The 119,424-nt window shown below is 37.0% G+C and overlaps 1 protein-coding gene across 6 annotated transcripts; it reads left to right on the top strand.

The window, feature by feature from the left end:
* The first annotated feature begins 1,562 nt into the window (after positions 1 to 1,562).
* PTBP3 (polypyrimidine tract binding protein 3) lies at positions 1,563 to 118,629 on the top strand. Of its 6 annotated transcripts, none has more exons than XM_044265132.1 (14): positions 1,563 to 1,719; positions 4,630 to 4,663; positions 39,882 to 39,963; positions 61,113 to 61,282; positions 65,142 to 65,288; positions 82,678 to 82,788; positions 84,246 to 84,420; positions 103,062 to 103,139; positions 105,645 to 105,784; positions 106,030 to 106,063; positions 108,580 to 108,672; positions 110,001 to 110,217; positions 113,376 to 113,453; positions 113,601 to 118,629. In XM_044265132.1, exons 1-14 carry the CDS (start codon positions 1,712 to 1,714, stop codon positions 113,731 to 113,733), a joined length of 1,500 nt encoding a protein of 499 aa, XP_044121067.1. In that variant the 5' UTR covers positions 1,563 to 1,711; the 3' UTR covers positions 113,734 to 118,629. The 6 variants fall into 6 exon arrangements, with proteins under 6 accessions (XP_044121067.1, XP_044121066.1, XP_044121064.1 ...); XM_044265131.1 differs by lacking the exon at positions 113,601 to 118,629 and adding an exon at positions 73,364 to 73,528 and having other exon boundaries at positions 113,376 to 113,457; XM_044265129.1 differs by lacking the exon at positions 4,630 to 4,663 and adding an exon at positions 73,364 to 73,528 and having other exon boundaries at positions 1,564 to 1,719.
* The last annotated feature ends 795 nt before the right edge of the window (positions 118,630 to 119,424 follow it).

Genomic DNA, 119,424 nt, shown 5'->3' on the forward strand with positions numbered 1-119,424 from the left:
ACAATATAAAGACTGCATCAAGAACTTGCTCATATTTTTAACATCCATCTGGCAATGTGGGGTGGCAATGTTTACAACTGCAACTTAATACTTAGACTTAACATACAAAATATATTTCATCTTTTGTAAAGACGGACTGAAGTTAGATACAGTTCTTTAAAAATAGGGTCCCCAAGAAATGAGCTGTCTGAAAATTGGTTTTCTTTTTGCCAATAAATGATAGAGCCATCGAGGAATCCATTCAACCATGAATGCTGGAACCTGATTTTTTGGGTTATCCCTGCAGTGCTTGGCACATAGTAAACAATAAATAATGACTTAATGATGGATGAATAAACAGTTTAAGTCGTTTTAGTAGCGCCTACTTATTTAAAAGCAGGATACATTAGCAAGGATAGATGATGACTGAAACGTCTTGTTATTCGCTTCGCAAATGTGGTGGCTGGAAATACCTCTCTTCCCAGTCAGGTATTTGGTCGAGGACAGCGTTTAGTGGCTTAAGTTTTATGATCTGTGAATTGAAAAATCACGGAATTTCAGAACTAGACAGAATACAAAAGGGCAAACAAGCGAGTTGCCACTAATTATATATACATAATTTTGCTCAGAGGAGAGGAAGGGGCTCTAGTGGCTGTGAACCGTAATCTCTGTATTAGTGAATCACTGTCATCACTCTATTAGTGTCTACATTTTCATCTGAAAAAAGGGGAATAATCACTCCTTCATACGATTTGTTTGTTTCTTTACATGGAGGCATATGAAAAACTGTGTAAAATGCTGGCAACATAGTGACCATTCCGTATTGTGCAACGCATGTTTCATATAAATTCAAACCCAGACTGTAGGGTCGAAAAGCACTCAGAGACTAAAACTGTTCACAACTGAGAGGTTCTCAAGTTCGGGCAGTCTCTTTCATTCATTTAAATCTCAACCACACCTATCGGGCGGGAGCGAGTCTCAGCAGTCGGCTCCCAGGACCCGGCGGACGACCCGCGGGTCTCGTACTGGCGGGAGTTCGTGGCAGCCCGCATCCCGAGCCGGGGCTTCCCCGGGTTGCAGGGCCCGGGGCTTCGAAGACCACGGCCCCCACCGGGCCTCCGTGCTTGGGGTCCAGCCACCGCCGCCACCAATCCACCGCGGTTTTCGGGTTCCGGCGAGACAGTCCTACCTACATTCCAGAGACGGGTCTCCAACGCTCTTCCCACGGGGAGACGGAGGTATCCCAGCCCAGCAGCCCGAGGCAGAGCTGCCGGAAAGCCGGCGGGGCCAGCGGGTGGGCGGGCGGGGCGACAGAGCGGGAAGCACAAGGAGCGCGCTCCCGTGAACGCAGGAGGGAAGCGGGGGCGAAGCGCGAGCACGCGCTGGGGAGAGAGGCCGGGAGGCGGAGTCTTAGGGCGACGGCAGGAAGAGGGCGCCCTGGAGCCGAGCGGGAGGCCGGCTGGGGGCGGGGCAGAGGGAGGGCGTCGACCCTAGGGGGCGGGGCGAGGCGAGGCGGGGACGCGCTTGCGGGGTGGGGAAGGCGGGGGCGCGGCTGTGGCGGGAGCGTCCCTGGTCTCCGCCCCTGTTTCCCACTCTCCTCCACCTCCTAGCCGGCGGGGCTCCGGAGAGGCGCCGCTTGCCCGTCCCCGGAGCCACCCGGCTGCCGCCGCCTCCGCCCTCCGCTCGCGGTGAACCCGTCAGTCCCCGCACCGTGCGCTCGTCCGTCTGGGCCATGGATGGGTAAGTACTCGAAGGCGCAGCGGTTGTGCGGGGCTGCGATTGCCCCGCTTCCTTTCGGCTCTCGGCCGGACGCGCCACGGCCGGGGAGCCGGGCGCGGCGCCGGCGGCCGGGGGAGCGACCCCGGCCGAGTCCGACGGCGGGGCTTCCGGGCGCCCGGAATCGCGGAGGGGCGGTCCGCCGCCCCCTCTTCTCCCCTGGCTGGGGCGCCCCCGTAATGTCCGCCCCTTCACATCCTCACACCCGGAAGCGGAGGAAAGCCGGGTGCAGCCGCCGGGTGCCGGGGTCCGCCCTCCGCGCGCAGAGTCCGGGGAGCCCGGCCGGGCCTGCCGACACTTCCTCTCAGAAAATGGTGCGCTACGCTGGGGGAGGCGGAGGCGGCGCTCGGGGCGGGCGTCCTCCCGCTTAGGGAGTTGCTGTTTACCGGTGAGGTAGGGCGAGCGTTGGCGCTTCCCCTGGTGGGGAGGCGAGTGGCCGCGGAGAGGCAGACGGCGAGTGCACGCGTCGGGGCACGTCTGGGCGGCGACCTGGTCCCGAAGCCAGGGCCCCCCGCGGTGTGTCGACGTGCGGGGGAACCCGCCGAGGTATCCGGACCTGGGCTGTGAGCTGTGCTAAGACCTCAGTATACCGGGCGTCTGGACCTGGGGATCGTGGACCGCAACCCCCAAATACCCCCAAAAGAAACTTCGTGAATTTCTGCAATTTTCGGGAGCGTTCAGACGTTCTGAAAGTGAATGAGGTCCGTGGCCAAAATAAAAATATTCTGGATTCACGGATAGAAAAATTTCGCTGAGAACCCAGGGATATGGCGTGGAACCTGATAGATAATTCAATATTCAAAGAAACGACTAGATTAGGATCTTCGTGTATTAATTGTAGCATGTGCATATCAAGATTTAAAAAATATCTCCGGCTCTGTTAGAGCTTGCAAATCCACTATTCATTCTCATTATATATTTGAGTTTTTGTTTGGCCTTTTACTTGCTTTTGAGGACAACATATCTGTAACCCCCCTGGTTGTACTTGCGTAAACAGTAAAAGCCTTGTACATGTTACCATAGAGTTGATGACTGTTGCCATGCTGTGTAAAGACAATGGAATCTTCCAACATTTTTTGCCTTCGTTAGACTTCTTTTATCTACTTTCATAACGTTAAGTCTGTATGATATTTGGATTAACTCATTTGAATGCTGATTGCACTCTGCTGCAGATTTTGGAGTGCGGTTTTAGATTTCACTGATGGTTGTGATGTTCTATATTTTGTTTTAATTTAATTGAAGCTGTATTCATTGTTAATTGAAACTTTTCTGAGGACATTATTGAGAACTCATTTCACATCACCTGCTTCAGTTACACTTTATATGTGTGCAAAGTTTTGCTGCTTTAATTTGTGTGATTATGCCAACATTTCAGTTCAGAAAGATTGTGAAATTAGCGTCTCACTGTGTGTAGTGCGTTGTCGTTAGACAGTTTGACTTGAGCCATGGAAGCAGGCTGGCTTTTTTGTATTGGAAAATTGATAGTGTGATAGTGATGACAAAAGACTCCACTTACGCATCTTGGCTATTAAACTCTTGGGTAACTGAGAAGTGCAAACTTACTCTTTTGGATAGTTTAATAACTCTTCACCCTATATGTGGCTTTAAAACTAGGAATGAGTTTTTTGGTTTGTATACGTGGGGCAGTAAGACATTCTGGAAATTAAGTTCAGGACCTATACAGTCTTATTTTCTATGCACTGTTATTTGTCACATTTAAATTTCAGACAAATGAATTGCAAGTTTCCAGAGTCTATAAGAAAAAATTAAAAATCGACATGGTTATTGTTTATTTTTTTACATGGTTATTGTTTAAAACAAATTTGCATCATTAAACAATCCAGATTCATAATTTTTTTTTACTTTTATTAAGTAATGGCATTATAGGATATTAACAATATATAGAATTTAGTTAGAGCTTTCTTTTAGGAGATATGAAGGCAGACTATAATTGGAGATTGTTTTGGTGTGAGAAAAGATGGATTTCTGTTTGGAGAACTTTATAGGAGTTTTTACACCTTGGGGTTAAGGGATGTGGTTTTGAACCCAGTGACTATTTGCTTTTTGGAGGCTAATTAACTTTCTGCATTTTCCCACAGCCTGAAAAGGTCCTTTTTCATTATTTTGGATAGTTCAAAAAGAAATATCAAACCACCAGTCAATGTATCTTTCTAGTTCTTCCTTAAATCCCAACTGTCGTGTGTGTGTGTGTGTGTGTGTGTACGTGTTCATTTCCTCCTGAGATAATTTATACTTAAACACAGTTTTGATGTGGTAGAGTTTTTTAAAAAAGCAGATCTTGAAAAAAAGAAAAGAAAAGAAAAAGCAGATCTTGAAAATTTTCATGTCTGAAATTTAATATTTGCATTTATTTTAGTTCTGAGAGACTATCTTAGTTGTATTTTGGTGAGCTGTTTTGGGTGGTAGATGGAAATTTGCAAGATACCTTCTATTTCTGTAAAAGCCACTCAACTAGTTTTGTTTTATTTAAAATTTTAAAACACGGTAATTCAGACCAGTGATTTAAAAGAATGAACTTTGGCAATTTTAAGTTTTGATTTGGATTTGTTAAATAGAGGTAAATAGATAAACACATGTTAGTCATTTTATTGAAGCAGCTGTATTTTAATAAATGCTAAAAGAATTGGATTTACTTTTTATTTCTTAAATTGTGGTTGAAGCTTTGCTTTATACTCTGCTGTTGCTAGACTGTCCCATCACTTTCCTTTGTATTAACATTTCACAATTCATCACATTCTTATTTTTATTATTATAATGCTTTTCCTTTTTTTCCTTAATCTTATTATCTCTGTCTTTGAAAAACTTGTTCTCTAACTTTGTTTCCCATTTTCTCTTTTTACTTTTTCCATACAGTGTTGTTACAGATCTTATAGCAGTCGGTTTAAAGGTAGGACTCTTTTACTATCCTTTCATAAGCTTTTTAAAATCTTTGTTTTGGCATTTTTTTTCCCCCAGTGGTGATAATCATTTCATCTGTTTATAAAATTATGTTTTACTATGTGATAGTAATCTTTCATTTTTATTTAGCCCCAAAATAAGTGGACCTGTAGCAGATTTTGGATTTTACATAATTATATAGATTTTGGATTTTACATACAACATTATCTTGTATGACTAAAATGAAAGTTAGCCCAAAGTTACTTTTACTTTCTTACAAAATACTTTACTTTTACTTTTTACAAAGTTTTTACTTGAATTATCAGAGTTCATTTATTTGATTTTGTTTTGTTTCACGAGTTAGATGTAGTCTAGACTGTATTTCCCTATCATGTTTGTTCTTCTATTTTCTCTTGGTTGTATTTATGAGTAATAAAATAGTAATAGCAGCTAAAGTTTCTTCAATTCCTAGTATGTGTAAGCTGCTTTACACATATTTCACTAATTATGATAGTTTTTCAAGGTAGGTATTAATAAATTCCCATTTTATTTTATTTTAAAGATTTTACTTATTTGACAGAGAGACACAGCGAGAGAGGGAACACGAGTAGGGGGAGTGGGAGAGGGAGAAGCAGGCTTTCTGCTGAGCAGGGAGTCTGATGTGGGACTCTATCCCAGGACCCTGGGATCATGGCCTGAGCTGAAGGCAGATGCTTAACAACTGAGCCATCCAGGCACCCCAATAAATTCCCATTTTAGAGATGTAAAAATAGGTGCAGAGAGTTTGTTTTCAAGGTGTTATGCACCAGAGTTCAAACCCATGTCTTCCTGGTTCCAAAACCTGACTTTTTTTTTTTTTTTTTTTTTTTTAAATATAACTAGCTGTCAGTAATAAGGGTTCTGTCTAGAAAGTGAACAGGAGATCTGGATAATTAATATTTTACAGTAATAACTCTTCTAAGCTAAGTCACATTAGTTTTATCAGTCTTCTCATTTATTGAGTTCTAAAATATAAATCAAGTAAACAATATTCACCAGTATGAGGCTTTTTAAAATATAAACGGGTGTGTTAAGGTTTCCTTTAGCAATTTGATATTTGATGTACCCGAGTTAAGAATCTAGTTCTAGAGGCCACTTATGGTTTGGATTACTACAGAAAACAAAAATAAATGATTTGTGTTTATATTATATGTATTTTGTATAAGGTTGTTTCACCACTTTCTGTTTTCCTCATCTCTTCTCGCTAGCAATTTCAGCACTTCCACATTTGCAGTTACTGGATCTGGTGGCGGTGCTCTTATTCTTAAAATACCATAAAAAATAAGCATAATAGCATATGAAATTAACAATAGGATTCTTAAGATTAACATAATAGGGAACTACTGCTTATACTGTCTTTTGAGGTTGGGTGGAGTTAGCTTGCTTTGGCAAACTTTGAACATATTTTATGAATTGAAAATAAATGAAGGAACCTCTTTAGTGAGATATGCTTTTCTTCTTTTTTTTTCACAGATACGTAAGTTACTTTCTCTTTTGGGAATGACACTAAGAGATTAGAAACTGCAGGCTCATATCTAGGACCACTTTTGGTGACTCTATAGGTACCTGTGAGGGAAAGGATATCTAAAGTGAATGTTGGGGTGCCTAGGTGGCTCAGTTGGTTAAGTGACTGCCTTCAGCTCAGGTCATGATGCCAGAGTCCTGGGATCGAGTCCCACATCAGGCTCCCAGCTCTATGGGGAGTCTCCTTTTTCCTCTGACCTCCCCTGTCATGCTCTCTCACTCTGTCTCTGTCTCTCTCTCTCTCAAATAAATAAGTAAATCTTCAAAAAAAAAAAAAAAAGTGAATGTTGTTTGGTTTTAGCTGAAATGTGATTTGCGTTTCTAAAGTTTATCTGGCACAAATGAATACACGAGACATTTAAAAAACTTAACCATTTTTGAGTAGAGAAATTATGCTTGAAGGGATATTATGGCTTTTTTATTATGGGGGAAAATATATCTTAACGATAAATAAAAGAAAAAGATTAGACATGGCAACCAGGTTTGAATACATGATTTTGATTTCTGACTACCTGTTCAGTAGCAAGCACTTTGAAAACAAAGATCATATCCTGCTCTGAAGAGATCAGCTGACTTAGTTGTTTCACTAGGCATTCTATATTTTTATAGACTTAAATATTGGAAATGGCAGTAAATTACTCATTATATAGAAGATTTTTCTTAAGATTGTTCTCCTTCTTTCTTGGATCCCATCCAGGGAGTTTAGTTACCAGGTAATAGGCTGATAAGGCTCATAATTCATCTAGATTGTATAAACCAAAATAAGCAAATTTAAATAAGTCCTTTAAGAATGTCAGTTACTTTAAAAAAAAAAAAATGAATGTCCGTTACCTTTCTCTGTTTGTTATCTGAATATGACAATACAACAAATAGTTTCAGCCAGTGGCAAAAGTGGATTTCAGGTTATGGTTCATAAGCTGCTTTCCCGGATTCAGAAAAATATGCATTTCATTTTTAAAGAATTAAAAATATCCTTAAATATGAAATCCTTTATTTTAGGGGAAGAAAGCTGCATTATTTTTAGAGATGACTGATAATGAAAATATATCAAGAACTTTATTATACCAGAGTGTCTGGGTGGCTCAGTTGGTTAAAGGATCTGCCTTTAGCTTGGGTCTTAATCCCAGGGTCCTGGGATCGAGTTCTGCACTGGGCTCCCTGAAACAGGGAGCCTGTTTCTCCCTCTGCCTCTGCCTCTCTGTTTCTCAAGAATGAATAAATAAAATCTTAAAAAAATTTTTTTTTATTATACTGGATAAATCAGACTGTCAGCATTGTGGGTAACACAGCTTTTTGTGTGTGTACCTAAGTATATTTTAAATTTCCAGCTTATATTTTATTTACTAACTAGTTTATCTGAAACTCAAGTATTTCCCATATTTTTGGTTATTTTCCAAGTACTATAATCGTTATTAAAGCAAATGATTTTTGGGCACCTGGGTGTCTCAGGACATTGAGTCTGACTTTGGCTCACTCAGGTCATGGTCTCAGGGTTCTGAGATTGAACTCCCTGTTGGGCTCCCCACTCAGCAGTGAGTCTGCTTCTCCCTCTCCCTCTTCCCCCGCTCATTCTCTCTCTACTTCTTCTCTCTCTCTCTCTCTTGAGCTGGGGAAGGGGGAGACCAGAGGAGGAGGGAGAGGAGCAGACTCTCTGCTGAGGTGGGAGGCTGATGCTGCTCAGTCTCAGGATGGAGAGATCATGACCTGAGTCGAAATCAAGAATTGGCCACTTATCCGACAGGCACCCGCTCCCCTAAAACATGATCTTTTTAAAATGATGATACTCCATATGTTTTCTGAGTAGTCTTCCTATTTTAAATGATTAGATGAGTATAGAAAAACTCACGTTTAGTGAACTAAAATTGGCTTCTAATAATTACCGCCCTGTCTGTATAAAGGAGAGAGCAATATAACAAATTTAAATTAATTTTGAAGATTCATTTTTTATTTGCTTGACCAGAGCTTAGCAAACTCCAGGCTGTGGACCAAATCCAGCTTGCCACCTGTTTTGTAAATAATTTTGTTGGAACAGAGCCATGCTAATTCCATATTGTCTGGTGACTTTCACAATAGAATGGTAGAATTGAATAGTTGAAGCAGTGATCATATGACCACGAAGCCTAAAATATTTACTTTCTGGCCCTTTTTAGAAAATGCTTGCCTGCTGCTGTGCTTGAGCTGGACAAAATATGGAAGGCCTTTGCTGGAATTTTTTTTTAAATTGGGCTGTAATTTACATAGAGTGGAGGGGACACAGTGCAAGGGTACACAGTGTGTACTCAAGGGTACACAGTGCAATGAATTTTAACAAATGTATCCACCTGTTTCCTCCTCCCCAGTCAAGGCACTAGAATATCACTGTAAAATATTCTTTGTTGTCTTTTTCCAGACTCATTCTAGGCAACTGTTCTGATTTCTATCATTGTAGATTATTTTTTCCTGTTTCTGAACTTAAATGGAATAAAATATTTACACATCATATACACAGCTCTTTGATGTCTGACTTCTCTTACTCAGAAAAATGATTATTTGTTTGTTTATAGATTTATTTATTGGGGGGGATGGGCAGAAGGAACCAGAGAAAGAGTCCTTAGCAGACTCTGCATGGTCTCTGCCCCATCTCCTCTCCCTGAGATCACCATCTGAGCTAAAACCAAGAGTCGGTTGCTCAGCTGGTCCCTCAACCGACGGACTGAGCCAGCCAAGCGCCCCTCAGCAAAATGATTTTTAGCTTCAGCCATGTTGCATGTATCAGTGGTTGATTATTTTTATTTCTGAGAATATTCCATTATGTGAACATATTACAGTATTTAAAAATCTGTTCTTGGGGCGCCTGGTGGCTCAGTGCGTGAAGCGTCTGCCTTTGGCTCAGGTTGCGATCACAGGGTCCTGGGATCGAGCCCTGCATTGGGGTCTCTGCTTGGCGGGGAGCCTGCTTCTCCCTCCCTCTCTGCCTACTTGTAATCTCTCTCCTCTCTCTTTCTCTGTCAAATAAATAAATAAAATTAAAAAAAAAAATCTGTTCTCATGTTGGTAGATGTTTGGGTTCTTTTTAGATTTGGGCTATTCTGAATAAAGCTGCTATAATCATTTGTTTATGTCTTTGAGTAGATGTATGTTTCATTCTACACCATACCTAGGAATAAAATTAGATAATGTATATATTTAAATTTTTAAGAGACTGTCAAACTATTTTCTTTTAAATGTTGTATCACTTTATACTCTTAACTAGCTTTGTATTAGAGTTTAGGTTGCCCACATCCTTGTTTACATGTGCATTTTGCCAGTCTTCACTTTTATCCATTCTAGTGGGTTTAACCAGAATTGCTAACGGTATCTCATTATAGTTTTAATTTACACTGACCTCATAACTGGTGGTGGCACTTACCTTTTTGCATATTTCTACCCATTAGTGTGTTTTTAGCCATTCACATATCTTTGTGAATGTCTGTTTTTTTTTTTTTTTTAAAGATTTGTTTATTGGGGCGCCTGGGTGGTTCAGTCGGTTGAGTGGCTGCCTTCAGCTTGGGTCGTGGTCCTGTGGTCCTGGGATTGAGCCTTACTTTGGGCTCCCTGTTTACCAGGGAGTCTGCTTCTCCCTCTGCCTCTGTCCCCTGCCCCATGCTCTCTCGCAACTAAATAAAATATTAAAAAAGAAAAGATTTATTTATTTTTAGGAAGAGAGAGGGAGGAGGAAGAGAGGACATGGGGAGAGGAGCTGAGGGAGAGTCTTAAGCAGACTAGCTCTGAACACAGAGCATGTGGGGCTTGATCTCAGGACCCTAAGATCATGACCTGAGCCAAAACAGAGTTGGGTGCTTAAACAGGTGCCCCTTTTACCTACTTAAAAATTTTTTTAACTTTAATTTTTAATTTTTTAAAGATTTTAATTGAGAGAGAGAGAGAGAGAGAGAGAGGAAAGAGAGCATATGAACAGTAGGGAGGGGCAGAAGGGGAAGCTGACTTTCCATTGAGCAGCGAGCCCCACACAGGTCTTGATCCCAGCCAGGAACCTGAAATTATTATTATTTTTTTTAACATATAATGTATTATTTATTTCAGTTGTACAGGTCCGTGATTCATCAGTCTTAACACAATTCACAGCACTCACTATAGCACATACCCTTTCCAGTGTCTATCACCCAGACACCCCATCCCTCCCACTCCGCTCCACTCCAGCAACTCTCAGTTTTTTTCCTGAGATTAAGAGTCTTTTACATTTTGTCTCCCTCTCTGGTTTCATCTTGTTTCATTTTCCCTCCCTTCCCCTATGATCCTCCATCTCGTTTCTCAAATTTCTCATATTGGTGAGATCATATGATAACTCTCTTTCTGTGATTGACTTATTTCGCTTAGCATAATACTCTCTAGTTCCATCTGCATCCTTGCAAATGGCAAGATTTCATTTTTGATGGCTGCATAATATTCCTCTGTGTGTGTGTGTGTGTGTGTGTGTGTGTGTACGTACATACACCATATCTTGTTTATCCATTCATGTGTTGATGGACACATCTAGGCTCTTTCCTTAGTTTGGCTATTGTGGACCAGGACCTTGAAATTATGACCTGAGCTGAAGGCAGACACTAACTGACTGAGCCACTCATGCTTCCCTACCTATTTTTTAAAAATAGATTTCTTGGGGTGCCTGGGTGGCTCAGTGGGTTAAGCCACTGCCTTCTGCTCAGGTCATGATCTCAGGGTCCTGTGATCGAGTCCCACATTGGGCTCCCTGCTCAGCAGGGAGCCTGCTTCCCCCTCTCTGTCTCTGCCTGCCTCTCTGCCTACCTGTGATCTCTGTCTGCCAAATAAATAATAAGATCTTAAAAAAAAAAAAATAGATTTCTTGCTGTGGTGCCTGGCAGGCTCATTCGGAAGAGCCTGTGACTCTTGATTAATCTCAGGATTGTGAGTTCCAGCTCTGCATTGGGTGTATAGGTTACTTAAATAAATAATTAGATGAAAAATTGGAAAAAAAAAAAAGGTGGGTTCCTGTAGATAGCATATAGTAAGACTGTTTTTTAAAAACTATTTTAGGATTTTATTTATTTAAAGGATTTTATTTATTTGTCAGAGAGCAAGAGAGAGAGAAAGAGCACTCACAAGTAGAGGGAGCAGCAGGCAGAGGGAGAAGCAGGCTTCCCGCTGAGCATGGACGCCCGCCCCGCCCCCACCAACATGGGACTCAATTCCAGGACCCCAGGGCTCATGACCTGAGCTGAAGGCAGATGCTCAACTGACTGCACAATGAGGCATCCCAGGATTGTTTTTTTAAAAAAGCTTTTATTTATTTATTTGAAAGAATACAACAAGGTAGAGGAAGAGCGAATGAGAGCAAGCTGGAGTATGTTGGTGGAGGGGGCAGAGGGAGAGGAAGAAGCAGGTTCCTTGTTGAGCAGGGAGCTGATGCAGGGCTAGATCTCAGGACCCTGGGATCCTGAGCTGAGCCGAAAGCAGACAAAAGCCACCCAGGTGCCCCTAGTAAGGGGTTCTTTAAATCTTGTCTGGCAGTCTATCTTTTAATTGTATATAGACCATTCACACTTCAGGAGATGAATTAGTTGTATTAATACCTACCTTATCCATTAATTGTTTTCTATTGTTAAAAAACAAAATCAGGGGCGCCTGGGTGGCTCATTGGGTTAAGCCTCTGCCTACTTGTGATCTCTCTCTGCCTACTTGTGATCTCCGTCTGTCAAATAAGTGAATAAAATCTTAAAACAACAACAACAACAACAACAAAGTCAGTCTAGTTAAATTTGAAGATCTAATTGGATTTCTTAAGTGATTCATGAATCAGGTACCATCCCAGCTAATAAGAGGGGAGCTTCAAAGTGTTGTACAACATAGGTTTTTAAAGGAAGGAAGGTGGGGCAAGAAGTTATTAGTGAAAGAAAAGAAAGAATTGTTTAGGTAAGATCACCTTCTTTTACAGGGGTCTTATTGTGCAGATTACCTCATCTTCCTCTGGGGGATTGAGAGTGCTCTATGACAGATTACTTTATTGATGCTGATCAGAAAATTCCTGAATGGGCGCCTGGGTGGCTAAGTGGGTTAAGCCGCTGCCTTCGGCTCAGGTCATGATCTCAGAGTCCTGGGATCGAGTCCCGTATCGGGCTCTCTGCTCAGCAGAGACAATTGTTGAGACAATTCTGGGGGAGGTTGAAACTGCTAGTAGGTTAGGGATTAAGTCCAGATTTCATGATTTGTCTTAAGTGATGCCATTTTGGGCCTGTGGTTTTCTTTGTAACACTGTTCATTCACTTGTTCTTTGTTTTTATTTTCTTCATTCCATTTTTTTACCTTCCCTGGTTTTGATTTCATTTATCTCTCAGCACATTATACTTATTTTAAATAGTTTTTTACTGATTTCTCTATTCTAGTTACGTTTATAAGCTCCTCAAAGTCTATTTAATTTTGATAAACTTCTTTTCCATGTTTTGGTTATGGCTTTTTGTTCTTGTCTAAGAACTCTGCTTATCCCAAAGGTAGAAAGATACTCTTTGTTTTAAGAAGCCTCTACTTTGAACTTTTTAAAAGGTTAGGTCTGAGGTGAATCTCGGAATGTTTTTGTGTGTCTTAGAAGTGCAGATTGACTTGTTTCCATAGGTTATCAAGTTAGTTCTGCCCCTTTTGTTAAAAAGGTTTTCCTTTCTGTAATGAATTGTTTGGGTACCATTATTTGAAAATCAGCTCAACATTAGTGTCTATTTATGCACAATGAATTTTTATCCATTATCTATTTATTATGTTAATATCACCCTGTTTTGAAAACAGTGGATTTATACTGTGCCTTAAGATCAAGATCTAGTGTAGGTCCTCCAGCTTTGTTATTCTTTATCAATATTGTTTTAGTTATACTAAGTCATTTGTATTTTCCTTGAAAGTTTACAATTAGCTCATTAGTTTCTGTCTAGAAGCTAGGATAATGAGTTGGGTTGCATAGACTATATGGGTCAATTACGGAGAAATTGATGTTTCAACCATAGTGAGTTTTGTAATTTGGGGAATAGAGTATATCAAATTTTTAGGTCTTCTGTAATTTCTTTTAGTGCTGCTTTGTAGTTTTCAGTGTTTACTGAAATAAACAGGTTTAGATGTATATTTTAATCTGTGTATATATTATTTTTATACATATATAACCCATATATATTGTTTATATATTTATGTAAATATATATAAAATATATATTTAACCTGTATATGTACATTATATATGTGTGTGTGTGTGTGTATATATATATATTCGGTGTTTACTGAAATAAACAGGTTTACATGTATATTTTAACCTATGTAAACCTGAAATAAACAGGTTTACATGTATATATATATACACATATATATATTTTAAAGATTTTATTTATTTATTTGACACAGAGAGAGATGACAGTAGGCAGAGAGGCAGGCAGAGAGAGAGGAGGAAGCAGGCTCCCTGCTGAGCAGAGAGCCCAATGCAGAGCTCAATTCCAGGACCCTCAGATCATGACCTGAACTGAAGACAGAGGCTTTAACCCACTGAGCCACCCAGGCGCCCCTACATGTGTATTTTAAATATATTCCTTTTTCCTTTTTATTGTAAGTTGTGTTCTTGTCAGTATACAGAAATACTTTGCACTTTTTGTTATTGTATTTTTTTAATTGCTTAGGATTTTTTTATGTACATGATCATGTCATCTGTAAATATAGTTTTATTTCTTCCTTTCCAATCTGCATGATTTTTTTTCTTGCCTTAATCTAAAATTTAAGACCTCCAGTGTAATGCTAAGTAGAGGTGACAACATGCTTCTCTTCTTCATGCTCATAAGGGAAAGCAGTACATCTTCGTTAGCTGTAGGTTTTTCTTAGATGCCTTGCTCCTGTTAAAACATTGCTTTCTGGGGCGCCTGGTGGCTCAGTGGGTTAAGCCTCTGCCTTTGGCTCAGGTCATGATCTCAGGGTCCTGGGATCGAGCCCTGCATTGGGCTCTTTGCTCAGGAGGGGGCCTGCTTCCCTCTCTCCCTGCCTGCTTCTCTGCCTGCTTGTGATCTCTGTCAAATAAATAAATAATCTAAAAAAAAAAAAAAAAGATTGTAGCTTTGTTTAAAAAAAAAAAAAATTGCTTTCTGGGTGCTTGGGTGGCTCAGTTGGTTGAGCCATTATCTTCGGGTTGGGTCATGATCCTGGAGTCCTAGGATTGTGTCCCGCATAGGGCTCCCTGCTTGGTAGGGAGTCTGCTTCTCACTCTGACCCTCCCCCTTCTCATGCTCTCTCTCTCTCTCTCATTCTGTTTCTCTCTCTTTCAAATAAATAAGTAAAAACCTTTAAAAAATTGCTTTCTGAAAAAAAATTGCTTTCTGTTCATTGTTTGCTGTTTTTTATTAACATGAATGAATGTTGGATTTGGATTGTTCAAGGTATTTGTATATTGCAGCTAAATTGTTGAATATATGTGCATAAAATTGTTAATATTTCCTTATCTTGTTAATCTCTAGGATCTGTAATGATTTTCATCTTTTCATTTCTGTTATCAGTAATTCATGTTTTTTTTCTTTTTTTGCTAATTGGTCTAGCTAGAGGTTTTCAGTATGACTGATCTTTTTCAGAAGGCAATTTTTGGTTTCATTTATTTTCTCTTGTTTGATTTTTCTATTTCATCACTTTCACTCTGTTATTAAAATTTATTCTCTTACATTTTCTGTGGGTCAGGAATCTAGGTGTGGCTTAGCTGAGTCCTCTGACTTTGGGGCACTTACACAAGAGTGTTATCAAAGTGTTGGTAGATGCTGCAGTCATCTTCTGTGGAAAAATCTGCTTCCAGCCTCGGTCATGATTGGCCAGAGTCTGTTCCTCCAGAGCTGTTGACCTGAGGGCCTCACTTCCTCATTTGTTGTTGGCTAAAGGCTGGCCTCATTTCCTCACTGTGTAGGTCTCTCCATAGTGGAGCTTGCTTCAGCAACTTGTTTCTCCCAAGTAACCAATAGACAGAATAAGAGTTAAGAAGAAGTCAGTTTTTCGAACTAATCTGAGAGGGGCAGCCTATCATTTTTGCGAAAGTATTCTGTTCTTAGAGGTATGTCACTAGGTGTAGCCTACACTGAAGGGTACGGTGTTATACTGGATGTGAATTCTAGACAGTGGGGATCATCTTAAAGGTTTGCCTACTACTCCATAAGAGAATACAGAGTGGTGTAGGGATAATATACATGTTCAGCTTTATGATAGTTCCAGTACTGATTGACAGTGGTTGAGAGTTACTATTATAATTCTCACCAACACATGGTATTTTCACTCGATATATTTTTTTACTTGATATATTTTTAATGTAATCATTTTAATGCTATAAATTTTCCTGTAAACACAGCTTTAGCCACATCCCAAAAGTTTGATTTATTGTTTTCATTTTTATTGAGAGTAAATAAAACTGCAAGAAAGTAGGAGATACGTAACTTAAATGAAATGTACAAATTCCTCAAAAGACAGAAAATACTAAGTGACCAAAACTGACATGAGTTAGAAAGTTTTCCTTTTCATAAAGTGTTTGTATAAGATTAGTATTATTTGTTCCTTAAATCTTTGATAAAATTCAAGATAGCTATTTGTGGTAAAGTTTTTAATTATGAACTCAGGTTTTAAAAAATAGATCCTGTGTTAATTCAGATTTTAAATTTCTTTAGCTGTATCCCACAGATTTTCATATACTGGTGTGTGCAAGTATGGGGGAGATGCAAAGGGAAGGAATCTCCAAGCAGACTCCCAGCTGAGCTAGGAGCTAGAGACAGGGCTGGATCTCACAACCCATGAGATCACAACCTGAGCGAAAGCTGAGAGTTGGATGCTTAACCAACTGAGCCACCCAGACACCCCTGTTATACTGGGTTTTTACTTTCACTCAGTTTAAAATATTTTCTTTTGTGATTTCTCCTGTGACCCATGGTTGTTTCTAAGTGTGTGGTTTAATTTGTAAATATTTTAGGTTTTTCCAGATATCTTCATGTTACTCTTTTTTTTTTATGTTACTCTTTTTTTAAGGTTACTTTGTATCATTCAGTCTTTCTACATTTCTTGGAATTTGTTTTAATGTCATGCATATGGTATGTATGAGTGGTCTATATACATTTGAAAAGAGTGGATAGTCTACTTTTGTTAAGTGTATTGCCTTATAAATGTCAATAAAACAAGCTGTTTGAAAATTCAAGTCTTTTGGGTGCCTGGTTGGCTCAGTTAGTAGAGCGTCCAACTTTTGATCTTGGAGGCTGTGTGTTTGAGCCCCACGTTAGGTGTATAGATTACTTTAAAACAAAGAAAATTCAAGGGGCTCCTGGGTAACTTGGTCGTTAAATATCTGCCTTCCGCTCAGGTCGTGATCCCAGGATCCTGGGATTGATCCCTGTGTTAGGCTCCCTGCTTGGCGGGAAGCCTGCTTCTCCCTCTCCCACTCCTCAGCTTGTATTCCCTCTCTGGCTATCTCTCTCTCTCTCTCTGTGTCAAATCAATAAAATCTTGAAAAAAAATTCAAGTTTTCTGATATACTTACTGATTTTCTTTTTGTTCTGTTAAGTACTGAAGGAGGAGAGAATTGGCATTTCCATCCATAATTACAGATTTTTTATTTCTTTGTAGTTATGTCAGTTCTTGCTTTATTGTGTAGGGTGTCCCTCACTTTGAATTTAATCCATTCCTTTGTGTCTCAATTTAGGTTGTGTGTTTTTGGCAGGAATACCCCAGAAATGATGTTTTTTCTGAGTGTATTTTATCAGAAGGCAAATGATGTTGATTTGTTCTTACTTGTAGTGTTAATTTTGATACTTGGTTAAGGTTGCATTTGCTAGGTTTTCCACTGTAAATTTATTGTTTTTCCCTTGAAAGTTTGGTTGATCTAAATTGCAAAGCCATCTGGGCCTGGGTTGGGAGTAGAAGATGGGAAGTCTTTATTTATTGATTCAGCATCTTTAACTCATATGGTTTAATTCAAGTTGTTTCCTCTCACACTAATTTTGGAATTTTATATTTTTCTAGGAATGTATTCATTTGATTATTTCATAAGTTTATTCTGTAGTTTATAATACTCATGTTAATTTTTAATCTCTGTAGCCTTCATTTATTCTTTTTTTGTTCTGAATTGTTTCTTTTGTCCTTGATCTGTTATGCCAGAGGCCCAGGTATTGTTTTAAAAGAACCAATTTTTGGTTTTTATGAATCTTTAAGAGATTTTTTAGTTCTTGATTTCATGGTTTTCTGTTCTTTAAAATTTTTTCTTCTTTCATGTTTGTTTGGGTTTGTTCTCTCGCTCCTTTCCTAACTTCTTTGAATTGGATATTTAACCCACTAATTTTTTAATTTCCTGTTTCAACTGTAAATTTATCTTAAGGAATTAAATTTGGAAACCACAAGTTTGTGTTTTCATTTCATTATATCAAGTATTTTTACAGTTTTCTTATAATTAAAAAAAAAAAGGTCCTTTTTAACTCAGGGTTGTTCACTGGTGTTAAAATTTTAGTTTCCAGACATTAGCTACTCTTTTGTTATTGTTTCTATTTTTATTGTAGAGTCTCTGTCCAGTGTATTCTTTTAGATTATATTGAGATCTTTCTTTTAGGAACTAATGCAGGAATTGGCAAACTATGACCCAAGGGCTAAATAGAGTTCACTGCCATCTGTTAAGCTTAAATGCTAAAATGGCTTTTACCCTTGCAAATAGTTTAAAAAAAAATACTGTATCTTGTGATAAGTGAAAATTAAATGAGATTTGAGTCTCAGGGTCTATAAGTGACGTTTTATGGAAGACAGTCATGCTTATTTGTTTTCATATTGTCTGGTTGCTTTTGTATAGTTGTGGCAGAGACCATATGTCCAGCAAAGCCTTAAATACTTAATATTTGGCCCTTTACAGATAAAGTTTGCCCACCTGACACAGTATCTTTTTTGGTAAGTGTGTTTTCTTAGTTGGATGTCTGTTTCTGTAGTCATTGTATCTATTAATTCAAGTTATTGATTTTATTTGTTTTTTTATGGACATATTTTATATGTTTGTTCTATTAGTTTGTAAGAGGCATGTATTAACATTTCAACTCAACTGTTGATTATCTTTTTTCCCTATTATATTTCATCATCATGATGATGACCCAGAATTTTAATTTTGGATTATACATACTTCTCATTTTCTTTAGGACTCAACTTTTTTTTTCTTTTTCTTTTTTTTAAAGATTTTATTTATTTATTTGACAGACAGAGATCACAAGTAGGCAGAGAGGCAGGCAGAGAGAGGGGGAAGCAGGCTCCCTGCTGAACAGAGAGCCCGATGTGGGGCTCCATCCCAGGACCCTGAGATCATGACCTGAGCGGAAGGCAGAGGCTTTAACCCACTGAGCCACCCAGGTGCCCCGAGGTTTTAGCTTTGAGTCAAACTGTGGACAGGACATGAGTGAAGGAAGCCTACCATTCTCTTGTTGCAGGGAAGAATGTAACAACTATAAGGATAAAAAATAAAAGTGAAGCTGGCAGAGGCAGGGAAGGAGAGCACAGATTACTTTTCCTAACAGTTTTGTCTTTCAAAATGGAGAAGTAAGAGGTGGTCAGATTGACAAAATAAACAATAAAATTACGAAGTGTAGTATTTAAGATTTAAAGGTAACATTTAAGAATTAAAATTAATAGCATATATTTCAAACATTAAGAGGGCAAGAAAATAAAAAAGTTTAATAAGAGATAAATTTTTACGTTTTCATATTAGAGTTGGTGTTTTAAATTTTTAAATTTTTATTTTTTTAAAGACTTAATTTGAGAGACAGAGAACAAACAGTGGGGAGGGGCAGAGGGGGGAGAGAGAGAGAGAGAGAGAGAGAGAGAGAGAGAGGAGCAGATTCCCTGCTGGGCAGGAAGCCATTACGATGCAGGGCTTGATCCCAAGACCCTGAGATCATGACCTGAGCCCAAGGCAGATGCTGAACTGACTGAGCCACCCATGCACCCTAAGTTGGTTTATTTTTTTTATTTTTTTTTTTTTTAGATTTATTTATTTATTTATTTGAGAGAGAGAGACAGTGAGAGAGAGCATGAGAGGGGAGAAGGTCAAGAGAGCAAAGCAGACTCCCCATGGAGCTGGGAGCCCGATGTGGGACTCGATCCTGGGACTCCAGGATCACGCCCTGAGCCGAAGGCAGTCATCCAACCAACTGAGCCACCCAGGCGTCCCTAAGTTGGTTTATTTTTAAAGTTGATAACTCAGATGTAGTGGTGTAACCATATTATCTAGGGTTATAGGGACAACCATTAGAAAGTCTGAGAACTGTTTAAAGATTAGGATTGGGTGGAGGGATTTGCTTTATCATATAAACTTCTTTATAATAGTTGATATAGGGCATGTATTTGATGAAAGTAAAAATTCATAAATAAAAGTTAAGAGAACAGAGGTAGTTCAACAAAAAATAAGTTCAGTCATATGTATATAGGAGAAGTCTCATGTGCAGTGTTGCCCTTCTAGTCTTTCCCCCAATGGTAATAATTTTATTAGCTTTTCATTTACTTTTCTGATACCGTTTATGCAAGTAAAGGCAAGTATACATATTTTTTTCTTCCTCTTCCAGTACAGAAGGCAGCATATTTATATACACTGCTCTTCACTTTAATTTTCTCAACAAAGCAGAGGGAATTTTCCTCAGAGTTTCCCCCTTTCTAATTTTTTTTTTTAAGATTTTATTTATTTATTTGACAGAGAGAGAGAAAGAGATCACAAGTAGGCAGAGAGGCAAGCAGAGAGGGGGGGGGGAGCAGGCCCTCTGCTGAGCAGAGAGCCCGATGCGGGGCTCGATACCAGGAACCTGAGATCATGACCTGAGCGGAAGGCAGAGGCTTAACCCACTGAGCCACACAGGCGCCCCACCCCCTTTCTAATTTTTTAAAGAAGATTTTATTTATTTAAGTAATCTCTACACTCATTGTGGGGCTTGAACTCAAAATCCTGAGATCAAGAGTCACGTGTTCTATGTACTAAACCAGCTAGGCATCCCATTCTAGTTTTTTTAACAGCTGCAGAATATTTTGTGGATATAGAATTTAATTCATTAGGTCCTCTATTGGTGGACTCTTAAGTTATTTACAGTACTGTGCTATAATGAACAGTTCCTAATGAATAATCTTTATAGATATTTCCTGTATATGCAGGTGTATCTGTGAAATAGAGTCTTGACATGGGATTGCTATATAAAATTTTAAATATGTTGCAGGTAAATAATACCAGAAACTCCATTGCGATAGTACTGTGACTCTGTTCTTGGTGAGATTATGACTCTGTTGCATGACTCTGTTCTTGGTGAGATTATGCTGTTGAACTTTTGGATTTTTGCCTGTCTTCTTGGTGAGAAATTTTATCTCGGTTTAAGGTTTTTTTTTTTTTAAAGATTTTATTTATTTATTTGACAGAGAGAGACACAGCGAGAGAGGGAACACAAGAAGGGGAGCAACAGAGGGAGAGGGAGAAGCAGGCAGGCTTCCTGCAAAGCAGGGAACCCAATGCAGGGCTCTATCCCAGGACCCTGGGATCATGACCTGAGCCCAAGGCAGATGCTTAATGACTGAGCCACCCAGGCACCCCTAATGTTTTGTTTTTTAATATATGAGTGAGTGAGGTAGAGCATATTTATATATCTTTAAGGGTGGTTGTATTCCCCTTTCTTTTGGGTGTTGGTTCTCGTCCTTTACTTTTCTTTTAGCTCAGTCAGTCTTTCTTTTCAACTTAGAAACTCTTTGTAAATTAGAGAGATAAATCCTTTGTCTACCTGAATTGTACATATGTACTCCCTGTGTCATTTGATCTGCTTATGAAGCTTTCTTTCGGCCCTGTGGAGTCTTTTGATTTGAATTTTATGTATTAGTGTACAAACTTGGTGTTTGCTTATTTTTAGTGTAACTGGATTTTGAATCATGATACTGGGCTCTCCCTATTCAAGACTTAAAAAAGAATTCATTCACGGGTTTTGTTTTGTTTTGTTTTAAATACTGGTGTGATAGGTGTCCCTGGGTGGCTCAGTCGGTTAAGTGGCTGCCTTCGGCTCCGGTCATAATCCCAGGGTCCTGGGCTTGAGTCCTGCATTGGGCTCCCTGCTCAGCGGGGAGCCTGTTTCTCCCTCTCCCTCCATCTGCTGCTCCCCCTATTTGTGCTCTCTCTGTCAAATAAATGGGTAGAATCTTTTGAAAAAAGTAATAGTGTGATTATTTTTCATATTTAGATTTTTATTCATTCAGAGTTTATGCTGGTGTATGGTGTGTGTGTGTGAGAGATATGGGGTCAACTTGATCTTTTTCCAAATGGCTATCCAGTTTTCCAGATACCATTTATTATAAAGTCCAACTTCTCTAAATTGATGATAGATTTTAGTACTTTAGCTGTTGCAAAAGTAATGTGACCATAGGTATAAAACCCTGGTCATTCTAATTGTCAGTTAACCTCTGAGAGAACAATAGGCAAAGTGGGAGGGAATCTTCCTTCTAAATAATAATAGCTACTAAGTCCTTTATGTGGATTTTTGTGTGTAATCATCACAGCACTATGAGGAAGGTGTTTTTATTTTCCTCATCTCAGACATGGGAACAGGAGCAGAGAGAGCAAATAATTTATCCTTCATTTAGAAAGTAGTGGAGTCAGAACTTAAATCCAGAGAGAGATTCCATAGGCCTATGCTGTTTTAACACATTTAACTCTACAACACTGTGTCCAGTCTCTGATTGTAGTGGAGGCAACAAACACAGAGGCTCCGATTTCTCCCTCTTTCAAATTTATTGCTAATGCTGCTGCAACAGCAATGGTTGTAGAGATGGAACCGCAACTAAAGTCTGTCTGGGTTCCAGCCTTACCAGAGAGCTGCAAGAAAAGTTAAGATCAGTTTGGCCATTTAGGATTGTCAATGTACAGAAAATAGTTAATGTAGCCGACTGGAGACTGCTGTCCTTAGGAAGGCTGTTTGTAAGTTGGCGCTTGGCTAAAGTCGTGGCTGGTAAACAGTTCCTGCATTGATATGACTTGTCCTTAAATGATAAGAATGTCTTACTGTTCTTAGAGTGTTTGTATAAATGATACGGTTTATACTTTCTGGGAGTCTGGAATTTGGCTACATGCTAGGCAGAGGGTATCTGGGTGACCAGCTCCCCATAAAAACCCTGGGCAATGAATTTCTAATGACTCTCCCTGGTAAATAGCTTTCCACAAGTGTTACCACAATTCATTGCTGGAGGAATTAAGTATGTGTGGCCTCACTGGGCGAGAACTCTTAGCTTGTACTTGGTGTCCCCCAGATTTTGCTCCATATACCTTTCTTCTTACTTGCTTTGCCTTGTATCCTTCCCTTGTAATGAGTCTTAGCTGTGAACACTTTATGCTAAGTCTTCTGAGTCCTTTTAGAGAATTACTGAACATGGAGTTGGTCTTGAGGCTAATTCTAGACATCGACATTAAAATGTTTGTTTTGATTTGGGTGATGGGGTATGTGTGTATATGTAGGTGGGAATTGGAGAGAGGGAGAAAATGAAGGATGTATATATAATTTGAGATTTTTTTTTTTTTTTAAAGATTTTACTTATTTTATTTGACAGAGAGAGAGAGATCACAAGTAGGCAGAGAGGCAGGCAGAGACAGAGGGGGAAGCAGGCTCCCCGCTGAGCAGAAAGCCCTATGCGATGCGGGGCTCCGATCCCAGGACACTGAGATCATGACCTGAGCTGAAGGCAGCGGCTTAATCCACTGAGCCACCCAGGCGCCCCTAATTTGAGATTTTTATAACTTTGGGGAGTTAGCAGTAACAGGAGCTGAGACTGACGCCAGAGAAGAGTTTCCTCCTTTACACATAGAAGGAATACTGGCAGATTAACAGTGCTTTGTGCTCAGTCATTACTGCAGACAGGAACTTCATTCAGCCTCTGTTGCTAATGATGACCTGTGGAGCAATAGCATCAACAACCAAGGAGCAGAGTAGTAGCTGCAGAGTCAGCCTTTTTACCTGAGATAGCACTCCTCAGATTTTAGGATTTGTCATTCAAGAGAGGGCTCCTGCTTATGAAAATAAGACATTTTCTTGAGAAGTTGTGTGAGTGACAATTGTGGGTGAAAGAAGAAAGAGCCAAATGCATAATCATAGGTTTTTAACATCTCTCTTTATTATTGCTAGAATAAGTCGACATAACCAGCATTCTATTTACAAGTACTACTTATGCCCCTCTCCCCCAGATTAAAAAAAAAAAATGCATTTTATTCCTGTCTTGCTATGTGTCAGTATACAAGAAGTCCTTTATGAGAAGGAACTTTGCGTATTTATTGTAACATTAGACCAGAAGAGGATAACAAACCTGTGATGTTACTCTAACCTAATACCTTAGATCAAACAGGCAGTATGTGATGGGCTAGATTCAAATGAAAGATGTGTTGGCAAAGCACATGCTCTATTTTTTATACCGTGGTGCCTATATTGGCTTTAGGGAAATTCATATTCCATATGGCATTTGGTTAATAAGCACCATTATTTTTGGAAATTGGTTTTTCTAGGACAAATAAATATATATAGTTTTAAAGATTTTATTTATTTATTTGACAGACAGGCAGAGAGAGAGGAGGAAGTAGGCTCCCCGCTAAGCAGAGAGCCCAAAGGCGGGGCTCGACCCCAGGACCTGGGATCATGACCTCAACCGAAGGCAGAGGCTTTAACCCACTGAGCCATCCAGGGACCCCTAGGACAAATAAATATTATACTGTTTTATTAGAATCAGAGATGGAAGCATTGTTTCCAGTCTGCTTAAGTAGTAAAGTGTATTTTTTTTTTTTAAGATTTTATTTTTATTTATTTGACAGAGGAGATCACAAGTAGGCAGAGTCAGGCAGAGAGAGAGGTGGGGAAGCAGGGTCCCTGCTGAGCAGACAGCCCCGGTGCAGTGTGGGGCCTGATCCCAGGATGCTGGGATCATGACCTGGGCCGAAGGCAGAGGCTTTAACTCGCTGAGCCACCCAGGCTCCCCAGTAAAGTGTATTTGTAATTTAACTAAGATCAAAAGGAGGTTGGAATACTGACCTATATTTGTGCTGCTTTGGAATTCCACTGGAATTCCATTCACTCTGATTTCTTGATGTTTGTTCTTTAAGGAAACATGAACCAGCTTAAGTCCATATGATGTGGCTCTTATAATATTTATAGGTGCTTATAGTTCACTAAATGATGCAAAAAGAAATTTTACTTTATTTTTTAAAAGAAATTTTAAGAAATATAAAATTAAATAAATGTTTTGTTAACATTTTTGAGATGGCAGTATGGTAATGGTCAATAGAAGAGTTAACCAAAAATCCTCATGAAATGTATTTGATTGAACGATCCATGGAAGGGGCACCTGGGTGGCTCAGTTGTTAAGCATCTGCCTTTGGCTCAGGATCCCAGGGTCCTGGAATGGAGCCCAGAGTTGGGTTCCCTGCTCAGTGGGAAGCCAGCTTCTCCCATGCTCCCCCGCTCCATTTGTGTTACCTTTCTCACTGTGTCTCTCTCTGTCAAATAAATAAATAATGTCTTTAAAAAAAAAAATTCTTGGTGACAAAATTTTTATTTACTTAATTATTATTTTAAAACATTTTATTTATTTGAGAGAGAGAATATGAGTGTGGGGGGAGAGGCAGAGGAAGAGGGAGAAGCAGAGGCCCGACTGAGCATGGAGTTTGACGTGGGGCTTGATCCCAGGACCCCCGGATCATGACTTGAGATGAGAGTAGACGCTTAATAACTGAGCTACCCAGGTGCCCCAGCAAAATTTTTAAAGTTCACTATTTTTCAAAAAGAAAATAACCCCTTTCTCTCTGATTAATTAGTATTTACACATGACAAGTAGATAAGCCAGATATAATAATCCCTGCTAATATTTAGGTGAATTTGCTTTTCTCAACACAGTAGCTAGAGTGATCCTTTAAAAAGTAAATCGGATTATGTTACTCCTCTGTTCAAAACTCTGTGTCCCTCATTTCACATAGTAACATTTTTTAGAATGGCCTTCAGTGCCACACATTATTAGACACCCTCCTAATGTCTTTATTTCTCTTTACCCCTTGCTTACTCCTCTGAGAAGTTGCCTTCTCAGAGTTTTCTAGAATATGCAAGAGATTCTATACCAATTTCTTCTGCCTACAACATTCTTCCTTCAGTTATCTACATAGCTTACTCCTTACCTCCTTTAAGACTTTGCTTAAAGGTAACTTTAAGTCTTTCCTTCACTGCCTGTTTAAAATCGTATTATCTTCTTCATCTCTGGCTGCTCCTTTTCCTACATTTTAAAAGCACGTATGACTTTATTTATAAAAAGATTATTTTTTATTTATTTGTGAGAGTGAGAACATGGGCAGAGTGAGGGACAGAGGGAGAATCTGAGCCTGGAGTCCGATGCTGGACTCAATCCCAGGACCCAGGGACCATGACCCAAGCCAAAGGCAGATGCCCAACCAACTGAACCACCCAGGTGCCCCAAAAAGCACTTATAACTTTAAAAAGTATTATGTAATTTAAAATTTTTTGATTATTATCTGTTTTCTTCTGCAAGATTGTAAGCTCCGTACATTAGGGGGAGGGTTTTTTCCCATCAACTGGGATTTTCCCCAGAAGTTAAAGACCTGGCTCTCATAGTTGGGTGCTCGGTAAATATTTGTTGGATTTGTTGAATGAAGGAATGTTATTGCTAAGGCAATTAAACACATTGAATTCAATGTGGACTATGCTGTACAGTAGGAATGGAATATTCAAATCAATGGCATTTTGGTTGCATGTCCTGAATTAGAAGGCCTTTGGAGGAATAATTTGTCCTTTAAAGATTTAATATTTTTTGCTAAGATGCCCATATAAAATGAAGGGACTCAGAATCATTTTATTGAAATAGGTTCATAAATGGGATTTTGAACATTGCCACAGCTGCATATATGAAGAATTTACCCCATCGTTGCCTTTTTATTCTCACTGTTCTAAAATCTCACCAGTGGCAGCTTTGGAAAGGAACATACTACAGATGAACAATGTGGTAACTATGTTGGGGTTGTTGGTGGAGGTAATTGTTTTTTAAGAAATGTGTTTAGGCAGGATCACACAATTAGTAGCTGAGGAGAGTGTTTGTGGGAATATGATCTCCATGTCATTTGTAGGGGTAGAGTCACCAATAATAGGTAGTGCCTTTGGGTTTGGATATGCTTTGAGTTGGAGGAGGCTGTGAAAGGGTGAATGTTAACAAAAGGCTGAATTAAAAAACAAAACAAAACTTGGAGTTACTGCCTTAGAGTTAATCTGAAAGCTTCTCTGAATATTCAGTTTATTTCCTCTTCTAATTTTTATTCCTTTTTGAAGCAAAAAAGATTTGAACATAGGTGCCACGTAAAACATTATAGTAGGTTCTGTGGAGGAGGGTATAAAGGTGATTAATCAGGAAACCATAATCAACAAGTGTATATAGTATGGTGAGACTTTACATAATATCACTTTTGTTTCTATTTATGAAAAAACATAGTTAACAGAGCAGGATTAACGTGTTTTCGTTCTGGAAAGTGTTCACAAAGCCTCACTAAGACTCTCTGCTAGAAATATTAATAGAGGGGACTACCTTGGCTTTATGGTAGAACTTGGATATTAATTCCAGTATGCAGATTCTTATATTTAAAAAAGAAGTACTAGGATCTTAGACAATTCTGGGGTAATTTTGGTAGCCTCTTTTTTATGGTCATAGAATAAAACAAATGCTATCTGAATTTCATATGCATTTTACATGTTATCTGAAATTTAACTTGTTAGTAAAGGTTTATTTTCACAATCTTCCTTACATGTTACTTTAGCAACTGTTTCTCGGTTGTGTGGATTGCCTTCTATCATATTAATAATATCTCTTCAACGCGAACTAAAACCACTTCCCATCAAATTTGATAATGAAGCACTTTATTTGTGCTGCTTAATTATAATATTCCTTTGCTTTGTTGTCCTGTGTATTTCATTATTCTTCAGCAGGAGAGAACTTCAGTAATTGATACTTGAGGCAGCTGATTGGTGTGTTGACTTAGCCAGAGAGCTAACAAGTGCACAGAGCAACTGCTGCACTTATGTAAATTTACTTTGTGTTTCTAAGGAGACTGTTGATCCAGTGTTTTCATACAGCCCACCTTCCGAGATGTCTTCATTATTCGGCTTATTAAAGCCTTTTTGTGTAAGGTTAATTTGTTTGTCTGTAGCACAGGGGTCTTCATCCTGCTTATTTTCCAACCCATCTCTTAAATCATAGTAGTCAGCCCTTGTGAGAGATACTCAATTTACCTAGGTCTGCATTGCTCTTTCCTTGGTATAATGGAAAATTGCTTTTCAGACATTTAGGATATAAATATTAAGTATAATTTTCAGATTTTTTTTGAACTGTAGTGGTTTGTAATTATAGGTGGTGATGTGTTTTTAGGAGAAAGAATATATGTCTAGGAAAGAAAAGTTGTTTTTTAAAAGAAGACTGTTTAAAATAATATGGAACTAATTGAGTTTTTGTCATCTTTTACAGAGCTTTACAAAATAATATGACTTTTGGGATTTGAGCTTTATAATATTAAACAAACCTTTGTTTTGTATAATTTGAAAATTAATTATTGGGGGAAAAGCTTAGCCAGTAAATTTTGATTATCAGAATACTTTTCCTATGACCTCATTTTCTTTCTTTCTTTTTTTTTTTTTTAAAGATTTTATTTACTTATTTGACAGACAGAGATCACTAGTAGGCAGAGAGCAGGCAGGGGTGGGGGGAAGCAGGCTCCCTGCTGAGCAGAGAGCCTGATGTGGGGCTCGATCCCAGGACGCTGGGATCATGACCTGAGCTGAAGGCAGAGGCCTTAACCCACTGAGCCACCCAGGCACCCTATGACCTCATTTTCAAATGTAAGCTCCTTTTGCTCTCCTTGTTTTTGTTTATCAATCCTGAAATTATTAGGGTCAAAATAAAGTATCATAATTATTTGAGAGATGTGTGGTTTAGTCTACCTGAGGAATAGTCAACCCTTTTTCTGATATAAGACAGGATTCCCAGGTCTGAAACTTTAGGATCAAATCTTGTTTCTTGTGTATTAAGTATAAAAATAAAAATAGCCATTCCAACACTTCCACCTAATTCCCTGATGTTTGCTTTACATATATGTAATTTTTGGAAAGCTTTTCCTGTTGCTCTTGAAAGATCTAGTAGAATTATCACACTTAAGTGTTTTTATTTTGAAGACTCTGCAGTGTTAATCATTTTCTTATTATTACGTTTATATTTTATGTGGAAACATTGAATGTGACAGTTGTTATATTAATTTATTTAAGATGTCATATAAATTTAAATTATTGTGGTTTTTGTATATGTGTGTACTTGATCACATTTTTAGGCTAAATTTTTCTTTTACAGTTAGAAGTCCAAATGGTAATTCAGAGATTAAGAATAAAGTTTTTAAAAATTTGTTAAATGAATAGTTTTATTATACTTGGTTGATTCATCATTTAACCATGAGAGGAATTAGGCCAACTGCAAAGTTAGGGGACATGGTCCACAGAAGATTACTCTTATCTGACACTAGGTATAAGTTCTGGGGGTTTCCAGAACCAACGTTGAGGTCCCATAATTTGCTAGAAGGATTTATGGAACTCACTGAAAGCTGTTAGAGTCATGATTACTGGTTAACAGGGAAAGTATATAGATTTTAGTCTGCTGAGGGAAGAAACACATTTGGCCAAGTCTGGGAAAGTACCAGACACAGAACATCGTTTGTCCTCTCTAAATGGCATTAGGATACATTATTTTCCCAGCACCATTGTGTGACAATACTTATGGAGTATTGTCAAATGGGGAAGCTCACTTGTGCTTTAGCAATTAAGTATATTTTTTGTTGAGAAGCTCCTTTATGTAGGCAATATACTGCATTCTAAATGAAGTAATAACGTAGCATAATTCCATGATATCAATAAATTGCAAGTAACACTAATATTAAGAATCCATTAAAAATAATTATGAAGAATATAACAATGTAGCAAAGGCTTACCACTTATAAAAGGATTATAGAGAGGAGCCTAGATTCATATTATAACTTTGCAAAATGCACTTAAAAATGAATTATAAACATAAAAATCTAGCTATTTAACATCTATAGATTTATTCTGAGATAATTGAATGAGTATGCAAAGTTGTGTAAATAAGGATAGGTATAGTGAAAAATTTTAGTTTTTTTCTTCTTTTAACAGATCTTATCAGTGTTCTGCAGGAAAGGTCCTAATGTCCAGGCTGATAAATACTTTATTCTTTCTCATTCCCAGTTCTATAAATAAATAGAACTTTATTAAATATCCTATGTAATCCTATACAAAGAGGGTTTCAGCTTTATTTATTAGAAATGGATATATATTTTAATAATTTGTTACATAAAATGCAAAAAGCATTGCTTTCAGTTTTTGTTTTAGTTTTTTTAAAGATTTTATTTATTTGAGAGAGCACACACCTGAGCAGTGGGGAGGGGTAGAGGGAGAAGGAGAAGCAGACTCCCTGCTGAGGCTAGAGCCCCATGTGGGACTCTATCCCAGGACACTGAGATCATGACAGGAGCCAAAGGCAGACCTTTGACGGAGCTACCCAGGCCCCCAGTTGCTTTCAGTTTTTAAGCGTGTTTTATCAAAACCAAGTCTTGTATCAATTTTTTAAATCAGTTTTTGTTGTTAGAATGGGGAAGTGACTTTTTTTTTTTTTACAAAGTTTACTTTATTGAATGTTGCCTTTCACCTTTTGGAGATTATTAGCTAGTAATACTTACACTGAATACATGTACCTTTTGAAAATGAGTAATTAATCAACAGTGTTTATAGCAAGTGTTTAAGGGATACCTTTGTATTAGAAATGTTAATCCTCAGAGTAACCCACAAGGATGGGTACCATTGTGATTCTTTTTTATAGATGAGCAAACTGAGCCTAGTATCAGACAAAGGTAAGTTTAAGGTGGAGCTGTTCAAACCTACTTATGGTCTACTCTAGAAGACTGTATTTTAAACCACTTTATGTTCTGTGTTTTTTACAGTATTTCTATAGTAGTTCTCAGTCGGGTACATGTTAGAGCTTTGGAAATAATACAGGTTTTGCCTCAGCCTGGATCTTCTAGTTAAGAATCTCTGGGGTGGGGGTGCCTGGGTAGCTCAGTGGGTTAAAGCCTCTGCCTTCAGCTCGGGTTGTGATCCCGGGGCCCTGGGATTGAGTCCCGCATGGGCTCTCTGCTCAGCAGGGAGCCTGCTTCCTCCTCTCTCTCTGCCTGCCTTTCTGCCTACTTGTGATCTCTGTCAAATAAATAAATAAATCTTAAAAAAAAAAAAAAAAAAAAAAAAAAGAATCTCTGGGGTGGCGGGGCACCTAGGTGGCTCAGTGGGATAAGCCTCTGCCTTCAGCTCAGGTCATGATACCAGGGTCCTGGGATTGAGCCCCACATCAGACTCTCTGCTCAGTGGGGAGCTTGCTTCCCCTTCTCTTTCTGCCTGCCTCTCTGCCTACTTTTGATCTCTCTCTCTCTCTGTCAAATAAATAAATAAATAAAATCTTTAAAAAGAAAGACTCTCTGGGGTGGGACCTTATAAATAGTATTTATTTTATTTTACCTTTTTTTTTGGAAGATTTTATTTATTTGAGAGAGAGGGAGTGAGAGGGAGCACGAGAGTGGGAATGAGGGGCAGAGGGACAAGCAGGCTCCCCAGAGCAGGGAGGGAGCCTGATGCAGGATTCGATCCCTAGACTCCAGCATCCCTAGACTGAGCTGAAGGCAGATGCTTAATTAAGCTATCTGGGCTCCTCAAATAGTATTTATTTTAAACTGGTTATATGATTCTAATGCATAACCAAGGCAGAAATCCATTACATGTAATGTACCTGGCACTATGCTATAGACTGTGGGGAAATATAATCAAATATAAGACACAGTAATAGACCTCAAAGTAGCTGAAAAAAATCTGTGCATACATATTTGACAAAATGTGTGATATTGATAGTTAAACATACAGGAAGGATATATTTTGCAAGTGTGCTCAAATCCTAAAACATACACATTTTAGACAATCATACAATTAAGACAATCAGAATTAAGTTCAACCTCTTCATTTGGGGGATAGAAAAATTTTCAAGGATGTGGTATTTATTTGTGATCAGTAGGTAAGAATGGATATGTAGTGAAGGGATAGTGTTTGAGATGGGAGAATAGCATAAAGAGGCAAGAATAAAGATGAGTGTCTGGGGCAAATTCCAGGACAGGAGTGTTACCAGTAGGAGGTCCAGGTTAGAAAGAGCTTTTAATAGCCATTACAATAAGTTTAGACTTGATTAAATAGTAAGCAGCAGGTAAAACTTTCATGTTAATTGTTGACTGGTGATTTCCTAGTTAGTAAACTAGGTAAAAGTTTATTAAATGAGATAGAAATAGAGCTGTGAGTAACTCAGTTCTCTTCCCAAAATGGGAACTGAAGTGGCATGTGTGCATTAAGAAGACAGCAAACAACTTTTTTAGATTCTTAGCTCTCAAGCACTGTGGGGTCTGTGTTAAAGTTTGACACCTTTGCTAGATGCATTTTAAGTAATCTCCCCTGCGTCCAAGGGAGTGCTTTTCTGAAAGTTTGTTCCTTTCCCCCCTCCAAGGTTTTATTTATTCATTTGAGAGAGAGCAGAAGAGCCAGTGACAGAGCACAGGCAGGGGGAGTTGCAGAGGGAAAGGGAGAAGCTGACTCCCTGCTGAGGATCCCTGCTGAGCAGGGAACCCTTGGGGCTCCATCCCAGGACCCCAGCATCACACCTGAGCTGAAGGCAGATGCTTAACTGACTATGCCTCCCAGGAGCCCCTGAAGATTTGTTCTTTTTTAACTTTTTGATACAAAAATTCTAGAGCAAGATTTGGTTCCTTGCAGGAGAGTTTGGTTCTTTGGGTAATTGAAAGGTGTTTGCACTTTTGGTTCTCTTCTCTGTAATGGCTGACTTTCATGAAACTGCATTTATTCTTTTTTTCAATCAGTCTTTTAAATCCTTTGGTAGGATTTACAAAATCAAATCACTCTTATTTGCTCATAATTTATTTTTTTTTTAAGATTTTATTTATTTATTTGACAGAGAGAAATCACAAGTAGACGGAGAGGCAGGCAGAGAGAGAGAGAGGGAAGCAGGCTCCCCGCCGAGCAGAGAGCCCGACGCGGGACTCAATCCCAGGACCCTGAGATCATGACCTGAGCCGAAGGCAGCGGCTCAACCCACTGAGCCACCCAGGCGCCCCGTTATTTGCTCATAATTTAAAGTTGTGTAATTTTTCTGGTGTATATTGTCTGCCTTTTGATTCTTTCCTTCCTTTACCCTAGGTATAGATTGCCATAAGTAGCTCATATGATTGTGTTTTTGTTTTGTTTTTTGAATGTTGTCTGCCGTTGAAGGGATGCCTTCTGGATCAGCACTATATAGGCATGAACTCTGAGAATTAACTGTAGTAGTTCATAGCTTGATCAACCTTTTCTAAACATTTTTTTTTTAAAGATTTTATTTATTTGTCAGAGAGAGAGAGAGCGAGCACAGGCAGAGACAGAGGGAGAAGCAGGCTCCCTGCCGAGCAGGTTGATTCAGCATAGGTGATGGTAATGACTGTTTTAGGCAGGGAGGAAGTCTCAAGTCAGTAGGAATCCTCTGGCTCAGAATGATGCATCTCTTGTTTCATTGTTTTGTTTCATTGTTTTATTTATTTATTTATTTATTTTACTTTATATTTGGAAAAAATTTAGGGGTGTAAAGATACTATGGAAGGGTCCTGTGTACCCTTCACAGTTTTCTCTGATGGTTGCATTTTAATTATAGTGCATTATCAAAACAAAGATGTTGATATTGTACAATGCCTATTTATAATTCTTTCATTTTATTGCTTGTGTAGATTGACATAACTATCACCTCAATCAAGATACAGAATTGATCAGTCCCCCACAAAGATCTCCATTCTCGTACCCTTTTATAATCATACCCATTACCTGCCACCAACTATCTCAGCTCCCTTGCAACCACTGGTCTCTTTTTCACCTCTATAATTTTGTCATTTTGAGAATGTTACATAAATAAAATCATAGAACATGTGATTTTTCATTTTGAGAATATGGTTGATTGTTTTTTTATGTTTCATTTTAAAGAAACCACCAAACTGTCCAAAGTCGCTGTACCCTCCTTCCTGTCAGCAATTAATAAGAGATCCACTTTCTTCCACATTCCTCCCTTGCATTTGATACTGTCATTTTTCCTTATTCTAATTGTTTTGATAGGTGTGTGGTGATGTCATAGTCTTAAATTTTGTTTGAAGTGCTCTCTGTGGTTTTAAAATTTGCATTTCCTTAATGTCTAATGGTGTTGAGTATCTTTTCATGTGCTTAGAGGTCATTTGTATATCTTTGGAGAAATGACTTTTCAGATGCTTTTTGCCTGTTTTTTACAAATACGTCTTTTTATTATTTAGATTTTGCAAATACTTTATCCCATTCTCTGGCTTGTCTTTTCATTTTTTTGATGGTGTCCTTGAAGTACATTAGCTTTTTTCTGTTTGTTCTTATTTAAATTAAAACATACAGTGTACTACTAGTTTCAGATGTGCAGTATAGTGATTCAGTACTTCCATACATTGCCCTGTGCTCTTCACAGGTGCACTCCTTAATCCCCATCACTGTTTATTAAACATGTGCTTCCACCCACTTCCCTCCTGGTAACCATCTCTTTGTTCTCTTTAGTTAAGAGTCTGTTACTTGGTTTGCCTCTCTCTCTCTCTTTCTCTCTCATTTTCTTTTTTCCCTTTTGCTCATTTGTTTTGCTCCTTAAATTCCACATACGAGTAAAATAGTGTGGTATTTCTCTTTTTGTGACTGACTTATTTTGCTTTGCATAATACCCTCTAGCTCCATCCGTGTCATTGCAAATGGCAGGATTTCATTCTTTTTTATGGCTGAATAATATTCTGTTGTGTATGTATACCTCAGCTTCTTCTTTTTTTTTTTTTTTAAAGATTTTATTTATTTATTTGACAGACAGAGATCACAAGTAGGCAGAGAAACAGGCTGAAAGAGAGAGAAGAAGAAGCAGGCTCCCTGCCGAGCAGAGAGCCCGATGTGGGACTCCATCCCAGGATCATGACCTGAGCCGAAGGCAGAGGCTTAACCCACTGAGCCACCCCGGCGCCCCTATACCTCAGCTTCTTTATCCATTCATTAATAGATGGACACTTAGGCAGTTTCCATAATATGGTTATTGTAGCTAGTAACACTACTATAAATATTGGGGTGCGTGTATCCCTTTGAATTAGTATTTTTGTATTCTTTGGGCAAATACTCAGCGCTGTTGTTGGATTGTAGGGTAGCTCTATTTTTAACTTCTTGAGGATCCTCCATAATGTGTTCCACGGTGATTGCACCAGTTTGCATTACCCCACTATAGTGCAAGAGGGTTCCCCTTTCTCCACATCCTTGCCAACACCTTTTTGATTCCCATGCTGTTGATTTTAGGCATTGTGACAGGTGTGAGGTGATATCTTCTAGTTTTGCTTTGCATTTCGCTCATGGTAAGTGATGCTGAGTATGTTTTCATGTGTCTTTTGGCTGTTGGTATGTCTTCTTTGAGAAAGCGTCTCTGTCTTCTGCCTAGGTTTTAATTGGATTATTTGTTTTTGGGGTGTTGAGTAGTATCCGTTCTTTATATATTTTGGATACTAACCATTTATTGGATATGTCATTTGCAAATACCTTCTCCCAGTCTGTAGGATGCCTTTTAGTTTTGTTGATTGTTTCCTTTGCTGTGCAGAAGCTTTTTATTTTGATGTAGTCCCCATAGTTTATTTTTGCTTTCATCTCCCTAGTTTCAGGAGACCTATCTAGAAAGTAGTTGCTGTGGCTGATGGTCAAAGGAGTTAGGATTTTTACAGGTTTTTTTTTTTTTTTTTTTTTTTAGATTTTATTTATTTATTTGACAGAGAGAGACAGCTAGAGAAGGAACACAAGCAGGGGAGGCGGGAGAAGGAGAAGCAGGCTTCCCACTGAGCAGGGAACCTGATGTGCAGGGCTCCATCCCAGGACCCTGGAATCATGACCTGAGCCAAAGGCAGACACCTAATGACTGAGCCACTCAGGTGCCCCGGATTTCTACTGTTTTTGTGGGTTTTATTTTTTCAGGTCTCAAATTTAGATCTTTAAACTGTTTTAACTTTATGTTTGTATGTGGTGTATGAAAGTGGTGCATTTTGTTCTTTTGCATGTTGCTGTCCAGTGTGTCATTTAGTTTTGGCCATATTTCTGAACTCAATAATACAGTAGTATAGTGTATAATCTTTTGTGACTGACTTCTTATGTGACTGACTTATCACGCTTGTGAGCTTTATTTATGTTACTCTATGGAGCAGTAGTTCATTCTTATTGCTATAAATCACTGCATTTACAAAAATCTATCCACTTTGCGAAAGAGGAACCCTTTTACACTGTTGGTGGGAGTGCAAGCTGGTACATCTACTCTGGAAAATAGTATGGAGGTTTCTCAAAACGTTCAAAATAGAGCTACCCACGGGCACCTGGGTGGCTCATGGGTTAAAGCCTCTCTGCCTTTGACTCAGGTCTGAGTCCTGCATTGGGCTCTCTGCTCAGCAGGGAGCCTGCTTCCCTTCCCCTTTCTCTGCCTGTCTCTCTGCCTATTTGTAATCTCTGTCTTCCAAATAAATAAATAAAATCTTAAAAAAAAAAAAAATAGAGCTACCCTATGACCCAGCAATTGCACTACTAGGTATTTACCCCAAAGATACAAGTGTAGTGATTGGAAGGGGCACTTGAATCCCAATGTTTACAGCAGTAATGTCCATAATAGCTAAACTATGGAAAGAACCCAGATGTCCCTTGACGGATGAATGGATAAAGAAGATATGGGGGGTGTATGTGTGTGTACATGTATATCTACATACACACACACATATAACAGACTATTACTCAGCCATCAAAAAAAAAAAAGGAAAAGAAATATTGCCATTCACAATGACATGGATGGAAATTAGAGGGTAATTAGGCTAAGTGAAATAATTCAGTCAGAGAAAAAATTATTGTATGATTTCACTCCTATGTGGAATTTAAGAAACAAAACAGTAGTATAGGGGAAGGGAGGGAAAAATAAAACAAGATGAAATCAGAGAGGGAGACAAACCATAAGGGACTCTTAATCATAGGAAACAAAACCAAAGATTGCTGGAGAGGAGGGAGTAGAGGAATGGGGGTAACCAAGTGATGGACATTAAGGAGGGCATGTGATGTAATGAGCACTGGGTGTTATATAAGACTGGTGAATCACTGACCTCCTCCTGTGAAACTAATAATACACTATAACTATAACTATAATTAACAAATTGAATTTAAATGAAAAAAATTTCTTTATTTACTTAAAAAGAAATCCATCCATTCTTTCATTGATAACTGGCTATTTCCTATTTGGCAGGTAGAAATAATGCTGCTGAGAACATTCTCATTTGTTTAGGTACAGATAAACATGCAGTCTCCTGAGTTTATCCATAGGAGTAGAATATATAAGGATTGTAGATTCAACTTCACCGTTATTGAGTCCGTCTTCCAAAGCTGTGCCAGCTTGCACTCCCAACTAGTAACATACTCGTTCGGATGCTCCATGTTGTTATCGACTCTTGATATTGTCAGTCTTTTTTAATATCTAGTATTTTATTGTGGTTTTAACCTCATTTCCCTGATGACCAGTGGAATCAAGCATCTTTTCATATGTTTATTGGATACGATAATAGTCATTTAGATATAGGTTAGAAAAATATTTGTTTCTGGTTCACTTACAGGGTTGGTGGCTGTTGTGAAGCTGTATGTGTTTTTATTCTGGAAATTAGGCCGAAAGAGCAGCCCCTCTTGGAATATGCTCCTATTTCAGAGGGAAAAGGGAAAAAATTAGCAGAAACTGCTAAAATCTTTTGATGCTTCTGTTTGGATTTATTGAAGGTCATGTCTGTTCATATTCTGTAGGCCAAAAAAGCCTATCACAAAACCGTGCTCAGTGTCGGAAATTCTCTCTCACAGGAGGCATTGCAAGTCACATCATCATGGATGGGGGTGAAAAATCCTTTCACAGGAGGAGAAATCACGAATATTCTGAAACAAACAGTCTGCCACTTTGTTAGGTACCTGTTGAAGTATTGTGGTTTTCTTTTACCTTGACTTTTTTTAGTGATGCTAATGAGGTTTTTTTCCCCTCTGGTTATAAAACCTGATGGCTCAGTCTTCTCTGACTCTGGGTTTCCGTTCAGGTCATGACCTCAGGGTCCTGAGATGGATCCCTGCTCACGGAGTGGGGTGGGGATGGGGATATCTACTGGAGAGTCTTTCTCCTCCCTCTCCATCCCCCTTTGCTCCTTCTCCGCTCTTACTTGCACTGTCTCTCTCAAATAAATCTTAAAAAAAAAAAAAAAATACTTGTTGGGATTATATGTAATTGCAGATACTTTCTTCCTCTCTATAACTTGCCTTTTAGATTCCTCATGTCTTTTCCTAAATAAAATTCTTAAAAAAAAAAATTGACATGTAGTATTAGTTTCAGATGTGCAACATTAAGATTTGATATTATATATATTGTAAATAAAATTATTAATTTCAATGTCTCATTTGTATTTTTCCTTTATAGTTGTACTTCTGTGTCTTATTTAAGAAAATTTTCCTTACTCCAAAATCATGAAGATACTCTTCTGTTACCTTCTAGAGTCTTTATTATTATACATTTTACATTTAAGTGTGCAGTCCTCCTAGAATTAGTGCTTAGTTGACATTTTAACATACTTCTATAAGTCTAGGAAAAAGCTAAAATGGTTTTAGTAATTTCAAATAAACTCAGTTTACATATAGAAACATATTAATACTAAACTCATGTATATGTAGGAAATATATCTGTTAGTAACACCTCTTTTACCAAATTCTCAGAGATAAAAACATACTGGGCATGTTTAAATTTTTACTGCTTTTAAACCTGCAGAAATTCATCTTTCTCCATAGCTGCAAGTAGCCAGTGAACCACAGAGTTAAGGTATTATCAGGAATATAACAGATGCTCCTTAAATGAGGCCTTAATCTTGGTCCTTCCAGAAGTTGAGATTTTCATTTTAATTTCATTTTGTGTGCTTACTTAATTTCTTCCTCTTGTCCCACCTTGTCTGTATAAATTTCTAGTGAAGAACCAAAGGGAATATCTGGATGTTTAATACAGGATTGTTTAAATACTTGTATTTCTATTACGCAAATACATTGGTGGTTTGCCTTTCTTTAGCAAAGGCTGAAGTTTTGTCCTATAGTGATACTTAACACCTAAACATTAAACATCTTTTGGAGAATTATAACTATTCTGATATTTGTGGAATAATTTGGGAATTAAGTTTTATCATCCTGTAGACCAAAATATTTGATCTTAAGAATTGACCAAGTAAGGGCACCTGGGTGGCTCAGTTGGTTGAATGACTGACTGCCTTCTGCTCAAGTCATGACCCTGAAGGCCCGCATGGGGCTCCCTGCTCAGCAGGGAGTCTGCTTCTCCCTCTGATCCTCTCCCCTCTCATGCTCTCTCCCTCTCTCAGTCTCTCTCAAGTAAATAAATAAAATCTTTCAAGTAAATAAATAAAATCTTCAAAAAAAGAGTTGACCAAGTTAAACAGTGACATTAGGAAATTGTTTGATTTTAACTCCTTTTTTTTTTTTTAAGTGATGTTATTTATTTATTTGACAGAGAGAGACAACGAGAAAGGGAACACAAGCAGGGGGAGTGTGAGAGGGAGAAGCAGGCTTCCAGCTGAGCAGGGAGTCTGATACAGGGCTCCATCCCAGGACCCTGGGATCATGACCTAAGCCATCCAGTCTCCCACAATTGGTCAAAACTCTTACATGTAGGAAAAAGGAAATTATTTAAACACAAGTTGTTTAAAAAATCATACACATTAAAGATCATTGTGAACATTAATGAATAAAAAAATCACTGATTATAAAGGATTTGGTCAATATAGAAATAAGTTGTGTCTTTGTGTTCAACTTTAAAAAAATACATAGGTATCAAGAAGTTGGGATTCTTAGCAGGTACTACACAAATGATTTCCATATGAGTACTTAGAAATAAATATGCTGGGGGCACGAGTGTGGCTCAGTTGGTTAAGTGTCTGCCTTTGGCTTGGTTCATAATCCCAGGGTCCTGGGATTGGGTCCTACATCGGGGTGCCTGCTCAGTGGGGAGCCTGCTTCTCTTTCTCCTCGGCCCCCACTCGTGCTCTCTCTTTCTGACAAATAAATCTTAAGAAAACAAAACCAATTTCAGGGTGCAACCCCTAAATGTGATTTCTGGTACTTCAGATATAACATCTGTTCATAACAGGGTTGCAGGATTATGTCCCCCATTATGTGATAGCAATCTACCTTTCTTTCTTTCTTTTTTTAAATAACAACCATGTGGCTATGCAGTAATTTTCTTCTGTAAAATTTACTTCCAACCTTTATTTAGATTTTGTGATTCTTGAGGACTTCGCCTTAAATGTTTTGACCTTCAGACAAAGTAATATTATTAACTTTTGATAATTTTAGTAGTAAACGTGGACCATTATCCAGGGCTCATTTTATTAACATAGTATTTATTGGTCTTGCTTTTCAGCGGGGATCTGATGAGCTTCTCTCTTCTGGTGTCATTAACGGACCTTTTACCATGAACAATTCTACTTCTACAGGTGTGTATGGTGAGTTCACTTTTTCAAAATCTAAAATGTTTTCTTTCTGTGAGTTTCAAAAAATATTTTTTTTACAGTGTTCTTTGCTCATCTTACAAACACATCTTGAAGTCCATTATTTATAACAAAACTAAAATTTATTGCAGTCAAGCTCACATAAGTGAAATTACCAATTGTAGATCTTAAGTTTTAAGAATTTGGATCTAATTTGATAATTACTTTTTTGATTGATCTTCTTTGTGTTTTTTAGTTGTGATAAAACTGTCAATCAGTTGGTGACCCAGAACAATTGAGTAAAAGCTGGATTTAAAAGCTTGTGTTGAATAATGGTTTAGCATATTAGAAGTATTAAAACTATAGTTTAAGATCACATGATTTTTTAAAAATTGGAACATAACTTACATTCTGTACGTTCCCATGTGGTTTAAAAATAAATGTTCTTGAAATTTGGGGACTGTAAAATGAACTGGTGGAGTATAGTTAAGAGGCTCTTACTGTACAGAATATCCCAGTTAGGGGTGGTAATTTGTACTGTACCACTAGCAGTTGTGATAGAACGAAAGCATTCACAGAAGGTGAAATTGATAATAGCTGGTGACTAATTGAATGTTTGAATAAGGGATTCCATCAATGATTTATTTCCAGGTTTGGACTTGGATAATTGGGTAGATGAATGGTGGTGCCATTTATGTAGAATATATAGGAAGAAGTTGGACAGCATAACAGGTTCAGATTTTTATATGTTGAATTTGAGGTTCCTTTGCAACATCCAAATGGAAGTGTTGGGTAGTCACTGGATTCTTCTGGTCTCACCATCAGGAGAGAAACTTGGAAATTAGCATCATCCACAGTTGAAAAGGCATGAAGAGTGGAGAGTTTCAGAAAAGGCCAGATATTTATTTATTTATAAACATTTTATTTATTTATTAGAGAAAGAATACAAAAGAGTATATAAGTAGGGGAGAAGGAGAAACAGGTTCCCCACTGAGTGGGGAGCCCAGCGCAGGGCTCAGTCCCAGGACTGTGGGATCATGACCTGAGCCGAAGGCAGATGCCCAATGAACTGAGCTACCCAGGTGCCTCTGAAGGCCAGATTTTTATCCAAATGTTTTTGGGGTTACAGGGAATAGGAAATGAGTGGACCTCACTTTCCAGACCCTGAGCTATATGGTGTTTAGGAGAATGAATGGCTTTTTTGTGAGGACTGTATAAGAGAAGTAGACTAAGTTCTGTTAAGGCAAAAGATGCAATGAAAATTCATGGAAGAGATTAAGAATATATGGGAATTAGTTAACCATGGTACACTGTTCCACAGTACTAAATGGAAAGGTTTTGTGGACAGGACAGCAGCAGAGGACTTGTTCTCGTAGAAGTGTGAGTAGAGTAATCTGAGCATGAAACTAAAGTGTTTTCTCAAACTTGAGCTGGCATCAGAATCACTTGGAGGGCCTGTTAAAGCAAAGCTGTTGAGTCCATATCCAGAATTTCTAATAAAGTAGATCTGAGGTGGGTCCTCAGAATTTGTATTTGCACAAGTTTCTGGGTAATAGTGATTTGCCTTGAGGAACCATACTTGGATACTGTTGTATGAGGAAATAAAGAATCTAAAGTTTCTAAACCTAATTATCCTCTTGGTCAGGTATGTTTGTAAAAATGCTTAAAAAATAATTGTTGTAAAAAAAAAATTGCTAGAGACTTAGGGGGCTTGGGTGGCTCAGTGGGTTAAGCCTCTTGACTCCCGATCTCAGCTCACATGCTTTGATCTCAGGGTCATGTGTTCAAGTCTCATGTTGGGCTCCATACTGGGCATGGAGCCTACTTTAAAAAAAAAAAAAAAAAAGCCCTTACTCCTAGAGTACAGTAAATCTAAGGTGGGGCCAATTATATTTTTATTTTAAAAATAGGTCACTTTGGTCACGTATATGAACTACCAGGATGGATAACCAGAAAGATTTCATGTTTGTTTATTGATTACTTAGGAAAAGAAAGACACATGAAATAGGAGTTTAGCTGGCAGCAGCAGTTTGTTCTGTTTTGCGTTTATGTTTTGAATGTCTTATATCCCATTCTGTGTTCAGTGTTTCTCTTCCTGAAGTATATCCTCTTTAGTAGCTATTTCTGCAAAGCTCTATAAATGGTAACCTCTCAGAGTTTCACTAAAAATGTTTATTTCATTATCACTATCCAATGTTAGTTAGCTATTTTGAATTTTAGGTTGCCAGTTTTTTCTCTTAACACAATGAATGTATTGTTCTATTATTCTTTTGGTGTCTGTTGTTGAGAAGTCTGTTGTCAGTGTTGGTTATTACTTTGTAGGTAAAATTACTTCTCTATAGTCATTTTAAAACATTTTCCTCCTTATTTTTGTTCAGTGGCTTAACTAGCTATTTGTAGATGTGGATCACAGATTCTCAACCGTGGATGATCACTAAAATAGCTTGGGAAGCTCTGAGGAAAATATAGATACCTTGACCACACCAATTCTAAAGTCCTGGGGTAGAGGGATGAGCAGTTTGTTTATTGTTAAAACTTCTTAGATGGTAATCTTAAGGTTCAGCTAGTGTTGAGGACCATTGCTAGAGACTTACTTTCATTCATCTTTCTTAGGAGTGACCCAGCTCTTCCCAGAACTTCCTTCTCCTGGAACTCCAGTTAGAAACGTATAGGACCATTTCATTCAGTCCTGTATTTGTTTTAACCTCTTACATTCTTTGGCATGTCTTTCCCCTTAAGGTCCTATATTTTGGATGATTTCCTTAAAATGTTTTTCTGATTCACTTATTCTGTGTTCAGCTTTGTGTAATGTGCTGTTTAGTCCTTCTGTTAAATATTTGCTTATAACGTATTTTTTTTCCTTGTGTGAGTCATAATTTTTAGCTGAATTGCTTTTTCTTTTTTGAGGATCTCTAAGGTGTTTTGTGTTTGCTCTGCTAAACTTTGTAAGGTATCACCAGCCCCTAACATGGTCTAATGTGTATGTTGCTTTATTGCCTTGGAGATTCTTAGACCAGAGAAGAAGAGAAAATTCAGAATCTAAACATTCACATTTCCCCATCAGAATCTGAACAGAGATGGGCTTCCTTTTTAAATACTTTTGAAAGATGAGTCTGTCTTTCCTCCTTTCTTTCTTTCTTGATGGGAAGTTTCTGATTTTAATTTGCTTTCACTGAGGGCCTTGGCTGTTGACATGACTTGGGGAAATTTCACTTTTTTTCTTTTGAGGTCATTTATACAGCAAAAATATTTTTGTGATATTTGGTCTAATATTTGAAAATTTCTAAAAGAACTAAAATTTCAAGATTTGGGTGCTCCATTCCTTGACTATAATAAAGATTCCTAGTTGATTTTGAACAAATTTGGAGAGAAAGGTTTTAGGGCTCATTTACAAATGAGTTTTTAATGCCTGTGTGAGGTAGTTTTTCAAAGATACAGAAATTTGAAAAATTACATTGATAATGGGTAGGTCAAAGAGCCTAGTGTACAGTTGTGCCGAAGGACCTTTTTGGTATTCAGTGTAATCTTATCACAAAATTTTTGTGGTTCATTTAATCTAAATGTGGATTTAAAAATAATTTCTAAAATTTGATGACTCTACTATCTATTAGTAGAATATTGCTTGTTTGGTAAAGGAGTTAAGTATGTACTAAACTAATTGCAAGTACACGTCTGCCCTATAGAACTGTTGCACAAAAACTTATCTTTGTATTATTACCTCAAAAAAAGTTGATCGATCTTTAATGTAGAACTTTTTTTTTCCTTTGCTTTTGAGAGGGAGGAAGGAGGGGCAGACGGAAGGGAGAGAAACAATCCTAAGCAGGCTGCATGCTGGACATGCAATCTCACAACACTGCAATCTCACAACACTGACATCATGACCTGAGCTGAAATCAAGTCAGATGCTTAACATACTGAGCCACCCAGGTGCCCTTTTCATATAGAACTTTAAAAACTCAATTTTCAGGGCACCTGGGTGGCTCAGTGAGTTAAAGCCTCTGCCTTCTGCTCAGGTTATGATCCCAGGGTCTGGGGATCGAGCCCCGCATCGGGCTCTCTGCTCAGCGGGGAGCCTGCTTCCCTTCCTCTCTCTGCCTACGTCTCTGCCTGCTTGTGATCTCTGTCTGTCAAATAAATAAAATCTTTAAAAATAAATAAATAAAAACTCAATTTCCATTAGTATTAGGTATTTCACTTTTGATAGAGTGATTTCCCAAAAGCTTTATTTTGATTCCACTGAAATGATTCAACATTCAGTCATTTTTAGGTAATAACTGATTTTTCATTGTTAGCAGATGATGATAAAACTGATATAATTTAGCTTTTGGCAAAGTTCTATTGATGGGGTTAACATTATTTATTTATTTGTTTATTTTAAAGATTGTGTTTATTTATTTGACAGAGATCACAAGCAGGAAGAACAGCAGGGTGGAGGGGGTGGAGCGGACTCCCTGGTGAAGAGAGAACCTAATGTGGGGCTTGATTCCAGGAAGCTGGGATCATGACCTGAGCCAAAGGCAGAGGTCCCCAACCCAATGGGCCACCCAGGTGCCCCTGGGGTTAACATTATTAACACCTGTTACTTTACACATGGAGAAGAAACTTCCCAAGTTAAATTAATTCAGAATTACACAATTGTGGTTTTACTGCAAGACATCAAATGGAATTGGTGATAAGCACAGTTGTGCCTTTCCTTCTGGGAACCTGACCTGTGATCTCATGTTTATAGGTCTTATTTTATGTCCTTTGATAATTATGAAAAAGTTTTATACATTTCTTCGTGAGTTGTATACTTCTCTTTTTAAATTTAATGTTAGGAATTCTGGCAGAGACTATTGTGTACCCGAATACTTTTTGGTTTTCTTTAGTGACAACGCTAATTTTTATCTGGGTGTGTTGCTTCTCAAATTAAACAGCCATGTTTCAGTCTTCCTTATAGCTAGGTGTGGTCATGTGATTAAGTCCTGGCTAATGAGATACAAGTAGAAGTTAACAGGAGATATTTCTGGAACATTTCCACATGGATGCACTTTTTCCTCTTTTATCCTACATCCTACAGGAGTTTCATCTTCCATCTTACATGATACAGATGAGGGCTGCACCCTAACAGAAAGACAAGTAGAGCCCTAGTCACTGGTAACTTTTTATGTCACCATTCTGGATTTGGAAATTTCTACAGTTGGACTTTTTACATGAGCAGTGATTTTTTTTTTTCTTTTAAGCAGCCATTATTTGAAATATATTATTATTATATGCAGGACTGTGATTTCAGATAAAAGTAAACAAATGAGGTGAGCCCTGTGATCACCTTGGAATTTTTCTGGGCTCTATTTAAGGTTGGGGGGAGCCCCAGCAAACATGGCAGAATTGCTCAGTTGAAGAGACAGAGATCCATGCTTGGGAAGGCTGAGGCAACTGGGAGCTGTGGAGGCAATGCATGGGACAGGAGGGAGCTCTGTGAGAAAAGTGCTCCAGAAGTCTCCCTTTGAATCTGCTGCCAAATAGTAAGCTACACATGCCTTACCAGTAACGGTACACCAGTTCTAGCATAAAGGCTAAACCCACTCTAACAAAGCTTCAAAACAAGTTCCAAAACAATTGCCTAATCTGAAACTACCTTTTTTCCCAGAAAAAACTCTGGCACATTAAAGGAATAAAACAAATTCTAGTGCTCACATTGTTGACTATTCAATCAAAAATTGCCAAACATGGAGAGAACCACAAAACTGTGACCCATAACCAGGAGGAAAATCAATCAACAGAGAGAAAACTAGATGGGGCACCTGGGTGGCTCAGTCAGCTGAGTGTCCAGCTCTTGGTTTCGGTCCAGGTCATGGTCTTACAGGATCAGGAGAGTGAACCTCATATTGGGCTCCACACTCAGAGTGGAGTTGTCTTGGGATCTTTCCCTGTTCCCTCTCCCTCCTCTCTGTGTCTCCTTCTGCTCTTGTGCATGCATGCACGTGCTTGCACTCTCTCTCTCTTCCCCTCCCAAATAAATAAAGAAAACCTTAAAAAAGAAAGAGACCTATGAAAGGACAGAGATAATGAAATTAGCAGATTTGGAGTTCAGAATGGTTATTAAAAGCATATTTAAGGATTTAAAGGAAACTGTTAGCATAATAAGGAGAAAAATGGGACTTCTAAAGATAAGAATATGTCTAAAAAACACATGGTGTGGCATTAATAGCACATATGTTCTGCAGAATAAGTGAACGGTCAGTTCGAAGACAGCAGTAAAAGGGTGCCTGGCTGGCTTAGGTGCTAGAGCACATAACTCTTGATCTCTTGGTTGTTAGTTGCAGCCCCACGTTGGGTGGAGAGATGACTTCAAACAACAACAACAAAAAAGACAGCAGTAGAAACTAAAGCACACAGACCAAAAAATATTGAGGAAGAAATGAACAGTCTTTAGTAAACTATAGGAAAAAAATCAGGTGGTCCAAACATATGTGTAAATCAGGTCCCAGAAAGGAAGGTGGAGGCAGGGAAACATAAACCTGAAGAAATAGTGATTAAAAATAATTCCAAATATGGTAGAAATTATAAAGCCACGTAACTAAGAAGTTCAATGAACCCCAAGCCGATAAATACAGTGAAAACCACACCAAGCTCATCATAATAAAATTCTTGAAAACCAGGAATGCAAAACAAATCTTAAAAGTACCCAGAGGAGAAAAAAGTCCATTTTATTCAGTAGAACCAAGGTAAGAATGATACAGAATTTTTTGTCTGAACTGTAAGCCAGAAGACGATGGAGTAACATCTTTAAAGTCTGGAAATAAGTACAATCATCTATATCCATCTAAAGTTTCAAAAATGAAGTTAAAATCAAACTTTCTTGGAGGCAGACAAGAGCTGAGAGCATTTGTCAGTAACAGATGTCTGTTAAAGGAAATTCTTCAGACTTGAAAGTGATACAGGTAGAAACTTGAGTTTGTACAAAATGGTAAATATCCACAGAGTGGATATGACTTCTCCCTCCTTTTTTTTTTTTTTTTTTGTTTATTTTGTTAATTTAAGATAATTGAAGGAGGATTCTGGGAATAGTGAAGTAAGAAGCACCAGGAATCTGACTCCCTGCCTAGACAACAATTGCACTAACAGACTCTTTCTGTAATTTGGAACTCTGGAGTCTATTGAAAGCTTGCAAGTTGTTCCAGAGGAAGACTTAGAAGGTAAATTGTGTTTAATTTTGATCAATTTCAGGTCTTAGCACTGTAGCAGCTACCCATTGTCTGCTTTTTTTTTTTTTTTTTAAAGATTTTACTTATTTATTTGAGAGAGAGGTAGGAGAAAACATGAATGGGGGAGGAGAATGGTATGGGGTGGGGAGGTGGAGCGAAGAGTGGGGTGGGGGAAAGAGGGAGAAGCAGAAGTAGGCTCCCTGCTGAACAGGAAGCCTGATGGGGGCTGTCCTGACCTGAGCTGAAGATAGACATTTAACCGGCTGAGCCACCCAGGCACCCCCCATCCTCTGCTCTTAAATCACATGGTAGGGAGCTACCTACATGTTCCAAGAGCAGCTTACAAGTAGCTTGAGGGAGCCAGCAAGGGTAAAAGGGATATTGTCCTCTTAACTCTCAGGAATCTGTGTTCTGATTGTTAATTGCTTCATCTGAGCACATAGTTGCAGACAGAGTCAGGCAGCCATTGTCTTTGCATCTCCTTCTGTTGTAGCAAACTCCCCCTTCCTCCAGTGACTTCTAGTTAATTCAGAGAACTGGCACTCATTCCCTTCATATTTACCTTTCACCCTTTTTGGGAGTGAGATATTAGAGACTAAGACATTAAAAAACAACTGCTTCTATAGGGAAAATTAGAAAGTGATAATACATGCCAGGGAAAAAGGCTCAAAAAAAACCAGAGAAGACTTTAAATTTATATAAACCTAAGGCCGGTTCTCGGTACAGAGATAGCTTACAACAATCAAAAGAAGAAAAACCATAACAAAAACTAGAAGACCCCAAGGAAGGGGAAGAATCTGATTTCTAAAGTTACCACAGCTCCCAATTATTATTTTTTTTTTAAAGATTTTATTTGTTGATTTGACAGACAGAGATCACAAGTAGACAGAGAGGCAGGCAGAGAGAGAGATAGGGAAGCAGGCTCCCTGCTGAGCAGAGAGCCCGATGCGGGACTCGATCCCAGGACCCTGAGATCATGACCTGAGCCGAAGGCAGCGGCTTAACCCACTGAGCCACCCAGGAGGCTCCCAATTATTTTTTAATAAAGATTTTACTTTAAGAGTCAGCAACTCTTTTTTTTTTTTAAGATTTTATTTATTTATTTGACAGACAGAGATTATAAGTAGGCAGAGAGGCAGGCAGAGAGAGAGGAGGAAGCAGGCTCCCCGCCGAGCAGAGAGCCCGATGCGGGGCTCGATCCCAGGACCCTGAGATCATGACCTGAGCCCAAGGCAGAGGCTTTAATCCACTGAGCCACCCAGGTGCCCCTAAAGATTTTTCTTTAAGGTGGTTTTTTGTTTTTGTTTTTTTTTTTAAGATTTTATCTATTTATTTGACAGAGACACAGCGAGAGAGGAGGGCACAAGCTGCAGGAGTGGAAGAGGGCAGGGAGCCCGATGCAGGCCTCAGTCCCAGGACCCTGGGATCATGACCTGAGCTGAAGGCAGACACTTAACGACTGAGCCATCCAGGCACCCCTTACGATTTATTTATTTTAGAGAGAGAGGGAGAGTGCATGCTCAGTGGGTGGAGGGGTGGAAGGATAGAACATTCAAGCAGACTCCCCACTGAGTGCAGAGCCTGACGCGTGGCCCAATCCCATGACTTATGCCTGAGTCAGAACGAAGAGTTGAATGCTTAACTGACTGAGCCATCCAGGCACCCCAATAAAGATTGCATTTTTTTTTTTTTTTTTAAAGTAAAGATTGCATTTTTAAGTAATCTCTGTACCCAACATGGGGTTTGAACTTACAACCCGGAGCTCAAGAGTTGCATGCTCCTTTGACTGTGCCAGACAGGTATTCTACCACACACAGCCCCAAATTTGAGGAAAAGTTTGAGTATAAACATCCAAGAAGCTGAACTCTGGTAAGATGAACTCAAGAAGACTCACATGAGACACATTATAATCAAACTTTCCATAAACAAAGAATCTTGAAAGCCAAAAGGAAGAATCAAATTATCACATATTAGTGATAAATATGTGATAAGTGCTAAAAGAATTAAACTGTCAACTGAGAGTCCTGTATTTGGCAAAACTGTCCTTCAAAAGTGTCTTTGTGTTCTAGCTTAAATAAATTAGATTTTAAAAAAATCATTTGTGTGTGACATACTTGACTCTAAAGTCCAGTCACAGATTTAAAAAAAAAAGAGGGGTGCCTGGCTGTCTCGATCAATGGAATCTGATCTTGGGATTGTGAGTTCAAGCCCCATGTTAGCGGTAGAGATTACTTAAAAATAAAATCCTACGGGGCACCTGGGTGGCTTGGTTAGTGAAGCATCTGCCTTCGGCTCAGGTCATAATCCCAGATTCCTGGGATTGAGCTCCATGTTGGGCTCCCTGCTCAATGAAAATCTGCTTCTCCCTCTCCCTCTCTCTCTCTGCCCCTCCCCCTTCTCCCTCTGCCCCCTCTGCCTGCTCGCGCACTCTCCCTCTCCCTCTCTTAAATAAAGTCTTAAAAAACACATGTTGTGTATGTCTATATAAACATACACACACACATACACATAATGGAATATTCAGCCATAAAAAAGAACAAAATCTTGCCATTTGCAATGACATGGATGGAGCTAAAGAGTATTATGTTAAGCAAAATAGAGAATGACAAATACTATATGATATCCCACCAACAGTGCACAAGGGTTCCTTTTTCTGCACATCCTCACCAACACCCATTATTTCTTGTGTTACTGATTTTAGCCATTCTGACAGGCGTAAGGTGATATCTCATTGTAGTTTTGATTTGCATTTCCCTGATGGTAAGTGATGATGAATATCTTTTCATTTGTCTGTTGGCCATCTGCATGTCTTCCTTGGGAGAAATGCCTGTTCATGTCTTGTACTCATTTTTTAATTACATTATTCGTTTTTTGGGGTGTTGGAGTTTTATAAGTTCTTTATGTATTTTGGATACTAACCCTTTATTGGATGTGTCATTTGCAGATAATCTTCTCTGTAGGTTGTCTGTTAGTTTTGTTGATTGTTTACTTTGCTGTGCAGAAGCTTGATTTTGCTGTAGTACCAATGGTTTATTTTTTCTTTTACTTTCCATGCCTTGGTAGATATATCTAGAAAGAAGTTGCTACAGGTGATAATCAAAGAAGTTACTGTCTGTGCTCTCTTTGAGGATTTTCATGGTTTTAGGCCTCACATTTAGGTCTTTAATCCATTTTTATTTTATTTTTGGTATGGTGAAAGAAAGCGGTCCAGTTTCATCCTTTTGCATGTTGCTGACCAGTTCTCCCAACACTATTTGTTAAAGAGACTTTTTTTTCCCATTGGAATTCTTTTCTGCTTTGTCAAAGATTAATTGTCCATATGGTCATGGGTTTATTTCTGGGTTTTCTCTTCTGTTCCACTGATTTGTGTGTTTGTTTTTGTGTCAGTACCACAGTGTTTTCATTACTACAGCTTTGTAATATAACTTTAAGTCTGGAATTTGTGATGTTTCCAGCTTCACGTTTCTTCTTCAAGATTGCTTTGGCTGTTTGGGGTGTTTGGTGATTCCATACCAAATTTTAGAGTTTTTTTTCTAGTTCTGTGAAAACTTGCTATTGGTGTTTTGGTAGGGATTGCATTACATGTGTAGGTTGCTTTGGGTAGTATAGACATTTTAACAGTATTTGGTCTTCCAGTCTGTGAGCATGGAGTGTCTTTCCATATCTTTATGTTCCCTTCATTTCTTGAATCAGCATTTTATAGTTTTCAGAGTACAGGTCTTTCACAAGAGAATGGTATTTTTAAAAGTTATTAATCTGAAAGCTAGTGTGTGACTTGTTTGTAGCACTACATTTTCCCCCATGTATTTTGGGAGACTAATTCATTTAAAAGAATTTTTAGTTCGTGTTTTGGGGTACACACATATAAAGTTATAATACTGTGACATCAGCAACAGGAAAGGGTGGGGATAGAGGTGTAAAGGAACAGAGTTTTTGCATATTACTGAAGATACACTGGCATAAATTCAGATTAGAGTGTTATAACTTAAGGATATTAAGTATAGTAGTCCCCATGGTAACTACAAAGGAAATAGCTGTAGAATATGCACAAGAGGAAGTGAGAGTACTCAAAGTCATAGGGAGTAGAATAGTGATTGCCAGGGACTGGAAGAAGAGGGAAATAGGGAGTTACTGTTTAATGAGAATAAGATTTCAGTTTTACATGATAAAAAGTTACTGAAATGGAGAGTGATGATAGTTGCATATTATGAATGTGCTTAATACCACTGAATTCTGCATTTGAAATGGTTAGGATAGTGAATTTTGCTATATGATTTTACTGCAGTAAAAAGAAAGAAAGAAAGGGACAAATGTATAGAGTGCTCTCTATTGAAAGGACTACAGGATACATTAAGTGTTGGGGCACCTGAGTGGCTCAGTTGGTTAGGGGTCTGCCTTGGGCTCCGCTCATGACCCCCAGGGCCCAGCATCGGTCTCTCTGCTCAGTGGGGAGTCTGCTACACCCTCTCCCTCTCCCCCAGCTTGCATTCTCTTTTCTTCTCTCTCCCCACCAGCAAATGAATAGGTAAAATCTTTAAAAAAAAAAAAAAAAGATACATTAAGTGTATAAAACATGATGTAAAAAGAAAAAATTGACTAAAGCAAGATAATAGTAATATATTTGGGGAGCTATGGCATATGTGAAAAGTAAAATATATGACAGTAACAGAAAGGTTTTGATGAGGGAAATAAATATATACTTCAAAAAGTTCTTACATTGTACCTAGGTGTTATCATTTGAAGGTAGACTGTGCAAGTTAAAGATACATTCTGATGATTTATCCCTAGAGCAATTACTTAAACAAAAGTAAACAAAGAATGTAAAGATTCCAGTTAAAAAGCAGAGATCAACTGTGTTTTATGTTTGTATGTTTCATTTATGCATTACATATTATCTTTTCTTGATAAGTCGATTCCTGTATTACGAAATGTCTTTTCATCCCTGGTAATATTCCTTTTCCTGAAGTTTGTGTTGTCGGGTATTAGTATAGCTACTCAGCTTTATTATGATTACTGTCTACATATTTATCTTTTTCCATCCCTTTTATTTTGAAACTGAGATTTTATGTTTAAAATAAATTTCTTCTGGGGCACTTGGCTGGTTCAGTCAATAGAGCATGTTTGAGTCTTTGTCTTGGAGTTGTGAGTTCAAGCCCCACATTGGGTGTAAAGATTACTTAACAAAATATTTTCTTATTTTTATTTTTTATTTTAAAAAATGTTTTATTTATTTATTTGTTAGAGAAAGAGAGAGTACAAGTAGGAGGAGCAGCAGGCAGAGGGAGAAGCAAGGACCCGCTGAGCAAGGACCCTGATGTGGGCCTCAGTCCCAGTACCCTGGGATCATGACCTAAGCCAAAGGCAGAGGTTTAACCAACTGAGCGTCCCAAAATATAAACGTTTTTTTAAAAATGGATTTTTTCGACACAACATATAATTGAATCTTGCTTTTATCAGACTGATAAACTGCTTTTTATTTGGAATCTTTTGCCATTTCCACTTAATAAAATTATTTGACATGGTTGGTTGTAAGTCTACCATCTTGCCATTGTTTTCTATTTGTACCATTTATTCTTTGCTTTTTCTTCCTTTGTTTCCTGGCTTTCTTTAGACCCTTTTTTTTGGTATTTCATTTTATTCATTATTTATCATTTTGTGTTTCATTGTATTTATTTGTATTTCTTGGTAAGTGTATAAAGAAAAATATATGTAATTTTAATATATATTAATATATAATTATAACATATGCCATCTTATTTATGATATATAATTATATATTATATGATTTTATTTATAATACATAATTTTATTTATAATTAATATGTAATATATGTTATATATAATTTATAGGTTATATGTACATGATAACAGAGCTTCAAAATGTGTAAAATGAAAGCTAATAGAACTAAATAGAGAAATAGAGAAATTCACAGTTACAGCTGGAGATTTCAAAACTTCTCTCTCAGTAATTGGTAGCATAGTTGATAGAAAATCAGGATACAGAACAAAGGGTTGACAGACTCTGACGTGTGGGCCAAATCTGTCTTATTTGTCTATTTTTATATTTCCTGTGACCTAAGACTGATTTTTACATTTTTAAGTTGTGGGAAAAATAAAGAACAATATTCTGAGATACATGAAGCTTATATGAAATTGAAATTTCAGTGTTTATACATAAAACTTTATTTGAACACCTGCACTCTCCTTTATTTACATACCTATGGGTGCTTTTATGCTACCACTGTAGAGTTAAATAGATGCAACAGAGATTATATGGCTCACAAAGCCTAAACTACTTATGTCGACCTCTAAGAAAAAGTTTGTAGATTCCCTAATATAGAGGTTTTGAACACTAACAACTAAGTTGTTTTAATTGATAATGAAACGTTTTCTGTAACATTATCAAAATACACATTTTTTTAAGTTCACATGAGATGTCACCGAGATAGGCTATATGTGGATCCTAAAACAAGTCTCAATAAAGGTGAATGCATTAAAATTATGTAGAATTAGTTCTCTTACTTCATTAAAATTATATTAGGAATCAAAAAAGTATAATCCTCGGGGTGCCTGGGTAACTCAGGTAGGTTAAGCATCTGCCTTTGGTTCAGGTCATGATCCCAGGGTCCTGGGATTGAGTCCCGCATCGGGCTCCCTGCTCAGTGGGAAGCCTGCTTCTCTCTCTCCCACTCCCCCTGCTTGTGCTTTCTCCCTCTCTGTCAAATAAATAAAATCCTTTTTTTTTTTTTTTTTAAGATTTTATTTATTTATTTGACAGAGAGAGAGATGACAAGCAGGCAGAGAGGCAGGCAGAGAGAGAGGAGGAAGCAGGCTCCCTGCTGAGCAGAGAGCCCGATGCGGGGCTCGATCCCAGGACCCTGAGATTATGACCTGAGCCGAAGGCAGTGGCTTAGCCCACTGAGACACCCAGGCGCCGCCTAAATAAAATCCTTTTTTAAAAAAGGGCATAATCCTCAATTTATGGGGGAAATTTTCCCAATTACTTCTTTTTTTTTTTTTAAAGATTTTATTTATTTATTTGACAGAGAGATCACAAGTAGATGGAGACAGAGGCAGGCAGAGAGAGAGAGAGGGAAGCAGGCTCCCTGCTGAGCAGAGAGCCCGATGTGGGACTCGATCCCAGGACCCTGAGATCATGACCTGAGCCGAAGGCAGCAGCTTAACCCACTGAGCCACCCAGGCGCCCCTAATTACTTCTTTAAAAAAGAGTAATACTTAACCCATGGATCAAATATGTCACAAAGGAAATTAGAAAATAGTTTGAATTGAATTAAAATCAAAATACAATTTACTAAACTTTGAAGGGTACAGCTAGAACTGTTCTTAGAAGGAAATGTATAGCTTTAAATGTTTATATTAGAAAAAAAAGTATAAAATGAATCATCTATGCTTCTTTTTTTTTTTTTAAGATTTTATTTATTTATTTGACAGATAGAGATCACAAGTAGGCAGAGAGGCAGGCAGGGAGAGAGAGAGAGGAGGAAGCAGGCTTCCCACTGAGCAGAGAGCGCGATGCGGGGCTCGATCCCAGGACCCTGGGATCATGACCTGAGCCGAAGGCAGAGGCTTTAACCCTCTGAGCCACCCAGGCACCCCTCATCTATGCTTCTAAGCATAGCAAAGAAAAGTAAGTTAAAGTCCCAAATAAATAGAAGAAAGAAAATATTAAATATGAGGAGCATAGATTAAGGACATAGAAAACAAGCAGTCGAAAAAAAATAATGAAACCAATGGTCGGTTTTTTTTATAGGTCAATAAAATTGATAAACTTCTGGGTAGACCAAAAAAGGCGAGAAATTACTAACATCAAGAATGCGCCTATACATTAAAAGGGTAATGTTATGGACTGAATGAATGAATTTATACCTCTCAGATTCTTGTGTGTAAGGCCCAGTCCTCACTGTAATGGTATGTGGAGATGGGACCTTAAGAGTTGGAGCCCCTATGATGGGATTAGTGTCCTTATAAAGAGATACCAGAGAGCTTGCTCTTGGCTCTGCCCTGTGAGGACACGGAAAAAGGTACCTTGTCTAAAGCCAGGAAAAGAGTCCTCATTAAAAAGTGACATGCTGGCACCTTAATTTTGGGCTTCTAATCTCCAGAATTGTGAGAAACTAAATTTCTATTGTTAAACCACCCTGTCTGTTGTATTTTGTTAACAGTATCCTACACAGGCTAAAACAGAGATAAAGAAAAGATTATGAATAATTTTAAGCCATTAAGATGAACAGGCATTCATTCAGTTTAGAAGTGGACAAATTCTTTGAAAAATACAAAGTACCACAACTGATGCAAAGTGACTAGAAAACCCAAATAACTCCATACTTATTTAAAAATTGAGAATTAAAAAGTTAAAGACCTAATGGCTTTATTTTAGGAAGTAATAATACCAATGCTATACAAACTCAGAAGAATACTTTCTAATATATTTTATGGAGTTAGTATTACCCTTGATACAGGAGGGAAAAGAAAACTATAGATTAATATCCCTCATGAAAATGGACCCAAAGATAATATTTAGAAGGCATTAAATTAAATTCAGTTATATGTCTATAGAGAGGAGATCATATATCATGAATGAGTGAGAATTATTCCAAAAATACAAAGTGGTTTAACTTTTGAAATTAGTGCAACATACTCTGTTAACGGAATAAAGAGAAAAGCTTTATGATCATCTTAACATATCCTGAGGTGTTATTTGAAAAATTCAGTTTTTATTTGTGATAAACAAGACCCTCAGCCACTAGGAATAGAAGGGAACCTGTTTACCCTGATAAAGGTATGAAACTACATCATAATTAGTGTTGTTAAGAGAATCCTATCCTCTGAAATCCATAATGATGCAAGTATGTTCAGTCTCATTATTTCTATTCAACTTTGTACACGAAGTCCTAGCCAGTTCAGTAAAGCTAGAGTAAGAAAAAAAAGGCAGGGACGTCTGGGTGGCTCAGTCAGTTGAGTGTCTGCCTTTGGCTCAGGTCATGATCCCAGGGTCCTGGGATCGAATGCCACATCCAGCTCCTTGCACAGAGGGGAGTCGGCTTCTCTCTCTGCCTTCTGGTCCCTCTGCTTGTGCTCTCTCTCTGACCAATAAATAAATAAAATATTTTTAAAAAAGAAAAGAAGTAAAAGGCATACATGTTGGAAAGTGAGGAACAAAGCTGTATATGTAGAAAGTTCTAAAAAATTACTAAGGTTGTAGGATATAGGTTAAGCAATATATGCAAAACTGTTACACTGAAAACCACAGAACATTGTTAAGGGAAATTAAAGGGGCTTCAGTAAATGCAGAGAGAAATCATGATATATATGTTTTGGATGACTCAAAACTGTTAAGTGAATTCTTTCCCAGATAAGCACCTGATTTCAAGAATGGCTATTAAGGGGCTTCTGGGTGGCTTGGTTGGAAGAGCGTGGGACTTTTGATCTCAAGGTTGTTAACAGTTCCAGCTCCACTTTGGGTATAAAGATTACTTAGAAAAAATAAAAAAAATTTTTTTAAAAAGAATTGCTCCAAAGCTATCATAATCAAGACAATATGATGGTAGTATATGGTATATGTTTAGTTTGAAAGGTGGGGGTTTTGGAGGGAGGACTGACTACAAAGGAGCACTGGGGAACTTTCGGAGATGGTGGAAAGGTTCTATATCTTGATTTTTGCAGTATTCGACAAATTGCATTTAAAATGTAGGTGGATTTTATTATCTCTAAAGTATAACCTAGTAAAGTTGCATTTTTTAAAAGATCCATATTTGTAGGATAGCTTTCCTGGTGGATTTCTTCAGTTTCGAGATGGGAATATATGAATTTTTACAAGTCTCTTCTACTTATTTTTTTAGAACCTGACTAATATGTACCAGGCATTCAGTAGTTTTCAATATATTGTTCAATAAGATGCAAGGTTTTTACAAGCTAAGTATTTTGAATGCTGATTTTCATAATAAAAATTTTAGAAAGTCTCTAATGTATTTTGTACAGAGAGTAGTTCTCAACGTTATGTATTTAATGCATTATAATTTCCTTGTTTCCTGTTGACTTTTAGTAAGTTATGCCCAAGTGATTGGTTATATATTTTCCATTTTTTCAGTGGCTATAACCTTTTTTGGGGTCATCTAGGTGAGTAATTCTTAGATTTTTAGATTTCATAGAATAATAAAATTTTTAATTTTGAGCAATGTCTTAAATTTTGCTAAGTAAGCACATCAAGAGAAAAAAGTCACTGTCACCTACAGTCATCATTTTAATACCAAAGACATGGAAAGAACATCACTTTCAGGTAACACAGTCCTTCCTAAGAAAATCGAGACATATTATTGATTATTATATGCTAGGCGTTATACCTAGTATTTAGAAATTTTTTATTTATTTTAGAGCCAGAGTTCAATCAAGAGTGTGAGCAAGAGCAGGGGTTGGGGAGGCAGGGGGAGAGGGAAAAAGGAGAGTCCCTGCTGAGCAGGTAGCCTGATGGGGGGCTTGATCCCAGGACCCTGGCATCATGACCTGAGCTGAAGGTAGACTCTTAACTGACTGAACCACCCAGGTGTACCTACGTCTAGTATTTAAATATGTTACCTAATTTAATTTTCAAAATACCTGTTATTATACCCATTTTTTAAAAAAGATTTTCTTTACTTATTGGACAGAGAGAGACACAGTGAGGAAAGGAACACAAGCAGGGGTAGTGGGAGAGGGAGAGGCAGGCTTCTCACAGAGCAGGGAGTCTGATGCGGGGCTCGATCCCAGGACCCTGGGATCATGACCTGATGCTTAACAACTGAACCACCCAGGTACCCCTATTATACTCATTTTTTTAAAAAAGATTTTATTTATTTATCAGAGAGAGAGGGAGAGCGAGCGAGCACGGGCAGAGAGAATGGCAGGCAGAGGCAGAGGGAGAAGCAGGCTCCCTGCCAGGCAAAGAGCCTGATGTGGGACTCGATCCCAGGACTCTGGGATCATGACCTGAGCCGAAGGCAGCTGCTCAACCAACTGAGCCATCCAGGCGTCCCTATTATACTCATTTTATTGGAAAAGATTTTGAGGCTCAGTTATGTCAGGTAACTTGGTTAGAACAGGTTGTCTGATTTTTTTTTTTTTTTAAAAGATTATTTATTTATTTATTTGACAGAGAGAAATCACAAGTAGATAGAGAGGCAGGCAGAGAGAGAGAGAGAGGGAAGCAGGCTCCCTGCTGAACAGAGAGCCCGATGTGGGACTCGATCCCAGGACCCTGAGATCATGACCTGAGCCGAAGGCAGCGGATTAACCCACTGAGCCACCCAGGCGCCCCTAGGTTGTCTGATTTAATAGCCCATGCTCTTAACATAGCTCAGGCACTTTATAACTCAGAACAATTAACCTAAAATGGTGGGTTTCTATAATTTTTGTTTTTAAGATCTTATTTATTAGAGAGAAAGAGGACAAGCGAGGGTTGGGGGGAGAGAGAAACAGACTCCCCGTTGAGCAAGGAGCCCCATTCAGGGTTCAGTCCCAGGACCTTGGGATCATGACCTGAGCCGAAGGCAGACACTTAACCCACTGAGCCACCTAGGCACCCCTAATTGCATATTTCTTGATAAAAATTTGTTACCATAGTTCTTACTTGATAGTCTAACATGAGCTCAAATAGCATATATAGTTGTTTTTATTCACAGAGGTAATGATTAAAATCTCTGTTAAAGAAACAACCTTCTAAATGTTCTTTGATTTGTTTTGGAATATTCTGGGTAAACTGACAAAATCCTCTTGCTTTTAGGGTGTTTCTCCAGTCTAAACACCTTGTGCTGGTTAAGAAAGCACAAGATTGTGGTACTATGTCTCGCCATCTAGGCCTACCAGGAGAGTGCAAAAGGGCACACCCTGTGCCCAGCTTTCACGCCTGTCTAGGGCATGAATTATAGTTCTAATTTAGTGACATTATTATCATTATAATCCGCTTAAGTCTGCACATACTTTGAAAATTTATGTTAGTGTCAAGTTGCTTGTTTTTTTCTAGGAATGGTAAGACATTTTGAGATTTTTGTGCTAAAAAATAATTAAACTTTCGTTTGAATGACACTTTTTACACTTGCTAGCTGTGTACAAAAATCACTTATTTTCTGAACTTATTTCTCTTCATCTGTTAAAATTAGTAAGATTTATCTCATGTATATTTTTGTCAACTCAAATGAGGCAGTATAAGTGAAAACGGTGTGAAAACTAGAAACAAAGGGACATTTTAGTTGGTTGGAAGCCCATCAGGGTGTTTAAGGCAAGATAATGATGTGATACATTATTTTAGTTTGGTTGGTAAGTTGGAGCTGAGTGGGGCTAGGGGGAGAGTGAGTAGAGGAAGGCAGAGTGGAAGGGGAAAGATCATAGGTGAATTTAGTGACATCGAGAGTGGACATGAAAAATGTAATCAGTCATTTTGAAGGGGAAAATCAATATTTTTGGGTACTTATGAGGTGGGAAAAGAATTTCTTCCCTCCCAGGTTAATTTGCAATGAATATTTGACTGCCTGCTATTTGCGGTCTTGCTAGGCATTTGCTATATACAGGCACAGCCAGTAAGGACCTATAGGAACTGGTAGTCTTTGGGGTCTGGGTAGGATGCTGCCTGCATTCATGAACAGAAAATTTGGGAGTGAGTCCTCGTTTGGGTTATTAAGTCAACCTACCCACTTGTAAGCAAGTGAGTTCTGTGCCACAGATACGGTTACAGAATATTGCCATATAGTTTTTATGTGGTCTTCATGTTCTTTGTTTGCAGAGTTCCATTAATGTTTGGAAAAATGACAGTTTTAGGCATTTGGGAAGATTGTATTTTCCTCCTAATAGTGTTAAGTATGCTACTATTTAGCATTAAAAAAAAAAACCCACTGTAGGGGGGTGAGAGGAATGGGGTGGCTGGGTGATGGACGTTGGGGAGGGTATGTGCTATGGTGAGTGCTGTGAATTGTATAAGACTGATGAATCACAGACCTGTACCCCAGAAACAAATAATACGTTATATGTTAATTTTTTAAGAACACTATAATGAAACTTAGGGCTTTCAGATAATTTGCATTCATTCAGTCATACATGGTGCTATTTTTGGGGAAAAACATTTCTGAATTTTATGTACATAAATTTGAGTATTCATTATAGGCTTGTCAGTTCTAGTTATTGTCAATTTTAAAAGGATTTAAATAAAATTTAGCTGCAAACTTGGCTAGTGGATTTGTTTATTGTATAGCAGTGGTTCTCAAACTTCAGATTGCACCAAAATCATGTGGAGGGCTTGTTAAAACATAGGTTACTGGGTCCTAGCCCTAGGTTCTGATTCAGTAGGTCTGGGGTTGGGCTGAAAATTTGCATTTCTAACAAGATGATGCTTATGTTAAGATCTACTGTTACATAATAAGGAATAAGATTATGTTAGGAAACAACAATTCAGCTTCTAAAAAATACTTCATAAAAAGATCAGTAAAAAATAATAATGCCTAAGAAGTAAACTTAATTTTCATAATAATACAGTTCAAATCCAAATCCCCTCAGGATGTGGTAAATATAAAATTTCTTTTACAATCTTTCTTAAAAGTTATTGTTCTTATTTATTTAGCACTAGAACAAATTAGAAAAATATCTTTAAAAATACATTAGAGACATTATAAAATTGTTCTCTACTCACAACAAATAGTTGTCTATTTAGAGGTATAAATATGTAATTTATTTAATGCTTTTCCTTGAAGTTAAAAATCAGAATTGAATTTTTAACTAATTTAATACTTGAAGTGAAAAACCAAAAACACCCATTCATTCATTGAAGGTGGATGGTTTGTTTTCCATTGTCCTTCTCTTCTCTGATCAGATCCATAGTGTCCTGAATTTCAAAAACTAAAACTGTTGGAAGGATGAAACATGACAATAGGGTTAATGTAGTATGTCAACTTAAATTAGTTTCAGTAATTTCAAAAAAATCTTATATTTTTTTAGCTAATGGGAATGACAACAAGAAATTTAAAGGAGATAGACCTCCCTGTTCGCCTTCCCGTGTTCTCCATCTTCGCAAAATTCCAAGTGATGTCACCGAAGCAGAGGTCATATCATTAGGTCTACCATTTGGCAAAGTTACTAATCTTTTGATGTTGAAAGGAAAAAGCCAGGTATGTAATATTTAAAGACTGAACCACAGTGATTATCTCTGGGTGTTAGTGCTAAAGATGACTTTTATTTTCTTGAACTTTTCTATGTTTTCTGGATTTCATTTTCTTTAGATAGTTTTTTAGTTCTTTAGATAGAATTTTTTTATGTGTGACAGGAAGCAACAAACAAAAATATTAACACAGAACATAGAATTATTTTTAATCAGTGACTTGGCCTTTTCTTCCTTAACAAAAAACCTTTTATATTCTTAATTACAGAATGGTTTATGAAAAAGCTCTTTGATTATCAGAAGACCAAGACAACAGAGAGAGAGAGGATATAAATTATACCTTATTTGGCAATTAAAGAACATTTAAGTTTTCTAAAATTTTTATAGAAATGTGTAATATATTTTAACTGTAGAATTAATATATATCTTCTTTAATAATTCAGAAGAGACTATTAGAATTTTTTCATTTCAAGGTGTTAATAGGTTTTTCTTAAGATGAATAAAGAAACTTGCTTTTGTGGTGACCAGGACAAAAATACAACACTTTTTATGTTAATTTGAACAATTGTCTACTTTCTTGTTCCAGCTTAGACCCCGCTAGGATGAATTCTTTAGTTCTTTTCCAGTTTTTGGTTGTCCTGAAAATCTTTTATGCTTGCTGTAAGAAGACAACAAATTTAGGCCCCAGACATTGTGTAATACATTGTGATAAATCCCTATTCTTGGAATTTTCATAAATAAGTTTAAGAAACATAAACAGATTTATAAATAGATTGCTATGTGTTGATTATGAAAGAGATTGGAAGATGTCTGATTCTGGCCCTTTAGTAAACGAAATAAACATTCTCATTTAGTTCAGATGAAATTATTTAAATCTGGAGAGGTTAAATAACATGTCTTAGTATTCAACTTCTGTTGTGTTTACACTTCTGTCTTACATCTTTTGGAGATCGTACATGCACTTGGATCTTTATTTTAACTCAGTTGCCACTGTTGAGAATGATATGGTTTGCGTAGTTTTAGAAGAGCCAGTGTGGCCAACTCTAATGGCTATGAGATGTATCATGTATGTGTATCATGTACATTATCATGTTTCATGGAGTTTATTCTGTACATTCTTTCAAACTGTTACGAGGAGCAGCAGGCAAGATCACACTTTGTCTTTTTCTCTACTACTGGTTTGGGGTTTTTTATTTATCTGTAGTGCTAACTGATTGTTATATTAAGTGCTTGTCTTTGGATCATAAATCCAATTTTCAAAATATTTTGTTAGTAATATACTTTAGGGAGAGAGTGTCATGTGAGCCATTAGAACTACTAGGAACTACCTAGCTGTTAGGACTAGGTATAGTCTATCCTTTGGTACTTAGAGGTAAAGTGTTGAGGACAGCCTGGGGGATATCCGTACCAGCCTTTCTGTGGCTAGTGACTTTTGATTTTTTCTCTACTCCTTATTATGAAGATGGATTTCTCTGCATACTTTGGGAAAACCTAAATAATTCCTTTACTGGGCTCCATGTGGAAAAAGTTATTTTTGTGTATGAATTTTTAGGCTATATATACTTTCAGGAAAGATTTTCTGTCACAAGAATCATGTATTCCAAAGATGTTTAGCTTTTCTTTTGTGTGACTGTTAGACATTTGAGTTTAGTTCTTTGCATTTATGAAGGAGTTTTCAGAAAGAATTTGTTCCCCCATAGAGTGAATATTATTAGCAAACAATTTTAAATTCTTTGTTGAAATGATTAGTAAAAACCAGATAGGAAGTATTATTTAGCTATTTTGATTACCTTGATCATTTTTAACCTCTTAGACAAACTAGTAAGTATATTATTGATACAGTTGGATAGTGGTTTTAAATTGCAGTGTGAACATTTATTCCTTGAAGATGGTGGAGTTTTATCTATTTTGGATTGATTAATGATATTTGATCTGCTATCACATGGCTAACATTAATACTTCATAGAATATTGTTAGTTAAAACATTTAATTGGTTCACTTGTGACATTTATTTGATTGATACGGTTAAGCATCACATTTAATTTTGTCATGTTAATATTCCTTTACTGGAATATTTGCCAAATAGAAACATTTAGCAAGTAATATAACTATAAACAAATAAGTAGTTTGTTTTATAGATATTTGCCATTATCTGTGTTAAGTACATTTTGTTCTTAATAAATACACATTTTTATAACAAGTATTTTATGCATAATTTGAAGTGGTTACTATACACTTGCTAATTACATACTCTTTTGTAGTGAAAAAGAATTGAATTGTCTAACTAGAAATTTGCATTGATTCAATCAGGGGTTCTTCCTGCATTTTAAATGTGAGATGTTCTTTTTTTTTTTTTTTTTTTTTTAAAGATTTCATTTTTACTTATTTGAGAGAGAATGAGAGAGAGCAGGAGAGGGAGGAGGATCAGAGGGAGAAGTAGACTCCCTGCTGAGCAGGGGGCCCAATGTGGGGCTCAATCCTGGGACTCCAGGATCATGACCTGAGCTTACTGCAGTCGCTTAACCAACTGAGCCACCCAGGTGCCCCTGAATTTGAGATGTTCTTACAGGTAGTTCCTAGGGGTCAGAATGGTTACTATTTCGTCTTCCTAACAAACCATTAAGATAGGTGGCAACAGCCAGAAGTCATATAGAGAATAAGATGTAAGTACCAAGGATCTTCTTCCTCTCAGCTCTTCCTATATTCTTTTTCAAATATCTGATATGAGTGCAATGATTACAGATACAAATATTAAAAGATGAAATTCAGTTGAGTAAATTTTGAAGATTTTATTGGCCTTTATTCAGCAATTCATGAAGTGGGCAGCATCCTGTCTAGCAGATAGACAGGACCTGTGAAGAGCAGTGCAAAATGAAAAACTTTTATAGGCAGAATAGGGTGAGACAAGAAAGTTACTAGCAGAGTGAATTGTGTCAGGCAAGTTCACCTTTCGTTAGGAATGGTGGGGTGTCTCTCAGGCAGATAACCTCACTAGGGCTGACCAGGTAATTCCAGATGGACTGGTTTAAGATTCCACTCTTGGGAGAGGTTGAAACTATAATTGTTAGGTATTAAGTCTTGGTTGGTAACTTAGGCTTAATACAGGTGATATTATTTGGGGTGTTGATGTTTCTTTCCTTTTTTTTTTTTAGGATTATTTATTTGTCAGAGAGAGAGAGGGAGGGAGCTCAGCGCGCACAAGCAGGGTAGTCTCAGGCAGAGGGAGAAGCAGGCTCTCTGCCAAGCAGGGAGCCCGATGCGGAACTAGATTCTAGGACCCTGGGATTGTGACCTGAACGGAAAGCAGATTCTTAACCAACTGAGCCACCCAAGCATCCCTCTCTATTTTTTAATACAGATCTGAAAAAAAGTGACTTGAATGACTCAAGTCAATATTGACTTAATGTAGAAAGTTTCCCCATTTCCCTGATTTGAACAATTGAGCCTTTGCACCTGCATGCTCTTTTTAATTGCATAATAAACTTAATTGTATCATAAAGAGTTGTTTAGTAAAAGGTAAAGGAGAGCAAATCATTATGTCCCCCCATCTTTGGGAAGTTTTTCCTTGGGAAAGAACAATTAAATCCCAACCCCCTGAAAGCATCAGGTGTGCTGATGCTCACCTTTATTTTTGCCTTTTTAATTATTTCTAGATTTTAGAGAAATAGAAAAAAGAGAAAACCAAAAACCACATGAAATCATTTATTCAACTGGCAATTTCCCAGTCCAAATCCTTTATTTGAACCTAACTTTTCAAATATGTTTTCAGTTAACATCAGTGATATGCTTTGAAGCAAAAGTCTTTTCATAGTTCTTAGCTGTCTTTCAAAAACATGAGCTTTCACTTTGTTTTATTGTGTTTATTGCAGGCTTTCTTAGAAATGGCTTCTGAGGAAGCTGCGGTTACTATGGTGAATTATTACACTCCTGTTACTCCTCACCTTCGAAGCCAGCCTGTTTTTATTCAGTATTCCAATCACAGAGAACTTAAGACTGACAATCTACCTAATCAAGCTGTAAGTATTAAAGGCATTTTAAAAATTAGTTACAAGAACGCATGGTATAATAACATAGAATTAATTTTCTTTTTTTCAGAGGGGAAAAAAATCTTGTGATTTCCTTCATGTTAGGATGCTTTATTAGTAAATTTTGTGTGTCTAAATTCTTACCTGAAGGCTTAAGTAGTACTACTTAGAAATAGATTTGAAGTTCTGATGTTAGGAATCATGTTAGTTTTCCCTTCAAACTTTTTATAAGTAAAAGAAAAACTTATATTTCTATCTATCTCTTAAAATTTCAGTTCTAAAAGGAACTTTTCACAGAATATACAGACTCCATAACAGAGGCAGTAAGAATTTGAGTGAAGCTTCTATAGTGATGTTAAGTAATGGAATTTAACATTTAAAATGTTAATAAGAATTTATATAGAAGCATTCATTAAATATATTTTGACCCTTCTAGATAAATGTGGAATGTAGAATATCAACATCTCTAACCTCATTTTTCAGTTTTTGATATAGTTCGTGTTGACTTTTTCTGTGTTTCTCCAGGTTGATATGTAGTAACTAAAATAGTAATTTGAAGTTATTCAAGCGTAGAAAAATTGATCCACAAAGCAGGAAAGAGGTTTTTTACTATGTTAAGAGCAAGTTTGGCCCCTATATTCTTACTCTAGGCAAAAGAACTCCACCAGCTCTTTGAATTTAAATTATAGTTTTCCACATTCTTAAAACGATAACTTTTCCTGTGCATAATCCTTAAGTTGTTCTAAGAGCTATTAATGAAATATAATAACCTATATAAACTTAGTATTTGAGATGTCAGATATTACATTTTTTACATATTCAACTTTTTAAAATGAAAAACTGACTTATAAATTCTTAATTGCATACGATCTCATGGTAAAACATTGAAACAATCTAGAAAAGTAAAAAATAACAATAACAACATTGAAAACAATCCAGTTATTCAGAGAGAGCTAATTAGGTAACATTTTGCTAACACTTTGGTGTGAACCCCTTTTCTATTCAGGTGTATAATTTTCTATGTATATAATTTTATATCAGTGGAATCGTAATGTTTTGAAAGGTGTTTTTTTCTATGTAATATGTCATGGATGTTTCATGACAACAAGGGTAGAATTACTTCATGATTTTTAAATGAATGCTTAATACTCCCTTCTATAAGATTGCTACAATCTATCAGTATCTTAATAGGCATTGAAATTCTTTCCAGTTTTTTGCTTTTACAAAAAACACTATATCAACATTCTTAGGTATCTTAGCCCACTTGCAACATTTTCTTATTAGTTTACATATGTGGCCTTATGGATTGCTTTTTTAAAAGAATATGTTTTACTTAGGGGTGGCTGATAATGTGTGAGCAAGCAGTTTTCTTGTCTTTGTTAATATGCTTTGTGAGAAATTACATCTTATTGTTTACTTAGCATTTATTTGATAATTTATAGTGATTTCTGTTAATGCAGTTTTTTCCTGGTAAAATATATATAACATAAAATTTGTAATTTTTAATGATTTATTTAATGATTTAACGAGTTCAGAGCATTTGGTACATTCACACTGTGTAGCCCATCACCACCATCTTCTCCAGATTCTTTCATCTTCCCAGACTGAAACTCTGTACCCTAAATACTAATTCCTCATTCCCCCACTCCTCTAGCCTCTGGCAGCCGTTCAACTTTTTTTTTTTTTTTTTAAGATTTTATTTATTTGACAGACAGAGATCACAATTAGGTAGAGAGGCAGGCAGAGAGAGAGGAAGGGAAGCAGACTCTCTGCTGAGCAGAGAGCCCGATGTGGGGCTTGATCCCAGGACCCTGCGATCATGATCTGAGCCGAAGGCAGAGGCTTTAACCCACTGAGCCACCTGGGCGCCCCCATTCTACTTTCTGTCTCTGAGTTTTGTCTGCTAATACAGTTTTTTAAAATATATATTTATTTATTTGACAGAGATAGAGAAGGAGGGAGAGAGTATGAGCCAGAGAGAGAGGCAGAAGCAGACTCCTTGCTAAGCAGAGAACCCAGCTTGGGGCTTGTTTCCAGGACCCCAGGATCATGACCTGAACTGAAGGCATACTGTCAACCGATTCACCCAAGAGTCCCTGCTAATACAGTTTTAAAAATATTTTTATGCAATAGTCAAATCTCTTTAAGATTATATTATGGTTTCTGATTTTGATACCATGCTCATAAAGACCTAGTGTAGCAACATTTAAAAACTTTTTTTAACCTATTCTCATACTTTTATGTTTTAGCTGTTTTTACTTTAATGTTTAAAGTTTTATTTTATTAGAAATATTTGGAGTTGGGGAGTGAGGGTACAGGTTTTGGTCTTTTTTTTTTTCTTCTTAACTCCCAGTGACCAGTTTCTTCCTTACTGTTTTTTTAAATAACCCATTTATTATTATCCACTCATGTGAAACTTGTCCTTTGTCAAGTTCTAGTTTTCCACACACTTGCTTTCCCCTACTTACAATATACATATATATGCTTTTCTAGACATGCATATACATTCTGCTTGCATGGCCCTGATACACTCTCATGTATGGGCTGCTCACTTGCCCACATTACTTCGTTACTCAGTGTCTAACCTGGACTACCTTTCTACCTTTTAGATTCCACTCTGTTCCATTCCTATTTCCATGTTCCTAGGGCTAATGACATCTCCAGTATTGGTACATTATTGAATAGGGCTGTCTCTTTTCAGCCGTTAGATATTTACTGTATTTTAAAAATTTGGGACACCTGGGTGGCTCAGTTGGTTAAGTGTCTGCCTTTGGCTCAGGTCATGATCCTAGGGTCCTGGTATGGAGCCTTGCATCCAGCTCCCTGCTTAGCGGGAAGCCTGCTTCTCCCTCTCCCAGTCCCCCTGCTTGTGTTCCCTCTCTCACTGTCTCTCTCTGTCAAGTAAATAAATAAAATCTTTTTTAAAAAATTATTCATTCAGGGCACCTGGGTGGCTCAGTGGGTTAAAGCCTCTGCCTTCCGCTCAGGTCATGATCTCAGGGTCCTGGAATCGAGCCCCGTATCAGGCTCTCTGCTCAGCAGGGAGTCTGCTTCCCCCCTCTCTCTCTCTGCCTGCTTGTGATCTCTGTCTGTCAAATAAATAAATAAAATCCTTAAAAAAAATTATTCATTCATTCTTCTTTTTTTTTAAAGTAGGCTGCATACCTAGCATGGAGCCCCATGCAGGTCTTGAACTTAGAACCCTGAGATCAAGACCTGAGCAGAGATTAAGAGTCAGACGTTTAACTGAGTGAACCACTCAGGCACCCCCAACTAGTTACTATATTTTATTTATTTCTTCAGATAGAATAGAATTATTTTTATAACTCCCACCCCCCCAATTGTATTTGGGTTGATTTTACAGATTAATTTGAAGATAATTTACATATTTATATTGTAAATTTATATTTATATTTATATTACTCTCTCATCATTTGGAGGAGGAAGTTATATTTGTTTCCTGTCTTTCATTAGAGTTTTTAAATTTCCTTCATATAAGTCATGGAAGTTTTCTTATTAGTTTGATTCCTAAATATGTTAGTATAAGTCTTGAAGAAGAAATAAACAATTAAATAAAACTCTTAAAGACTGGATTATTCTAAAGGGAAACTGTGAGAAATCCCAGTTGCTTGGCAACCAAAGCCAGCCGAAATGACCTAGTTTATTCTTAGATAGCCTTGATTTCTTCCCAGTGCCCTTTCCATTTTGTTACTTTCGTGCAGTTTTTATGCATTGATGTTTGATAAAATATAATAATTTTTTTTTGATTCAAAGTCCTGCACCAAAGTGGAAGTCAGAATTGAAAGTACCTGTTTGCATATATAAAATGTACCAAATGTCTTTTTATTCTGACAGCTCCAAAAAACTGATAAATTACTATTTCATAATCTTTTGTTTTTTGAATAACAAGATAACCCAAAACATGTACATAACTTCTTTTCCAGCCTATGGACTTACTTGCCAGAGGGTCAGGTGAATATCAAATATTTTTATCCTGTTATTTAAACTAAAATGACTACTAAAAATTTAGATCATATTTTGAGGTACAGCATTTGAGAAATTTTTTTTAAAATTACAGTCATTGTGGTATAGACAGGTGTTTTTTGACCTTGTGGGTGAACATTCATAAATCTGACGAGATAATCATGGAAGGATTTTCCCCCAAAAATGTTGTCATAAAAAAAAAATCATCAAGTTGTACACTTAAGGTCTGTGCATTTTATTGTATATTCATTTCCATATCAGTTTTAGAAATGTCCTTTTCACATTATCCAGGCAGTTTAAATTTTTTTTTAATATTTTATTTATTTATTTGACAGACAGAGATCGCAAGTAGGCTGAGAGGCAGGCAGAGAGAGAGAGAGGAGGAAGCAGGCTCCCCGCTGAGCAGAGAACCCGATGCAGGGCTCGATCCCAGGACCCTAGGATCATGACCTGAGCCGAAGGCAGAGGCTTTAACCCACTGAGCCACCCAGGCGCCCCAGGCACGTTTAAATTTTATATGAAGCATATTTACCCTCCCCACAACAATAAAATATTTGTTGATTCTCCAATCATACTATTGCTATTTTCTTTAATTAATAGTATACAACTATTCCATAAAGTTTGTTTGTAAAACATTTTAAAATAAGGGACACCTGAGTGACTCAGGTGGTTAAACATCTGTCTTCGGCCCAGGTCATGATCGAGCCCCCTTAGTCAGAGTCCCTCCTCAGTGGGGAGTCTGTTCTCACTCTACTTCTTTCCTCAGCTTGTGTGGGCTCTCTCTAATAAAATAAGTAAAATCTTTTTAAAAAATCTAAAACTTATCTCCCATTGTAGGAATTCTACCTCATAGTTTGTAGCATCAAAGACACAGAACATAAGTCAGCTATGTGAAATAATCTCTTTATATTAAAAAAAAAAACATTTCTCAAGGTGCCTAGGTGGCTCAGTGGGTTAAGCCTCTGCCTTCAGCTCAGATCGTGATCCTAGAGTTCTGGGATCAAGCCTCTTGATGGACTCCCTGCTCAGCAAGAGTCTGCTTCTCCCTCTGCCTCTGCCCCTCCCCTGCTCCTTCCTCCCTCTGTCTCTCTCTCTGAAATAAATGAATAACATTTTTAAAAAAAGAAGAAGAAGATTAAAAAAACACTTGTCCTTTTCCCCCTGACTTTTCAGTTGCCCTCAGTGGAGAATAGGACTCAATTTTATTTATTTTTTTAATGCTTTGCCTAATTAAAAATTGAAACTGCAGAATTACTTGCAAAATAATTCTGTCTTCTTTTCAGGTATTATTTTCTCAGATTTTTATTGTCAAAAACATTTCTTGCATGCCTGCTACTCAGAGACCTTTGTACGCAGTGCATTATGAAATACTAATGCAGACTGTATTGAGAACTGTAGAGTGATTAGGACAATATATACAGGGCTGCTTATACTTCTCCATTATGGTAGTCCAGATTCCCAAGAGGAAGAGTGAAGGAAGAGGAACTATAAGAACGAGAATAGTAATATTAGTAGCAGTAAGCATATATGTGGAATTGTTTAATAAAAAGGATTGGTAGGGGTGCCTGGGTGGCTCAGTGGGTTAAGCCTCTGCCTTCAACTTGGGTCATGATCTCAGGGTCCTGGAATCGAGTCCCACTTCAGGCTCTCTGCTTGGCCGGGAGCCTGCTTCCTCCTCTCTCTCTCTTTCTGCCTGCCTCTCTTCCTATTTGTGATCTCTCTCTGTCAAATAAATAAACAAAATCTTTAAAAAAAAAAAAAGATTGGTAGAATGATCGATGACATAATGAAGTGAAGTCAGCGAGGTAAAGTTTACTTTTGGTTATGCAGGCTTACTTTTATAAAGATTTAATCACCTTAATCTAAGAGAAGAAGCCTTTATTCCACTTAGATCCTCTCTATGATGACATCTTCCTCTAGACTTTCCAGAGTTGTGTTCAGTATGGTAGTTGCCAGCTATGTGTGGCTAAATTTAAATACATTTAAAAATGAAAAACCTAGGATGCCTGACCGGCTCAGTCAGAAGAGTGTGTGACACGTGATCTCAGTGTTGTGAGTTCACGTCCATATAAGGCATAGAGTTTACTAAAAACTAGTAAACTTTAAGAAGAGAAGAAAAAATTAGTACATCAGTTGCACTTGGCACTTTTCAAGTGCTCACTAGCCACATGTGGCTAGTCACTATCATATTGGACAGTGTTATTGGACAGTGATATTGAACATTTCCATCATCACAGGAAACTGTTTGGAGTTTATCTTCCATGTCTGTGCTTTTGTGTGTATATTTGTGTGAGGGAGAGAGGACAGACAGTTATAAATGCTACTTTAATGTTCTTGTCTCCTAATTCTAACTTCTGTGTCAGTTCTGGGTCTTTTTATTTTTTAATTGACCCCCACCTCACCCTCGTCTAATGATAGGCTCAAAGTGGAGGTCTGAATCAGTTTTCAGATTTGAAGGCAGTAGAACCCTTTTTCTAAATAAACTCTTACGGAGGAGCCTAGTATAAAATAGATGAGACAAACTGCTGTTTTGAAGCAGTATTAGGATGCTCAGTTTTCCATATGCATGGCTGTTTTTTAAAGAGCATAGTTTTGAAAACCAATGGTATAAAATTTTCAAGTAATTATTCATATACTGTTCTCAAAGATGATGATTCTTTGGAAACTGGATGTTGGGTACTTTGTACATTACCTGATACATAAAAGTATGTAGGGCCTAAAGATGCTGTTAAAAGTGTAAAAAACAGGGTGCCTCAGTCCGTTAACCATCTGCCTTCGGCTCAGGTCATGATAGCAGAGTCCTGGGATCAAGCCCCACATCAGGCTCCCTGCTCAGCGGGGAGTCTGCTTCTCCCTTTCTACCTGCCCTTCCTCCTGCTCCTGCTTTCTCTCTCTCTCTCAAATAAATATTAAAAAAAATAGTACACACCTGATAAATTGTTGTGGGAATAAGAGATATTTGTGTAGTGAGTGCTTAGAATGATGCCTCCTGCACATAGTGTTCCATAAATGTTTAATTATAAATAAATATTGCTGTCTTACTAAAAAAAAAGAAGAAGCTTGTCTGCCTGACCCTGCTTGTGCTCTTAAATCTCATGCCAGGCTGCCCTGCCATTGAATTACCTCCTTACCCCATTCAGGCCCTCATGAACCTGATCTTCACTTTGCTCAGACTATCTTCACTATATTAGTCCACGCTGTGTGGACCCTTTCCTGACTGTCCTTGGGCTTTGACAGTCCTTTGTGCCCTTCTTCTGTTCCTCCGGTTCTTATGTCTAGCAGTGAGTCACCCCCACACATAGAAGGTTCATATCTTGTTTGGGCTCATGTTCCCCTTGCCAGCAGCCCGACCACACAGATGTTCTCCTGACATTGCTTGGGCTCACGTGATGCTCATGGCCAAAATGCCTTCCTATGGGGATGCATTCCTAACCCCCTCTGAACCACTGTAGCTTCTCTCTTCCATATTTGCATCTAGCAGATGCCACCCAAAGGTTTTAGAACTCAATTGTTTAGGGAGAGAAAACGAAGAGGTACTTGAGTGGTTTCTAAGTCATCTTTAATGTTACTTCCACATTTTTTTTTCTTACAGTCATTTCAAAATTAGGAAATAAAAGGGCTCCTGGGTGGCTCAGTTGGTTGAGCGTTCAACTCTCGGTTTTGGCTCTGTTCATGATCTCATGGGTAGTGGGATTGAGCCCCACGTCAGGTCTGCACTCAGCGTGGAGTCTGCTTGGGATTCTCTTCTCTTCCTCCACCCATACCCTACCCCTGTTCACACACACGCTCTTTGAAAAAATTAGGAGATAAAAATCCATCTCCAAATTTTCCTCTTCACCATGTGTTTTTTTTTTCATTCAAGTAAATTTATGCACCTTTCTTAAATATTGTGTCATTGTTATATGAAAGCAAGTCTTTGAATCTTAACTGATTACAGATGTAGGATATGTGCATCTAGAGAAATTAGATATGTATATTTTTATTTAACTATTTTACTTCATAGTACCCTACACCAACTGATTTTTAGGATTCATGTAGTGCTTCAGTGTAACTAAAAGTTCTCATTTTGGATCATTTTATAGAGAGCCCAAGCTGCACTGCAGGCTGTCAGTGCTGTCCAGTCGGGAAGTCTGGCCCTTCCTGGACCTCCTACCAATGAAGGCACAATCCTACCTGGGCAGAGCCCTGTGCTCCGAATAATTATTGAAAACCTCTTTTACCCTGTTACTCTGGAAGTTCTTCATCAGGTAAAGTGGAATAACACTCTTAAGAAAAGAGACACATGTGACCTCTAAACCCTTGATGTTTTATTATCTTTAGAGTTTTTTTGGTTGTTGATTTTGGCTGGTGTATTTGTTTAAATAATAACAATTTTTTAAAAAAGTATTCAACATCCTGTTTCAGGTAAGAAATAGTATCAATTAGAGATAAATTTTTTTAAGGACTTTATTTGTTTATTTGACAGAGAACACAAGCAGGGGGAGTGGCGAAGGAGAGGGAGAAGCAGACTCCCTTCTGAGCAGAGAGCCCCATGTGGGACTCGATTCTAAGACCCTGAGATCATGACCTAGCCAAAGGCAGATGCTTAACTAACTGAGCCTCCCAGGCACCCTAGAGATAACTTTTTGATAGCTTCCTTTTTCTAACTAAAATACTTGATTTAAAAGGATATATAAAAAATTCTTATTACCTAAGCATGAAAATGAACAAATTATAAAATCCTATAAAAACCACTAGTAATAATTATTCCTAGAAAGTTAAATCAATATAGAAAACAACTAACTTATTTCTTTTGACTCCTTTCATATGAGTATTTTCATTTTAAAAACTCTGAAAGAAAGGTGTGTGATAATTCTGCATATGTAAAATAGAAGTATCATATTATGTACTGACTGATAACCAACGTAATTTTCGTAGGCTATTCATTAATATTTCTAAACTGTTGTGATAAAAGACACTTCACCAAATCATGGCCTACTATGAATATATTGAATTTAACTGGAAACTCACTTAGTTACATAATTTTATAGTGGATAAAACAGACTCCAGTAATTGATTAATTGAATATTGTAGAGAGTAATTGAAAAGCCAGTTAGAACTCAAGCCTCCTGATTTGAAGCCCAGTGTTTGTTTTGTGTGCTTGTTATATTTTTAACTAATGCTCCATATATACACATATCCTCAAAATGTACAGTTACTTGGTAACCTGTATGCATGAACATTGGCATCTAGCCCAAAACCTTCAGTTAGTTTTTGTCCTCTTTTGCTGCATGTTGATTCCATTTCATTATACCTGTCAATCCATATATCAAAATGTTAAAACACTAAAACATGTTTATTTCATATTTATATCTCAATATATATTGCATAGCATGATACCAAGTCAGTCCAGAATCATTTAATTGTTTTCCAGACCTTTGGATTTACACTACTAAGTGAAGAATCATAGGGGTATATATGTGCATGTGTAGTTAAGAATTGAATTGCATTCCATCCTAGTCTCACATTTTTATCAATAAGGAAACTGGGGTCTTTAAAAGTTGTTACTCTCTCACAGACTTTGTACTAATTAGCAATAAAGCTCAGATATAGTTCCTATGCCATGCATGTAAATATCAAAATATACCATTTATTAGGCCTACTGTGTTCCCTATGATAGCTTTTTGCAAGCCATTTTCTAAATAAATGCATTTGTGAAATTTGTCTTAGGGAGGGCTCTAACAGTGCTATACATAGCCACCCTCATTCCTTAAAAGGGTTCAACAGTTGCTTAAGTGTTTGGCTTCTTGGTTCTGGTAGATTTTTTTCTTTTGTTACCCCAGAGTGTTACTGAACACTCTATGATCCATCAGCAGCGTTTGCTTTTGTAATTGTAACATTGAAGCTATTGCTATCTAACTTACAAAAGGTGTTTTTGTCCCTGTGGTCAACATTGCCATCAGATAGCCTTGAACTTAGCTACCGTCATGTGGTCCTGTCCCATCATTCCAGTTATCGTTTCACTGGGAGCAGTAACTAACCTTGTTTCTCTCCCAAAAGATCACAGCGTCCTTCAGGGTGAAGAGGAGTGATTCTGAGAGTCTAAGTAGTAACCATTGGAGAAAGACTCTCAGCCTTTCAGCTAACTGCACTCCATTCCCATTGCTGGTGGAATAAAACCAAAGTCCTTACTAAGGCCCTTCAGGTTCCCATACGCAGACCTCTCCCCATCTCTTTAACCTCTTTTCCTAATATTTTGCTTATTTAGCCCCCAGCTTTTCTGGCCCTTTTACTGTTTCTCCTCCCCCCAGTTAATTCATATCTTAGTCCATTTCTATTTCTTAGGCCTGGAGCACTCTTCCCTGAGTTAGTCACTTAGTTGAATCTACCTCATTCAATTTTCAGGTCAAATTTACCTCTTCAGTCTTTCTCTAATTATGTTAAGCCCTCTCATCCAGCACTTTGTATCATTAGCCAACAAAAGTGTAGAATAGCATAATGATTAAGGATATAAGGTCTGGAGCCGGTTTGAATCTTGGCTCTGGCACTTACTGTCTCTATAACCATGAGCAAGTAACTTACCCTCTTTGTATCTTTTTATTATTTGTATGCATTTAAAGCCCCTAGAGAAGTGTATATATTAAGGTATATATTTGAAAGGTACGTATTAAGTGCTCAAGAAATGTTAGCTGTAATTATCAGATGCTAGTAAATTGCATTTGATTGCATTACTAAATTGCATTACTAAAATGCTAGTAATAAACTAATCCTTGCTCTTATTGTCTTGTCTATTAAAATATAATTTCATAAGTAATAGCATAAAATGTGATGAATATTGTGATGAAGGAGTACATGGAAGTGTGGATTTTGTTGCTTCTGTTATAATTAATTAGCAGATTATTTTATACTTTTTGCTGAAGAGTTGCCATTAGCTTAACTGTTCTCTAACATCCATTGAAGCTAGTGTTTTTTCTTTAGCTCATGGTGAGGGGGTTGAGTGGCTGAGATGAGAGCAGTGCTATTTCAGATGAAGAAGGCTAAGGGAGCTTTTCACTATGACATTTGAGCAGAGACTTGAAGTATGCGAGGATATAAGTTATGTGTACATGTGGTAGCATAATCAGAACAGGAAGTGCAGAGTCTCTGAAGTGGAAGTGTGCTTAATGCGTTGAAATATCAGAAATGAGACTATGTTGTTGTAGTGTAAGAAGTAGGAAGGCCATAAACGATAGAGTCTCAGAAGGGTTGGGATCCAGCTGATGGGAAGCTATTAGAAGATTTTGAGTACAGTAGTAAAATGATAGATTTATGTTGCAGTGAAATCACTCTTGTTGCTATGTTAGGAATAACGTGTAGGTGTAAGTGGACGATCGTGGCATAGTCCAGATGAGAGATGGTGAGACCCACATGAGGTGTTGTCACAGGCAGTGATGATAATGGATGTATTTGGAAGGATTTGCGGATGGTTTGAGTAGATGTGGATTACGAAGAAAAAGAGAAGTAATCAGGAATGCCTTTGAGACTTTGGGTATGAGCCTCTGGTAAAATACAGCAATCTTGTACTAAGAGAGTGAAGACTGAGTGAAGGGGCAAAAAGATTTGGGGCAAGGGTGGGAGATAGTGGTTTGGAGATGTTAAGCTTCCTATTAGGCATGCAAGTGGTAGATGTTGAATAGACAGTTTGTAAATAAGTCTGGATTGGGTGTAAGAATTCAGGGCTGGAGATGTGGTTATCATCAGTGTATGGGCGGTAATTAAAACCATTGGGTTAGATGGCATCACATAGAGTATTTATAGATAAAGAGGACATTTATCGATTGATCCATAATGTAAATTCAACCTGCATACCAAAAAGTTCCTTTGTGCACTGAAAAAGTTCAAAACAATGTTCTCATATAATCCATTACTTCCAAGTACTGTTATTTATGGGAGACTTTTATGAATGTCCATTAGATGAATGTCTTTGGGATAAAGGACTGATCGTTTTGAATTGCAGAACAAAGAAAAATAACTGGAAAAAGCAATTATTTTGATATTGAAAGAATCAGTGCTAGTAATGTAAAATTCTTATTCTTGAGGCACAGTGAATGGTTCAGTTGGTTAAGCATCTGCCTTCGGCTTGGGTCATGATCTTGGAGTCCTAGGATCAAGCCCTACATTAGGCTCCCTGCTCAGCAGGGAGTCTGCCTCTCCCTCCACCTCTCTACCTGCTCGTGCTTGCTCTCTCTCTCTCTCTCTCTCTCTCTCTCAAATAAATGAAAAAAAAAATCTTTTTAAAAATAAAATAAAATTCTGATTCTTAAGTCTTACCATTTTATTGGGTACAAAAACTATTGTAAACAAATTATAGCTAATACACTTTTTACAAGTGAATACAAATGAACTTTTTCAGTCTTTAATAAGTGCTACTTTTATAAAAATCATGATGAAGATTAATTTTACCTGACTTTGATTTTAGTATTCTCTTTATCCCATTTATTTTTAAAGATTTTATTTATTTGCCAGAGAGAGAGAGAGAGCAAGCGAGTACACACAAGCAGGCAGAGAGGCAGGCAGAGGCAGCTAGAGAAGCAGGTTCCCCGCCGAGCAAGGAGCCGGATGCGGGACTCGATCTCATGACCCTGGGATCATGACCCAAGCCAAAGGCAGCGGCTTAACCCACTGAGCCACCCAGGCGTCCCTCTTTATCCCATTTTTAAAGTCTGAAAAGATTAAAATGCACAGGAAACATCAAGAGTTGGGTCTGTGTGTTTATGACAGCAAAATAAATATATTAGGGAAATAGAGTCACAGAGTCAAATTATTATTGTAATCAATATTAATAAATCTGTACATATTAAACTTTCCTGAATGATAATCTTATGAGACCAAATTTTTTTAAAAATTAGTATTTTGGTAATTATGAAAAGATGTTAAAAATCACACTTGAGGCATTAGCCTGGATTCCCTGATGTTGGTCCTCACTTACTTTGTTCAGAAGTATCAGAATGATCTTTGTAGTTCTCTCTCAACAAATATAGTCGAGGGGACTCTGGATAACTCTCCATGATTAGCCAGTTTGGTCCATTTATTTTTTATTTATTAATTTTTAAAAAGATTTTGTTTATTTATATGACAGAGACAGCAAGAGAGGGAACACAAGCAGGGGGAGTGGAAGAGGGAGAACCAGGCTTCCCACTGAGCAGGGAGCCTGATGTGGGGCTCCATTCCAGGACCAACCTGAGCCAAAGGCAGACACTTGATGACTGAGCCGCCCAGGCACCCCTAGTTCAGTCCATTTATATTCTGTTAGCACATTCAGTTAAAAATCACACAGCCAAACAGCAGTCAGGATGTACATTGTACTTGGTGTTCAAGTTAAATGAGAGAAAGAATGTAAACATTAAGGAAATCTGAAAGTTGGGGCGCCTGGGTGGCTCAGTGGGTTAAGCGGCTGCCTTCGGCTCAGGTCATGATCTCAGGGTCCTGGGATCGAGTCCCGCATCGGGCTCTCTGCTCAGCAGGGAGCCTGCTTCCCTCTTTCTCTCTGCCTGCCTCTCTGTCTACGTGTGATCTCTGTCAAATAAATAATAAAATCTTTAAAAAAAAAAAAAAAAGGAAATCTGAAAGTTAAGTGAAAATTACCTAGATTCTGTGCATAATTTAGTATAAAATTATTCCAAATTTGAGAACAAATTATATGTTCTTGCTATTTCATTAATATTTTACATCAAAAATGTTTATTTTTACATTTTTTTTTTAGATTTTATTTATTTATTTGTCAGAGAGCACAAGCAGGGGAAGTGGCAGGCTGAGGGAGAAGCAGGCTCCCCACTGAGCAAGGAGCCTGATGTGGGACTCGATCCCAGGACCCTGGGATCATGACCTGAGCCAAAGGCAGATGCTTAACACTGAGCCACCCAGGCATTTTTTTTGTTTTTAAAAAATTGTGTGCTGGGGCGCCCAAGTGGCTCAGTGGGTTAAAGCCTCTGCTTTCAGTTCGGGTCATGATCCCGGGATCCTGGGATTCAGCCCCGCATCGGGCTCTCTGCTTGGCGGGGAGCCTGCTTCTTCCTCTCTCTCTCTGCCTGCCTCTCTACCTACTTGTGATCTCTATCTGTCAAATAAATAAATAAAATCTTAAAAAACAACAACAACAACAAAACTGTGTTACTATAATTCCCCAATCAGGTCTGAGTGTACTTCTTTATCAGTTAATAATAAGCATTTACTGTATACCTATTTATATGTTAAGAATTACACTCAGTGATATAGAAATGATTAAGACAAAGTATATACCTTCAAGGAGCTCTCAGTCTAATTAAAGGAGGCAGATAAGTAGACAAATGTATAGTACAATGTAAGTAAAACAAAATAAATATTTATATTCGGGACCAAGAAGGGAGTAATACTCTGGTAAGAGAATGAACTCTGTTTATATTTGGGAGAGGCAGAGAATTTTCTGGTGTCATTACTTCCTGAGCTTAGTTTTGGAAAAGGTGAACGAAAATATATTGGTTTCGGCACAGCGTTCTAAGAAAAGGGAATACCCACACGTGTAGGCTTAGAAGTCTGAAACCACTTTGTATATTTAGAGAACTATAGACAACTGCACATTGTTGGTGTAAATAGTGTGGTATAAAAAGTATCAGGAAATGTGGTTAGAGAGGTACACCAGGGCAAAATTATATATGATATAATCTTGTACTTTAGAATACTACCTGTGGCTGTAGTAAAAAAAAATCTGTTGCTACTCCTTTAGCCAACACTCAGTTGATGCACTCATAATATTTAGATTGGGGTGTGTATGTGTGTGTGTCCATAGTATCACCAAAGGTGGAAATAAGGAAAATATAAGACCTTTTCCCAAGAATGCTTACATCTTAAAGAAAGATACAACATAAAATATATATTCTTTGATAGTCATGTGAGAAGAAGGCAAATTTGGTCCTTTAAAAAAATTTTTATTATTTATTTGAGAGAGACACACCATGAGTTGGGGTAGGGAACGGGGGAAGCAGACTCCCGCTGAGCAGGGAGCCTGCCGCAGGTCTTGAGCAGCACCCCAAGATCATGACCTGAGCTGAAGGCAGACACTTAACTGACTGAGCCACCCAGGCCTCCCAGTTAAAAAGGGAGGACCATTTGGCTATTAAGGACACTCAGAAATAGTATTTGATAATAGCAGTTTGGTATTCTTTTATAAATTCTAAGACTGTTATCTAGGACACACAAGTATACTGAAGAAATGCCCATTACAGGACCATTAAAAATATAAAAACAAGGGGTGCCTGTGTGGCTCAGTCATTAAGTGTCTGCCTATGGCTCAGGTCATGATCCCAGAGTCCTGGGATCAAGCCCCAGATGGCTTGGTGGAAAGCCTGCTTCTCCCTCTCCCACTCCCCCAGCTTGTATTCCCTCTCTTGCTGTGTCTCTCTCTGTCAAATGAATAAATAAAATTTTTTTTAAAAAAATACAAAAGCAAATTATTTATGTTTTTCAAAATAGTTAAATGAGAGATTAAGATCCTGGAGTTCTAAGTATGAACATAATTAAATTATCTACATTTTTAAAGACATTAAATAAAGAATCTTCAGACATCTGATTTTAAATAATAACATTTTTTGGTTAGCTCTTCTAGGACAAATTGTTTCCACAAATCTTGGTAAATAGTACTATCTCCTCTAAGAAGTGTCTGACTCTGAGCTGATAATATGTTAAAGAATATTTTTGCCAAAAATTAGTATTTGGACTTTAAGATGATTTATTTTGAGGGGTTTAAAATATATGTATGTTTTACTATTTTAACCCCTTTAAAGTGTGTAGTTCAGTAACATTAAGTACGCTTACATTGTTTTTCAGTTATCACCAAACATCTTGTATCTACAAAATGTTTTTTATCTTCCTAAACTGAAACCCATTAAACAATAATACACCAATTCCCCTTTCTCTCAGTTCCTTGTAACTAAGATTCTACTTGCTGTCTCTGTGAATTTGACTATTCTAGGTTACTCATATAAGTGGAGTCATGCATAATTTTTTATTTTGTGATTGGCATATTTCACTTAAATGTCTTCAAAGTTCATCCATGTTGTAGCATGTGTCACAATGTCCTTTCTTTTAAAGGCCGAATAATATTCCATTGTGTGTATTTACCACATTTTTGTGGGTGGATATTTAGGTTGCTTCCATTTTTTGCAAATAAGGCTGTTGAACATGGGTATACAAAAAGCTCTTTGAATCCCTGCTTTCAGTTCTTTTGGATTTATACTCAGAAATGGGATTGTTGGATCATATGGTAATTGTATTTTTTATTTCTTCAAAGAACCACCGTACTATTTTCCATAGCAGCTACACCATTTTACATTCCCACCAATAGTGCACAGGGGTTCTGTTTTCTTCACATCCTCCCCAACACTTGATATTTCTCATCCTTTTTCATTTCATTTTTATTCATAACACTTTTTTATGATGAGACATCATGTTGTTTATTTATGGTCTATCCTTCCTCAAGGCAGAGGCTCTTGTTATTCACTGGTGATTTCCCAGGGTGTAGAACAGTGCTCTGTGAATATTGAATGAATTAGTGGAGCAGCCTCTAGAGGAACATTTTGTAGTTTCTCTGCCTATAAAAATCTCTAGAAATAGACGCTGATTCTCATGGTGAAATAGCTGATCCACAGGACTCTTACGGTTTCATGCATATGCTTTGTAACACCATTATCTCATAACACTGATTAATTCCTATTGTAGGGTCATGTTTTCAGTATTGTGCCAGTTATGACATACAGGTGAAATACTTGAGTGCCTGTTGTCATGCACTGTGTCAGGCACTGTTTTAAGCCATGCATGGGTATAAATCATTTTTGTATCAATAGTTTTTTGGGTTTTTTTTTTAATAGATTACATTTGTCCGAGAGAGAGAGAGAGAGAGAGAGCGCGCACGTGCGTGCGTGTGCACGTGCATGAAGGGGGTGTGGCAGGCAGTGGCAGAGGGAGAACCAGGCTCCCTGCCAAGCAAGGAGCCCAATGTGGGATTTGATCCCAGAACCCTGGGATCATGACCTGGGCCAAAGGCAAGCACTTCACTGACTGAGCCACCCAGGTGTCTTAATAGAGGAAATTATTTTCATTTAAAAAAGGAATTCAGAGGGCACCTGGGTGGCTCAGTCATTAAGCCTCTGCCGTTAGCTCAGGTCATGATCCTGGGGTCCTGGGATCAAGCCCCACATTGGGCTACCTGCTTGGTGGGAACCCTGCTTTTCTCTCTCCCACTCTTTCTGCTTGTGTTCCTTCTCTCGCTGTGTGTCTCGCTGTCAAATAAATAAATATTTAAAAAATAATAATAAATAAAATAAAAATGGAATTCATGAATCAAGTTATATTTATAAAGGTACATTAGCCTAATTTCTTCCTTGCTAATGTGAACTTTTTCCAGATATTTTCCAAATTTGGCACAGTCTTGAAGATTATCACCTTTACAAAGAATAATCAGTTTCAAGCCTTGCTTCAATATGCTGACCCAGTGAATGCACATTACGCCAAAATGGTAATTATGATCTTTCTTTATTTTTCATTTATCAGTCACTTCAGTGATAGCAAAGAATGCTATCATGTCTTTTCCCTTATTGTAGTTCACAGTGTGTTTTTTAATATATACATAATATAACATTTTGTTTTAAAGGCACTGTTCCATATGCTTTTTAAAATAATAAGTAAGAATTAACTTCCTTCCTATGAAATGGTTTCAAATCATTTATCACTTCTCAGATCTTTGGGACTCATTTCTGTCATATATAAAGTCTAGAATGGAGCACAGTATTCCTAATAAAATCTGACTAGTAAAGTAGAATTATCTTTGTCCTTGTGTCTTCATTTTCTTCTACTAAATTAGCCATATTGGTTGATATCTTCATTTTTGTAACCATATTTGCTATTGAATTTTGTTGAGCTCTGAATTGATGAAGATACTACATTTTAGGAAGTTTGCTGCTGTTGGTTTATATTGCCCTTTTTTTTTTCCTTTGTATGTGTGTTTGTGTGTCTGTGTGTGTGTGCTTGGACAAGATGTAAGATTTCATGTTCAGTTTGGTTATATTTCACCCATGTCTTATTGAGATCTGTTCCTAACCCTAATTCTCTCTGGTATTAGTATCTGAATTATTTCTAATTTCTTTTCAAAGATAGGGACTAAGGTTTTTAGTATTTTTTTGTATTCTGTCTGCCTGTTGATTAGGAGTATAGACTTTATATTTGCTGTACCCTTTGTCTGTATATATTATTTTATACCATTATGATAATGTACTCATCAGTAACTTATTATAAATATTTTTGTATATTTGCATTTTCTTATGTATTTTGGTTTCTGATTTCTGTTTTTATAAATCTTAGCATTTGTGGAAGTCAAGTGACTACAAATATCCCTTTGATAAGTTTTTGTTATTGTGAAGGGAGGCTTTGTTGATCTCTGGTCTTATATCAGAACTGACTGCAAAATTTCCCTCAGATTGTTATTCAGACTATTATAAAATAAATTTACAAGAGAAAAAAAGGAAATAGATACTTCATATGTTGTGGTTCTTACAAGTTCCATTTACAAGGGCTTTATTTCATCTTAACCTAAATAAAGTATACTAAAAAATTAAGATGAAATATAAAATCAAATCATTCTTAAACATTTGTTGGGACAAAATAATTAAAATGATAGCTAGTACGATGCTCAATAATGTATAATATTTTTCCAGGCTTTTACATTTCTCTTCTTTCATTTGATCTTACCACAGATAAGATAGGAATTATTATAACATTGTGAAAAACTGAGATTTTCTTTTTCTCTCTTATGTTCACATAATGAGTGACAGAGGTACAAGTAAACACAGGTCTTTGGCTATTAGTCCAGTGCTCTCTGCTTTATACTTGATTGCCACTCTCTGTCAACGTAGAAGCTACTTGATTTATCAGTGTTGTTGTCTTGCAAAACATCAGTCCCTTTCTTACATGCTTTAGGCTCTGGATGGCCAGAATATCTATAATGCATGCTGCACTCTGCGTATTGACTTCTCCAAGCTCACCAGCCTTAATGTGAAATATAATAATGACAAAAGCAGAGACTTCACTCGTTTAGACCTTCCTACTGGTGATGGCCAGCCATCCCTTGAACCCCCTATGGCCGCTGCTTTTGGTGAGTAGTTCCATTTTGAGTCACAAAGCAAGTTCTCTGAAATTATAAGTTTATTTATTAATCCATGTGTATCACCCTTTTTCTTCTTGGATTCTCTCAGGATTTCTAAAGGAAAGAAAAAATCTTAGAATAGAATGTGTTCGTTGATTAAATCTTAGTAGATTCTGTTAGTTGGCAAAACAAATGGATTATCTAAAATTGAGTTAAAAACTTATTTTCTAACATTAATCTTACACATTCTTTTATAAACCATACAACCACTTCCTTCAAATTAATAGTGTCACATATTAACATGGCTTTGAATGTGTTGATTTATAGCCATAGAATATTGATATAAGTGCTCTTGAAAGAAATGCTTCTCTCTTTTGAAGTAGTGGTATTTTAAAACAAGGGCCTAAATTAATGCCCTTTATGTAAATGGCGTAATCCCATAGAAATCCTCTTCTTTGAGAAAAGAATTTATCTTATTTTGTTTGGTTTTTTAAATATCAGAACTCCTGTTTTTACCTTTAATTTGTGTGAAGTTGCATTTTTTTCATTAATAAAAATACAGCCTTCTGAATTGTCTCTGCAAATACTGCTTTGAAGAGCTTTTTATCCTTATTTAAAATTAGTTATCAATAGATTTATAGTTTTAAAACAAAATAGGAAGAAGCAGTGAATGGCCCATTTATATCATTAGGTTAATGTATGATACTTTCTGGTTTTGCCGCCCTCAGAAGTGTGGTTTATTATCTAGATCAGTATTAAATTTTATTTCCCATTGTGATTGGTTTCCCTTTCTCAGATGACACCATGAAATACTGCTTATTGAGCCCTTAAGTCGTATTTAGTTCATCTTTATTTTACAGGTGAGAAAAATGAATCATTAGCCAAGTGTCCAGCATTTTCTGGAAAATAGTTTGTAACTTTATTTCTAAGTAAAAGCTTTTTGTTATTTATAACTGGAAAAGCCAAGTGAATTGTAGTTCATGTTCCTACATTGTTAAAATTTTTGTTTTGGTCTAACCAGATTTTTGTGTTATAATATTGGTTACCAGCCTCTACTCAGCATATCCAGTTTGGTAGAGCCCAGAGGTCTTTGTAATCACAGTTTCAGCAATACATAATTGAGGCTGTAATTAAAGTTTACCAAAACTTGGCTATCAAATGCAGAATTGGGGCGCCTGGGTGGCTCAGTGGGTTAAGCCGCTGCCTTCAGCTCAGGTCAGGATCTCAGGGTCCTGGGATCGAGTCCTGCATCGGGCTCTCTGTTCGGCAGGGAGCCGGCTACCTCCTCTCTCTCTCTGCCTGCCTCTCTGCCTACTTGTGATCTCTCTCTGTCAAATAAATAAATAAAATCTTTAAAAAAATAATAATAAAAAAAGTAAATAAAATTAAAAAATTTTAAAAAATGCAGAATTGCACTTATTCTAGTAATTGAGTATATACTGTTGATGTAATTAATGTCTGACATTGTGGGAGGAGGACATTTTAAAAATATGATCAAGAATTTTGGTTTCTGAATATACAATATCAGAATATTAACATCTTTTTTCGTTGTTCCAATAAATCTCAATGCAAAGTAATGTCTCCCTCTTAAGATAACTAATTCATCAAGAGAGAATAATTTTTTTTTTTTTTTAGTATTATGTGAACGTTTACTCTGCTTCTCACTAATATGATGCAGTTCACTGTTCTCTCTTGGCTTCTGCAGTACCAGTCTCCTGAGTGTTTCCTACTTCACTTTCTGTTCTTTTTTTTTTTTTTTTTTTAAAGGTTCTTTAGAGTTCCTAGGTTAAGTCATAATTCATAATTACTCTGTTTTTAGTGACTTACATTATACCATTAGAAGAGCTTCTAAAATATGCAAATATATTTCTTAACACCCATGTAGTTATCACCTAGGCTAAGAAATAATATATTTATACAGCCTGAAGAAACATTCTTTGTAGCCCTCTCATTGATTTTGTTCTCTCCCTCCCTGCCCCAAGATGATCAGTCTCAAATTTGATGGTAATCATTCTTTTGCTTTTCTGCTTTTCCCCTAGTGTGTTTTTCTTACCATGCATTATGCAGCCCTAAGTGCTAATTTAAACATTTTTTCATCCTTTATTTAGAATTTTATGTAAATGGTATCATGCTCTTCATCTTCTTTTGTGACTTGTGATTCATCCATATTTATATATGTATATATGTGGCTATTGCTTATTCATTCTCAGTATTGTCAAGTGTATAGATACCCATTGTATGAATATACTGCCGTTTGTTTATCCATTCCTCTGTTGATAAGACGTTTGGGTTGTTTTAGCTTGAGGCTATTATGGACAATGCTGCTTTGAGATTTTCCTGATCACCCTTGGGGTTGAATGTATTTTTATTTATTGGCCATTGTCCCTTACTCTTTAACTTTGTTGCTGTGTGTGTGTGTGTGTGTGTTTGGCTTCTTGTTTTTTTCTTGTTTTGTTTTTGTGGGAATTTTTTAATATATATCATACCTACTAGTCCTTTGTTGGTTTTATGTGTTACAAATAGTTTCTTCCATTTTTGGCTTATTGGTTTGTTCTTGTCATGGCATTTTTATTTAGTCAGATTTATTTGCCATGTTCTTTATAGTTGTGTTTTTTATGTCTTATTTAAGAAATCCTTTGTTACCAACCATAAGGAACTCTTGATTATAGGAAACAAACTGAGGGTTGCTGGGGGATGGGGATGGGGTAACAGGCTGATGGCCATTAAGGAGGACATGTGCTATAATGAGCACTGAGTGTTATATAAGACTGATAAATCACTGATCTCTACTTCTAAAACCCATAATACATTACATGTTAATTTAAAAAAATAATTTTTTTTAAAAATTGAAGTTAATATGTTAGGACCAAGAAAGGTTATAAAAGGATAGATAGACACCTGCCTGTTATCTAATATGCCAAATTACTCCTGAATTCAGAGAAAGGTCTATCCATTAAACAAAATCATTAGCTATTAGCATAGGCCATTGAGCTACAAAGCCAAGGAAAGTGTATTCTTCAGTTTAGAAGCCAGAGTCTAGTACCACGGCTTGATAGAGATTGGGAAGCTGTTACATATTATCAAGGAACCCACTTTTGCAGGTGACCTGAAAAAAAAATGCGTTTTTCCCCCCAAAGGACATAGGCCTGCTTTTAGTAGCCTTAAAAACTGTGTTTGGAACTGAATTAATGAACTCAACTCAAGACTGAATGAATGAATCATGACTAAAACCAACTTTTTTTTCTTTGTCATTATTTTCATTGTTCAGTAGAAACATATTAGAGAACTGTAACTTCATCCTTTAACTAACTGTGTGACTTTGAGCAAGTTGTGGAACCTCTGTGTATCCCAGTTTCTATATCAGTAAAATGCTGGTAAAAAAAGAAATGTATATCCTGAGGCGACTGGATGGCTTGGTTAAGCGGTCTGCCTTTGTCTTAGGTTGTGATCCCAGGGTCCTGGGATCAAGCCCCATGTGGGGCTCCCTGCTTCTTCATCTACCTGCTGCTCCCCCTGCTTGTGCACGCTCTCTCTTTCTCTAGTGCTCTCTTTCTCTCTCAAATAAGCAAAATCTTAAAAAATATATATATATATCTCCAAAAAAAAGAAAAAGAAATCTTTGTTACTGTGACATCATAAAGATATATACTCATATTCTGAAGTTTATAGTATTTTAGTAGTTCTGTTTTGAAATAATTTAAGTTGCAAGAATAGTACAAAGAATTCCCTTATAACCAGAATTATCCAGACTCCCTAGTTCACATCATTTCACATTTACTTCATCATCTCTCTGATTACTTTGAGGGGGTGGGTAGTTGTTTTTTCTTTTTCCTCTTAATACTGGCGAGTAGGTTGCAGGCAATATGCCTCTTTATGAAAACTCACTGTGTACTTGCTACGAACGAGGATGTTGTTACCTAAACACAGTTAGTTAATCAAAATCAGGAAATTGACATTCATACAATACAAAAATTAGAGAATATGGATTCTCTAATCCATAGACCTTTTAAAAATTTCACCTATTGCAGAAGTAATATTCTTTATAAGAGAATTTTTTTCTGGTAAAGATCTAAACCAGTATCAGGCTAATTTATTTGGCATGTCTCTTTAGAGTCCGTTAATTTGGAACTTTTCCTCATTTTTTGTCCTCGGTGATCTTTGCATTTGTGATGATTTCAGGTTGGGTATTTCATAGACTGTCTCTCAATATGAATGTCTGTTTGAAACAGTGTTACCTTCTTGTCAGTTGATTAAATCAGGAGACACATGATGTCAGTTTATCCAGTTCCTGGTGATACTAACTTTGATCACTTATTAAGGTGGTTTTTGCCAAGTTTCTTCCTAGTAAAATTACTGTTTTTCTTTGTAATTAATTTGTAGAGTCAATCATTGAGATTATATAAATAGACTGTTCTTCATCTCTTTTCACTCAATAATTTTATCATCCATTGCAAAAATTTTTTGTTACTGTGTTGGTTGCCTTATGGGAGATTTGTTAATTCTGTCCTTCCTTTGACAGTTATTACCTGGAATTTTATTACAAAGGATTTTTTTCCTTTTCACATCTTCCTTCCTCCCTCCCTCCCTTCCTTTTCTTCCTTCTTTCATTATGAATGAATTTGATACATAATATTTTGTGAATTTAAGGTGTGTAACAAGTTACTTTGATAGATTTATATATTGTAATGATTGGTGATGTAGTGATGTATATTATATCACATAATTATAGTATAATTATGATGTCTGTATTCATTATACTGTGCATTAGGTAGGTATGACTTTAGTACTTATTTGTTTTTTTCATGTCAGTATGGTCTTAGGGATTTTTATTTTATTCTACAGGTTTTGTACTATTATTTTTCATTTTGTGTTCAACTTTCCCAGGTTTGACCAGTAGGAGTCCTTTCACACTGGATTTTGTGGCCCTTTGACATATCCCTATCATCATTTGAACACTTCCTGACTTTCTGGCTGAAGATAGTTCAGATCTTCTTTACCTTCCCTGTCTTAGTGCTGCAGTTGGCTACTTCAATGAGTCTCAGTTCCTTTTAGTGGGAAATGGTATTTTGAAATCAATATCCAGGCATTAGCTATGCTCATTGGTAATAGGAGCATCATGGTTCTAGGCATTTTGAATGAACATTACTGGGATATGTGTGTATATACTTCATAAATACATTTCTCTGTGTATGCTTCATAAATGAATGTCTCCATGTGTTTGTAAACCCACAAATTTTAACTAATACCTTTAGTTCCAACCTAGCATCTTTTCATACTGTTACCTCCCTAATTCAAGGAGATACCCAGTGTTTTAGTCTCACCATGTTTACTTAATTTGCTCAATCCTATAATATACAAAAAGTGGCTTCAGACTTGTTAACACATACCAATTAATTTCAGCTGAATATTTGCTTCAGTAGTTTCCTTGGCCTTTTTCATGGGTCTGTTTATTAGTCTTTCCTTTTGTCATCTCACAGGGCTTAATATCTGCTAGAGTAAATCTCTTCACCATATTCTTCAAGAGTATCTTAGCAATACTTGATCATCTTACTTACGAATTTTAGGATGAGCTTGTCAGGTCCTCAAAAATTTTTAAAAAGCTATCGAGGTTTCCATTGGATTACATGGACATTATAAATTACCTAGAAGATAATTGACATCTTTATAGCAGAGTCCTCCAGTCTTTGAATACTGTACATCCCTCCATTTTTTTGAATGTTCATTAATGTCTTTCCAGAGAATTTGGTGACTCTTCTCCATAAATGTTTCCATGCTTTGTTTGATTTATTCCTCAGAATCATACTTTTTAGATTCTAATTCTAGACCTACTATTTATAATCTCTGTGACTTTGGGCAAATTGTTTAACTGCTCTCCACTTTTGTTTCTTCATATGTGAAATGAACATAATAATAGTACTCAACTGGTAGGCTTGTGATAAATATTAAATGTGCTAATGTACATAAAGAGTTTAGAATGGTTCCTGGAATAAATGCAGTGCAAGTTTCAGTGATCGTTGTTATTTCACTGTTGCTAATATAGAAATTCGGCCTTGTTGTTTCTTGATTTTATATTTAGCAACTTGATAAAATCGCATTCCTTATTTCTTTTTGTAAGCCCTTATTTTCTTTTTCCCTACTTTAAAAAGATGCACTGAACTTCTAAAATTTATATAGAAATGGAAAAAGAAACTATTGAGAATAGTCAAAGTAATTTTAAATAATTTTTTAAATGCAAGACAATGTAAAGCTGCAGAAATCTAGCTAGTTTGGTGGTGTAAAAAGGATAGATAATATAGATTTACATTAATGACACTAAATACAGAGTGTAGAAATAGACCCATACGTATCTAATTTGTTGATTTTTCAAAATGTAAAATTCCATAGGGAAAGAAGATCTTTCAGCAAGTTTTTGGACAGGTAGATACTCATATTGGAAAAAGTAAACATCTTTTCTGTATCTTGTACTATACTGACAAATTTACTTGAAGTGGATCTTTAGACCTATAATGTAAGATTTTAAACCTGTACAGCTTCTACAAGAAAAAATGGGGAAAAATCTTTGTAACTTGGGATAGACAAAGGTTTCTTAGAACATAAAAAAACCAATCAAAGAAAGGAAATAATTTATGTATTGTATATCAAACATTAAAAGTTTTACTGTTTATGATATATTCAAAGTACTGAATGGGAAAAACCAGAAGCAAAGAATACTCTCCCTAGCAAAGCTATAATTCAGAATAGAAGGAGATATAGAGTTTCCAGATAAACAAAAATGAAAGGAGTTCATGACCACTAAACCAGTCCTGCAAGAAACATTAAAGGGGACTCTTTGGGTGGAAAGGAAAGACTGAAAATGACAGTATAAAGGTAGGAAACACAAAAGCAGAAAATATGAATATTTCTATAAAAAATAAGTCAAGGACATCACACACATAAAAGGATGTAATATAATAAGGTATATCTAAAACATGAGGAGAGGAGGAAAGAATGGGTTCAAACTTGAACAACTGTCAACTTAACATATACTGCTATGCAGGAGAGATCTTTTACAAATCTAATGGTAGCAATAGATCAAAAACCACTAATAAACAGTCCAAAGTATAACGAGAAAGAAATCCATGGGCGCCTGAGTGGCTCAGTGGGTTGAGCCTCTGCCTTTGGCTCGGGTCATGATCTTGGGGTCCTGGGATTGAGCCCCGCATGGGGCTCTCTGCTCAGCGGGGAGCCTACTTCCCCCTTCTCTCTCTACTTAGTTGTGATCTCTCTCTCTGTCAAATAAATAAATAAAATCTTTAAAAAATAAAAAGAAATCAAATATATCACTAAAGAAAATCAGGAAAAGATGAGAAGTGAAAGGCAAAGGACCGGGCGCCTGGGTGGCTCAGTGAGTTAAGCTGCTGCCTTCGGCTCAGGTCATGATCTCGGGGTCCTGGGATCGAGGCCCACATCAGGCTCTCTGCTCAGCGGGGAGCCTGCTTCCTCCTCTCTCTCTGCCTGCCTCTCTGCCTGCTTGTGATCTCGCTCTGTCAAATAAATAAAATAAAATCTTAAAAAAAAAAAAAAAAAAAGAAAGGCAAAGGACCAGAGAAAATCTTAAGAAATGGCCACAAAGCAAGTAATAAAGTGACAATAAACACATCTATCAATAATTACTTTTTGGGGGCACCTGGGTGGCTCAGTGGGTTAAAGCCTCTGCCTTCAGCTCAGGTCATGATCCCAGGGTCCTGGGATCGAGCCCCACATAGGGCTTTCTGCTCAACAGGGAGCCTGCTTCCTCCTCTCTCTCTGCCTGCCTCTCTGCCTACTTGTGATCTCTTGTCTGTCAAATAAATAAATAAAGTCTTTTAAAAAAATTACTTTTTGAATGTATAAATGGAGTAAATGCTCTGATCACAACATATAGGTTGACAGAATAGATTTAAAAAACAAGAGCCATCTAGGGTGCCTGGGTGGCTTAGATGGTTAGGCATTGCGCCTTCAGCTCAGATCATGATCCCAGAGTCCTGGGATCAAGTCCCACATTGGGCTCTCTGTTGAGTGGGGAGACTGCTTCTCCCTCTGCCTCTCTCTCTCTGTCTCTCATGAATAAATAAAATCTTTTTAAAAATACTAAAACAACAACAACAACAACAGACCTGTCTATACACTGCCTCCAGGAGACTCATTTCATATCTAAGGACACCTGCAGATTGAAGTAAAGGGATGGAGAAACATCTGTCATGTAAATGGATGTCAAAAGAAAGCTAGAGAAGCAATACTAATATCATACAAAATAGACTTTGAAACAAAGATTGTAACAGACAAAAAAGGACAAAAAGGGGACAATCCAACAAGAAGATAAAAAAATTATAAATATTTATGCACCCAATATAGAGGGACCCAAATATATAAAATAGCTAATAAACATAAAGGAACTAATCAATAGGAATGCAGTAATAGTAGGAAACTTACTTACACCAATAGATTATCTAAACAGAGAGCAAAGAGACAGTGGGTTTGTAGGACATGCTGGAACAAATCAGTTTAACAGATATATTCAGAATATTCCATCCTGAAATAGCAGAATACATTCTTCTTGAGTGTACACGGAACATTCTCCAGGATAGACCACATATTAGCCTACAAAACAAAACAAATTTAAGAAGATCATACCTTGCATCTTTTCTGATTACAATGCTGTGAAACAAGAAGTCAACCGCAAGAAAAAATCTGGAACGATCATAAATACATGGAAGTTAAAAAACATGCTAGTAAACAATGAATGGGTCAACCAGGAAATAAAAGAAATTTTAAAAGTATGTGGAAACAACTGATAATGAAAACACAACAGTCCAAAACCTCTGGGATACAGTCAAAGTAGTTCTAAGAGGGAATTAATACAGACTTGTCTGAGGAAGCAAGAAAATTTTCACATAAGCAACTTAACCTTATAGCTAAAGGAGCTAGAAAAGAACAACAAACAAAACCTAAAACCAGCAGAAGGAAGGAAATAATAAAGATGAAGGCAGAAATAAGTGATCTAGAAACTAAAAACAGTAAAAACAAAACAGCAGAACAGATCAGCGAAACCAGGAGCTGGTTCTTTGAAAAAAATCAGTAAAATTGATAAACCTCTAGGCAGACTTGTCAAGAAAAAAAGAGGAAGGACTCAAATAAGGTCACAAATGAGATAAATAATGAACACCAAAGAAAGACAAACAATTATAAAAGAATATTATGAAAAACTATATGCCAACAAATTGGACAACCTAGATGAAATAGATAAATTTCTAGAAACATAAACTATCAAAACAGAAACAGGAAGAAATAGAAAATTTGAACAGTCTGATAACTAGCCAAGGAATTGAATCAGTAATCAAAACACTTGCAACAAACAAAAGTCCAAGACGAGACGGCTTCACAGGTAATTTCTATCAAACATTTAAAGAACAGTGAATACCTGTTTTTCTCAAACTATTCCAAAAAAATAAAAGAGGAAGGAAAACCTATATTCTATGAGGCCAATATCATTCCAATACCAAAACCAGATAAAGACACCATTTAAAAAGAGATCTGCATGCCAGTATCCCTGATGAACATAGATGCAGAAATCCTCAGTGAAATGCTAGGGCACCTGGGTAGCTCAGCTGGTTAAGTGTCCGACTCTTGACTTCAGCTCAGGTCATGATCTCTGGGTTATGGGATCAAGCCCCATATTGGGCTCCTTGCTCAGCATAAAGCATGCTTGGGACCCTCTGCCCCTCCCCCTCGTGCTGGCAAGCGCACCCACACACACACACCAACTCTGTCTCTCTCAATTAAGTAAATAAGTCTTTAAAAAAGAAAAATCCGCAGTAGGGGCACCTGGGTGGTTCAGCCGGTTAAGTGTCTGCTTAATTATTAACTGAAAGGACTATTATACTATATGTTAACTAACTGGAATTAAAATAGAAACTTGTGCTTGAAGGATAAGAAAATCAAAGGCAGGCTACAGACTCGAAGAAAAACCCTTGCAACACATACATCAGACAAATTAGTTATATCAAGTTATATGAAGACCACTTACAGCTCAATAATAATAAAGAAAAAGTGCACAGATTTGAAGAGATACTTTATGAAAGATGGTATATGAAGGGAAACAAGCACATGAAAAGATGCTCAACAGCTCTAGTCATCAGGGAAGTGGAAAATAAAATCACTGTAAGACAGTACTGCATGTGCATTAGAATATCTAAATTTTATAAAGTTTACTGTACCAAGGATTTGGACCATTTTTCAGTGGCATACAGTGTTGGTGGCAATGTAAAATTTAGGTATGACACTTTGGAATAGAGTTGGGCAGTTTATTGTTTTTACAGAGACAGCAAGAGAGGGAACACAAGCAGGGGGAGTGGAAGAGGGAGAAGCAGGCTTCCCCAGGCTGAGTGGGGAGCCCGATGTGGGGCTCAATCCCATGACCCTGTGATCATGACCTGAGCCAGAGGTCTGGTGGTACAGTCATTAAGCATCTGCCTTCAATTCAGGCCATGATCTCAGGGTCCTAGGATCAAGCCCCGTCTGCTTTTCCCTTTCCCTCTGTCCAACACCCTGCTTTTGTGCTGACTCACTCACTCTCTCAGATAGATAAATAAAATCTTTAAAAATATAAGAAACAAAACAGGTGAACTTAGGGAAGGGGAAAAATAAGATTAAAAAAGGGAGACAAGCCATAAGAGACTCTTAACTATGGGAAACAAACTGAGGGTTTCTAGGGCAGGGAGAAGGTTGGGGAGGTGGTGCAATGTAATTGGGTGATGGGCATTACGGAGGGCATGTGATGTAATGAGCACTGGGTGTTATATGCAACTGATGAATCACTAAATTCAACCCCTGAAACTAATAATATAGTCTATATTAACTAAATTGAATTTAAATATAATTTTTAAAATATATATGTCAAAACTTCACAAAACAACTTTTATGTATATACAGTTTACTTGGGTCTAAATTAGATAACTAAGTCTTACCACTCAGTCTAACGCTGACTGAGAGCTGTCTACAATTTCCCATTTGCTTCAGAGTAAATGCTCACATCCTTACGTTGGATTACAAGGCCCTCTATCATCCACTCCAACTTTCCTTTTTGAATATCTTTTTTGATGCCCACCCCCTTGCTCTTTCTGCTTACCCAACTGACAGTCCCTCCAGAGTACAAAACATGTTAGGTATGTTTCTATTATCCAGTGGGTATTTCCCTCTGCCTGGAGTACTTTTCTCTCAGATACCCTCTATTTTCTTACTGCCTTCTTTTTTTTTTTTTTTTTAAAGATTTTTTTAAAAGATCACAAGTAGGCAGAGATGCAGGCAGACAAAAAGGGGGTGGGGAAGCAGGCTCCCTGCTGAGCAGAGAGCCCAATGTGGGGCTCTATCCCAGGACCCTGGAATTACGACCTGAGCTGAAGGCAGAGGCTTTAACCCACTGAGCCACCCAGGCACCCCTTCTTGCTGCCTTCTTTAACCTGCCCCAACCAGCCCTCCCTCAGTACTCCTGATTCTTCCTGTTTTACTTTCTATAGTATTTGTCATCTTCTTACCTACAGTTAACTTATTTACTGTATTTTTTTTTTCATCGCTAGAATTATGCTTCAGCGGGGTAGGTTGTTTTGTCTTTAATTTGCTTATGTTTGTGCCTGACCCAAAATAGGGCGCCTGCATGGCTTAGTCGGCTAAGCATCTGACCCTTGGTTTCCACTCAGGTCATGATCGTGGATCAAGCTCTGCACTCAGTGGAGAGTCTGCTTCTCTGTCTTTCTCTCTCTCTCTCTCTCTCCCCCTCCCATCCCACTTATATGGTCTCTCTCTCTTGTTAAAATACATCTATCTTTAAAAAATTTGTTAATGTTTATTACTCTGTTTTTCCTGCTATTTTTGAAGTTTGATACTGTTTTGTATTTTCACCTAGGATTTTTTTTTAATATTTTACTTAATTATTTGAGTGAGAGAGAGAGAATGAGCAGGGGGTGGGAGAGGACGAAGCAGACTCCCTCCTGAGCTGACAGCCAATGTAGGGCTTGATCCCAGAACCCTGAAATCATGCTCTGAGCAGAAGCCAGATGCTCAGCCTACTGAGCCACCCAGATACCCCTCATCTAGGAATTTTAACTTTCATACTTATTTTATTAAAATCTAAAGTTAACTGATACTGTCCCTTTTCCTTACATAATATAAAAATTTTAGGGCACTTTAACTCCTTTTATCTTCTCTTACCTTCTTCTAACTCATGATATTTGTTATGTTTTAAAATTTTTTATTTTAATGACAATTATTAGTATTGTTTTATGTAATAAATATTCACTTAGATCAAGCCATACATGACTGTAGACTTTTTATTCCTTCTTACAACTCAGATAAGCCATCTGGGTTCACTTACCTTCTGCCTAAAGGATATCCTTTAGTATTCATTAGAGAAGTCCATGGTAGCATATTTGAAGTTTTCATTTGTTCAAAAATGTCTTTATTTTGTTGTCAATTTTTTAAAAAGATTTTATTTATTTATTTGACAGAAAGATCACAGGTAGGCAGAGAGGCAGGCAGAGGGTGGGGGGAAGCAGGCTTCCTGCTGAGCAGAGAGCCTGATGTGGGGATCCATCCCAGGACCCTGAGATCATGACCTGAGCTGCAGGCAGAGGCTTAACCCACTGAGCCACCCAGGTGCCCCTTTACTTTATTTTTTTAAGCTTACTTATTTTTTAGTAACCTCTACACCCAATGTGGGGTTCAAACTCATGACCCTGAGATCAAGAATCACATGCTGTCCTGAGTGAGGCAGCCAGGCACCCGTGCTGTCAGCTTTAAAAGAGTTTTCCTACCACAGCGTTCTAGATATTTCTAGATATAAAATATATATCTAGGTATATTTATTGTTCTTTTCAGGCAGTGTATTAAATCATTTGATGATGTCTGGTTTTCATTTTTGCTCTTAGAAAGTCAGCTGTATCAACCAAACTACTGCTTTTTTCTCTCTGGTTATTCTTCAGATATTTTCTTCATCTTTGATGTCTTGTAGTGATATGTCTAAGGATTTATTTACTCTGATTGGAGCTTTCTTGGGCTTATTGATTTGATGGATTGTTGCCTTTTATTGGTTCTAGAAATTATCTTTTCATATATTTTCCCTTCTCACTGTTTCTTTTCTTACTTTGTAGAGCTTTGATTTGACCTGTTATACTGTCTTAACTGTATTTTGAGTGTCTCAGGGTTTTTTTCATATTTTCTGTTTCTTTATTTCTCTAAGCTCCATTCTGCATAATTCCTTAGGGCCTAACTTTGATTTTACAAATGGTCTCTAAGCTGTTGCTAATCTAATCTAATCTGTTGTTAAATTTGTCCAGTAATTTAGAGTTTAATAATTGTGTTTTTCATTTCTAGAAATTTTATTTTGTCCTTTTTTTAAAGTGTCTCCTGCTCTTCAGATATTTTTTGGCATATCTTTTATTTCTTCAAGTGTACTATTTAAAATCTTCATCTGATAATTCTTTTTTTTTTTTTAAGATTTTATTTATTTGAGAGAGAGAACGAGAATGAGCGAGCATGAGAGGGGGAAGGTCAGAGGGAGAAGCAGACGTCTTGCTGAGCAGGAAGCCTGAGGTGGGACTGGATCCTGGGACTCCAGGATCATGACCTGAGCTCAACTGAGCCACCCAGGCGCCCTCATCCGATAATTCTTATGTCTAAAATCATAGCATTTATATCTCTCTATTAGATTTTTTTTTCTTCCCTCCTTCCCTCCATCCCTCTTCTTTCCTTTCCTTTCCTTTCCTCTCCTCTCCTCGCCTCCCCTCCCCTCTCCTTTCTCTCTCTCTTTCTTTCTTGTATTCATTTTACTTAGAGAATTAATTACATGAATTCTTTGAGGCTTGGGATTGTGGTATACTCCTCCAGAGAGAATTTGTCTGAAACACTAAAGGCTCTGCATTTGGGACCAAATGCAGATTTAGACCATTTCAGTCTAAATCCACAACTTCATTTTTTATTTTGGATTCCTAAGAAATATGAATTTGAGCTGCAAATTGGCAGAACTTGCATTTGGTTAGAACTTTTCAGAAATTTTTTTGTTCCTTCTTTGCTAGACACAAAGACACCTTTTCTTACAGTCTTCTCTGCCGGTGAGATGAGTAGGTTATTTAGGCATATACTTTTAGATTAATGCCATAAAGATGGCCTATTGACTTGCTTCCTTGAGCCAATCCTAGAATTTGCATCTTGTCTACTACCCTTTGAGGCTGACAAAACCAAAGCTCTGTTTTTTGGGGTTAGGTTTTTTTACCTGGTTATTCCTTTTTTTTTTTTTTTTCAATTATTTTTTAAATTAACATATAATATATTATTTGTTTCAGGGGTACAGATCTGTGATTCATTAGTCTTATACAATTCACAGCACTCACCATAGCACATACCTTCCCCAGTGTCCATCACCCAGCATTCCCTCCCTCACACCCCGGTTATTCTTTATCATTTTGTCAGCTGTTAGATTTTTTTAAAGATCTTTTCACTCGTTCATTGGGCATTTTCTGCATTAAGGATAGTCTATATTATTTAATCTGCCACTGTATTCACATTTTCTAAAAACACTGTGGTTGTGCTTTTTTTTTTTTTTTTGTAGTACACACTCCTCATAATATTTTAAATGGCTCTATAGGTTAGAAAGTGACTCGTGGGACGCCTGGGTGGCTCAGTTGGTTAAGCAGCTGCCTTCAGCTCAGGTCATGATCCCAGCGTCCTGGGATCGAGTCCCTCATCGGGCTCCTTGCTCGGCAGGGAGCCTGCTTCTGCCTGCCATTCTGTCTGCCTGTGCTTGCTCTCTCTCCCTCTCTCTCTCTGACAAATAAATAAAATCTTTTTAAAAAAAAAGAAAGTGACTCGTGAGTTATTTAATCATTCTCTAATTTGGATAGTAAGCTTTTTTCTTTAGAGCTTTGCTGTTACGAATATTACTGATAGATAAACTGATTTCATTGGTAAAAATATTCACGATTTTTATTGCCTTAATTCCTGTTGTGGTGGTATATTTTCCAAATGTAAAATATCTATTCTTGGTCATTCAAATCTTGAGTCTTTATAAAGGTTTGTATAATGTTTTCATAAAGATACTAATTCATTGTCTTTGAAGGTTACTTTGCTAAAATGCTTCTGTGTCTACTGGAGGAGTATATATTAATGGAAACTGTCAATGATACTTCTGTCAGGTTTTTTTTTTTAAAGATTTATTTATTTAGGGGCACCTGGGTGGCTCAGTGGGTTAAAGCCTCTGCCTTTGGCTCAGGTCATGATCCCAGGATCCTGGGATCGAGCCCCGCATCAGGCTCTCTGCTCAGCAGGGAGCCTGCTTCCTCCTTTCTCTCTGCCTGCCTCTCTGCCTACTTATGATCTCTGTCTGTCAAATAAATAAATAAAATCTTAAAAAAAAAAAAGATTTATTTATTTATTTGACAGACAGAGATCACAAGTAGGCAGAAAGGTAGGCAGACAGAGGAAGAAAAGCAGGCTCCCTGCTGAGCAGAGACTGATGTGGGGCTCGATCCCAGGACCCTGGGATCATGAACTGAGCCAAAGGCAGAGGCTTTAATCCACTGAGCCACCCAGACGCCCCACTTTTGTCAGGTTTTAACAAATGTTCTTATTAATCATATTTTACTTGGAAGAAATTACTTAAAATTTATCCCTGTTAATTGTTTGACAATTTTTTTCATTGCTGTTTAGCATTCTGTGATACTTCCCTCAAAATCTTTCCTTATTTTAAAAAAATGTTTTTCCCTTTCTTCTCTAAAACCTACCACTAGTCTTCTTCCCCACAACCTCACAATCCCCCCATAGTCATCTGTTATTAGTTTTTTTGTGTTTTAAAAATACCTCCTTGGGGCACCTGGGTAGCTTAGTTGGTTAATGTCTACCTTTGGTTCAGGTCATGATCCAGGGTCCTGGGATCAAGACCTGCATCAGCTCCCTGCTCAACAGAGAGCTGCTTCTCCCTCTGCCTGCCCCTCCTCTCTCTGTCAAATGAATAAATAAAATCTAAAAACAAAAAACAAAAACCTCCTCACCCCCTGCACATCTCAGTGGTTTATAGCAATTAACATGTATTTCTTCACGCTACTGACATTTATGCAGCTGTGAATCCATTCTTGCAACAGCCTTTCACGTGTATTTCACGTGTATCCAGGGCTCAGGCCAAAAGTGTCACCGCATTTGAGAAGTGACATTCTTGTGGCAGAGAGTAAGAAATAGAAGAGCTGGTGTAAACCCATAGTGCCTCTCGAAGCTTCTGTGTAGAGAGGGTGGTATATGTCATATCTGTGTACTCACATGATTTTAAGTGCAGTGGAAATTGCATAAAAATATGTGGTACTGGGGGCGCCTGCGTGGCTCAGTTGGTTAGGCATCCAGCTCTTGTTTTTAACTTAGGTCATGATCTCAGGGTGGTGAGATCAAGCTCCTTATCAGCTCTATGCTACAGGTGGAACCTGCTTAGGATTCTCTCTCCCTCTCTCTTTCTCTTAAAAACAAGTGTGGTATTTAAGTCACAGTACTAGCCAGAGTATATCACGGAAGGGACAAGTAAATACTTGTCAACAGTAATATAGTCTGCTGTATCTCTCATGTTTAACTTCCTGGTGTAAATTTTCATAATTACTCATACCCATATTGAAGCTTCTTTGTGAAGTCTTCCTTTATGTCTTAAATATAGTTATTTCTGTTTTAAAAAATGAATAATTTTATCTGTGTTCTTGAACGTACTTGAATGTAAGTTTATCAAGGACAGATTCTTGTCTGCTTTGTTCAGTGCTTCCTCAGCAATAGAAGAAAGCTTGATTCACAATGTGCTTTCAGTAAATGTTATGTTTCTCTTCCTATTTCATCACTTCTTCTGTCACTTACCTCATTTTTTTTAAGATTTTGTTTATTTATTTGACAGACAGAGATCACAAGTAGGCAGAGAGAGAGAGGAAGGGAAGCAGGCTCCCTGCTGAGCAGAAAGCCCTATGTGGGGCTCCATCCCAGGACTCTGGAATCATGACCTGAGCCGAAGGCAGAGGCTTAACCCACTGAGCCACCCAGGCTCCCCTACCTCATTTTTTCTCTTTTCATTCATTGTCAGTTTTCCTTGCTTGCTCTATCCCTGAAGTCTTTTAATGACTATACATTTTCTTTAATTATTTTAATAAACCATAACTGCATATTTAAAGAATTCTGTTAACTCTTTTTAATGAAGAGAATAAACTTTTTGAGCTGTTAGCTCCTCTGGAGAATATAGCCTACGTATTTCTTCCCATAAAATGCTCATCACCCTCTCATTAAAAAGAGAAAAGCAACACTCCCCTTGACTCTTAAAATCTGACTTCTCACTATTGTTCTAAAATTTCTTATTACATTTCTCATTCTCTTTGACTTTTATTGAGCCCCTACCCACTTAAACGCTGTTCCTCTAGATCTGAGAAATTATAATTCACTGTTCTGTTTTTTCTTTCCAAGTCTGTTCTCTTTTTTCTTAGAGTATTCTTCCTTCCTCTACCACTTAAGTGTACTATTACTCCCAGGCTCTATTTTTAACTCTCCATTTTTTTGTCTTCTCTTGTATGTATGTGTTTCTTAGGGTGAATGCTCAAGCAGGAGGGGGGAAGTAGGGAAGTAGGGAGGAGCAGGAGAAGGAGAGGGCCAGAGAGGCTCCATCCAGCATGTGGGGCTGGATCTCAGGGCCCTGAGATTTTGACCTGAGCTGAAATCACGAGTCAGACCCTTAACCCGTGGAGCCACCCCAGGCACCCCATCCTCTGTCATTTTTAGTGGAATTCTCATTCATGTGGTTTTCACATTTGTTTCTACATAGATGATTTATGAATCTGTGTCTTAACACTAGTTAATTTCTGAATTTGCCTTACTTCCACTTGTGTCTTGCCATCACCTCAATCTTGACATGTCCAAATCAAATTGTTTCCTACTAGTATTGATTCCTCCCATTGGAACTAACTCCTGTTTCTGTTGCTGGTGCATAGTCACCAGGCTTCTGAAAGAAAACGGAAGGATACCAGCATTTGTTTGGCATCTGGGATACACTGAGCACTGTGCTTTTCAATTACATCATGTCCAGCTCAGGTTTTATCTCCTGAAAAACCTTCAAACAATCACAGTGGATCCTCTGTGGTCCCTTCTTAGACCACTTACAGTATTTTGTGTTTAAACCACTAGATCCTCAGTATATAAATTTCCAATAATTTATATTTTTTTCTTTGTAAGCCTTTCAAAAACAGGGATTTTTATTTCATATTTTCATCAAAACAGTACTCTCTAGGTACAGTACATTTTAGTAAATATTTGACATTTTTGACAGAGAAACTGTGCTCTCAGTAAGGGTATAAATCTCAACCTCAGTAACAAAACTTAAAAAATGAGAATGAAATAACCAGTAACACAAAACTAAACAGCAAAGCTGGACTCGTGAACCTCGGACCCAGCTGAAAGGGGTTAGCCTCTAGAAGGGGCAGAGGCTCTTCACGTATACAGTAAGAAGCACCTGTTGAACAAATCTTAATAGTATCTCTTTATGAATAATATACCATCATGAGGGTTTTTTATATTGCTTGATAACCATATTTATAGAGGTAGAATTATTTACTTTAGCTTCTCTTCCCCACTAGGTGCACCAGGTATAATTTCTTCACCCTATGCAGGGGCTGCTGGATTTGCCCCAGCCATTGGATTTCATCAAGCTACAGGTGATTTTTTTAAAGTTGAATTTGAAATGGTTTTGTCATCATCTGTATGTTCTAGGAACTTATCAAGATGAAAAATAGCACCATATTCGAAGGATTTACAATAAAAGCGTTATGTATATCAACCACAGAAGTGGCTCATCTTAGGGATTCCTGGGTGGCTCAGTCGGTTAAGGGTCTGCCTTTGGCTCAGGTCATGATCCCAGAGTCCTGGGATTGAGTCCCACATCGTATGATGCTCAGCTTCCTTGTCCTTATGAATAATTCCCTGTGGTTCCATTTCCAGCCCCCCAGGTTCCAGTGTATGTTCTGTATCATTTTTATTATTGGTTCAGATTATGATAGGTTGACTGTACTAAGTAACCTTACATTTGCCCTTTAGATTCCTGTATAAAATGTATAAACTGCTTATGTCTTTGCTGATAAGCTTATCAGTTGCACGTTGGACAGACCTGTGTCTTACTTAATTTGTGTTCTTAATGCCTTTGATGGCTTTCAGTACATTCTATGCAGTCAGTAAACACTTCAGTTATTTTTGTAAAAGATTTTATTCATTTATTTGAGAGAGGGGGAGAGAGAGAAAGAGAATGACTGGAGTAAGGGGCAGAGGGAGAAGCAGACTCCATACTGAGCAGGGAGCACAATGCAGGGCGCAATCCCAAGAACCTGAGACCATGCATGACCTGAGCCAAAGGCAAACACCCAATAGCCTGAGCCACCTAGGTACCCCAGTAATTATGCAAATTAATAAATATTTACTATACTGCATATTTGTAAATCTTTTTTATGTCACTGATAGTTTCAGAGGATTGCCATAGAGAGTACACATGCTGCTTGTATTAGGGGATATATAGTTTTTAGCTAATAGAGATAATTAAGAGATAGCATCTGGTTAATATTTTGATAATGACTTCTCACTCTTCCAAATAGTAAGTGAAATGAATTTGATCATAACTTAAGGAAAAGAAGAAAAATTACTTTATGGTTTTGTCTCCAGTGCCTAAAGAAAACACTGAGGTTGCTGATTAAAAGTGATACAGTGTTAATCCTGGTGTACATATTACATTTCCAGTTTCCAACTGATTAATGAGTATAACTCTGTTTTAAATTGCAACATAGATCCTTTCTGTACTAATCTTTATATTTCTGTCCCTCCAATTTGGGGAATTTTAAGTATTCTCTGATGGAGAGGATGACATGTGACTAAAAGGGAAAGAGTAATAAGGTTGACGTTTAAGTTTTATGTTTTTGGTAGTTTTAAGTAATCTTAATGTGTATCTAATTAAATGAATAGTCTACCTATTCCATTAAAACGGAGGCATTATACATTATTTTTATTTATTTGAAGCTCCCCAAAGTTTAATTGATAAACATTTGGAAGTAGTGATATAAGGTTTCCTTCATTTTAGATTGTTCTTTTTCACACACTATGTGTAAATCACTATAGACATTAAGAAGGAGGAAAAAATAGCATAAAGGGGACTCCTGAGTTGCTGAGACTTAAGCTTTAGTAGGGGGATAGATACACACTACACACTTGGTGTAGCCAAATTGTACTGTTGGTGATATAGAATAAATTACAGAAGTTGTTCAGAAGTTGCAGAGTTGGATTGGAGGGATATGGGAAGAGGCCATGTGAAAGACCACTGAATAAAGAGTTCATGGAAAAGTATCCAGCCTGAGAAAGTGGTCTGTAGAGTTTTAAAGCTCAGCAGGATAATGATAGTAATGACCTTATTAGATTGTCAGGCCGAGTAGTCTGAAAGTAAACTTGTTGCAGCTTAATTATGTGATTTGTGGCAAAGTGGTCAGACTCTATAATAAGGAATTTTGAACTTAAAGAATCAATAAATATCATTAAGGAACTGTTTCATTTTACATAAGCTAGAGATTTTACCTTAGTTAAGCTGAGAACACAAATAGTGGGACCTTCTGAAAAAGTGTCAGAAGTGGGACACTTCTGAAAAGTTTGTCATTTTAAGCATAATGTGTAGTGTCAGTAGTCCAGTATTATAGGAAGTCTGCTTCTCCCTTTCCCTCTGCCTTATCCCCCTGCTTGTTCTTTGTCTCTCTCTCTCTCTCAAATGAATAAACAAAATATTAAAAAATATATATGCATATATATTTATCTGATTTTATGGTAGAAACCAAATGAAAAACTACATCTACCTTATAGGGATGTGCTAGAATGTATCTGTTTCAAGAAAAGGAATACTTGCAGTTGATACACCCTCCAGAAGCCTCGTGGCTTTAGGACTAGTGAATTCTGTTGCACTACAAAACATTGTGTTACAAATAATACAGAGTATGATGATGTCAAAGAATAAGGAACTTGACTCCTAGACTAACTCTGTAGGGCAGGAAACTGGCCTTTGATATCCTTATGGTAGATTTGACACATTTTCTTCTATATTTTTGCTTTCATCTTCATTTATTTACTTAAGATATATCCAGTGTTATAATTCCCCAGATAACCAATATATGAAATGCTTTTGATGTTTTAAAAAGGATTATCAGTCCCAGCTGTTCCTGGAGCTCTGGGCCCTCTCACAATCACCTCCTCTGCTGTCACTGGAAGGATGGCTATTCCTGGGGCTGGTGGTATACCAGGAAATTCTGTTCTGCTTGTCACCAATCTTAATCCTGATGTGAGTTTTGAAAGTATTATATAATTTTAGTCTTTTAGGCGGCGGTATAGTAGTTTCTGGAGTGGGGTTATATTCAAATGAAATGTTTACATTTGTTTCAAGGATTTTTATTAAAGTTTATCACTAGTATATATAGGAAAATATAAAATCAATGCTTTAAACAAAGTCAACTGCTGTCTTTACAGGTAAACTTCCTTTAAATTTTTACTTAGACACTTATAATTTGTATTATCCTTTTCAAACAGCTTATCACACCACATGGGCTTTTTATCCTGTTTGGTAAGTTCTTCTTTGCTCTTTTTGATGTCTGTGGTGTGGATTAAATATATTTCATCATTCAGTAATATTTATCAATTACCTCTATGTGCCAAATAGTGTATTTGACACTGAGGGTAGTGTAGGAAGTAAGACTTAGTAATTACAGTTACAGTAGAGTTTTATAAAAAGGGAAATAAAGATTGTAATGGGAACATGGAGATGGGAGACCTAACCTAGCTGAGGGAATCAAAGCTGGTGTACCAAAAGAAATGACAGTTAAGCGGACTTGTGAAAAACGAGTAAGCATTAGCCAGCCAGAAAGAGAGGGCAAGTGTCCTTTCACAGATACTAGCAGTAGATGAGAGGGCTCCTGGAACATGGAAGTGAAGGAAACCCCACCCCCCAGTGGAAAGTATAGGGGAGGCACATGTGCAATATGGGCAAGGTCATAGGAAGAGCTTTGTAAACTAAATTAAAGAGCTTGGTTTTGAACCTAAAAACAGTGGGAAACCATTAAATAGTTTAAAGCAAGGAAGAGGTCAGATGAAATTCAAGTTTTAAAAAATGAGATTGAGGTTTTAAAAGGTTTCCAGGCCTTCTAATATGTACTTCTCTCAGTTAAAGAAAAAAAAAAATTAGCATGTACTCCTAATTTATATATGATTATTTATAAACTTTATCCATCTTTCACTGTACTCATGTACAGTGTAATATGTACAAATATAAGAGCAATACAATAAGTAATACAATAGGTCAGCATTTTAAAGCTTTTTAGTGATGAAAATTTTCATAAAAAACATTAATATATAGTGAGAAGTATGATTTAACATGCTTCATTATTTTCAAAAATCTTTTCCATTTTGATTTAGTATTCCCAGATCTGATTCCAAGTTCACTTGATTTTAGTACTTGATCCTAATGTTTTTCATAACTAAGAAAGATAGCTCATAAAGACAAGTGATTTTAGTGGAAATGTTTCATTGTCACTGTGCCTAATTAAGTATGATACTAATATTTCAGTCTAATCCACTTACTTTTGTTGTACATACCTAGAGAAGCTCCATTTTTTCCTCTTGTTAAATTGGTTGATGTTGAGAACTGTTGGCAGTAGAACTTTTAACAGATGGGTTTAAAACTCACTGGTACTCTTTACTTGGAAGTTTTATTAGGATGGAAAATTGTTTCAAAATTTTGAGTGGATAATTGAATTTTTAAACAGTCTTTTTGAGATAGAATTTATAATCCTACAGTTCACCTGCTTTAGGTATATACATCATTGATTTTTAGTAAATTTACATTGTTTTACACTCTTTACCACAGTCCAGTTTTAGAACATTTCCATCACCCCACAGAGATCCTTCATACTCATTGGAATTACTTTGGAAGTTTTTATTCATGACACGTTCATGTAATTTTCAATAACAAAATTAAGTATTAATGATAAATTTTCACATATCTCTTTAATAGCTAAAGTACATTCTTTCTAAAAGTTAATTTCTTATTCATTTAAAAAATATCACCCTCAGCTTTCAAATTGTATGTGTTATTTTTTAAAGAATATTTGTTTCAGATACTCATCATTTCTAAGAAGGACAGTATGTTTGGAATGCTTGTCTTTTTGTTTTAAATTTTAGAAGTGCCATTCATCTCTAAGTTCAGTTGCTCTTAGGTGCTTGCCCACAAGATAACCAGCACTCTTGTGTGCCTTGAAGATTTTCAGTTATTCTCTCATCACATTACAAATTATAATCATGGTGCTACTTACTTAAGGTTCTTATTTTTATTGTATTGGTGATACCCTGTAGCATATAAACTGCAATGTATTTTGGTATACTGAATTTAAGAAAGAGAGAATACTCTTCTTATTATAGAAATTTTTGCCTGTAATGTCATGTATATATTAAAAATTAGTAAGGTGTAGTTTTTCATATTGGCTTATATAAACAAATCAGTATAAATACGAGTTTGACTATTTTCCCCCTACATCCCAATGAATCATTTTGCCAGTCCTTTGGAATATGGGATCCACTTTGGGGAAGACAGGAATTGGGGTCAGTTAGAAGGCTATTAGGATAGTTCAGGTTTGAAATGATGATGGCAGCTTTGATGGTATTAAGGATGGGAAGAAGTAGACAAATGTAAGAGATAATTTAGGCCATAATGTCAGTGGGTACTAGTGATTGATCAGATGTAAAATTTTAAGGAAAGGGAGAAATTAAAAGATGACTCCCAGGTGTCTGAATATGTGAATGATGATAATATTTATTAGCAGAGTTAGTGAACACTGGAAGCAGGGAGAAGAAAGAGGAGATGAATCTGTTTGGGATGTACTAAATTTGAAGTGTTTATGGGACATCCAAGTGAAAATTATTGAGTAGATCTGAAATAGAAGAGATACAAATTTGGGTTCACACGTATGGAATTGCCCAGAGAATATATATGAGAAAAGAAGCCTTCTTTAAATGTATTTGTAATATTAAACATTACACAGTCGACATTAACATTTTTAATAAAATTGTTTTTGTCTTTTCAATTAGGAGTATATGGTGATGTACATCGAGTGAAGATTATGTTTAATAAGAAAGAAAATGCCTTGGTTCAGATGGCAGATGCGAGTCAAGCTCAGCTAGGTACTGATGATTAATAATAGTAATGATAATCTACCCCTTTTGTATGTGAATTTTCCTATAAAATAAACTTATAGGTAGTAGGAATATAATTTTACTGAAGAGTACCTCTTTATGCAAATGTCTTCATTATTATTTGGACCTGCTTATAGTTTAAGACTTAAAAATACTTATTACTCTTTGAAGTCTGAAGTTCATTCATCTATTTGAACATATTGTTGATGTTGAGAACTATGACTCTAAGGACACCTGGGTGGCTCAGTTGGTAAAGCATCTGCCTTTGGCTCAGGTCATGATACCAGGGTCCTGGGATCAAGTTCCACAGTCGGCTCCCTGCTCAGTGGGGAGTCCAGTTCTCCCTCTGCCTGCCGCTCCCCCTGCTTATGCACGCGCTCTTTCTCTCTCTCTCTCTCTGACAAATAAGTGAATAAAAAAAACTTTGACTCTAGGGTTTTTCCATTAAATATAAACTAATAAATGCAACTTGTTTTATTTAATTTTTGTTCGTTTATTTATTTGTTTTTCTTCCAAATTAAGTTTTCTGCAATTATTTCATGGCTTAAAAGTTTGGGCGAACTTCTTAATGATAGTGCAAGAAAATGGCATTCTGTGGTCTTATTGTTCATTGTTAAAGTGGCTTTTAAAAATATTACTACTTAACTGGGCGCCTGAGTGGCTCAGTGGGTTAAGCCTCTGCCTTCAACTCAGTTCATGGTCTCGGGGTCCTGGGATCGAGCCCCAGCATCGGGCTCTCTGCCCAGCGGGGAGCCTGCTTCCCTCTCTCTCTCTGACTACTTGTGATCTCTCTCTCTGTCTGTCAAATAAATAAATAAAATCTTTTAAAAAAAAATCACTACTTAGATTTTTTTATTTAAAAAAAAAAAAAGTGTTCCCAAGGGGAACCTGGCTGGCTGGCTCTGTTGGTAGAACATGCGACTCTTGATCTGAAGTTTGTGAGTTCAATTCAAGCCCCATGTTAGGCACTTAAAAAAAAAAAGCAAAAACAAAACTGTTGGCTTGAGAGTAAACTACCTTTATTCAGTAACCATTTTCTGAGCAGTTGATATGTTCTGTGCACTATGGAACTGTCTAGCACTCTGCTAAGAAGATAGTTATTTTTTAAAGATTCCCTCTCTTCGGTTGTAGTCAAGTAAAGTCATTTAATACATTTCTGTATGTAAGAGTTTTTTAATTTAAAACCCTTTTAACTTTCAGAACTGACAGTATAATCTTAAGGGACTAAATAAAAGGAATTTGTGATAATCTAGACAAATTTTACAGTGACTCTATCTTAATACACAGACTTTTCTTACTTTCTTTCTATACGCCAGCAATGAACCACCTGAGTGGACAGAGACTCTATGGAAAAGTACTTCGTGCTACACTGTCCAAACATCAGGCAGTTCAGCTTCCTCGAGAGGGACAAGAAGACCAAGGTCTGACTAAGGATTTTAGCAATAGTCCTTTGCATCGCTTTAAAAAACCTGGCTCTAAAAACTTCCAGAATATCTTTCCACCATCAGCTACTCTGCATCTTTCCAACATTCCGTATGTACCTAATTATTTATTATTCATTTAGATGATTCATTATGTTTTGAGAGAGGTAGAAACTCTGAAATTATTCTAATGTAGCAGTTATCCTAGTCATTAATTTCTTGTGATATGGTTTATTTGCCATCATGTCTTAAGGTTATATCTTTAGTCATACACTCTAAAAGTGAAAGGTAAAATTTCTTTCCAAATAGGGAATTAGCAACTAGTTACCTCTCAGTTTTAAAAAGGCATTAAAATAAGTTTGTGCAGGGACACCTGGGTGGCTCAGTGGTTGGGCATCTGCCTCTTGGCTCAGGTCATGATCTCAGGGTCCTGGGACTGAGCCCTGCATCCAGCTCCACGCTCAGTGTGGATGCTTGTCTGCTTGTCTCCCTCTCTCTGCCCCTCTCTCAGCTTGTACTTTCTCTCTAAAATAAATTAATAAATATTTTCTAAAGAAAAGTTTGTATGGAAATATTCCATTGGTACATACTTAATTCATCTCTTTGTATAGAATTAAAGGATTAACGAGCATAGGAAAATCGAATACTTTGTGTCTAAAAATATGGGGAAAATGAAGTTTCTGGTATTTATCTACAAGTTGTAAAGCCATATATATATAAAAGAATTGTTAAAGCCATATATATGTTAATTACTTAAAAGCTAAAATTACTTTATTGTGACCACTCTCTGTTAAGCGGTATTGTAGTAGACTTATTCTTTACTCATCTTCTAACTCAGGAATTAAAAAACTACAGCCCACAAGCCAAAGCCATGTGTTTTTATACGGCCTATGAGCTAAAATTGATTTTTACATTTTTAAATGGTCGGGGGGGTGGGAAGCAAAAGAGAAGTATTTTGTGATTTGAGAAAACTATATAAAATTCAAATTTCACCTTCCAAAAATAGTTTCAGGGCAGATAACCACACTCATTCATTTACATAGTGTCTGGTTGCTTTTGAGCTACAACAGGATAGCTGAATAGTTGCAGCAGAGACTCTGTGACTTAAGATATTTATTGTGGATATTTATTATGGAAAGCGGCTTGTAGTCCTTGATCTAATTCTTGAAATCCTTCACCTTTGAAGATGGCAGTTGTGTATAACTTACTCTAATACATGAAGAGGGAATGAACTTTGGAGAGGGTGGAGTAAAAGCTGTGGGTTATGCTTGTATATGCCTGTGTGAGCGGAAATTGAAAGACTGAGAGAATGGAGAAGGGTAAAATTCTAGAACATTTTGAGAATGAGAATGGGGATGAATAGGAATAGAAAATAACCACTCAAAATAATGTGGAATGCTTAGGCTGCCAGCTAATCTCCGGTTAGGCTACCTGAAGGAACCTTGAATCCGAACTGGACAACAACTCAAACCTCATGCCAGCTAGGAAACTGGAGGAGTCATTTAAGGAAAAACTCGAGATTACATGGACTTAGAAATGTAGCAGCTAATCATTATGGAGTCAGGTAGAGAAACAGCATACTTAGATACCGAGACAGACTCCTGCCACTGTCATTGTTACCTTCTTAAATACATTATCTAGGGGCTGGTCTCAGTTACAACATACAAAAGATGTGTAGGCAGAAGAGGGAAAGGACATTCGTATTTTTTTGAACCGTCTGCCACATTCTGGGCACCATGCTGGTAACTTATATGTGTTACTTAAATGTGTAAGTTACCTCATTTAATCTTCATATAATAACCTTTTTTTAATGTGGTAAGATGTATATGTTATAAAATTGATCATCTTAATCATTTTTGAATGTGCTGTTCAGTGTACATTCACATTTTGTATTCCTGTTGTATAGCCATCACATCTGTCCCATCTACAGATTCTTGTCATTATCCCAAACTGGAGCTCTCTACCCGTTGAACAGTAATTCCCCGTTTCCCTCTATACCCCAGTCCCTGGTAACAACTATTCTGTCGCTGTCAATCCATGCATAGTAAAGTCATTAGTTTCATTTATCAGTGAAACCGAGAGTCTCAGTTTAAGTAGCTTACTCAGAGTCATATACCAATGAATGAGAAATAGAATGTTAACTGCAGATCCAGTCATTGTTCTACCATTTCATCCTTACTGGCTGTCATGAGATGAAATACAATCCTCTTAAGACATTAGGGCAGTTAAATCATCTCATAAGAAATTAGTGAAAGAGGAAAACTGCTGTGTTAGAATAATTTAGTCAGTTGACCCTTATGTATTAGTTATCTACTGCTACATAACAGATTTCCCCAAAACTTAACAGCTTATCAAAATAGTAAATGTTTATTATCTCATATTGTTACTAAGAGTCAGGAATCCTGAAATGGCTTAGCTGGGTTGGTTGATTAAGAGTCTCTCATAAGTTTGAAGGCTTTATTGGGGCCAGAGGATCCACCTCCCAAGTAGTTAACTTACTTATGCCCTTAGTTGCTGACAGGCAGCCTCAGTTCCTTGCCACATGGTCTTCTCCATTTGGCTCAAGCGTCCCCATGAAATGGTAGCTGGTTTCTTCCAAAGCTAATAATTCAAGGAAGGCAGGATGGGAATTACAATGTTTCTCAGCCTTAGAATTCAAACATGTCATTTCTATAGTACCATAAAGGTTGGAGAGGACATCTCTTTGTTATGGGAAGGGAGTATCTAAAGGCCTGAATACTAGGAGGCAATAATAATAGGGACCCACCTTAGAGCCTAGCTCCCATATACATGTATTCAGAATTACCCTAAAAGCCATTGAAAATGTAGAACTCTGGTAGTCTATAGCCAACAAGTTAGAACTGGGAAATAATTATGTAATTTTATATTATTATATTATATATTATATAGTAATATTAATATTACTAATGGGTAATATTAGAAGTAGCTTTGGAAATTCATGAGTTAATTACTGAAGTCAGTGATATGGGTAATTATCCCTTTAAAAGAAATATAGATACATTTTTCTTTTTCTTTATATACCTGTTTATATCTTATGCAAAAGATTTGAGACCAGATTGCATTGCTGAGACATGTATGTGTCAATCTTGAACATCATTCAGGGTACTTCCGAATCATGTCTTCATTGAATGGCTTTATTGTCTTTGAAATGTGAGATACTCTGGAGATTTGGCAGTTGAAGCAGTTAATCTTTGGTTCATGTGAGAATTTGGGCTAAGGTAGTTGATACTCTCTGTGATGTTTTCACAGCCCTTCTGTTACAGTGGATGATCTGAAGAACCTTTTCACAGAAGCGGGATGTTCAGTGAAGGCTTTTAAATTCTTTCAGTAAGTCAGTGCTTTCAAGAAATACATTAACATTATTTCATGTGGTATTCAAATTTTTAAAGTACTTTAATGAAGTCTTTAGAGGGTTGGGAAGAATTGTAGGCAAACTGAATTCTATATACTTTTTGTTTCTTATATTATTTTCAGAAAAGATCGCAAAATGGCACTCATTCAGTTGGGATCTGTGGAAGAAGCAATCCAAGCCCTCATTGAGCTTCATAATCATGATCTTGGAGAAAATCACCACCTCAGAGTTTCCTTCTCAAAATCTACAATCTGATTTTTTTGTGAATTTTTCTCCTAAGACTGGACCATAATTTCAGTAAAACCTTCAGACACAGACTGAAGCAGCTCAAGACCAATTCTGCCTCTTTCATGAAAGTAACTCTGGTTTGATATTCAAGTATATACAGAAAATCAAGGGATATTCTTTTCTTTTTCTTTTTTTTTTTTCCATTTTTCCCCCCTTGCCAGGATGTGATCAAAGGTTTGTTTTTCCTTTGTACCATAGTTTCTGTGAAAATAACCTTCAGGAAAAAAATTTTTTTTCAATAATTTAATTCCTTATACTAAGTTAGATTTCAAGAGGACATACTTTCTTTTAGTTTGGGTCCAGATCAGCCTTATAAAACATTTCTAAAATCCTTTGTACTTTGGAAAAATTTAAACATACAGACTTTTAAAATTACTTACAACCAGGTTTTTAACTTTATGATTCAGAAGTTAAACCCCTATAGGAAATTATGTTCACTTATAAATTTAATTATTTAGCATACATAGATAGGTATACACAAACAAATTGGGTTGTATTGGAAGAAAATTTATAAACTTGCATGTTTTCCTTCAATGGTTTCTTTTTTTCACTGCAAGACACTCCTTGGAATAATACATGTCTTTAATTTTTTAAAACTGTTTGGAGAAATGAAGTGTCTCAATTGTCCCCAAGGAAATTAAATAGAATCCAAGATCTGTTAAGGTATCAAAATAATTATTAGTTTTATTAGGAAAAAATCATGGTTTAAATTTCAAAATGACACTATTTGCTGAGTAATATGATCTTGGAAAATTTGAAAAGAAAATCCTACTTATAAACTACTTTTTTATAATTGTTTTCAGAAAAAAAAGTTTACAGTCTTAAGGAAAATATTCAGGTCTATCATATGGTTTGACAGATTTTTTAAAAGTTATTTTTGGTAAGGTCTTATTTTAGAAAAAAATTAATCTCAAGGGTTTTTTGTACCACTATAATCTCTAATACTTATTCAGAATTACTGTGTATTTACTTAATTTCTTATTATGTGCCTTATTATGTGCTTATGATATAATAGGTTAGAATTTTATCTAAATATCTTGAAAGCTATATTGTGGGCTTGGTGAGCATTTTGTTTTTCTTTCCCTGTTTTGGTAAGGATTTTAAAGTTTTTTCATTGCAATTTTAAGTGGTTTTCAATAAGTAATAGTTTTTATTCAAATTTTTGGTGCTTTGGTGCAGAGATGGGGTAGGGAAGGGTGAATGGTTTGGGTAATAACTCAGTGCACACCTGTAGGCCTCTGTACATTGTGGACCAGTAGTGGTCGTGCAGCCCTTGACAGAGCATACCAGTTTGGTACTATAAAATGCAATCTCAGTTTCTGGATCTTGTCTAACCTTTCTCACTCATTAGAATTTGTCTCAGGATTACTTGGTTTTTCTCAGTACTCAAGAGACATGCTTTTCTTTGTTACTATAACTTCATTACTGAGTGCCCACGTACATGGAATACGACAAGGTGGAGTCCTTTTTCATACTCTGTCCCTCTCTGTGGTTGAGTGTAAGAATACATTTTCATGTTGCTTCAGTGATTGTATAATGTAAAATTATTTCTTTTTAATTAGAAACTTTACATTCTTTAATTTTTTTCAATGCTTGATCGGATTGTTTTAAAAAGCAGAATTTAGTAAAGGGGTCATTTTTGTCCATCCCTTTTACAGTTTTTAGATCCTCGGAGTAGCTCATCTCACCTTCAAAAATTTCCATTTCTTTGCTATATTCCAATCATTAGCTTGAATGTTGGAAGATTATTTCAAAAAATTGGAGACTACAGGAAATACTATAGGTTATTAAAAAGCAGAATTCACTCAACACTGAGCAATAGGTAGTTGGTAGATAGAATAGGAAGGACGACACTAAATTGAAACCTTTCAAATGAATCCATTTTAGCATTGACTGAATAGATAGGTATAATCATTTATATAGTTTTTATTTTTTTCACTTACTGTGTTTTTGCTAAAACACTTAAGTAAGGGGGGAGGGAAAAAAACAAAATTTTTTGAGAAATCTCCCAAAATTTTCTTCTTTTTTCCAAGCATACAGGCACTATTATAATTGTCAGTGACACATTAAATTGGATTATTTTGTTTGCTTTGAGTTAGGAATTACTGTGTGATTTAATTCATGATTCTTATAGCATTCAGTGTCAATGTAGCAGATGGGAGATCATAATAGCATTGAATGTAATTTTGAAGTAGGGAATGGCCTTTAAATCTGAGAGAGACATTTGAATCCTTTTCAGGGAGTTTGTGTGAGAGAGAGAGAGAGTGTGTGTGTGTGTGTGTGTGTGTGTAGATAAATATATATACATACATGCACTCTTCTGTGTTGTACATACATATGCACAGTACATACATTTTAATTTATTGACAAAATCAGATTAAGATTTGGAAAAGAGATATTCTTATCTAAAATAGTATGCTTGAAATCATCAATTTGGGTCTGAAATTAGCTCTAGTGCATGGATATTGTCCATATGTTATTTGCTGTTTGAATTATAGAGGTCTACAGTATTTTTTTGGCATATTATCTGTAGAAAGATTTAAAAATATCAGGGTAGTGGAAAAACTAGATCTTCGTACTTTTGTTTTGGCATGCATTTATTCAGTATCTTCTGAATAATGTTTTTTTTTGCTGTTGAGCTGTTGTAGTATCCTATTTTTAAGTTTATTTACTTTAAGGAGTATTGTCTTATCACTTTTGGAAGTGTCTTGACTTTTACACAAAGTATACATATTCAGGTCTTCAAAAAATAGCAGTACACGTTCAGCAGTAGCAATTTATGCCAAAAAGTTTTACTTTGAGATTTTAATAACTTGTGTAACAGTAAAATGTGTTTTGTGTGAGATATAAATAGAAAAATGACCCAGTATCTTAATATCTTAATTGATAACTTACTGGAGAGTATCGTAACTCCCAATAGCTCCTATAGAGTGCTATAAATTATTCAAGACTAGGTAATCAGTTATTTTCAGTCATGTTTCTGATTCTGTTGTTAAAAGTTGCAGATCTCACAATATTTAGAGACAGAATTTCTGCCTGCTTAATTCCCTATGGGAGCAACGCCTTCTTTGGCACCACCTAGGGTGATGATCTACTGCAGTTGATAAAAAGTTAACTCTCATTATTGTCTCTGTTCATTTTCATACAAACTTTTCAAAGCTTCCATGTCATTAGGCAGTGAAATTTATATAGTGAATATATTTTCATGTAATTTCTGTTTCCACTAAATATTGTTGGATGAAAGATAACAAACTCAAAAGTAATGTATTTTCCCCCAATGACTCACTTAAAAACCCTAAGTTTGCCAAACTATCAGTCTGTCTCTTTGAAAACCAGTGTGTACTGCTATTTTTAAAACCAAAAAGACAGCATGACTATGCGTAAAAGCATTTTTCTTAGCCTTTCCTTTGTCTTGATCAGTTGTTAACAAGAATAAAACTGCCAGACTTTGAATAGTCTACTATTGTGCTACAAGAAATACAGTTTAGATTGCACAAAAGTTTTCCTTTAAAGAAGATAGAACTCAGCTGTCCTTCAAAAGAGCTGTGTTGTTATCTGTAAGACTATTTGCAGTCTTTTTTCACAGCAAATTCTAACAGTTAGTTATGAATGGTTTAAAAGTAGAAAATTACTAAAAAGTTTGGGGAGTTTTATAGAGGGAGGAAAACAAAACAGGACCAAAGTTTATGTGCCTTCTTCAGTAGTCTTAATTGACCTTTTCTTCCTATTTGAGACTAAGGTAGTATCAGTATTCTGGTTTTCAGGAAATACGTACTATATAGTTTTAAAAGAATGTTATCCCACAGACTATCCATACAAGCAAAGAATTGTAACTGTATAAATGAAGTCTCAGTTACACTTTTGCCTTTATCACATAATATTCATTCTATAGCATTGTGCAGGTCCAAGAATGAGCTGCTCTACATCTTTGTGGTAGTCATTTTAGTAACCTGAAGCATATGTTCCAGAGAACAGGGATATTTGTCTGGTCCATTGACCTTGGTGATAATAGTCATGATTGAAAGCTGCGTATAGCAAGCTTAAGTCAGCACTGTAAACAGATTTTGTTGTGTTACTTTCAGTTTTTGAATCTATGTAGTAGGTGTATTAACGAATATTTAAATAGATATTTTTGATGTCTTTTAAAAAAAAACACTCTGGCCTTTTCCCCCCTTACCATTATTAACCAGATCTTTTAAAAATTCATCCCACATTCAGGAAGTACTAATTATAGATTGCTGACCAAGCAAAATTTTGCATCAAAATGTCACCTCATTGCTCTGACCAAAGAAGACTTACTGTTCTGGTCTAACTCCTCTCATGAAGCATTTTTTCCCAAGCTCCTTTCTGAAAGAAGACCCAGTGCAAAGCAGCCTTTACTTTCTATTTCCTGTTGGTGAATAGACTACTTAGAGAAAATGGGAATATAAGTGTGAACAGAATGGATTAGGATGACAAGGGTTTGATGGGCATTTTCAGTACTGTATTTGAGTAAAACAAAAATAGCACAGCTAGGAGCCTCTGACATTGTCTTGTGTTTTATGTGGTCTGTTCATAAAGTTCCCTTTTTCAGTTTATAAGAATGTTCATCTAAAAGAAGAAAATGCTGTAAATATTTGTAACAACGTTTTTTTAAACCAGGCCAAAAAAGAAAAAAAAAAAAAGGTTTTTGGGAACAAGTTAACATATAAAGTGGTTTTATACAAAACATCAATTGTCTTGTATATTTTGATAAGCAGCAGTACCAGCTTTCATTTGTAACACAGTTTGTGGTGTTGGAAGAAAAGGATTCTGTGGTTGTTTAAGTGAATTATGTTATAAATGCAAAGAGAAGATAAAATATTAAAAAACATATTTTCTAAATGCGTAGTGCATGGTTAATTCAAGCTTCTGTACTCTATAGTATATTCCATTTTCGTTCAGTTTGTATATTTGCTATTACTTGATAATCTCTAATCTCTTCTCCTAACAAGTATAGCATTGTAGCATGCCTTTTAATAAATGTCATGACATCTGTACTCTCTTAAAATTTTCTGTGTTCTTGTGTCTGTACTTTGGGTTTCCTCTTGTCTTACCTGTAATTCTAATGATGTCATACTTTCTTTTCTTTTTCATAGCCATCCATCTAAACTTGTCATAGTTAGAGGGAATAGCAAGCATGTATTCATACTTTAAAAACTGATAAAGCCCCAAGTCTGCTAACCCCCTCTTTTAATTAAGGAGAAATTTTATTTTGAGAAGCAAAGTGCTTTTCTAATTGTCCTACAGTACAACTTCTTCTGTGGCCCTCTCCCTTCAGTACAAGTACATGTTGACAGACTGTGTGAGTTCTTCTCTCCCTGTGTATCTGTCTCTCCCCACCCCCCATAAACACACTCTTTGTCTAAGCTCAGTTGCCAAACAAAAGTTGGAACACTTTCTCCAGTTCAGTTTTTAGCTTCCCTATAGGATTAGTATACATAAATTTGAAACATGAGGTGTGATCTCAAACCAGGTTTGTGTTCGTTTTAATTAAAAGGTAACAACAGTTACCAGCTGCCAGACAAAAGTTCTTTTCTTTTCCTTAGACAAAAGTTCTATTTTTAAGTTCTTTAAAAGAGTTATGGGTTGTCAGAGTTTATTTTAATCTTTTGCTTAGGATCTTTTAGAAGTAGGAAT

This window comes from Neovison vison, chromosome 9 (assembly GCF_020171115.1).
Source record: "Neovison vison isolate M4711 chromosome 9, ASM_NN_V1, whole genome shotgun sequence".
Taxonomy (NCBI): Eukaryota; Metazoa; Chordata; class Mammalia; order Carnivora; family Mustelidae; genus Neogale; species Neogale vison.

Excerpts from the sequence above, each read along its gene's own strand:
- PTBP3 (XM_044265129.1), top strand. The coding sequence starts at position 39,933 with ATGAACAATTCTACTTCTACAGGTGTGTATG. Across the intron at positions 61,283-65,141 it reads TGTTGAAAGGAAAAAGCCAG|GCTTTCTTAGAAATGGCTTC; the intron begins GTATGTAATATT and ends TGTTTATTGCAG. Across the intron at positions 73,529-82,677 it reads CTCTGGAAGTTCTTCATCAG|ATATTTTCCAAATTTGGCAC; the intron begins GTAAAGTGGAAT and ends AACTTTTTCCAG.